Here is a 144,179-nt window from a genome sequence, read left to right as displayed (position 1 = left end):
TAGAGGAAAAGAACTACTTTTCACCACATCAGAGTGGATTTCGTAGGAACAGAAGTACCACAGACAATTTAGTAAACCTTGAAACATCTATACGCGAAGCGTTTATTAGACGACAGCACTTAGTGTCTGTGTTTTTCGATATAGAGAAGGCCTACGATCGCTGTTGGCGATACGGGATACTCCGTGATCTGCACAAATTCGGATTGCGGGGTAATTTGCCAATTTTTATAAAAAACTTCCTACAGAATCGAAGATTCCAAGTCAGGATGGGCAACACTTTGTCTAGGCCTTTCACACAAGAAGAGGGTGTCCCTCAAGGTTCTATTTTGAGTGTAACTCTGTTCCTAATAAAAATTAACAGTATAACTAACTGTCTTCCTCCCAGTGTGAAACACTCTCTGTATGTGGATGACTTTCAGATTTCCTGTCAGTCTAGTAACATGGGTTTTATTGAGAGACAACTGCAAACCTCCTTAAATCGAATAGACAATTGGTCCAAGACCAATGGTTTCAGTTTTAACGTAGAGAAGACCTCGTGCATCCACTTTTGCCGAAGGCGTGGTTTGCACCTGGACCCTGAAATTCACCTAAATGGGGTTAAAATCCCAATGGTCAACGAAGCAAAATTTTTGGGTGTCGTGTTTGACCATAAATTGACGTTCTTACCACACTTGCGCAATTTGAAGAGTAGATGTTTAAAAGCTTTAAACCTGTTAAAGGTATTGTGCTGCTCATCCTGGGGAGCAGACAAATGTTCTATGCTCAGGATTTATAGGGCCCTTGTTCGCTCTAAGCTGGACTATGGATGCGTTGTGTATGGCTCTACACGTGAATCTACTCTTCGGATGCTGGATCCAATCCACCATCAAGCATTGCGTTTGTGCACTGGTGCATTTCGAACTTCTCCTGTACAAAGTTTGTATGTGGATGCTCATGAGCCTCCACTATCTCTTAGGAGAGAACAGTTGTCTCTTTTTTATTACATTAAACAGAGATCTCAAAATAAACTTTTAGCTGATTGTTCAGATAGTCAGCTGAGGAGATTATTTGCAGCTCGCCCAAGTAGTGTCCCTACATTTGACATAAGAATGGAGAATGTAAGCAGCACGATTGACCTGGACACAAGCAACATTTCGCAGGTCGAGGTCGATAATATATCACCTTGGTCAATTCCTGTGATAAACGTTGATTTAAGCTTAAAGCAGTTTCTAAAAGAAACCACCCCAGACTACGTTTATAGACAGCACTTCGCAGAAATTCAACATCGTGACAGGAATTTAATTCCTATATACACCGATGGATCTAAATCGGATGACTATGTTGGCTTAGCCTTTGTTTGCCAGGATGAAATCGTGGCAGAACAAATAGCACCGAATTCTTCCATTTTTACTGCGGAGTTGCAGGCTATTTATTTAGCCCTAAAGTATATAAATAGGAAAGGTCATCGTTGCTGCGTGATTTACACTGACTCAGTTAGTGCACTTCAGGCTTTGATCTCGTATGAACCTAGTTTTCACTCCATAGTGATTAAAATTCGTAAGCTGATTTGCCATCTTTTTGCGAGGAATTTCTCTATAAAATTTTGTTGGGTCCCAGGCCATGTAGGTATAAGAGGGAATGAAGAAGCTGACGCAGCTGCAAAGTCAGCAAGTCCTTCTCAGCATACAATGCATATTGAAGGAGGTGACTTGAAGCTAGTTGTTAAAAAACGACTAGAGGAGAGATGGCAAAATGTGTGGAACGCACAAGTCCACAATAAACTACACGAGATCAAACCTGTGATAGAAAATTGGACACAGAAGAAACCTTATGACAGGAGATCTGAGGTCATTCTTACTCGTTTGAGAATTGGACATACTCGACTGACTCATCAATACCTTTTGAAGGGTGATGACCAGCCTGTATGTCAGTATTGCAACTGTAATGTAAGTGTTAAGCACATACTGAGCAATTGCATCGCCTCTGAACGGATTCGTAGGCAGCATTTTGGAAATGCAAGTTTTAAAGAGATTTTGGGCCAGAGGCCAAATGTTGATAAATTATTGAACTTTCTAAAAGTTACAAATATTTATAAAGAAATTTAATTATTTATTTATTTATATCCATATACATGTTGTTGTTATACACAGTTTAACTGTTGTATATTTTTGTTATTGGTTTTTTGTTTTTTGTTTTGTTCATTTTTATTGTTATTTATGTACATATATATACCGTATGTTGTGGCGCAGCTTGGCCTATGTGGCCCTTGTGCCAATAAACTTTAACCAACCAACCAACCAGCAGTAGCATTGTCAGTCAAAAGTTACTTTTCAATCAATTTCTTACTTTTTGCTTGATTTGACAACATAGCATCGTCGACTACGATTACTATTTGTTGATATTATAGTTCTGCCATTTTTCGGACGTTCAAACATCGATTTATTGTTGTTTCATTTTTAACGTCTTTTACTACAATGGATGGATAGAGTAGATATGTACTGTACATGCAGGTATTTGAAAATATAGCATCTTTTCAGTTTCTGAAGCCCAGGCGAGGTGGAAACTGTTAAGAGAATGGTTCGGGAAAGTAGACCGTCAATATACTCCTTCTGGGAGCGGAAAAACATCGCAGTTTGTATGGCCTTTATATCAATCTATGATGTTTTTAAAAAATATTTTAAAACATCGCAAGTAAGTATGCTGTAGTTAACTATATTTTGAAGCATTTATTACAGTGTTTCTCAACCTTTAGATGTTTCAAAAAGTTTTATAGGCCTCAATTTTTTAAACCTGTGTAGGTATTACCAACATGTGCGACATACTGTTTCATTTATAACATAATAAATCTAAAATTATGTTTTAAATACTCATGAAAACAATTAATTAAATTAGAAGTTAACTATTGATATTAAAAGTGAATTATCATTTAACAGAGTTTTAATCTTTTATTACATTGTCTGCCTGCAGACCACTTGTTCCATCATTGCAGACTAGATGTGATCCACAGACCACAGATTGAGAAACACTGCTTTTTGTGATATTGTACAGTATTCTCAGAGTTTTATTTGCTTTCAAGATTCGATGTAATTATGTACCGCCAATCGATCTTGATGCACTCTACGAGAGTACAAGAGTACTCCATGTGGATGCAGACACATCCCCATAGAATACTCGTGATACATTAACTAGAGATGCATCGGAGAATGAACAGGACAACGTTTGTGATGATGATATGATTGTTGTGATAGTCCATCAACTTCCATAGGTGACAATAGATCAATTCACCTGACAAATACCAACAGAAAAAAAAGAACAAACTGTTAAAGCCTTTAGTATGCTTGTCTCTAGTTCATTATCAACTGTGCAATTCTTTCTGACAAACATTCAGAATTGCACCAGTGACAACATTTTTGTAGAATCAGTTTCTGCAAATATGACAGAATTAATGAAAAAAATGAATCCAAACGAAAAAAAAAATGTTAAAATATCAATTTTGGTATTTTTAGCCAAATATGAATAAATTTGAAACTCAATGAAAAACTCAAAGAACTGTTGTTTTGTTTGATTTGGTAAACCATATTCGTGAATATACAGACAGTATTTGAATATAAGTATATACATCATTAGTACCTGTATTCAAATATATATTTTTACAGATTCCTCTATGTATAATAAAACTATCTTTTTATACATACAGGAAAAGGATACAAAACAGTAAAATTTCTTTAAGACATAACAAGAAAACTAGATTATTGTAAAAAAATCTTTAATTAATATACAAAACGCATATTTTTTATAATTGTATCAATTTCAATCAAAATAAATATTACAATAATAACCATCTAAATATTCTAAAAATTTAACATGTTCATTAATTTGGTAGGGTTCCTCGATTAATAATCCCTAACTGTCAAGGTACACATCCCTCATTCGTGAAAAACTCTTTTAGATTATTCCAATTTCTGTACGCTCTGTGTGCAGAATTCCGTGATCCACATTGGAGTGGCTCCCAATTAGGAGATGGCTCATCCCGGAACTCACCTGGAATGAAATTACCAGAGATATTTTGCTGGTCTACAAAAATTGGGAGACAGTATTCTGGCACTGAATTGTTTTTCACTATAAAGTTATGCAGGGTAACTGTGCATAACACCATTTTTGTTACAACATCAGGAGATACTGTAATTGACTGATGGAAAATGCACCATCGCGATGCCAAAATTCTAAATGTGCTCTCTATAACTCTTCTTGCCTGGGAGAGACTGTAGTTGAAGATTGATTTACCCCCTGGCAAATTCATCCCACGATAACGGCGTATAAGCTTTAATTTTAGTGGAAATGCAGAATCTGAAACAAATATAAATGGTAGGGTTGTGTTTATACCAGGTAGTTTACGCTCGTTTGGCAACTTTAACTTTTCAATGTTATTAGACAGGAGACTGCTTCCAAATGTTGACAATGACAAGATAGTTACAGAGTCACTCCCATAAGCTCTTACATCTACCAATGTAAATTTGTAGTCTGCATCGCATGCAGCCATCAGAATGATGCTAAAGAATTTTTTAATTTAAAAAAATTTTGATCCAGACATTGGTGATGCCTTGACCCTAATGTTTTCCATCTATAGCCCCTAGGCAGAGAGGAAACTGCCATTTCTCCCTGTTTTCTATCTGCGACCATTCTGGATATGACAATGATGCCATATATGTTGGCTGCAGTTCCTCCCATATTGCTGTACAGTCCTGAAAATACACAAAACATTCCAGAAATGGAAAAGAACATGTACCATACACACTAAGCTTCTTATTTAAATTTCATAAATTACTCAATTTTATATTTATATAATTAGATTAAAACTTAAATTCCTAAATTTCTCTATCATTATTATATTGCTTACACTCATAAATTTCATTTTAAAAATGACAATTATTTACTTAATATTACACAAATTTTAACATAGACAGTTTTTTTTCAATATTAAAAAAAGAAAAATTGAACTGAGATGAAAATACTGAGCTCAAGTATGGTTATTCTAGCTGTACACATTCCTATATTATAATCTCGAGCCATACTCTGAATACTGCCTCCTTGGGCCAGGTATCTGTAAAAAAATATATGTAAGGTTGCCGACTTCCAGGGGAAAACAGTTAATCACGCATCAGGAAAACCTAGGGTCGAAATCGTATGTGGGTGGTGGCGGTAGGAGACAAAGATGACAAGTGTCTTACACAAATCCGTTTATTCTAACTACTAAGTTAACTTACATTTTATTGAGGTACAACACGATCTAGATCGTTAGAGTAGTGTTGGTGAGGTGACGTTGGGAACGTTCCGGGCTTCCTAGGTCGATTTCGGAGAGACAGTCTTGTGGCGCTGATGAATGATGGGATGTGGTCTCGTTGTAGATGAGGAGGAGTCTTGTCGGCTTCTGTAGACGGCAAACTTTGTTTCTCGGGATCTCCGGACTGTCTTGATCTGTGCAGACTCGACTGGAGAGGAACCGCCACACTTCTTTCAAGAATGAAAGAGGATCGAACTCTCTGACCTTGCGACTCGAGAGTTTTATAATATTTTTCCCCTTGAATCTCACCCGTTTGATTGGTTCTGTTCCTCCTCTCCCTTACCTCGATTGGTCATTTCTTTTGTTTCTATGCGAAACCGGAGACCGATCTGGGTCGGGAGAGTTCCGAGAAGTGTGGACGGAGTCTTTGAAGTTCGTGCTCGTATGTTCTGCCGTTATGGCCCTCTCTTTGACATTTTTGACTTCAAGCGGTCCGCCAGATGCTTCGGTGGCCATTTACGTTCTTTGTTTCCCGTTTCTGACACTCGTACACGAGCATTTAGACAAAGCTTTCTCTCTCTCGGTTGACATCCCCTCAGTCGTCATTATCGTGTCGCGTTTGTTTTAGGATAAGTTTTGGGAAAGTTTCCTTCGTGTCTGGTTTACATCATCAACACTTGTTCCTGACACGATTTGACTCTCGAAATTTCCTGACTTCGGAACTTTATAATTATTTACCATTTTACGCGTTTTTGCGATCCCTACATATATATTATAACCCAGATTAAAGAGGGTTGATTACACAGTTGCAGTTTTAATTATAATTTGTATTTTTGCCTCATTTTAATCTCAACGCAAGTTTAACTTTCGGATTAATTGCTCGACCATGTGGTTTGTACAGTTTTCTCCACAGGTGTCTCAACAGCTCGTGGAAGAGATGAACGTTCATTCTTGTGTACTTAAAAAAATCCTCGGGATCGACAGCCTTTATCTGACGAAATAACGAAAATTGGCAAAGTGGCCTGTTTATGTTGATAGGACGTACTTGCCATCGACGTCGTCGTCGACTTGTCCGCTTTTTATTAATGACAAAAGCGCCTATACTTATTGACAACAATGCAATCACTGCAGCACATTCATGATGAGTAGCCATGTTGTCCCTCTCAAATTTTCGTCGGTTGCTTCCGGCACGACTTCAGATTGTATATCGACTGATGGCAACTTAGCGCATGCGCAGTTGGTCAATTTTCCGTATCTCTACCGTAAAAGTTTGATCGATCCAAACTTTTTTTATGGAATACGGTACGGGACATACGGATACGATACGGAGTTTATAACCACGCTATACGGATACGCTTACAGCTACGAATACTGTAATGTAACCATATCCATACCGTATTCGTAGCTGTAAGCGTATCCGTATAGCGTGGTTATAAACTCTGTATTATATCCGTTTATAGTTTATAACTCGACCCTTCGTTCTTTTTCCAGCAATATAAAAATACTACATGATTGTCTTTGTAAGACACTACAACTTACTTCACCTCAAAATACTAGATGCTAACACATTAAAATTATTTATATATATACACATCGTATCGAATCTAACGTCTTATTAAATTAAATTAGGTTTTATCAATTGGGCCACTACAGTGCTGTTGATTATCCAGAGATAGATTTGAGAAGCAAGATGGGTCTAATTCAATTGTTTGTGAAACACAAGCCACGTGCCTTCTGAATATTCGATGCAGGCAAATTTCTTTGTTTGTCACAGGGCGAATAACGAGGTGCGTAACAACTTTGAGATCATTTCAAAATCAACGTTGGTTTTCAAAATAAGTGCTTCGAAGTTTTGAATTTGCTTTCGGCAAAAATATTTACAATAGAACGAAAAGTAATTTATTTTGTGAGATCGAATTCAATCACACACACTCACAGGAAAATATTTTATAAGTAGTTTTACTTAAAAGTATAGAGACTCTCAATGTTGTATCGTAATGTTATCATAATTTTAACTACAACCAAGACATTAAGAAAAAATTGATATTTGCTCATTAATTAATATAAAAGCATTCAGATTTTTGTTAACTGTTATGACCGAATTATTACATACATCATTTTATGTATGAAATAATTTTAAATAATATCACTATTAACATATACTGTATTGTAATGTTTACAATTGTTGCCATATATTCTGTTTCTTGTATGTCATTCAATTTATATGGGCCAGTAAGACCGAAATGGATTTTGGTTAATTCATTGTAGTCAGTCGGTGTCATGGGATGTCCGTCAGAAAATCAGTCAGTCGGCTTAACGATATTGTGTACAGACATTTTGGACCGTGTAGTGGACTCACGCAATTTGTTTTTATTCGTTGTATTTATTTTTTGCTGCTGGCTACATACAATATTTGGAGATTATCGATGTTACTACGCGACGCCAGTCTTTTTGTATTTAAAAGTAAATCATGAAATGTTTTATATAACGTAGAAATGATGTCGCTAATTTCATAAACACTGTATTAAATTAATAAACACGATTTGACGCGAAGCTTTTCGGTTTTTTAAGTAAATAAAGTGTTTTTTAATGAAAAATTTATATAATCGTGTACAAAATGGGCTTAAATATACTTGGCCGAATATTATATAATGGAAATGGGAAATACAGAGATGTTAATAAGTCAGGGAATAATGTCATAATTGGTCAGGGAATGTCAGAGATCACAGATGATATTACCTGTACGGACCCTGCTATTAGCAAAGTTTAAAAAATTGCGTTGGATTCTATCTGATTTTTTCAAATGCAACTTTCATATTATTAAATATAATAAAAAAGCAGAAGGCTTAATTTGTGTGTATAGGTTAGTTTTTCTTTTGTAAAGTAAAAATTTGTACGAGCAGAAAAATTTCATAACTTAAAAGGTTTTTCACGTGCTTTTCCTATAATATATCGTTTTTATATACCTGTTTTCAATTAACTTGTTTTGTATCATGTCTCAAATCTTACAAATGAAAAATTTAATCACCTGTAAATAAGAGAGAAAAATGAGTCTTTCAGGACGACTATGAACTTTATGAGCAGTACATCGGATTTACAATAAATTACAATAACACTGAAATATTAAAAGAAATAGCCGACATAATTGATTGCGATGCCTATCTCGTGTTTAGTAAATAAATCGTTCAACACTAGGATTTTTCTGAATGAATTCTTTTGTCTTACCAATCGATAAAAATAAATGATCCAAATTCCCTATCGTGAATTACAAACCTATTATTATTATTTTAGATTTACCGAGGATTACTAAAAAGTGTTATTCACAGTTCAGCCATTATGTTAACAAAAGTAAAATAATTAATAGAGTGAGTTTTTACAGTACCGGTAATAATATTGCAGGATTGAAACTGTCGTTTACTATAAAATGACATCTCAGAAAGGTGGGATGGATTCAACTATTGTCTCTCAACAGTAATGTCTTGTAAGTTCGAAGTAAATCGAAGATACCGAATATAATTTTTCGCTTAGATCTGTTGGTGCAATGATTTTGTCATGCAAACAGTTAAATGCATTTTCAACTTCATTACAAAGTAAAATAAAGAAAAGAAAAACAACATCGAAAGCCATTGATATGAACATGAAATTGAACAAATCCAAAAAAATATGAAACTATTCTTGAAACGTTATTTGGTGTATTCCAACGATATCTTTTATAAGTAATTCACGATATAACTCATCTTCTTCAGCGAACACGTATAGTGGAATTGTATAGATGTTAATAGCAGCAAGCAGCACCACATTAGTATTAAATTAACGACAATACTTTATCTTTTATCTGCACTGGAATACGATGTTTTAAATACTGTTTTCACCAGTAGCCAAAGTTTACTTTTGTTTATATGATAATGGTAAAGTGTTATCAACTTTATCAATTGAAAGAATATTATAATAGACTTTAGGAAAATATCAGTATATTTAAGGGTGAAATTGTTATGCAAAAATATATTGATTGCTCGAATTATAACTTACAAATTAGCAATCAGTAAAGGAATGCAGTTGGTAATTGTAAATCTTTTCTTTTCCAACTTCATTCCAAATAGGGTCATGTGCTTCAATAACAGGTTCCAATTCTTCTGGTTAATTTTTCTAACCTGTTTATTGTTATCCATAACCGAGTTTTCGATTTTATAAAATTAAGAGTGAAATTATTCCATGCAATTTTTGTCAATTATGAAACAGAACTTACATTAAAAGTAATTCCTTATTTTTAGTGCGAATTGTTTTTTTACAGTAATGAATTATGGCGATAGCAACGGTGCACGAGCGAAATATAACTGAAAGAAAATCGCTGTGTAGATAGGATTTAATTATTTCAGCTTAAGCTTGTCAATCGATGAATACATAAAAGTAGAAAATTTTCCAGGAAGATTAAAAGTACACGTCATGCGTGCATCGGACAAAAATTATTACAAAGACTCAGTGGCGTGCAATCCAAGGAAGCTGTGGAAGCGCCACTTTTCTTGTATTTTTTAAAATATAAATACATACTGTGCGATTATTTTCGTATTTTAACGTACTTTGAATTAATTAAAATTAATATTTTATTATAACCGCATTCTGTATCTTATTACAAATATTTATACTACATGTGAAAGAGAATGTTAAAATTGCTATTGAATATTCGAGTATAAATTCGTATATTCATATTTCCAAAGGACACGCTGTATTGTCGAATACTAGACAGTTTCCACGGCAAAAATATTTGAATGGTGTAAAGCAGCCACATTATACGCAATCGCGCATGCGGTTCACAGAGCACCAACCTTACGCGATTTAGCTCGTGAATCCACCAAAATATTGAATAACGCTTCGAATGATTCTCTTATTTTTAGTGCGAATTGTTCCTTACAGTAATGAGTCACTCGAGGGAGCTGTTTGAGTAAGTGGATTATTTTGTGATTTAAAAAGTAAAGAATATTTTGTTATTTTTATGTACGTTTCTTTACAAAGCTATATTTAATTATAATTTCCTTTAAAACTATATTCATACAATTAAAGAATATTTTGTACCAGGTATGTATATTTATTGCACATTTTATTTCACTAAGTAAGTTTTTATAATTTTATTTTTAATTCCAGCCCTTATATCATGGCTAGCGATTCAGAATGTTGTTGTGATATTGAAGATTGATTTTAAAAAGGTTTGGTTCAAGACCGTATAATGAAAAAAAAACAATTTTAAAAGATGCGATTAATACAGTAATACCTCGGTTTTTGTCGGCGTGTCCACGTGACCTTTTGCTATTTGTGTGAAAACATAGAGCAAGCCAGGCGTTTTCCTGCTCAGTGTGGCGTTGTTTTTCGTTGTGTGAACATTTTCCCGCGCATCTAGCCAGATAATTCTATTGCTTTATTTTATATTCAGCTTCATCATGAGAAAAAATAATGTTTTCAGAGCCAGGAGTCCTTCAAATGCTTTATTACATGCTATGTTAAATGTTCATGTAGTCTATGCATTAGTTTTTTAATATTCATTATATATTAATTGCTTATTGTTTTTAGTATTAAACACAATATTTATTCTCTATAAAGTGTTTTTTTGGTCTGTACTGTATTTTTGAGTGTCTAGAACGAATTAATCGGATTTACATTGATTCATATGAAAATAATTTTTTTCAGTTTCGTCGGTTTCGGATTTTTCTGATTTTTTTCGAACGGATTATCGAGAAAACGAAGTATGACTGTACCTAAATTAAATATAAATAATTCAACAAAAATTTTTGTTCGACATTTTCACAATAAAATTTATGAAGACATAAATTGGCTTCGTGGATGCATAAAAATGCAAACGTTGTCTTGTCCTTACCTACTACTTTTAAATGAAATTAATTTGTTGAATAAGAATGACTTTGATGATTTAAATAATTTAAATGAAGCTAGCAAAATACACGAAAAGAGTAATTGTCATAACGTTTCTTTCGTAAAATTGAAGCAATTTGGGAATCACGGCAGACAGAATTAACATTAGTACGACAAATAATCAATTAAAAATTCATTTAGAAACGTCTACATCTTTTACTGGCTGATCAAACACAATTCAAAATGATCTCTTTAAAACGCTAGGAAACGTTTTATTACAAGAAATTAAAAATGAAATTGAAAACGCAAAATTTGTTGCTATTATTGTAGACGAAAACAACCAACATCTGCTTCAGAGCTCAGATGTCGACTGTATTTCGTTACACGAAAGAAAACGGCAACATTGAAGAAACATTTGTGGGTTTTACTAATGTGAGTGAGAATAGAGACGCAAATTCGTTATTTAATCACATTAAGAGTTACTTAGACGAACTTCAATGAACTAAAAAATTAGTGGCGCAAACATATGACGGTGCTGTCGTAATGGCCGGACTATATAATGGTATCCAAGCCAAAATTAAAGGAATATCGAAACGTGCTATTTTCGTACACTGTTATACTTGCAGATTGAATCTAGTTTTCTCTTAATATGTTGGATATATAAAAGAGTGAAAAATATTTTTTTAAACTATGGCAAGTTGTTTCATATTTTCTAAACGATCTGATGACTTGGACCTGGAAATCAAAAAACGTTTTCCTTCAGTCAAACCTATCAGACGGAATTACAATAGCAGGATTGAACTGCGTTACGGAGTATGAACAAGAATAAAATCTTTTGTTCTTTGTTCTGGACTTTCAGTTATATTTAGTAATGAGATTCTGATACTACAATTGCTGCAAGTGAATTATAACGTTATTTTTATTACTAGTTTCTCATCAAATATTTGCACAGGCAGATATCCTGTTTGATATATTACAATAAAATAATTGTAACATAGCGTATTTTATTGGTAGAATAAATCAGTTTATGACGGAAAAGATATAATTTTGATTTGATTTGGGACGCTTTGGAAAAAGATAAAATTTTTTCAGAAATTCAACCAAAAAACGAATGGGATTTACTGATATTGGGTCTAAAAAGGAATTATATAAACGTCTGTTTTATGAAATAATGAGTATATTGATACAAAATTGTATTACCAGATTTTCAGACAAAATCTTTAAAACTTTTTTGTTTCTCAAACTTAAATAAGTGCTACAAATTTAACACTTGGCGTTTTTTCATCTTTATTTAGTTGATACGCGTATTGTTACTTTTCGGGCTCGTTCTACCCCTAATCAGTCAACTAAAGCAATAAAAGAAGTATACATAAAAATATAGATGTAACATCATACAAAAAGGTTTTTTTTTTGTTTTTATAAAAGAACTCATGTAAATATATATATTCTTGGGACCTACCTGTAGATGTCATACAGACTTGAAAGGCATACAGGCATACATATATATACAAGTAGCACAGTTTTTAAAAAAAATTTCTAAACAAATATTCTGAATTACAAAAAGAAGCCTTGGTGGAAGGAGATCTTCTTCTTCCATCGAGGCTTCTTTTTCCTCTTTTTTAGAATCGATTTACACTCCCCTTTTACTCCTTTCTCGCGTGCCTTTCTCTGCACCGACCACTCCGGAATCTCCGGATATCTCTGTTCCAGGTAATCGATGACAGACGAGATGCTCTCATTGGGAGAGATGACAATGACCCGTTACTTGTCGGGTTCAACAGATTTCTCCTTCGCACTCTCCACCACTTCTTTCGGACACACGCGAATCACTCGAATTGAAGAGGAAGACGATTCCGATGCCGAGGTGCTCTCCTCTGGACTGTCTCCTCCAGAGATATTCCACTTTTTCAACGCTTTGAAATTTTCCATTCTGCAAGCAAAAACCAAACAAGTGTTAAATATTGTAGAACGAGCGTTAAGACAATATTAAAAACTGAAATAAAAATTTAATAATATAAATATACGATAAGAAATGATCGTTTTAAATATAAGAAAAATTCTAATCACAAATGAATATAAAGTTGTAATGGAATAATAAACGAAAACTTTAAAATTATTCATTCAAACATTATGTATTAAATATATTATAATAATAACAGTTCTATGGTTTGTAAAAGTTATGCTATTATGTTGACTGTCATCAAAACTAATGAAAATATTCTAGAAGAAATTAAGAGAAAACAGAATGACGAATAAACTCATTTATTCTAATTCATTAAAGGTTAGATTAATTATAATAATGTCATATCGGATTTAATGTGTATGCATATGTAATACACACACACAAAATTATAACGAGAAATGACAGAATTTATTATTCGAGTTTGCTTTAACAATTCGATTCGATTGACGAAAATTAACAATGCAAAGACTGAATGCACTTCCCCAAAATAAGTCAAAGGCTCGATTTTTCACTTTGAAGATACCACACAACGATTGTTATCGAAATATTCGTTCTGGGAAAATTATCGTGGCTAATTGTGATTTAGCGCCTAACAATGTTAAAAAGTATCTAAATCTAGAAATATCAGGGACTAAACTTACCCAAAATAATTGCTTTTACTACAGCAAAACTCAGAAAACAGTCGAAACAATCGCATTCGAACAAACAGGCACACAATTGTTGCAATTTTATTGTTGCGTCGCGACTCATTTTAATGCTAAAAATTTCGATTTTTTGACAATTTCGGGGTTTTCGCGTCTGTTTTTCTATAGACACAGATCTCGACGGACCATTGTTATTTGTCTGTAGTCTTTCACTCATCACCACAGAGACTAGGTATAATCAATTTTGTTAGAGTTTGGATGTTCGAAGTCTTTCATAAGAGTAGGATTCGACTTAAATGGAGCAATGGTAGAATCTTCTGGAACTGTTATTTCTATATTGTTGTTGGGCTGCAATTTGAAAAAATTGTCGATGTATAGATGCCCACAAATGTTGTCCGCCTGTTTGACCTTTTTTAATCTAGAGAACGTAGTTAAGTAGATGAAAGTCGAGGTGGAAAGATTAGGAACAGGAGGTCCCGATTAGCTATACATGAACTTCTGATACAAGACAGAAGCCGCTTTATTTCAATTCAAATCGTCTTATCTGAAAGGAGTTAAATAAATGATATGCACGACTCTATTTCTAACAGGAAAAGTATGATGTACAGGAGCGAGATACTACGGTACTAATCTGAGGTGGAGAGCATCTATTTTAAATGAAATAAATTAAAAATATGATTAAAAATTTCCGCTCGGCATTGTGACTACGTCACCATTAATAATTGCTGGTTATTTTTTTAATTGCAACTCTAAGAATTTTCAAAACAAATTTTTTTTTTCGTTTCTGTGCTGGTGATTTGAATATTTCTTCCACAAAAGCTTGCGATATTTGTATTTCACACGAACAAAACTTGCAGATTTTTGGTCTTTTTGCTTAACATGCAAACAAGCAAACTTCAATTGAAATTACAAAACATCATCAGCATTAAAATTTAGTAAATTTGCTACATTAAAATTACCACGATTTAAAAACTTATTTGATTTGTACATGAAAAAAGATAAAGTATAAAATTAACACACTAAAAATAAAAAATTTTTAGTTAAAAAACAAGTAAAAATTATACTCTTTCCATTTCCGACTTCGAGGATTCTATGAGCCAAAACAAGACAAACAAGTGGCAAGGAACAATCATTACTTTATTAATTTATCCATATGCATTTCGCCATCTAGGCCTCCTCAGTGGATACATCAGGATGTTATTCGTTGATTACGTTTTATACCCAACAACCGTTCCCAGCATGCATCAACAACCACTCCAGCATTCAAATTAAGTAAATTTACATGTTCGGCGATACAGAAATGTTCTACAATTTTTCTTTCTAAGTTATTTTCTATTCTATACAAAATTTTAGTATTTTTTATATTTATATTACAATTAAATTTATTGCAATGTAAAAACCATGCTGATTCCGTTCTTCTCAGTCTAATGGCTGCCTCATGTTCCTTTACTCTCAACTCCAATCTTCTTCCGGTTTCTCCAATGTAATAATTTGGGCTTCCACATGTACATGACATCCTATATACGACGCCGGCGATTTTAAATTGGTCTCCGGGCGAATTTTCACTGTTCATTATACTGATAATGTTAGACATCTTATTCTTTTGGTTCGCAACTATGCATACAGAAAATCTTTTAAAAATTGGTTTATATTTTTCAAAAACTTTAGCAACATAAGGAAACTTTGTATAAGAAATATCTTCTATGTTATTTTTAACATTAAATCTACGTTTTAAATATAAATTGTACCACTTACAAAGAATATGTTTCGGGTAGTCATTTAACTGAAATTTTTTGAACAATTGTTTTACTTCGATAGAATCCTCGAAGTCGGAAATGGAAAGAGTATAATTTTTACTTGTTTTTTAACTAAAAATTTTTTATTTTTAGTGTGTTAATATTACCACCGATCCCATTGGTTTTAATAATCGAAAGTATAAAATGTTTTTACTATTCTGACAGCGAGTTCAACAGGTAGGGTAGATATTTATTGGTCAAAAATACTTGGCTATTGTAATACAATAAATATCACAATGAACATTTTTGATTGAGTGTAATACGATTGGACATAGAGACATACAGAGACTGTGTGCTATCCTGTGGCAGATTTTTCTACAGATGTTGCAAATGCCATTTGTAGGTGGCCAAAAGTGGCGTTTCCGAAATAGAAGACAAATCTGGAGACCGAAGTGTAGAAACGTGCCTGAGAAACCTTAGCTATTTGCGGCTGCGTATTATCTTGATCAAAGACAGCTGTTTTCATTCCTGCCAGGAAAGTCAACTTCAGGCGCAAAATTTCCTGAACGTAACGCTATGCCGTCAATCCTTCGCATCAATCTAGGAGTGAACAATTGTCACACGAAAGGGTTCCCTAAACCAGCAGGCCAGCAGTGGGAGCAACGTGCCGCCCAACAATGGATCTAAAAGCAAAATCGGAGCGCTTACCGCAGGCTACCATACTGTAATACGGTGATTCGTTGCCAAACAGAACCTGGACGAATCCAGGTTCTGTTTGGCAACGAAATATTATGCATTACATTTAATTCATAATATTTGAAATTTTTATCATTTTTAGATGTTAATAATTTTAAATATTATGAAAAAGAATTTTCTGAAGCTAGTTTTAATACTTCATGTGAGATTCGGCAGGGTGTTGACCGTGTTTTATAATTAAAAACCGTCCACCGCTTATTGGGCTCCGATCGCAAGTCGGCCTCTCTAAGTAGGATGGCTTCCACAAGATTATTTCATTAGATCCTCACGGATATCTAATATCAGAAGTTCGCGAAAACCCCTGAATGACGTTTTCTCCTGACACCAGTTAACCCATAAGTAAATAGCGGGTTAACGCGCTTTAAACCTCGCGGAATAACGAGTGGGAGGGTCGCGAGTAAGTTTGGAAAGTTGCTGGAAGAATTTGAGTCATTGATGAATCCATTTAAACAACAAGAAATAAGATTTAATTAGATCGAAATAATAATAAATGGAGATTACAATTAAGTTGATTACATTCGAACGAACTTAAATCTAAACTCGCGAGAGAGAGAGAGAGAGAGAAAGAGAGCTTACAAATAATTCCCGTGATTTATAGTACCTCATCTAATTAGCAGACTCGATGTCTTCTATTTAAAAGTTCATACTTCTTCTACAGGCACATATATAAATCTTTAGTCTTCAACTTTGTATAGGCAGACATCTCGAGGCCTTTAGTCAAATACATTTAGAGAATTCCAGGTTTGCTTCTACTTGTGAGAAAGTTCTGGTCGAATTCGTCGGTTACCTATTTGGAGAACCCTTCTGCTAACTCTTACGATGAAAGCTTTTGGCGTACTCCCAAACGAGCTTCATGGAGAACACCTTGTTTGTCCTTTACTGCACGAAGCCTTCTGTGAATTCCTCGATTTGGGCGCGAAGCTTGATGATGATCTTCTGTTTTACCCAATCAAATCAGTCAAATCTTACATCATGAAAGGGATAGAAAAGGGTAAAATCGCTCGATGACACAATAACAAAGTTGATGATAACGATCTATATAACGGAAGCTAACTTCCTTTTTAACTGAAGGGGGTTAAAATCCTCCCTTTACAAAATTGATGAATTTAAGATATTTCTGAGTCTTCCGAACCAAATATTGTATTAATTTAACTTAGGAACATCATCTAACAAACAGATTGTATACAAATTAGGACCTTTTATTGTTGTTGTTAACAGTTTGATGAAAAAGGGGGCAAAATGACATCATTGTGTTATCGTTTATCACATCAATTTTGTGCCAACACTTCCTTCTAGATTCTGACACGTTTTGTCAAGTAGAAAATATTCAAATAATAATCTAATGAAAAATTTAATAAAGTATAAAAATATTTACTTTAACCTTTAAGAAATTAAAAGAGAGGAGCTGGACCTCACACTTTACGTAAATTGTATGGAGAATTTTTTATTTGTGTAAATTACGTACTGAATTTCAATATTTATATTCGTGTCCAGACTGCATTGGCAAGTCACTCTTAGACAAAAAATATTATAATTAATGACGATCTGAATAAAGATGTACTAAAAGAGTTATATGATTTAATATTATTAATTTTTATTAATAATTAATATCATCTACGAGTACGTCTGTTAAGCGCAGTCTTTCAACCATGAAGCGAATTCATACATTTGCGAGCAACACTCAGTCAGAGGAAAGATTGTCGTCACTAGCGTTGCTTTCGATAGAGAAAAAGCTTTTAAATACGTTGATGGAATCGACGACAAGCGATTTTTATGATAAAGTAATAAACAACTTTGCGGAAAAAAATCGCGAAGTACAGTTAGTTTATCAAAAATATAAAAAAAAAAACAATTTTTTCTATCTTTGTTTAAATCATGTGAATTGTTATTATGTCAATGTATCTACTTTAGAATTAAAATAAATAAATTGTTTATTTTTGTCATTTCCAGTATTCGTTTATAATTTTTATTGAAAAACAGCTTCGCTTTCATCAAATGTCACCGCACGCCACTGCAAAATTCGATCTGTTGATAGCAAACAAGTAAATGATCATCATTCTAAAGCAAATATGTAACGAGGCTAATGAATATTATTGATGTTTTTAATAATACAATGTTAAAAAAATATCGATTTGTGTTGAATTAGGTCACGGAAGCTTTATTTATAGCTAAAAAAGTAAACATAGTTGGTATTGTGCAAAGACGTTGGGGTCTAAGCAGTTACTTTGATGTTGCTGTGTAAAGGTCAATTAATCTAAATGTTTAAAATGAAAAATTTCAGTGCTATTTCAACAGTTCGAGAAATTTCTCAACCGAATAAGAACATAACAAAAAAATATTTAATGAACTGGAACCGATTATTGTGGAATCTGTCTTTTCGGATTGAATATATACGAGAAAGGATTTCGGTTTCATAGCGTTGTGATGTTGATATTAATCAAAATAATGATTTTTCTGAATATTTGCACATTTCTGTTGATTGATATAAGAAAAAATAACTTTATTAATATATGTTTTGCATTATTTATTATTGCTGTAAAGATTATAATCATGACCAATTTCTATCATTTTCATTTCAGCAAACGAACACTTCTTAAGCAGCTGGATATAGTATTTCGGATATCGTCTAGCAGCGGAGATATTATAGAAAATTATTCGTAAATATCGGCTTAATTCGGCTTCATTTTCTCCTAAGAAGTATCCTTTGTATTTATTTAATTATCTTTAATAACAAGAAAATTAAAAATAAGCAAAATTTAAAACACTTCGAAGATAACAATTTTATCATTAATGTTTCAATTATTTCTGGCATTATATTTAATTTATTGTTTACCATGCCACAGAATTTACTGTTTGCACATTTCGATACGATTTGTCAAGAGTTAGAAAATGTCTTCAAGCTACTGAATGAAAATGAACTAAAAACAAATGACCAAAAAGAAAACATCTACTATGCAGTCTCAACAGCCAGCAATTTAATGCAATGTATAAATGTTATTCAAAACATTTACTCATTTCCACTATTTTTGTGGACGATTGTAATTGTAGGGTATATTGCGATACCTATTCAATGTCTGATGTATTCATATGATTCGTTAACTTGGATTCAATATTCAGAATCATTTACTATTTCTTGCTTGCCAGTTTACCTTTTCATCAAAATTTGCTGTTCAACTACTCGTGTTTCAAACGAAACGAAGAACTTTTATTCCTCATTGTTTAAAGTGTGTAATCCGCACGATGATAAAACTATGGACTATATGTTTAGAATGTACGTAAAATCTTTTCAAGAAATACCACGTTTTTCTGCTTGGGATATGTTTTATGTAAACAAAGGCCTTGTACTGACCATCCGAGTTTTCTCTTTACTTATTTTGTAATCTTGTGTCAATTTAGCAATTCTAATAGTAATTGAAGATTAATAGTTAAGGAAATGGTATCATCATTAATATATTACTTAATACTTATGCACTAATTTATATGGAAGTAGAGAATAAGAAACAGGTTTTGTTGAAATTAACCGTAAAATTATTCAGTAAAGAGAAAAGAATATGAATATATTGTAGTTAAGATAAGTCTTGTTTAAAGCTATTTTTGTATTGTTCGCTATTCTACATCAACTGTATCACTGTTTGAACTACAATTGATTGGTAGTTAGCGCTACAATTTCCCCTAATCCGGGATAATTGAGCACGTGTTGTAAAAGATCGAACACATAGAATACTAATATTAATGAGGAAACAGAATTGCACATTAATGCACTGTTAACTGCTATGAACAGTATTGAATATGCTTTACATTTACCGTCTTCTGGAAGATTGTATAATATACTGAATGTCATTCTTAGCATTTACAGTTTCGGAAATCAGGAAATATATTGAAATTGCCGCATGAAAAATAATTTTACAGACAGCATGCATAAAAGACTTGTTCCGATAAATGTTGATGGCAATACTGTATTAATTAAATTTCAGAGAAGACATAGTGACAATGTTTTAAGTATACATCTTACAGGAGAAACAGACGAAGTTGTGGAATTGATAAATGTCGATAAAGAATAAATAACAAGATAAACTGCTAGTGAGTTAGTGAAAGTTAGCCGGCTTACTCTTATAGACATTTTTAGCAATTATAATTCGGAAAATACGTGGAAGATAAGATAGATCATTGCTTTTCTGTTGCATTTTTGCGATTTAGCGAAAAGAAACATTCACCGTAACTTCGTTAAACTTTATGATTACTGAAAAAAGAAAACTGCTCAGCAACTAAAACTACTTGAGTTCTTCAGACGAAACTATATAAAGTCTTTGCCTTGTCAAGTTTAAATTTCTTTGTGAGAAGATTCTTATCCAGGAACTCTATATCTCATTTAACCTTCTGCGATTATTTGTAGGATAAAATAAAATTCGGAATAAGATTTTTATTAACCGTTTGCATGTGGTTTAAAAGCCATTTTATTGTTTTTTAAACATTATTATATAAAAAGATGTTAAAACTTATTTAATATGCGTTTAAAGTTCCTTAGTACATAGACGATTAATTTGAAATAATTTGTTTTAATTTCGTAATTAATAAATACGAATTTCTACTTATTTTTTGCAAAATATAACAGTGTTTTCCAAGGAATCAATAGAAATGAAAGCTGGGATGCTGAAATAAATAAATCACGATAAAAGAAATTAACTGAATATTTTTTGTAAAGAATATACGGTATTCTGGTTTAATATATTTTTGAATTCTAAAAATGTAATAATATCAAATTTAAATAACGAGAGTTTTGGTCTAAACCGGACGTTTGTATATAGTTAATTATTTTGTAAGCATTCCATATTTGATTTCGTCTTTCATTTGTCTAGCTCAATTCTCGAGATTAAGAAAGGATAGACGGACAACAGACAGACAGTCACCAGTGGGAATTATATGCCTGAAATTTTTAAGTTTCAACCCAATTGCAAAAATTAGTAATTAATAATTCAACAAGTTAAATGTATGGAAACAGTAAATTTCGATTTAAAGATCAAGAGTTATAGGAGATGAGTAAACTACAAAGCAATTGTTTCATTAAAATCATGTTCCTAAAAAGGTTTTTCTCTACTGATATTATCTACTATTATCTTCACAAGAGTAAATATTAAACATGACGTCATTACACTAAATTTCGTGAAATCTTGCAAACAATATCCACACACAGTCTTAATGTGAGCTAGAAAAATTATCTCTTTTTTCAAAGAATGCAGTTGCTTCAGTGTAATGACTATTAACATAAACTTTTTCTTTAAAAAACGGTCTTTGTTTTATAAAATTTTTATTCCAAAAATGTTAGGGGAAAAATAATGATAATCACTGAAATCTTTGTTGGAACAAATGTCTACTTCGTTTTTTGTGGTCGTTCCTTGTTCGAATATTCGGTATATATTAGTACATATTTTAATTATTGTGTATAAACGTAGGGGAGAGCGGGGCTAAAAGTTCCCGGGGTAAGTTGTTCCGATTGAAATAGCTCCACAAGGAAAAAAATATATATATAATTAGTAAATATGTCATGAAATCGAACGTATCTGCGCACCGATGGCAGCTATCTTAATCAGGCAAGTGACGTCCGGTACATTGGAAAGAGAGCCTGTACGTCGCTGATTCACATAAGTAAATATTTTTGTGTTTGATATTTTTGGTATATCTGGCGAATTTAAATAATTAGCGATAATTGTTAATAATTGTTTGGTATTTTCATTCAAAAATACATCGAGTATCTTGATATACTACGCTAAAAGTGTATGTCTCGTAACCTAATCTAGTAGCTGCTGTTTTGAACCCATGTGCTATCGGGGCTAGATGTTCCATTCTTTGGGGGCATGTTGTGACCTTGGAACAACTTGCCCCAGTTCATCTGTACCGGTAATGCAGTAAAAATAATGTTTTTTTTTCCTTTTGCAGTATGCGGACTTATATTCGAAAAACAACACGGGGTTCTGTATCTCAGGAGTTGATGCAAAGAGCTGCAGATGCAGTTATTAAAGATGGTTAAAAAATAAAAACTGTTGCCAGAGAATTAGATATTTGTCATATGACGTTATATAGATTTGTAAAGAAGTTGAAACCTGGAGTAGAAAACGCTGCGATTGGCTACAAAAAAGTAAAATTGGTCTTTATTGAAGAACAGGAAAACAAGTTAGCAGAGTATTTGTTAAATGTAAGCTTTACTGACGAAAGACAAATCTTGGATCAGTCAGGGTCATCGGGAGTTGTAAATTTGCCTGCAACTTCTGGTGTTATACAAGAACTTGGAAAGGATGTTCCTTTCTCTCCTTTTCTTTAAGTAAATGTTATAAATGTTGAAACGTATAAATGTTTTCTTTATAATAAATTTAAGAAAAACAACTAATTATTGATAAGATATTATTAATTAGTCTTTAAATACATACTTAGTTAAATAAATTATTGTTTTTTTACATATTACACCTTCCATAGATCTTGTAACAACTTGCCCCACCCTGTTAACAACTAGCCCCGAACCGGGGTAAGTTGTTACTTTCCGACTTTAGGTATTGTATTATTAATTATAAAAAAAACTTACAAAAAATCAGCCCCAAAAACTGATTTATAGCAAAGTTAGATATATTACTAAATTTTAATCTCAATACTTATGCTAGAATTATGTTTCCTTAACAAAATATAAGGTTGATTAAAAAACGGAACTTGTAGCTACGCTCTCCCCTACTAATTTAGCAATGTTGAGGCTATGCTCTTAGGAACTGTAGTGTGAGAGGTTGGATCATAAACATTTTCAGGCACTTTTATGCATTTTCATTTGTATTTTTTTTCTGTATATATCAATTTTTATGCTATTAACAATTTTTGTTGAAATCGTAAATGTAAAAATGCTGTATGTTTGTCTGATTACATTTTCCGAAGGAATTTATAGAATATTGGTTCAATGGTGTGATCGTAGGATCGACCCCATGTCAGGATAACACTACTATTTTGGAAACGACATAGAAATCACGTTCTCGCACGAGCGGTCACGTATAAGGGGCTGTCGGATTCAGAAGGAGGCAACAAGAGAGAGAACGCGTTGTAAGGAAGTGCACCAAACACAAATTAAACAATAACAACTATCCGTTTATTTAGCTAATTATACAAAAAAGATTGATAGGTTATAGTAAGGGTTATGTCGACAATTTTAACTAACGCGCGAATTCTACGTTGGGGAGAGAGAGTTTACATCTAGGTAAGTTATATAGATACCTTATAATGCCGCATTGCTGGAGTTTGCTGGAGTTCCCCTTTCGAAGGAGTTCAATTTTCAAGAAGTTCACATTGAAGGTGTTCACTCTAGATGGAGGAAGATCACGGGGGTATCCGAGCGAGGAGCACGACGAGGATAAACTTTTGTTGACGACGGACGCCGTCGTTATCGGTCTCGTATTTTTATCGCGTTTCCTATTGTCCTTTTTTGGAAATGTTATAAGTCGTTTCCAATAGATAAATTTCACATTCGGAAGATGTGCCACCTTCTGAAGAACGTGAATCCGGTGGAAAACACAATCATATCCTTCTATCTTTTTATTAATTGTTGGGAAAAAATTTTATATAATTTTTTTGCGTTTTATATAAATTTTAAACGTTAATTTTCTTGGATTTATATAACTGAAAAGTTTATAATCGAAAATAAAATTTGGGCTCTCACATCGGGATTCGTGAATACAACAATTGGGCGATCTTCCAAAGAAAATGCCTCTCAGGAAGGTTTTATTTTAAAAAATTGGGGACACGGTTAACTGGGCGAAAGAGACAGAGATGGTCATCTGGGCAACAAAACAGTACATCCAGTAATAGACAAAATAAAAACCTTACAGTTTTCTGTATTAAAATCGTCATTCTTTGCTGCTGATCTAGTATTTTGCAAATCAAAAAAATATATATATATATATATAATTTACTTTAAATAGAATTTTAAAAAATCAGAATAAGACTAAAGATCCCGCGTAACAATAAAACTCGTAACAATATATAAAAAGTAAAAAAAGAAATTACTATAAAACAGTAAAAGAATCTAGTGAAAAAAAATTATATAAGAAGTTTATAAAAGATTCGTTTACAATTTTCAAAAAGTAAATCTAGATTATTCAAATTTTGTAAAATACATTATAAGATGTATTTCATATTGTCATGATATTATTATTTACATGATATTGTTAAATGCAATATCATGTAAATATTCTATTATATTTCTCCTATCGAAATTTAAAAGTTTTCTGAAAATTTTTTGGTCGGCTTCATAGTACTACGGCTATGTTTGGGCTTATACTATAAACCTGCTACGGTTCGTCTGTATTCAACATTATATATCAGGGGTGGGCAAGCAAGAGTTCAGTGGGAGTCGAAATGTAGGTTTTGCAAAATGCATGGTAGCTGCAGTTCTATACTGGCGTGGCGGATAGTATGGTAAGGCGTGTGATTTTATTATATAATATAAAACAAATATTGAATTTTTTTTAATAAACATATTTTCACAAAATTACAAAAATAAAATTAAAAAAAAATAATAAAAAACAGATATTAACATTTTCAGCAAGAGCCGCAAGCGCCTCTCAGAATCGCATTTGCCCACGTCTGTTATATGTTTAAAAATTTTTGTAGTACAATTATAAAAATTCATATATAAGTTATGCAGAACTCGTGGATTATATTTATGTATATTTCACTAATGATTAGAAAAATATCTGCCAAATCGTATGCAGTACTTGCAAGGCGTCCAAAATTTTAAAACTTCTTTCTCCCAAATGACGATCGTCCCTTTGACTATCGCCAACTGTGAATTACCTATAGAACAAAAAAAAAAATAAGTTTTGTACAAAAAATTTTATTCCTGTTTATTGGTAACGCTAAGACGAATCGGCTCAAAACTTCGCATTTTTTCATTTTCTTATAGCAAGCAACATTCATATAGAAGTTTCTTAATTTTGGAGATTATTTTCTCGTTTTCGCAATAAACAGAACTAGAGAAAATACAAGCATATGTTATAATGCTTAGGTCCGAGATAAATGATAGTTATTACACACTTGTTGTTTACATTATAATAATAGTATTAATGAAATCAATTTTTTAAAATGTACCTTATGTAACTATAAAAAAATTATTACTTGAAGAGTAATAACAACAATAAATTCTTCACATGCTTTTAATTCCTTATTGATTAGGATTCTATAAAAATATCACTAAGATAAAAAGGTTTTACAGATGTTAAAAATATGGAAATAAATATACTAACTGAAGCAAAATAAATAGTAAATTCTAGAATTCGTAAAATAACTACTAGAAAGTAAATTTATTAACGAAAAGAAATGACATTGATGTAATTGAAGAATTTCTCTAAAAGATTTGCAGTTTCTGCTGAAAATTTTCAGAGGAACACATGCTGAGAAATATGCACATTTTGCTTAAAGGGTGGAAAACAAGACTATAATGATAAATTGTGCTGCAATAGTTAAAAAATTGTGTTGTATACAGTACCTTTGTAAGCAATCCGTACCCAGTTAACTATCTGTGAGCTGACTATTCGACTGTGAGTGGTTTTTTTTGTTTTTTGAAAATCGCTCCACTTTTATAAATCAGTCTAAAAGAAGACAAATGTAAAAAGTTATTGAAAATTTTTATACTAGAAATTTAATAAAGGCTAAACTTTTCACTACAAAATATTGTAAATTATGGGAATATAAACTATGGGAATGAACGTTTTATATATGATTTAATTAATAGTACGGAGTATGAGATCCACCCCTTTAATTAGAATACAACATAGAAGATCAAGAGTTATCTGATTTGGTATAAGCTGTCTGTCTGTCCCGCGTTCAAAATGTTATCGATTTCCTCTAATGTTAGATTAAAATCGAGCATTAGCTAAATATGTAGTTTCTAAGGTTTCTAATAGTTCATCCTCGATTAGAAAATCTTTTTCGCTGCTTTCAGTTTTCACTAGCAAATTGGAGTATCACCTAGCTCATCTGATACTTGTTGATCCAGTAGATCTAAGCAATCTTCGAAGAGTCGATCGGTTTCTAAGATGTCATCCTCTAAATCACAATTGAAATGGCACATATCTGGGACAGGCCAACGAGAACTTGAAGTGCCTATAAATTGATTAATTTGTTGAATATTTATAGAAGAAAAAGGATTATAAAAGATTCCGCCATATAAGTAAGATGGCTCTTGAATACCTCGTGATTGATAGGGGGAATGGCAATTTCCTTGACCATTCGGGAATGTCTCGTCCGAGATATTATGAGGATTTTCGGCCGAAAAGTGGTCATATTTATATAGTTCCCATCAAAAAGAACATTTCCACCCTTTTCTTTCCATAATTAAGTTATAAAATGTCTCCAGTCGATTCAAAAATATATCCGTTAAAAATAAACATTCGAAATTGAAAGGCATTATTACGTCACTAATTTTTTAAACGTTTTAAAAATATTAATTTATACATATATTATTTATTATTATTCAAGTTTGGTTTAAAATATATAATTTGCATTTTCCAAAAAATTATTTTGCAATAATAATACACTACCTGTACACAGCATGCAAATTATCATATTTTGTAGTGGTCTAATTAGAATCATTCGGTTTATTTCAGATTTAAATACGTAACGTACTCCTTCCACATCAATTACAATACAGTAATACCCCGAACTTACGCGATAGGTGGGATCGAGCGATAACCGAGTAAGTCGGGATAATTTCGCATATAAATACATACAAATTAGTTTTAATTGGGTCCGGAGACTACAGAAAACAATAATTTAGAAGAAAATGTTTAATAAAATCTTAGATAATACATATATATAACAAATTATATTATTAAAATCGTAAATGAAGTTATTTTGTTATAGAAGGCTTCCTAAAATCTAGCAAATTCGTCTGACGGGTCAAAGATTTTTTTCTCCCACAAAATTTCCTTGTAGCATGCTAATAATCTTTTTATTTCTCATTTTGTAGAAGAAATGCGCTCTGTGTTGGAGTATATATTTTCTAAAATTTGTGACCTCTCGATGTGGGTTTCTGTCTGTGGTGAGGGGACCTCCCACAGATGGTTTAGTAACCTTCTTTACCATCCCTGGGATCTGAATGCCCACCCATGTGTTTGCCGTGCGTGGTGACCCGTATGCCGGAAAAAGGGATCCTGGTAGTTGAGGGGAAACATAATGTCCCCAACACACTGCTTTGTCCCCTGCTTAGGATAAACAGGAGGCTCAAATCAGGCTCCATTTGAGTCAGTCGGCTGGTCGTTGAGTCATCCTTTGACTCGGCCTGGAGTCAACTGATCGATGCAGACAGGGCGGACACATCAGACAAGGTGTGCTTTTCTCGACTGCATTGTAAGGGTGTAGCTCCTGGGAAACCCTGGTGCGACGGTCTATGGGAGTCTCTCATGTGACGGCATCTCCCTGTTAGGCCCCATGGTGGGTGGGATCACTAGGAGCTGAATATAAATTCTTAAATATGGATTCCAAAAACCCAAAACAAGCGACCAAAGTAAAGACCTCCAGCCAACCTGCTTACTTAATAGTACATGCAACTGGAAAAAAACCCCTTGCTAAGTGTTCTCCTTTTTTGATTCAAAAACTATTTGAATCAACCATCGGGCATTTAAAAAAAATTCAAAAATTGAGGTCAGGGGATCTACTAGTAGAAACAGCCTCTCCTCAACAAACAACAAAGCTTTTGACAATGAAGACTCTTGGAGGCATGGGAATATCGGTCACACCACACGGAAGTTTGAACTCATCACGTGGTGTGATATCTGAGTTCGACTTGATGTGTCTGAAGATGAATCAGACATTCAGATCGGCCTCTCGGACCAAGGTGTCACTTCTGTCCGACGCATTTCGATCCATCGAGACGGCAAGTTGATACCCACAAAACATTTAATCCTCACGTTCAACAATCCAGCATTGCCATCTTTCGTACAGCAGGATATCTGCGCTGCGCAGTTCGTCCGTATATTCCAAATCCGCTGCGTTGCTTTAAATGCCAGCGATTTGGACATTCCCAGAGCTCTTGCCAAGGCAAAACCTTTCGTGCACAGTGTGGAACTGAAGGTCACGACAGAACTGAATGTAAAAGTACTCCACACTGTGTGAACTGCAAAGATGTCCATCCTTCCTACTCCCGGAAATGCCCTGCATGGAAAAAAAAAAAAAAAGAAATTCAACGGGTAAAAACTGCGAAAAACATATCATATCCAGAAGCTCGTCGCATGGTCACTCCAAGTGCACTTATTCAACAAAAGACATTTGCTGCCGTGTTGAAATCTACTAAGACGTGGGGTTCAAACAGATATTTCTGTCTCCCCAAGCGAATCGCTTATCCACCATGCAAGATGCTTATTGATCCCATCTACACAATCAGAAGAAAAGGAGAACACAAAGACTAAAACCTCTAAGTAAATCAGGGGTAACAACCAGAAATGTGGGTTCTAAAAAAGCCAGTAAGAACCCACTTAACAAACAGAAGAGTGAAAGCAGCCCTCTCTAAAGTTTCAAAAAAATCAGAAGCTCAATCTGTGAGTGAGTTTTCTGACATATCTGACGAAGAGCCTAATATGGAGGTTACAAAACCAATGTCACCTCCAAAAGAGAGACCCCCTGTTAAATTTAACCTGTAAAGTACTATTTTTTTTTTAGTATCTTAGGAAACCGACTATAATTACGGTTGGTAAAACTTCCGTTAACCTAACGGGTACTTTACGCGGATTCGAGATCAGTTTGCCAGGCCTGGGCTTTTAAGCGTGCACCGAAAGATTAGTAATAATAACGATAAATATCAAGTCAGATCAGAAGTTCAAATATATTTAATTAGCAACTAGAACGTACTACGTACAAATGTCAATAATTCCAAACAAAATTTATTAACGAAAATCAACAAGTCAACCCGACAATAAACTTAGCTACTTAGCTTAACTTAATAATAATTTCCCCTTTGAAATTCGACAATCAAATACTTAGAAACTATGAACAAAATCTCTTATTAATTAAACGTCTATCGGTCACCTCACTATACGAAGAAACTATTTCCTCAATACTTTCGATATCGTCAAATCGTCAATCGAACTCCTCTTTAACACCTTGGATCATCCAATTATTAATCTGGACTTCTATCAGAAAATACTTCGCTTTCGAATCTACCTCGCTCTCACAGTCGCCTCGATTTGGAATTCACCTCGGTTTGGAAATCACCTCTCCTGCTTCCGTTAACGTACGGGTTTTATACTGTGAGGTGACGTCACACTTGAGCTGGGTTACTCCTCTTATTTACATACTTAGTTGCTAACATTAACTTTCTGTTCTGGCAGCTTTAAGTTTCCGACAAAGCTTATAAACCGTTTACAAAATATTTATCATAATTTTCTGGGATGTTTAAGACGGTTTATTAAGTATTTCTCTACTAGTGATTGTGGGGACTCCCCCCTCCATTTTTTTTCTGTGGACTGTTACTTCCGCAGGGCAGCGCAAGTGCGCAAGATGTTTTCTATGGCGCTTATTTCTCCGTGAGTTGTTTTTTTCTTTATTTTTCATTACTAACAAGAGAGTGGTGGGGAACCTTCGTCCTAAATAAACATAAACCCCAAACAAAAAGATAATAAAACGGAAATAATAATAATAAAATAAAAATAAGGTTCGGACTCAGTTCCTTACAAATGTTTGTGAAAAGTTACTTTGCTGCTTTCATAGAGTACATGTATTTAGTATCAATTGAGTCTGCTTTGGCTGCAGATTTTGTTTTATGTATCAATGTATTCTGTAATGCATGTGTTATAATATTTGACATTTGTCTACCTCATCTCTCTGCATGGCACTCCAGCCTCTCCGATTGTTGTTTTCGTAAATTTGTTTCTAAGTTTATTCACTTTCCTTTTACGCTTGGAAAGCTTCTCTGTCCACCAGTGGGTATTTCTCGTTTTTGTCTTCTTTATACACAGGGCCTTCTCGCCTGCAGTCTTAAGGGCATAGGTTAGGAAATTAGCATAGTTATCCAAATCTTCGTGGGAGTTGATGGGGGGAAAGTTGTACATTCGCCATATCTAACTTAATTCTTTCCTAAAGATGTTCCAATTGGTTTGTTTGGTCTGGAAGGAGGGGTCACTGTTCAATTTAGTGATCTCGCTGATCTGGGTGAGAATATATCTGTGGTCGCTTGCCGACGGGCAGAGTTGCGTTTCACAGTTCTCGATGAGGTGGGACATATTCTCGGAGACCAGGCATTTTACATTTTACATTTTACTAAAGAGTTAAGAGAGCTGTCTGTTTTTGCTTCAGACTTATGCCCTGTAGGAAATGGAAGGAAGAGATAGCATGAGGTAAGAAGTGTGAAATAAAGTATGAAAGGAAAGTTTGAAGTGAAGACATTGGACCAGAGAGCGCCTGCGTCGGTATTTATTGAAATAAACATACATACAGAAATATAAATTGAATACAAAAAATGATTACAAAGGAGAAAAAATATAAGGATTACAAAAATTGTAAAAATTATACAAATAATAATACTTATAAAAATTACAAAACCATAAAAAGTACAAAAATTATTAAAAATTACAAAATTATAATAACTACAGAAATTACAAAAATTATAAAAAATCATAAAAAACTATATACAATATATACATTGCAGACATCTGGCCGCTTTAACAAGACAGAAGATACATAAGTATGCTGCCCCTCATAAAATAAAAAAGCATAAAAGTGTTTCCTCCAAAAAATAGTGGGGCAATGAAAAAAGAAAAAAAAGGGGTTACATGGTAGTCCCTTTTCAGAAAGACTCATCTTCCGATGAACATTCTTCTGTGTTGCTTTCTTCTTCTGAGTTTTGTTCATCTTCTTTGTTATTAAAGTTCTCTTTAAGGGCGTTAGTCTTGCTAATAAAATTTTCAAAAATATTCCATAGTTCTTTATTAATAAAAATGTTACTTGGTATCGGTGGCCAGCTTGGGTTTTTTAAAAGATATTTATGCAGTAACTCTGAGCGTTCATTGTCGTACTTAGAACAAATAAAGGCGAAGTGCTTTGCATCTCCAATGTCGCTGTTATTACAGTCGCACCTGTTATCCTCCTTTATTTTAAATCTATGTAGATAGGCCGGGAAGTTCCCATGGCCTAAAATTACCTGGGTGGTTAGTTTATTTGGCCTATAATGCTTGGCTTGTTTTCTAATGGTGACGGAGGGAATAAATTGAAAGCAGTTTCTTCCTGTTTCAGCTGTCTCCCATTCCCTCTGCCAAATATTATTAATAATTCGAAGCAGGTGTTTATTGAGTGTAGCCTGAGGTATGTCAGTGAAGGAGGGCTTAATGTTAGCGTTGGTTCCTAACTTAGCCAATTTATCGGCCGTTTCATTACCAACATTTCCAGTATGGCCTCGTATATAAGCAAATGTGATTTTTCTTTTAGAGCCCAGTTCCTTAGCAGCTGCCAGAAGTTTTTTTTGATAAGGTGGTTGGACGGCACCTGTTGTTTAAACTATGAAGCGATGTTTTACTGTCGGTTAATATGCATATACTTCCTTTAAATCTGTCGATGTTATTGTTGATGTGCTGTATAGCTTTTAATATAGCAAATAACTCTGCTTGAAAGTTGTTACAGTGTGATGCTAGCCTGTAGTAGTGCTGGTAGGTTGTTCTGTTTTTTGAGTTTATTACAGTAAAACCTGCTCCAGTTCCTTGTTCGTTTTTTGATCCGTCTGTATATAACTTCCATGCTGCTTTAATTTCCATGCCATTTTTCTCTTCCCAGTGGATGTTATAGTTTAGTTCTTCTGCTGGGTGTTTGAGGTATTCGTTTTTCTTTAGTTTTCTATCAATACCGTAATTTTCTTCGTTTACATTTATTATGGTGCTATTCTTACTTATTTCCGTATAGATTTCGTCTTCTTCTGGGATGTTATGACCAATTTGATCTCCTGCTGTTGTTAGGTGCCAGCTCCACATTAAATATTTTGCTTTGAGATGAATCGGTAAAAGGTCTGCCATGATTAATAGAGCGTTGGTGGGGGCGGTGTTGTATGCTTTACATATTTTTATTGTAAACTTTCTCTGGATAGATGTTAATTTCCTTTTCATGTGCACGTTATCAAGTGCTTCCTTCCATACCTGTACTGCATAAAGCATTGCAGGTTCTACAGCTGCTTCGTAAATAAATTTAGCATTGGCATAATTAAGGCCCCAAGTCTTTGCCGTAATCCAATTGAACGCATTTGCTTTTTGTTCCATATGCCTGCATAAATTACGGATATGAGTATGCCAATTTAGTTTGTCGTCAAAAACTATACCCAAGTAATTAACATCCTGCTCCATCTTTATCTTATTTTTGTTAATAAAAATTCTCGGTGGTCGTTTTAGCCTGGTACGTTTGTTTTTTCGGGTACACACCATCCCGATTGTTTTCTCATGATTAATTGGAAGTTTATTTTCATGACTCCATTGGGAAATTTTTTCTAGTTGATTATTAGCGATTGCTTCTAATTTATCGACGTTTTGATGTGTCACCATCAACAAAAGATCGTCTGCAAAAGCTTGTGTGATAGTATCTTGGTTATTTTCCATGAAGTTTAATAGTTCGTCACATACCAGATTCCAGAGCCCAGGGCCGCTTCGCGAACCCTGGGGACAGCCCCTATTAGTGTGTCTGGTGATGGTAAAGTTGTTTGTTTTATACTTAATAAATCTGTTGTCCAGGTAGTCTCTTACCAAATGAAAAATATTTGCTGGGCAGTTGGTCTCACGTAGTCTATTTAGAATGCTCAGCCACCATATGTGGTCGAACGCTTTATGGAAATCAATTTTTACTAATAAAATATGCTTATTATCCTTCCAGCCCTTATGAATAACATTTTTTGCTCTTAATGCTGCCTCAATTGTCGATTTACCAGGTCTGAAACCGAACTGGTTGTTGTTTAATTGATTAGTATTATGGAGGTGCCAATTAATCCGATCCATCATAAGACCGTCAAGTAGTTTACCCATTGTCGGCAGTAAGCTAATAGGTCTGTAGTGTTCCGGTCTTACCGGGTTGTCAATTTTAGGTATTAATTTTATATCAGCGACTTTCCAGTCATTTGGAAAGTATCCAGTAGTCAGACATTTATTTAGGATATGAACAAAGGCAATGGGTATCTCCTTAAATGCTTCCTTGAGCATTTCTGCCGTTATCCTGTCTATCCCTGGTGTCTTCTTATTCGCCATTGATTTAATCGCTCTTTCTACTTCCCGGAAAGTGAAAATTTTGTCGTTTTTGTTATTATATGATTTTTGGAGGTTTTCCCTGATGCTCTTTTGTTTTATAGTATCAAAGTCTTGACTGTCCTCGGGAAAGAGGTATTTTAAAATTTGATTAATGCTGTTTTCGATGTCGATGTTTACTTCTGAACTCTGATCTGGGTTTGAAACGTCCGGAATGAAAGGTTTTTTCTGTTTCTTAATTACCAAGTTATAAGGTATGTCCCATGGCCCGTTCCTGTTGGAATCTGTACAGAACTTTTTCCAGGATTCCGTACGTGTCCTGTTGATGAGTTTTTTATATTGTTTTAGACTATTTTTATAGTTGGTTTTATGTATATTTTCCTCATTGGTATTTTTTGCCCTCGCGTGCTTCTTTCTTAACTTGTTCACCTCTCTTCTTTTATTGTTCAGGGAATCATCCCACCATTGAGTTTTCCTCGGTGGTACTTGTTTGTAACGAAGGGTCCTCTCTCCTGCTGTTATCAAGGCGTCTGTAAAAAACTTTGCATACTTGTCTATTTCTTCATGATTGTTTATGGGTGGAAAGTCGTATTTTTGCCAATTTTTTGCGAATTCTAGTCTGAAAAGAGTCCAGTTTGTCTGTTTAATTTGAAAAGAGCACTTCATACTATTATTTGTGGGGTTGTTGAGCTTTAGTTGAGTTAAAATATAACGATGGTCGCTTGCTGATGGTATGAGGAGGGTCTCGCAGTTGTCTATTTCGTGGGAAAATTGTCGGTAACCAGGCAGACGTCTGTCCATCCCCTTGCAAAAGGGGTGTGGAACGTCGGATGTGTCGTCATGTTGGTAGAAATTAAACTAAATTCATCCATCATGTCAGTGATCATTTTGCCTCTTTTGTCTTCTTTCTCGTGGTACCAAACTGGAGATTTCCCATTTAGATCTCCCAAAATCATTATTTTTTTATTTCTGATTTTCCTTAGTACATTGGACAGTTCTCTAACACAGTTTTCGTCGTCGTCGTCGTCCGGTGAAAAGTATGCACTAATAATTATGAGAGGTTCGGCAAGTTGGAGAATCATGGTTGTTAGCCTATCTGTGCATAATTGGGTAATTTTGGCAATGTCAAGATGGGGATTGCAGCAGATTATGCCGCTTTTGGGTCTTGAGTTGTTATTACCTGAGATCACCTTCCACCTTCCAAATCTCACGATGTTATTATTAATCTGGTAAGGTTCCTGAATAGTGATTAGGTCAATATTTTTCTCGTTGGCAGTTTGTATCAGTTGGGAGCATGCCGCATTGCTCCTCTGAGTGTTGATCTGTAGTATCTTTAAAGTATGGTTAATCATTTGAGATTGCTGTGTTGAGTTTGATGGTCGAGTATTTGTCATTGTGCTGTTACAATCCATAATCGGTTCTCTTGATTGCGGCTTTTTTTAGTTTTTTTGTGATTGGGCAATTAGGGTGTAATGCCCCATGGTTTGTTGGCTGTTTTTTACTGTTAGGAAGATCTTTGTTGTTTCTGTGACAATTAACACAGCAAGGCGGCTCATTAAGTCTGTCACAGTCTACATATTTATGGTTTTTTCCACAGTGGGAGCAGTATTGTTCTTTTTCGCAGCTTTTGGCCATATGTCCAATTCCACAACAGCGGTAACACCTTAGTATTGGAATATAGTCATCAACTTTGATTGTGGCCCAATTGATCGGGATATGTTTCTCTTTAATAAAGGTGTTACGTATGTGAGGTGACACAGATAGGACAACGTGCCTACAGTTTTCTGTATGCTTCCCCCTACTCAGAACCGTGCTGATCTTACACTCATTTTTAAATGATTCTTCCTTTAATTCTCCCCATATGTCGTTTTGTCTATAAATATATGTTGTTATATCTTCCTCTTGGATAGATTGAGGCACATTCAGCAGTATTATCCTGGGTCTTTTGCCCTCAGATCGTTTACATGTAATTTTATTTTCTAATTCTGGGAGTTCTTTAATAGCATTTTCAAGGGTTATACCCTGCTCCCTATCTCCTACTCTGATACAAATTCCATTGTTTTTCACTTCTTTAACTGTTTTGATCTTAACCCTTAGCCTATGCGGTTCAATTTTTTTCTTTAGTACTTCTGTCACCTTTACCATGTTTGTTTGCTCTTCTCCTTCACCTGGTTCCTTTGGGTATATCAACACCGCATGAAAACCCCCTGTTCCCTCCTGATTTAATTTCTGATCCAAAGATTTTTGTATGTTCTTAGTTGTTGTGCTTGGTTTAATATTTCTTTTTAAAATTTCGCTGTATGTGATCTGTCGATAGGGTTGTTCTGTTCCTTGTTGAAATCTGATATTATTTGTATTCTCCATTTGCTTCCTTGTTTCTTTTATAATGGCATACAGCTCATGGAGGTAGCCATACATTTTCGCTGCATATTCCCTGATTTTTTTCCTTTCCTTCTGTTTGACATTTGTGCTGGTGTGTTCTGGACACATTTCCATTATAGAACCCAACATGCTATTTGCCTCTGTTATTAGGGTATGTTCTCTTTCCTTTTTGTCATTACTATCGACAGTCTGATTTAAAGCTTGTCCTGTTTCCTTTGTATTATTACAGTCAATAGCTGGATTTGGAGATTGGCTTGGTTCCTCTGTCTCATCTTCTAAATGGGTCAAGTTGACCCGAGGTTCAAGACTTGTTGTGTCCATGTTTAATTAAGAAGTAAACCAGTAAACAAAATAAGTTCCCAATTTTTAAGTTGTTACTGCCTAACCCAGCCCACTGCTGAAGGGGCAGAATGAAAAGGAGAACTCGGTTCCAACAACTCTGGACAACCAAGCAAAAGCACAATCGCTCAGAGTGAAAAGATAGCTTAAAACTAATTAAATTAAACTTAAATTATTATTTAAAACTATACAAGGCACTGTAAAAAGTCCAGTAAAACGTGTTGATAATATTTAATTGCAGTAGTAGCGAATTGTCACACTTGGCGATGTCCAAAGGTGAAGATAGCTCGTCGATGTGCACGTCTAAACAGAATGTCTCCTTAAAAAACGCCGAAGAACCAAAAAAACTTGAAGTACGCCGTTCGGCTACAATCCCGCCAAAGAGCTACGCCCCGCCGATCGGCTATTCACCACGTGGCGCGGAACAGTTCTTTGTTCTATGTCCAATTTTTGATCGATCGTAACATAATAATTAATAAACGTAGCGAGATGAAATTTATTAATTTGTAGAGAGTCTATTTCGCTGACGAAAACCGTCGGAGAAATTTTCCGATGGGGCCCGCGGAGCCCGATGGAGCCCGCAGAAAAACGAAAAGTTTAAACGCTCGTAGCTAAAAAATTACTTAGCGGAAAAAAATAAGTATGACCCATACGGAATCCTCTCTTTACGCTCTATCCAACGATGTATAACTTATTACGCGGCACTCAATATTTCCGAAGTTATCGTAATCCAAAGAAGGAGCACATATTCCAGCACATATACCAAGTCGCGACCCACTTCTCCCTTTCGGAGACCAGGCAGACATCAGTCCAGCCTCTGGCATATGGAGTGAAGAAAGTGGTATGGGTTGTCATGTTGGTAGATATAAGGTTAAATTCGCCCATGGTGTTGGCGATCAACCGTCCCCTCCTGTCCTCTTTTTCATGGAACCAGATTGCTGATTTCCCATTTAAATCACCCGCGATGACTAGCCTCCTGTTTGCTATTTTTCTAATTACCTCCGTTAGTTCCATAATGCATTCGTCATCGTTGGCTTCTGGGGAAAAGTATGCACTGATAAATATAGGATTAGCTTGGTGCAGTATAGCGGTAGTAATCCTGCTCGAGCTAAGTTGAGGGATCATTGCAATGTTTAAATTTGGGTTGCAGACAACAATGCCGCTTTTCGGCTCGGTATCTTTGCTGCCCGTGAGAATGTTATAGTTTCCGAAACATACGATAGTGTTGTTAATAACGTACAGCTCTTGAATGAGAATTATATCAATCTTCTTGTCGTTCGCGGTTTTAATAAGAAGAGAGCTGGCTGCCTTGCTGTGTTGGGTATTGATCTGTAGAATGTTTAGCAGAGCCTCTGTGTGGACAGGTGTAGGATTAGTGGCTTGACTTTTGGGTGTGCTTGAGGTTAGCAAGTTGTATAGGTCAATGTCCATAATCGGTGGTGTTTATCGATTGTTCCTTTAGTTTTAGTAATGACGGACATGTGCTGCTTAATGCGTTGTGATGTATATGCCTTTTTTTATGTTCATGCTACTCGTGATTAAAGTTTTTAGTTTATGCATACAGGAGTTTTGTGTCTGAACTCAGTCTTTATAGCGATGTTGTCTAGCGCAATGACTGCATCTCTGCTCATCTGAGCAGTCACGCGCCAGGTGCCCGAAGCCAGTGCATTTAAAGCATCTGGTATCAGGTATAAAATCGATCACATATATATTATTCCATGCGATGGAGATATGTCGTATCAAGATGAGGGTGTTCTGGGTTTTTGGGGACACAGAGAGCACCACGTCTACAGTTTTCCCTGTTATTTCCTTTTTTTAATGTAGTACTAACCCTGCTGGTATTCTGGACTTCTATTTCGGCATTGTTCCATATTTTATTTCGTTCAGTCATCACACGGATGATGTCATTGTCAGATACAGCGTTAGGGACATCAAGTAAGATGACGCGGGGTCTCCTACCCTCTGACATTTTACAAATTATTTTTCACTCATTCCTGGCAGTGCCTCAATGGCCTCTTTTAATCTTTTTCCATCTGTCTTGTCTCCCACTCTGATGCAGAGCCCTCTGCTTTCACCTTCCTGACCGCTTTAACTGCTATGTGCAGTTGTTGTGGTTGGATGTTTTCACGAATTTCTTTAGTAACTTCCTCCATATTAGTTTTTTCTCCCTCCTCATTCACTTTAGGATAGAAGAGGACAGCCTGGCTGCCGCTCGTTCGTTCTCTATACAGTTTTTTGTCCAGAGTCTGGTTAATGACTCCGGTTATGTTACTGGGCCGTATGTTTATATTTTTACTTGCCACGTGGGAATAAGAGAGTGGTGCGTTACCACCATCGTCAGGTCTAGAATCCGCTTTCTGGTGCGCGCGCAATTCGCGAAGGATCCCTAATAGCTGACTCACACAGGAATGCAGCTGCAAGGTCCGTTCCCTGACTTCCTCTCTTTTTACGCTTTTGACATTAGAGCTGCAAGATTCTGGGATGAAATTCAGGATTCTATGAAGGTGTGAACCAGCTTCTTTGAATATGGATTGCTTCAGCGAATCACCGTGAACGGCCCGGTTGGAGAGTATAATTTCCTCCCCGGGGTCCGAAATGGCCGCCAAAGAGGAATTGGTAGTTTCCATTGATAAAAGCCAAATACGGTAGAGTATGGCAAAAATAACGAAACAAGCGAAGTACCACACTTTCTGGGGCGTGCGATAACTGCGCGAGTAACGAGAAAACGAGCGAGCGAAAAGAGGTCAGATAGGATGACCGTTGGACCACGTGGCAAAAACAATGACCTTTGTTCTCGGAGAAAATAAAACCGTGATATCTCGTAAAATATTCTACGGAATATAACAAAATTCAGCAGTTGAGCGTAGATCGAGATAGTTCGTAAAATACCCAAAGATTGAATCCGATGACCTAATAGTAATACCAAAAACCGGCCGAAATTTGGCCAATAACGGTGGTGGTATCAAGAAAATTAATTAATATTATAAAAGTGCTCCCCTTTTACTTCTCTCGTCGTTTGTTAGTTCAGGATCCTTTGTTCTCGTATCTTGTGGTAGCGACACAAGGGGAGGGGGGTCAGTCCGTAGAGTAGGAAAATATTCACCTCACCGATAGAAAGGTTCTTTGTAGAGAGATAAGTGCGATCCTAATTCGTAGCTTTCCCTCTGCTTCTCATAATCACCAAAGACGACAATATCCTCCAACGTCTGCACTCCGTAGCACCTTTCTCGCGCCTCTTCTTACCCACTTCCACGTGCTTCCTTCTTTGCCGTCGTGACTCAGAATGACGAAAGTTGACCCCTTCACCTGGGTAGGTAACCCCATACTCGCCCAAAACACGCCATCAAGTCAGTGTTTTTCGGTTGAAAGAATTAGACATTTAGGGTTAGTAGACTTAACATTAATTCTAAAATTATGACAATAATAAAAATAATAATAATGATGATGATAAAAATATACATAATTACATGGGGGGGCTTCACCCACCACAGGGGTGCGTTCTTTCCGTTTGTAAGACGCATTCGGCAACCATTTTGAGCGCCGTCTGTCGGATTTGGCGCTTGCCAATAGAGGTGTTAATGGGATGAACCGAAAATACAAATAAGGCTGACGTCGGAGTAAAAAATTTACGTATTGTCATTACAAACACAGGAGCTTTTATTTCCTGGAAATATTTTAAACTTTATGTGGTTTTGCTTATTTTATTTAATATATATTTATCCATACGGAAATTTTAATTTCGAAATTCTTTTGTGAATCCAGATAAATGATCCGAAATTTATTAAAATAATTGAGGTGTTAGAACATATAACATACAAAATAATTCAAGAAAAAATAGGAATAATTTTAATATTCTTCATATTATCTTTACGATTGATTCTTATAATTATTATTACAATTACAGTAGAAATTATTTCGTGCCGCGTGTTTTAAGCAGAGACTGAAGCTTGATTCGGGTACAGTTTTTTCTTTCCAATAATAAATCTCGTTACTGGGAATGAAAACAAACTCGCTTTAGTTTATTATTTATAATATAAAACATATCCCGTTTTGCTTTTAGTACGATGAATACAGTTGTAAAGACTGGAATGCGTCGGCCTTTAGCCTAATCCTAAAATAGGAAGCAGCTCTGCCACATTTCTTGAAATGTTATTAATATTTTAAATAAGGAGTGTTTTAATAATACTAATAGTAATATAACAATGAAGAAAGAAAAAAAATTACTGGAAATTTACCCCTGTCGCGTGTTTAAAAGAACGATTTCCGCTGTTTGCTTCGACAATTATTTTATCGATTACGATTAGTTAATAATTACAGATGGTTTAAACCCAGGATACCCAGAATAATTACAGATGGTTTAAAATGGTGTTAATGTTTAACTCGTTTTCTAGATGTTCTTTCGGTTTATATTGAAAATCGTAGTCCAAATGAATATCGTATTTTGGATTTTCAGTAGAATGGATTTCGACTGTGGTTATAGTTTTGGTAGAATATTTAGTGCTTAGATTTTGAAATAGATGGCAAATTTTTAAGGTAAATTACCTATCAACCTTTTTTTCATAATTTATTGATATATCGGATGATAATATTTTCCTGTTTTTAAGTGTTTTACCCGAAATTTGATACAGTCGAGAGTCGTTAATCGGAACTTCGGTAATCCGAATCGCCGGTTATCCAAAAGATTTTCAGTCGGACTGTGTCGTGCTGAATCGAACGTTTTTGATACTAAATTTACTTCTAAAGTATAATTTTCATGTTTTTATATTCTTCAATATATTTATTTTTGTACAAAATGAAGAAATAATTTTTAACGATACGATAGCCTCGATTATTATTATAAAAATTTTCGTTAGGCTTAAAATCGACGAAAATTCAACACGAAGCGACACGCAACGGAAAAAAATTTGAACATCGGACAGGTTAATATATTTATTCGTGCATAATGGGTAATCGGAACAACCCCAGTCTTCAATTGATTCCGATTTTCGACTCTCTACTGTAGTTAAAAAATAGAAGCTTCACGTTAAGTTTTGTAGTCAATTCCCATATTGATTGATTATTAAATGTAATATTTTCTTTTTTATGAAACATACCTGTTAAGAAAATAAAAATTATATAATAATATTAAATAAAGATAATATGCTTGAATTCTCTATTGAATAATGAGTATGGTTAACTTTAGACAGTGTTTCCAATGTCGCGATACTTAGGAAAATTGCATTATTTGTATTCAGATTCATGAATTGGTCGTTGTTTTATAGTATACCAAAGTGTTCAAGTACCTCTACAGGTAAAAATCAAGGTTAAGGTTCTTGATTTTTACCTGTGGAGGTACAGTACTTGAACACTTTGGTATATTAGAAAAAGATCCAAAACATGGACAATTTTTAGTTTTTTACGTAATCTTATGCTGGTGAAAAACCTGTTTCTAGATCGCACCAGCATGAGAATATGCCGGCGTTTTTAATTTCATTTTTCCTGAGAACTATACATTTTAGACATAAGCAGAAAACGCCATCGTTTTCTTCTGTTTTTAATCTACATTGTAGTATATTTTTCGGATTTTATTTTTAAATAAATTCGTCATTTTCGATTTTTTTAAGTAAACATTCTGCTTTGTTCATGTCAAGGTCACGTTAGTGTACAGGTAAATGTCCCTTTTTCTGTCTATTTCTTTAATTTTTTCGTTAATTTTTGTGATATTACAAATTTATTTAGTTCATTACATATTTTCATTATACTTTTCATGATTTCTGATGATAATTTATTTTTTTTTAAACGTAAATGCAATGTGTTGTAAGGCCGCCGACTTCCAGCGGAAAACAGTTAATCACGCGTCAGGAAAACCTAGGGTCAAAATCGTATGTGGGTGGTGGCGGTAGGAGACAAAAATGACAAGTGTCTTACACAAAACCGTTTATTCTAACTACTAAGTTAACTTACATATAATTGCAGTACAATACGATCTAGATTGTTAGCGTTGTTGTTGTGACGTTGGGAACGTTCCGGGGCTTTCTCGGTTAATTCTGGAGAGACAGTCTCTGGGCGCTGACGGACGATGAGGTATGGTCCTGTTGCTGATGAGAGGGAATCTTGTCTCTTTTCCCGTGAACTCCGGATTGTCTTGGCCTGGGTGGACTCGACTGGAGATGAACTCGTCCGCAGGAGAACTGTCGCACGTCTTGTTCGAAGGACCGCAGGAGAATCAACCTTTTCTGTCTGGAGGGCAGCCCCTGTCTTCGCGACGGGAGTTTTTATAAGATTTTCCCTCTTGAATCTCACCCTTTTGATTGGTTCTATTTCTCCTCTCCCTTACCTCGATTGGTCATTTGTTTTGTTTCTATGCGAAATCGGAGACCAATCTGGGTCAGGAGAGTTCCGAGAGGTGTTGACGGAGTCTTTGAAGTTCGTGCTCGTATATTCCGCCGTTATGGCCCTCTCTTTGACGTTTTTGACCTCACGCGGTCCGCCAGATGCTTTGGTGGCCATTTACCTCCCTCTGTTTCTCGTTTCTGACGCTCGTACACGAGCACCTGGACAAAGCTCCCTCTCTCTCGGTTGACATCCCCTTGGTCGTTCATTATCGTGTCGCGTTTGTTTTAGGATAAGTTTTGAGAGAGTTTCTTTCGTGTGTGGTTTACATCACCGACACATGTTCCTGACACGATTCGACTCTCGAAACTTTCCGACTTCAGAACTTTATAATTATTCACCATTTTTACGCGTTTTTACGATCCCTACACGGCTTCCCGCCATTTAAAACTGTCGCTCCGAGGTTAGCGACATTTTACCTGGCGACTCGGGTTGCCAGTCCGATCTCTGCGCTTGCAAAATCGGCCATCTCGTTTTCTGTCTCCCCGGCTGAACCGCGCTGGGTTTCTGCTTTGGTTCGCGACTGATCGGCTATTGCATTGACTGTCAAACAAACTAATTAATATAAAAAGTTTATTATGGATTATACATAAGAAAAATTCATATTACTACATTTACTACATTTGGTTAATATTGATAATTATAATGCGAAAGGAGTAAAACAAGTATTATAAAGATACAAAGCCTTGAACAGGGTGCGTCTGTCATTGCGATGGGGTTTTCGTATTTTTCCTCTACCCTTTGTTCCCTTTTACGATTTATTTTTGTTTTTATCGTTGGGGACGCCAACTTCTGGCTCTCCCCGCCGCCAGGAACATTTCTTCTTCTTCTCGTAAGGCCTGTCTTTCCCGATCTTGCCGCTGGATGATTTTTCTCATTTGCTCCAAGATCACTTGGCTTCTTCCCATCCCCTGTCGGGGCCGAGGGGGAAGGTGTCGTGGATTCTCGTCTGTGGCAATCGGGCTCCTTTTGCCTGCGGGGATTCGTGTCTCTTTGGGATTCAATTTGCCTTGCTTATGGCAGCAGACACCGCCTTTTCGACTTTTCTCTGTAGGTCGGGATCTATCTCGGCCCGTTGCGGCAAGAGAATGATTTCGGGATTTCCCGGTCGAGGGTTTTGAGTCGCCTGCCGAAGGGCGCCTCTTACGGTGTCGGGGTTCAGTATAAATTCGTCCTCTGGCCATACCGAGTGGCCTGTTGCTCCCTCGGCACTGCCTTCGTCCGTATTTCAGGCTGTATTCGTCATGATTGTCTTTTCTGTTAAATATAAAAGGAAAAAAATGGTTAAATGATGAAAGCGTGCTTAGCTTTAATATGCCGGCTGGTCCCCTTTTTTTCCACGGAAGAGCGGTTTTCGTACGCGATCTCTCCCGAATATGTATGCATATATGTATCGTTATGAGCCGAGGTGGGGGAACCTCATCTGACGCCGAACAGGGGCCCTTTCAGTCCTCGCTATCCGGTTCAGGTTTCTCGACAGTCCCTCGATTTCTTACGGGGAAGATAGTCACCAGCACATTTAGGACGTGACTCTCGAGCATCCGCTCTAACATTTTTATGCTTAAGGTCATGCAATCTCTCATTTGTATGATGAACTTTAAGTCTTCGGTCACGCTCCTGGGAATAGATTCCCATTGCAATGTCTTGCCTCTTCCACGAACTTTAATTCTTACTCGGAAGCGCCCCGATTCTTTGCGGCTTCCTACATTTTGATCTATGGTATAAAGGGGGAGATCTCGTCGATTGTTTCTGTCTTAATGATTTGGATAATGAAATCCTTTTGGTGACAATGGAGACAGGATATCCACGTGAGTGGTATGGATGCATCTAATCCTACAATGGACATCCGTACTGAGTTATGGTTTAGATGATGTATGTAAGAGTGGTGCTCGGTTAGGTGCGGTATTACTTGTTGATATATTCCTTCCCAGGTTCAAGCATCATCCAAGGAGGGGCAAGAACACGTCAGGAAGGGGCAGTATTGTTCATGAACTCTTCTGTCCTTGAGAGGTCTTCTCTCCGGACATCCATTGTCTTTATAGGCACACGGCAGAGCTACGATTTTGCCCAGCTTTTCTAGGGTCAGATTTCTAATATTTCTCAATTATCCGTGGCAGACAGGGGCATTGTCGGACTTGTGTTTTGCATCGGGCACAGACTGTATTGCCCGACAGACATTGGAAGGTAGGGAGTGCCATGTGTTCATAGCAGACCGGACACTCGAACAAGGCCACCTGGGCAAAAACCAGAAGGGAGTCTCCAGGTGATGCCTGTTCCGGGATAGCCACTGCTAGGTCTTTCTCCATTTTTCTCGTTTCTATACAAAAGGAAAAGAAAAATTGGCTGAGTCTTGGTTTTTTAACTAACGGATTAATATAAAATTCTACTGCGACACGAGGTAAAAAATTTTTTTTTATATAACCGTCTCATCTGTGTCAGAATCGTTTCAAAGCCGACAGGAAGTGTTATGGCTTCTTTCTGTTTCGGTTCGGTTAATTTCTCTCGCTCGTCCTCTCTTTCCTCAGGAATGTTGGGAAGTGGCTTCGCTTTCGTGGTCTTCGGTAACTGTTCTGTCATCTCTGATGTGATGGGTTCTATTCGTTCTTCCCTTTGGAAAAATGGATAAGGACTCGTTGATTTTTGTCTTCCCAAGCAGTGTGGTCGCTTGTGGCATTTTCAAACCATCAGAACGATCGATATAATAACAGCAGGGACCACAAGACTTAGATTCCACATTGAGAATGGTTGTTCTGACACACCTGGTGTCGACGAAGGGATATCTGTCTTTACTGATTTGATCTCTTGATCTATTTTTTATAGTCTTCGTTTTGATAATTCCAGGGACCACTCCTGACCTCGGGGTTGGAGCACACCCGGGGTGATGTTTGCTTGGATGTATCCCTGCAAAATTCTTATCTCAGTATGATTTAGAACATCCGATATTGCGGGTATCACGTATTGATTTCGAAGCACAATTCTAAAAGAGGTTCTCGATTGGAAGTGTGCCGTGAGTTGCACGCTGGGCATATGGCCGGTGCAAGTCATCGGCAGTCTAAATATTCCTGTGTTGTTCAGTTTAATCATCTTGACTGGTGAGCGTTGCTGATCTCTCCAAACTGCACTCAATAACCAAATTTAGAGGTGATGGGGTAGAGTATATCCAAGTCCCTTCTTCGTCGATACGACGGAACATTGGTTTCGAATATACAGATACTCGTCTTTTACAGAGTTTCTTTACTACTGGTTCATCTGCCATGAATAACGCATATTCGCACGACTGATATGGAAGTCTCCACACGGCGACTTTTGGCGCACAAATTGTGTTCAATCCAGACCTACATGTGAGGTTGCGAATTCGTGATTTCCAAATGTCAGGACTTATCGTATGTGGGGTGAAGGAAAGTGAGGCAGATAGCTGCAGTGAGAAACAAACCCGTTTATTTACACTATATCTTACAGTCTAGTGTGTCTTGTTCCGATGGCACTGCTGGACGGTGAAGCATTGGCCCCGGGGCAGTCGGTTGGAATTTTTAGGATGGTCAGAAGTCCCTGGACGAAAAACGAAAGTAGCCCGATGTTCGGAACAGGTTGGTAAACGTAGGGGAGAGTCCAGATATTAATCTTCGGTTCGAGGCTGGAAGAAGTCAAGAAGTCTGGGAGAAGTCTTCACAAGGGGAGGCAGAGACAAGTTTGCTTTGCCCTTGAGATCCAGGTTTTTATAAGATCTTTCTCCCTTGGATCTCCAGCTCCTGATTGGTCGGTTTCCTGTCTCTAGGCAGACGACCGACCGTTTTGAGCTATTAAAGGTTTAAATTCGACACTGTGTTTTATTCTGATCAAGGGAATTTTATCAGAACTCGAAACCCCTGCTTGTATTCAATTCTCTCGAATTCTTATAAATCTGATACATAATATCAGCGCTACATCGCGAGAGAAAAAAGACATTTTTCTCTCGATTAATAATTTTTAATATTTCCCGATTTAACGTTTTCTTCCAATTTCTACTAGCGTCAGAATCAAAGCTTGATCCCTTGATTTGACATTCTTATGATATATTTTTAACACATGAGCTCGAGCATTGCTCGGGCTTCACAGGGCTTTGGCGTTTTTGAAAATGTTGCTACAAAATGGAATGCAACATTTTTCCATAGGTACGACCGCGCAGAAAAACATTTTTCTTTAAATCAATTATTACACACCTTGCGATACGCAACAAGGAGACGAAGTTTACTTTGCGCGCCCGTGAGATTGGTTTCGCGTTACAATCATGAATATCAGGTGTTTCCGGTCGCACCCAGAATAACGTTCTTCAGTGCTTGGGATCCACATAAAGTTTATGATATTTAATAGTTTTTCAAAGTATAATGACACGGATAACAAAAACGGGGTAGGTACAATAATTAATATGACAGAGTAACGTCGTATTTATGTCTTAACAATCGCGTTTATCGAAATAAAATGTCAACAACATAAATTCTGTTTTTGACAAATGATTTTTCTAAAATAGGTGACAAAATAGCATCTTACTGTATTTGGCTTTATTAAATTTTTCAATAGTAATAATAATGATATCTTAGGAATATATTTTTTTAAAACAAAGCATATATTGTATATACATATACGTAGTATATATTTATTTATTGGATTATCTTAAATGTTTTTTTTTCTATAGTAACAGTGTATACAATAGGAGGGTTTTTTTCCCCTATTTTTTTTCTTTTGTTTTTCTTTTCTTTCTACTGGGAGTCTAAGATCGGTTGTCCATGCCCTCTTCCTCTTCCTCCAATGTTAGTGGTATTTAAAGCGGAAGCTCTTCGTCCTCTTCCTCTTCCTCTAAAGGAAGAGGAAAGGTGACGTTGTGGATTGGTGATGTTGGAATTACATCGCTCTAGTGTTTTTCCTCTTCCTTTTACATCAGTAGATCCTATCGCACTCGCTCGCTCCAGGCAAGCCAGGTAAAATGCCACTCTCTGACCTTGACCTTGGGATTCGGATAATGGAGATTTCTGTGTAATTTCTTCAGTTAGATCCGTCGAAGTGTTTCTTTCTTTTATGCTCTTTTTTTTGTATCGTAGCGCCCCTCTCGTCCGCTTTAACCTGGACGAGTGAGTTTACCATATCCAATTCCCTTTGAAGTTCCTCAGTTAACACGACTCCCTCTGGTAGGACGAGAATTTCAGCTCTCAGAGTTCAATTTTTTGCGGGTTCTTTCGATCGCATATCGGACCGTTTCTGTATCTACTTCTCTTTTCACCGATTCATGGGATGACGAAGTAGGAACAAACGGCTCCCACTCATAATCCCAATTATCGGGGCCGTCTCCTTCTCCGATTGAACTGTGGATCTGGATTGGTCCCGTCACCATTCGGTCTGGGTAAAATACAGAAAGAGACAGTCAAAATAACCTTGAGGGAATCATGATTACCGATATATACCTATACATTTCAAGGACTATGACCATAATCATTTTCTCATAGGAAACCTTTTTCCTCCCTTTTGTTTTTGTTTTATAGTGGACCGATCTGTATCATTAAATATCTTCTTCCTCCTGATTCACAGTCAAACTGTTTCTTTCCGTCTGTGTTGGGCATATAAATACTGCCATTGACAAGATGCGATTCACTAAAAGCTGTTTAACTGTGGGTGCGCGGATAGTCATACAATCCCTGTTTTTTGTGATTTGGTCAATGTCTCCTGCGACTCCTCTGAGAATAGACTTTCAAATCGATGTCTTTCCCCTTCCATTCACCTCTATTAGTCCCTTGAAATGAGTTGCTTCATCCCGATGTCCTACCAATCGGACAAGGAGATGAAGTAGGTAAAAATCATCTTCTGTTTCGGTTTTGATGATTTGGATGATAAAATGATGTCGGTAGCAGGTCATTCTGGTAGTCCAAGCCAAACGTTGAGGCAAGTCCAGACCGAGTAATGCCATGTAAACGGTATGATTGTTCAAATGGATCACTCTGGGGTGCTTTTCTACTACGTGAGGGATAACCTGGTGATGGGTTCCCTCCCAATGGCAGCCTGAGCTAAGCGACGGACAGGCGCAAGTTCGAAAAGCGCACCGTCTCTCATGTTTTCGTCTATCCCTGAGAGCCAAAATCTCTTGACAACCATTGTCTCTAAATTTACAAGGGAGCGTCAGCATCTCTCCGCCACCTGATCCAGTAGGAAATTCCTGTTGTCCCTCATCCATCCCCTGCAGGTGGGACAACTTTGAACCTGTGTCCTGCATTCTGCACATACAACGTGTCCCGTGGAGCATTGATAGACTGGAGGTCTAATGTATTCATAACAAACCGGGCATTGAAAGAGGGTCATCAACGCAGGATCTGTTGACAAAGATGGAGGAATAGCCTGAGTGACCCCAGACACTTCCCGACATTCGGTTGATTCCTGTCCCTCCATTCTTTTATTTATTTATTTTTCTAAAAAAAAAACAGAAAAGAAAGGGAATAAGTTATTAATATAATATTCTGGATAGTGTAAAGTTTGAGGAGATTAAGTCCCTTATTTTGCTGGGAGACACAGATATCTCTCAGCTCCTTAATTATAATCGTTTCGTTTGTATCGGCAAAGTTTTTATTCCGGGGAGGGGTATCATATTTCCCTCTTGTACGGCCGGAACGAAGGTCTTTTCCACTGATGTGTTGTTTACCTGTAATTGATCGGTTCTGCTCGGAATCAAAGTCAATTATACCAACTCAGTTGGCGTTGCTTCTTGACGTTCTCTCTGTCTGAAAAAAGAGGTCGCTTTTCTCTCTTTCCGTCTCTTTATTCGGCGTATGCGATTTCGACAACGCCAAATGGTCACGAGACCTATAATAACTGCTATTATAGTAACGATAACGACTATATTCCAATTTAATAACGGATGATTGTAAGCCTCCAACGAATTTTGAAAGACATCGGTTTTCACTGTCACGATATCCCTAGAAATATCGCGTAATGCACGTCCAGCTATCTCTAAAGACCAGTCATCCTTTTGTTCTCGGAGAAAACTCGGGAACGAGTTTCCGTGGATGTACTCTTGGAGAATTTTGGTTTCCGTAGTATTAAGTATATCGGATATTGCTGGTATGACGTAATGACTGCGAGCTGCGAGTTTAAAGGTTGCTCTCGATTGAAAGTGTGATGTCAGACGAATTCCCGGCACATGTCCAGTACTGTACATGTCATTGGTAATTTAAAAATGCCGGTATTATTTAATTTTATCATTTTAATTTCGGGTTTTGGTAAGTTGCTTAACTGACGACATTCGACCACCAAATTCAGTGGGGAAGGAGTGGAATAGATCCAAGTTTCCTCCTCATCTATTCGGCGGAACATCGGTTTTGGATAACTTGTAACCCTCCGTTTGCACATTCTATTAACCGATGGTTCGTCGGCCATAAATAATGCATATTCACACGAATGATAAGGTAATTTCCATACTGCTACTTCCGGTGCGCATACGGTTACTACACTCGCTCTGCACTTCTGAAGGTCGTGGGCCTCCAATAACATATACAACTGCCGATCTCGCGACCGAGCAATGTATGGATATTCAACTTGATAAAAAGCGAATACTTTCGTGTGCGAAAAATAAGCGGGAAATTTTATTATTTCAAAGAGGTCGAAATACCCTTCTGGAGTGATTAACGGAAACTTAGCGAAAATCCGAAGTATACCAGGAAGCGCAACTGCCGTCGTCATGATCCATTGGTAGTACTTAAATACGTTATCTTCTGATACTGGTTCTATTAAGGACACTCCACTAGGTAAGTATCCGTTTATTTCTGCTAGCACCTTCAATAACTGGTATTTTGATAAGAAATAAGAGCTAAGTCGGTTGCACTCCAACATTTCAATTGCTTGTCGTAGGTCAGTGATACTTGATCGGAATTCGGCGATAGCGCTCTCGGCGTATCGTAAGACAGTACTTATGAAAAATGTGTAGGTTGCTCTCGATTGAAAGTGTGATGTCAGACGAACTCCCGGCACATGTCCAGTACATATCATTGGTAATTTAAAAATGCCGTGTGTAGGACTTTATCCAAATATTCTTGTCTACGTAATAACATGTCGATGTACTTCCGGTTGTCCTTGACGGCTCGAAGTGTTTGGTTTAATACCGTCGTTTGGATTGAGGCCAGAAGAACATGCTGAGGAGTAGAATGAGAGTCGCCGCTAACCGTTGCCAAGAATTCAGTAGGCAGGTACCGATGTTCTTTTAAAATACACAGAAATAAGGTGGAAAAAGGCACTGTAGGTGTCTTTATATTTAAGAAGACTGTCCAGATGTTGAGGGGGCCAGTTGTCGTTGTGGGTCTCGATGGTCGTCTTGAGGTGGAGTCGTTCCAACTCCAGAAGCGGGCACTGCAGGGTGTAGTGGGTGCTGCCATCAGAGGTTCCACAGATGGTGCAAGAAGGGTTAGTTGTTCCTTTAAACCTAGCCAGGTAGGTAAAGAACCTACCATGGTTGGTCAGAAACTGAGAAAGATAGTGGTTGGGAGTGTACCACTTAAGAGTCAGGAATTCCTTTATATTTGGAATAAAGTTAAAGGTGATGGAGTCGTTATGATTCCATTCGTCCTGCCAGGAGGCAAGGAGATCCTGCCAAAGGATGCCCTTGATGGCCCTGATGTTAATTTTATTGTAAGAGAAGGGCAGGGAGTGGTCAGTGGAAGCTTGTTTAGCAATGGCATCCGCCCTCTCATTACCGTGGGTGCCCTGGTGAGCTCTGGTCCAGCTGATGTGAAAATGGTTGGGAGAGTGGATAACAGTTTCGTGAATGCCAGTGGCAATGGGATGATAAGTCTTGGCCTGAAGGAGTGCCACTGCAGAAGCGCTGTCTGTAATAATAGTGATTTCCTTAGTAGTGTAGTTATCATTTGACCAGTCGATGGCTTTTCTAATGGCAAGAAGCTCTGCCTGGAAGACGGAACAGTGCTCCCCAAGCTTGAAATGGCCCGTAGCAATTTCTTCGTCATTATTGAAAACAGCAAAGCCACAGCCCACGTTCGAGCCGGTTTTAGATCCGTCGGTGAAAATATGGAGGTCAGTCTGGTCAGAGGTGTCGAAACGGATATTGCAAGGAGTGGCTGGGTGCCTCGAATTGGCAAAGCTCACATTGGTCTCCAAGTCTTCATGTTTAATACAGTGATTATCAGTATAGATATCTCGACCCCATTTTATGTGCCACAGTTTAGAGTTGAGGGCTATCACTTTATTGATGGGTGCCTTTTTTGCCAAAACTTGTAAAGAAGCGCTGGGGGTGGTGCAATACGCCTTGGTAATTTGAAGAAGAGCTCTACGTTGGGCAGTGATAAATTTCCTTTTTATATGGGATTTGGTGATGTCATGCCCCCAGCTTCCACATGCATATGTAGTGATCGGCAGGAAAATCTGATTATATATTGCGTCAAGGGCTTCGGCTGCCAGGCCCCAACGCTTCCTTGCCATGCCTGCCAGAGCATTGAAGATCTTCCCGGTGCGATCTGTAATATACTGGGTATGGGTATTCCATAATAAGCGAAAGTCCAAGACAACTCCCAAGTACTTAATAGTTTTCTTTATGCGAACAGAATGATCGCCCATCTTGACAGTTGGCACTCTTCGGTACAGATTGGGCTGCCTTGGTTTATTAAATACGATGCCACAGGTCTTGGCAGCATTAAATGTTAGTTTATTCTTAGTTCCCCAATCGAGGACTTGTTCCAATATGTGGTTTCCATTGCGCTCTAGTTCTGCCCGAGAACGTCCACCCAGCAGCACCAGGACATCATCCGCGTAGGCCACCATGTCATGTTGCCCAAAATTTTGGTTGAGGAAATCATCAAATACAACGTTCCATAGCAAAGGGCCACACACAGAGCCCTGCGGGCAGCCACGGACCACGCTCCGGCATACGTTATGTCCTCCATAGTTAAGAATGGCGGAGCGGTTAGTGAGGTAGTCAGTAATAATTCGGTAAAGATTAGCAGGGCAATCCTTGGCTCTAAGGCGGTAAAGAATAGAGGGCCACCAGGCACTGTCGAAAGCCTTTGCAATGTCCAGGCTGATGGCCATCACATACTTGTAGCTACTTAGGAGGTTGTTAATGCTGCTGATGACGCCTTCAATAGCATCTGCGGTCGAGCGCTGTGGCCTAAAACCAAACTGGTTACTGTGCAGAAAGTTGTTCTTCTCCAGGTGCCATTGGAGTCTATTAGTGATCAACCTCTCCAGCACCTTGCCAAGAACTGGCAGGAGGGAGATGGGACGGCTCTCCTCAGGGTTTCCAGGTTTAGGAATCGGTACAATTCTGGCACATTTCCAGTTACTGGGAAAGATTCCATGAGAGAGGCTGGTGTTATAAATATGCATCAGGTGCTCGGGGATTATATTCCAGAGCTTCTTTGCCAACTCAGGCGTGATGTCGTCGCAGCCAGGAGCCTTCCTGCTATTAAGATTGGCGAAGGCGTACTTGATCTCGTGCGGCTGGAAGCTTGGAGTATCGAGGGTACTAATTGCATTAGATACCAGAGTTCGAATCCTATGATGATATTCAGTCTCCTGATCTAAGTTATCCTCCAGGCAGAATTGATCCATCCTCCGGTTGGCTGCCTGGAAAAAGTCCTCGCCAGGAGTGGAGGAATGTAAGACGGACCTGCTTTTGAACTTATTGGTGGCATAGCGAGTGATAAAACCCCAGGGGTTTTTAGCCGCCGATTGGCAGAAATGAGTCCAAGAAGTTTGCTTGGCCTTTTTAATCTCGGTTTTATAATTCCGAAGATGCTGAAGGTAGTGCAATTTGTGGTTGGTCCGATCAGGCTCAGTGTGACTCGTCTGGTATTTCTTCCGCAGCCTGATGTTCTTTAGGCGAAGGATTGTCAGGTTTTCCGTCCACCAAGGCACGGGCTTATGAGTGTTCATGTATTTCGGAATAAAGATGCTGCAGGCCTTCTCAATAGTATTAATATTACCCTCTATGCGCTCACGAGTAATCTGAGGGTCAGGATGGACACAGTCAATCAAGTTATTATGGAGGTAGGTCCTGAGATTGTCCCAATCCGCATGCCTAAGATTGTATTTAAGGCGTGGGTGCCTTATGTTGTCATTGGTGGTGGTGTTAATATTGAAGGTAATAACAGCATGATCATCTATGGAGTCGTTGAGAACCTTCCAGTCAGAAATAGTGGAATAACAGCCCAGGGAACATGCCGTAACATCTATCCAGCTATGTCCCTGGCTGGAGACGAAGGTGGGAGGGGAGTTTGGATTGTTAACAACAAGAAGCCCATTGCGGGCAAAGAAGTCTTCCCATCTTCGGCCACGATGGTCTAGGTTGTCGCCTCCCCAGGTGGGGGAGTGAGCGTTAGTGTCTCCTGCAAGAATGTAGAAGGCATTGTTGAAGGTGTCCATGCAGTTTTGTAGTGAAGACAGATAATTGTCGATGTCATTATTCATCGGACAGTAAAAGTTGATTAGGATGAGCCTGTTGTCGTTGACAATGATCTCAGAGCAGCAGATGCACTGAGAGCTAATGTTGCTGTGGTGCAGAAGGGACAAGTTGTCATTGGGGGCGATAGAGGCCGCCCAGGGATACTCTGAGGTACCACTAAGGATGGTGCAAGTGGTTGGAAGACAAGCCGGGCGGTTACGCACACAGTAGGGCTCCTGGCAGAAGATGAAGTCGCAGTCATTGATCTTGGAGCTTAAGATTGAGGTGGCAGCAATACTTCTTCCGGTGTTGTATTGCAGAAGACGAATACTTTTATTACTGCGTTGGTCCATATTCAGTACTATTAATTACGTTGTTTTTGATACGAGTATAAACCTGACATGTGCTGTCACGTGCGTTGTGTTCAGAGTTAGCTGCTTTCTCATGGGTGCAATTACAGCATTTAGCTGGCTTGTCCTTATGTTTGCAGTCTTTGTAGGAGTGTTCGCCAGAGCAGTGACTACATGTTGGCACTGTCTGGCTACAGGACTTAGTCGAATGGCCAAATCTACAGCACCTGTAGCACTGCAGGACCGGACAGAAGTCCGAGACCCTGCATTTGGACCATTCCACAGAGATCTTCCCCAGAATCAGAAGCCTTTTCCGCAGGTTGGGCGAGACCTGCACAGCCCAGTTGGTAAAGTCTTTCCCCTTCTTGCCCATAGTAAATTTGACTCTGAAGGCCTCGTTGAACTCGTCTTCAGAATATGTTTCGCTCAGGAACTCGTTCTGCCGATAGACAAGTAAAGGTAGCTCCTCCCAGGTCACTTGAACAGGAACTGAATAAAAAGCCACGTAAGGCAAACGCTTCTTTGGCCTTTTAATAGTTATTTGTGGAATTTCCTTGGAGATATGTTTCACAAGTCGGTCGGCATCGCTAGTGTTTCTTATCTCGATTGCAATTCCCCCACCTCCGATGTTGCGGACTCTGTCAACTCCAATCCGGAGCCTAGATGGTTTGATCTTCTCAAAAAGGAGTCTCCTGAGCTTATTACAGCTCGCTTCCTCTCCTTTGTTGTACAGAAGAAGGACCTCCGTACCGGTTTTTGGTCTTTTAGTGTTACCAGAGGATTCAACTATTTTTCCTGATTTAAGCGCTGTGCTGTAGGATCTGTCGACGCTGTTCACACAGGGGCCTTGTGTCCAGATCTCTTCAATTTTAGCCTTCGTGCTAAGTTGATTTTCCAGTATTTCTTGAATGGGGCCTTCTTCCAGGAGCTTCCCCAATTTACCGGAGAGGCCCTCCATCTGAGATAATGGTGCCTCAAGATCCATTCGATCAACAAGATAGTCTATGTTGTCACCTATTTTTTTATTGGTCACTGTGATCCTGTCCAATTTATTGTTGATTTCGTTGAGTTGGATGTTTAGATGTTTGACGTCGCTGGCACTTTGCTGTTTGTCATCATTGGTGGTAGAAGACCGTGGGCTATGGCTAGAAGCACTGTCCTTCACTTTTCCCATGATAGCAGGGAGGTCTTCGTAGAGAAGTTTATTAAGTTTGCCGGTAAAACCCTCAATCTCTGTTTTAGTTATGAAACAAGTGGTGGGAGGGTGCAAGATGGGCATCGGAGTAGTGGCTTCAGCATTCAGAATTTTATTGTTTTTCTTGACTGGTGTCCCTCTCCCCAATGAGGGGTCAGGGGTCCCAGACAGAACAAGCTGTTGGTTTTTCCCAGAGCAAACAGGGTTTGCATTGGGTTTACAGCAATCCCCTATGGTGCCGGCTGCGAGGTCTATTAACTTCTGGATCTGATCATTTATAAAGTTTTTATTCTGAGTGGAGCACGATCTTTTCCCCTTCTTCTCAGCGCAAAAGCCCTTAACTTCATTGGCGATGCGATATGCCTTTTCCAAAAATTCAGATAGAGCCTTGTTCTCCATGGAGAACAAAAGAGATAACAGAATATGTGGAAAGTGTTATCAACCAACCATGAGAGGGTAGTGTACAGCGTATTGTGTGAGAAAAGATGCCTGGTGGCCAAAAGACTCTGTCCGAGATGGAGTAATCCAGCCAAGACAGAGGGGAAAGCAAAGTTGGTTGGTTGCCAAAATAACAGGAATAGGTAATAAGAAATACCCTTTATCCTCCAAAATACTATTCCAATAATAATTAAATAACGAAAGTTTAAATTCGTGATGTAATTTTGACCGAAATACTAATTTAATAATAATTAAATAAACAGATGTTTAAATTCATGATGTAATTTGACCTTTCGCCTATCGCGCCGTCACCAACTGTCATCCTGCCTCACAACTCCCCTTTGCTCGACACTCTCCCTCGAACACCTCCTCTCCCCCGCGACCCCTCGTAATTTATTATCCTAACAGTCTTGGAATGTAACACGTGTAGACCCCACCTAAATGTGTTGGAGTAAAATAATTATACACAAATAATATTTAAAACTAACCATTATAATATTCTATAACATAATAACCTGACTTAAACACAATAGAATAAAGTTATAACCGTTCTAAAGTTAAAATGTACCAATTAATCTCTATTGCAAAAACCCAAACCCTTATAATACGATTAATATTAAACGAATTGCTACCCTCCTTAGGACCTAATTGACTAAGCTAACCTCTAACAAACCCCTTTGTGCCGCCTCAGAGATTAAGTCTCCCCCCGCTAAACCCAGTAAAAACCCGTTTTTAGTTAAAACGCGTTTTATCTAGTTGAAACTAGTTTTTACTGCATGTCATTGTTATAATTAGAATTTACTGCTAGTCGAAAATGAATTTGAGTTAAAACTACTTTTAACTAGACAAAACGGGTTTTTAACAAAATGGCTTACTTGTTAGTAAAAACTGTTTCGACCAAGGTCATTCAGCTAACACGTTCCTATAGTGCACTGGTTCTCAAACTTATTTCGACCACCGCTCACTTTGAGATTAAAAAAATTCCTAGTGCCTCCATATTTTTAACTTGCCTTTTTACATTACCATCTGTTGCGTATTTTAAAAACATTTGCAAATATAATGTTTAAACATGCATTATTATATGGATGGGATAGATAGGGTGTGATCTATAGCCTATTTCTGAGATCAAAGAATGTTTCAATGAGAGGAAATAAAACTCATACTTAATCATATTTAGAAGTATTTTTATTAACATTAAAAGAAGGCTTTGAATTTAAAACTTATCTAATGTGAAGGATAAATCTGTTGTATTTCGACCAGTTTGTTAATATCAGGGTCGAATTCACTTAAAATCAGCCGTAAGTCGCCGCGTTCAGTAACTTGCAGCCGATTTCTGTTTTTAGTAAGCAACGTTGCTACAGTACTAAATCCACGTTCACACAAATACGACGATGGGAATGCTATCAGAAATCGTTGAACAACTGACCATAACTCAGGGTACAGTTGAGAGATTTGCTTCTGCAGCCAAAATTCTTGGTAGCCATTTTTGAACATTCATTTTTAGCATATTTATGCAATAATGTTACTATAATAAGTTCATTCATGCTATAATATGTCAACGTGTTAGAAATATTCAGGTTGTGATCTTCAATAAAAATTAAAAAATATATAGATTGTCAGCATAAATATATATATTATAGTCAGATTTTTATAGATAGAATTTGTCTGCCATCGCCCCTCTAGATTTCCTTAATGCCCCCTAATTTCCTTTGAGCCTTCTACTGCCTCCCTGAAAGCCTCCAGTACCCACAAGGGGTCGTTATCGCCCACTTTGAGAAACGCTGCAGTGTATGATGAATTTCGTATCGCTTTAACCCTTTTCCCCGACATCTTGTTTACGTTTATTTTGCGATCCCTCCTAAGGCAATATAGGTCAGTCAGGCGATATTATTTTAAAACTTCACCAAAAATCAAATTATCGTTATATCTATATGAAAAAAATCACTTACATTTATTAATATCTTTAGTTTTAAATACGATATTTTTCAATACATTTTATTAGAAAAATTTATATGGAAAAAATTAATATATATCAGAACTGACACACAAACTTGATAATTTGTAACATTTTGTGAAAATTAACATTGTCTAGTCACACAGTTGTTTGCTGGCACTGAGCCAGAAAGACTTAGGGTGCGTCCTACGTGGCAGCGTCCAGCGACCACGGGCGGAAAGAATCTTTGTACGCGCGTCCAACTCGCGAGCGACTTCTGTCCAGAGTGGATACGTGTTGTTTATAAAATGGCGGCGAGACGACTTCGTCGAATGCGTGCTACAGAAAGTATGGCGAGCATTAAAACGGTAAATTTGATAGGTAATTGTTATCACTAACTAGATACACAACAAATATTATTCTGTGAGGATTCTTCATAAGTTAAAAAAAAGTTTTATTTTTAAAACGTTACATTTACAAAATCAGAAATTATTAAATTACGTAAAAGATTATTAATTAAAGTACATACAACATATATACACAATTTGTCATTCTGTTTTCATTCATCTACAAAATCAGCCATTTTCTTCTTTGGAAGCGCGAGCAGTGGAAGCGGCGATCAAACTTGCTTGGTAGCTGCTTCCTGGAAGCGCATGTAGAAGCGTTATCTGGTAGTCGCTACACGCTAAACGCGGCTACTCCGGACGCGCACATTTGCTTGAACTGGTTTGTCCGCTCCGCTTGGAAGCGCGTTTACGCCCGTGGTCGCTGGACGCTGCCACGTAGGACGTACCCTTAGAGTACGTCCTACGTGGCAGCGTCCAGCGACCGCAGGCGGAAAAAATCTTTGTACGCGCTTCCAACCGGCGAGCGACCTCTGTCCAGCGTAGGCGCGTTGTTTACAATATGGCGGTGAGACGATTTTGTCGAACGATTGCCATGGAAAACAGTTTTCTACGATACTCTTCTACACTTTCTTATTGTGTTTACCTAAAGGTCTTGTAGGCAAAAGACACATAATATTTATAAGAAACGTCGCGAGTTCGGTTAATTTCATCGTTTGTATCGTGAAATGAAAGACGATCCGGCGAAGTTTTTTGAATTTTGCAGAATGCTACCTGCAACTTTCGATTATATCCTACAAAGTATTCGTCCCTACATTGTGAAGACAACTACGAATTTCCAGAAACCTATATCACTTGAAGAGAGGCTTGTTGTTACGCTAAGGTAAAGTACTGACTTTCTCTTAATTTAATTAAAAAGTTATCAAATTGAAGGTACTGTAATGTGACACAAGAATTGCTCATTTTCCTTCGATTGACAGTTTCACGATCATTTTTCTAGAACAGTTTTTAAAAAAATGTTATAAAAAGACTGTTATTGAAAATATAGTGTTGCAATTGTTTCATTTGAAAAGTAATGATATCACTAACTAGATACACATTGAATAAAAAGAATCTTTATAGAATAAGTTTAAAAAATTTTTAAAATATATTAAATTGAATACAAATAAATAAAGCAAGATAAATTTTATACAATATATATATACAAGTTAAATAATAATTTTATCAACGTTTTTTAATTCGACGAGTACAAAATTTTGAATTTGTGATCTGACAGTTAATTTTTTGATTGGTGGTAATAGCTTCATATAAGGTATTAAAGATTTAAAAAAGTTCAAATCATCATCATCTTCCTTGTCTGCTTTTCTCAACCATTCAATTTTCTGTTTTTCTATTTCCAGCATTTCTTTCTGTAAATCTAAGTTATCTGTTTTCCTTTTTCGTTTTTTGTTTGTTGTAGATGAGCACTTGTTGTCATTTATATCTGTAATAGATCTGTCCGTCTCATCATTTTCTGTGTGCCAAATTGTAGGTTCTACAATATAATTTGTAATTTCATTATCAACAACAAGTGATCCAGAAACAGTAGTTTCTGGATCACTTGTTGAGGGAGCCAGATCAACTTGCAGATTACTGCTAGTAGATCTGGGTTCTATGACGTCTCTCAAAAATTCAAGCGAACTAAAATACATTCATTTTGTTCGTTTTGCTGGAGCTGCATTTTCTGATCTTGTGTTTTGGATTTTTCTTAACTCCTTTCGGAAATTGTCATGAAGGCTTTTCCACTTTGATTTTGCCAGCTTCTCTGAAATTGGAAGGGAACATAAAGTTATTATTAAATTATAAGAACCTTACTATAGTAATAATTACCTCACTTCAAACAGTAAAATGCATGTATTTAGAAAACATATTACATTAACTGCACAGGAAAATAGTAGAATTGATGGTTAAAAGCTGATTGATGTGATTACATGTGTAGCGTAAGACTTATTGTTAAACTTTGTTTACTTACTGAATATTTATATCTCTTTGTATATGTGTAGGCTATGTAAATAAATCAAAGAATACTAAATAAAAATACAAATATACTAAACTCAACTCAAGAACACTATTTTACATAATTACTCTTCTTTCTTTTTCCAGATATCTTTCAACGGGAATTTCTTTTAGACAGCTGGCATTTTCCATGAGAATTGGTAAATCAAGTATTGCAAGTATTGTGAAGGAAGTGTGTGAAGCCCTTTGGTCAAGTCTTCAATCAAAGCACATGCCTATACCGACAAAGGAACATATGACAGAGAAGGCTGAACAATTTTATAAAAAATGGAACTTTCCTAACTGTGTGGGTTCCATAGATGGAAAGCACATAAGGATTAAGTGTCCACCAAATTCTGGAAGTCAATATTAAAATTACAAACAATTTTTTTCTATAGTACTTCAGGCTGTGGTTGATGCTGATTTGAAATTTTTAACAATTGATGTAGGAGCATATGGAAGGCAGTGTGATGGTGGAGTATTTAAGTATTCTGTACTCTATCAAAATCTAGAATCAAATAAATTGGAACCCATCAGATACAACATTGCCCCATTCTAACACAAAAGCCCTATATGTTTTAATTGGTGATGAGGCTCTTACTCCATACTTATTAAAGCCCTACAGTAGAGGATCCCTGGATAAAAGTAAAACAATATTTAATTACAGACTATCAAGAGCAAGAAGAGTAGTTGAATGTGCTTTTGGCATCTGTGCTGGAAAATGGAGAATTTTAAATAAATCTATTGAAACTAGCGTAGAAAATGCTATAAATATTGTAAAGGCTGTAACTCTGCTGCACAATGTGATAATAGATATTGAAGGTTGCAGGGAATCTCATGCCATAGAGACAAATTTAAGCAAAAGTAAATACAAAAATTTCACAAAAGTAAATAATGCAGCATCATTTTCAGCAAAGGTTATAAGAGATAAGTTTTGCCAATATTTTAACAGCAATATAAAATAAAATAATCAACCATTCCAACTTCAGCAAAAATTCTTTAATCCTAAAACAGCCCAACATATTTTAACAGCCCAAATAGTTCTGTTCCATGGCAAGAGCAAGCTGTTAACAGGATGTAATGTAATTTAAACAGTTCTTTGAATTTTGGATGTGCCACTGATATTACCATATATTACTAAAATATACAATATATATATTATATAGTGTAATTACATATTTATACAGAATAAATTGCATTTTTAGTTTGTGTATGATACTGGCTACATGTTCTCTTTCTATGTAATTATGATCTAGTATCACAAATTATTTTATTGTAACAGTCTATGTATAATGAAATTTCTATCTTTTAAATATAATTTTTCAGTATTTTATATATATGTTACCGTTGAAGTATTTAATGCAGTTATTTCATAGAATACCTAGTTATTCCATGGAATAACTGATCGTGTCCGTTAAAGTGTGTAATATGTTATTAATTTGAGACTTTAACTAGTTATTCTATGAAATAACTAGGTATTCTATAAATTAACTAATGAGAGACAGTTAAAATGTAAAATAAACAATTTATCTAAAATGAAATTAAACTAATGATAGACAATTAAAATGAAAAAGAAGCAATTTATCTAATTTATGCAGCGTATAAATGGTATTTATGGAAACGTATCATAAAATCACTTGTTACAACAAGGATTACTAAAATGACACTTGGAATTACAAAGAACATTATTTTTAAAACAAAAACATTTTTTGTTGACACACTGGGTTTTACACGAACATTTTTTAAATCCATGACCAGTACCTAAACTTTAAGCTGTAGCAACCGACCAGAGCGATATTTCTACATCCGGTACTTCTTCAATTTTAATTAATTTTTGTTCTACTTTCACTCAGACTCTATTAAACTGTAATACAAACAACACCTTAATGCTGAGAACCTTTAAATTTAATGATAAACAAACGTTTTCAGCTCATTCCATGAGCCATCTTCAGGTTACAACATTCGAATGCTATGTCGAATAAGCAGTTCAAATTGAAATAAATAGAACTCACCCGCGTTGCTAAACTACGCAAAACAAAAAATAATATAAATAACATAAAATAACATATGGATTTTTTACAATGTATACATGTACCATGGGCATAACTCTCTAGGCAATCATTTTTTGCGTAGTTAATGCCTTCCTGTGACTTTTCTAATGAGAAACTTCCATGCTGACGGTAAAATCGTCGCATCCTTGTAATTTAAGCATTTTTCGGTTAAGCTGGACCTATAAATTTCACATTTTTCGGTTGCAGCCGCCAGTGTCGGTGAATGTATCGGTGTTATAAACCTGGCCTCATCCCATTTAACCACGGATCCTTCAGCCTGCGCCATTTTTGCCAACGTTGTTGTGCATTTACCCTTTGCCACATCATATCTGTGTTCCTTAATCCTTTTACTTAGGCTTCTCGTCGTGACCCCGATGTATTCTTTATCAATCCTTAATTGGTCGTTGCTGTACGGAATTGAGTACACTGTTGGTTGCTCATTCGGTTTAATTCTATCTTTGTCGTTCCTTAATAATTTATAAATCGAGGGAGCTTTTTTGTACACAATAGTGCTGTTCCTGTGGCCCGCTATACTCTCCATAACCGAGGATAGACGTTTATTATACGTGAATTTCGTGATACCGTTTGTTCGATCTCGTTTTTTCTTGCTTTCTTTAGGATTCTTGTAAGCAGCAATCAAACGCTCAACCGTTCCTGGACCAAATCCCAACATCCTAGCCACTTGCCTAATTCTATCCAGCTCCTGCATCGTATCCATTATGTTAGAGCAATACTGATACGTTCTTCTAATTAAAGCTCTAAACGCTGATACCTTATAAATAATAGGATCATTCGATGTTGACGGTATATATAGAGGGTCGTGTATAGGTTTGATATAAACTTTCGTGTCTATTGATCTGTTCTTAAATGCAATACCAATGTCCAAAAAATGCAATTCGTCGCTACTGACTTGATCCAAGTTTAGCTTCAGGCCATGATCGTTGGAATTCATGGCACTTAAGAATTGTTTTATTCTTGTGTGGTTCCTCCATATAACAAGCACATCGTCAACATACCTTTTGTACATGATTACGTCCTCCTTGAAGTTGATAAGAGTGATGCGCTCCATTTTTCTTACCACCAACTCGCACAGCAAACCAGACATTGGGCTGCCCATCGGGACACCCTTTAACTGTTTATAGACTTTACCCTCGAAAACAAAAAACGACTCAACGCATAACAGACTTGCCATCATCTCTAGGTCTTTACGGTATTCTGCCGCCGTTGGATGTAAGCCATATAACACTTCCATTAGTGCATCAAAACATGAAGATGGTTTGATTGACGGATACATGCTCTCGAAGTCCATTAACGCCAATTCCTGCAGATCCTTTACAACATTCATCGGGTTCTTTGTAACAAAATGGTGATCCCCAATCAACTCCGACAAATATGAATGCATGCGCTTTTCCAGTTTATACGTGGGGCCTTTACACCTATCTACCACAGGCCTAATTTCCTTGTCGGCTTTGTGTCTTCGCGAAACCAAACAACCTGGGTACACCCGGGTTCATGACGTGTGCTCCTTTCAGGAAAGGGAAGATCGATGCCAAGGGAGATTTCTCCAACCTTTTTACCTTTCCGTCTTTTTATAACGTGACGCGCTCAGAATACTCCAAGACCGTTGTACGAGATAGTTTAGAATAAATTTAATTAATACTAGAAACTGTGTTGGTATGTTTTTATTTTGTATGGTTGAGAATGTTTAAAAATTCAATTTCTATTCAAAAATATTTTAGCACTATAGGCGCCTCGACATAGTATTCGAATGTTGTAACCTGAAGATGGCTCATGGAATGAGCTGAAAACGTTTGTTTATCATTAAATTTAAAGGTTCTCAGCATTAAGGTGTTGTTTGTATTACAATTAATTTTTGTTTACAGACACTGAACTGGGATCGGGAATATAATTGTTTTATGTGGCCGTTTCTTGTGCCCAATTGGAAAAATCCTTCTTCGGTTATTTTTTGATGATAGCTAAAATAGATTTGGCATCACCTTTTCCTCTGTCAACTTCAGGCACTGGGATACGGACGGTAAACCCCACAGAGGCTTCAGAATGAGATTTATCCGACATTAATTTCATCTTTTTTGCTTGAATTTCTAAACATTTTTTAGACTTTTCTCTTTTTCTTTGAACATTAAGTTCATTAAAACACAATTTGCAGATTTTCTGCTCAACTTCATCTTCTGAAACATAATCTTCCGAACATGATATATGGACAGGCTCCATACATTTGAAGCAAACTATATCTTCACTGCATTCTTTTAAACAGACAACACATACTTTCGTAATGGGATTATTTAATACTGTTTGTTCAACTACTTTTTCATTATCAGGTTGAGAAGAAACATTCATTGCAGTCAAAGTATTTTGTAATTGATCTTCGTCGACCAACGAATTAAGTGATTCCTTTGGAATGACAGTTGTTGACAGTCCAACTCTAGCTGCGCAACCAAACATAGCTTTGTAGGGGGACCTTTTAATGCCAGAATGGAACGCTCTGTTCTTTATAAACTGGATAAATTTTAACCCGTTACTCCACGAAGTTGACTGGTTGTCTTGCATCCAAGTCGTCAACATATTTTCTATGTCCTGATTGGCTCTCTCAACACTGCCTTGGATTTGGCTATGTCTTCGTTTGCTATGCACGATCTTAAGCTCTGGCCAAGTTACTTTTAAGTCATCAATAAGTTTGTTACAAAATTCTCTTCCATTGTCCGGCTGCAATATACATGGGGCTCCAAACAACAAAAATATATCAAGCAACTGTCCTGCAACTTCTGCTCTTTTTGTTTGAAGAGGTCTTAAAACCACGAACTTTGTAAGGTGATCTTGATAAACTAAAATAAATTTATAGTTTCCATCAGGTTGTGATTGAAAATCTATGAGGTCAACCTGACATCTTGAATTCATATGTGAAAAAATCATGGGCTTAACAACAACACCTTTTCTGCCCGCTTTGCGTTTTTGTTGACAAGATTCACAAAAATTCAGGAAAATCTTAATATCATTTTGCGTAATATTTTTGTAACGACGATTAAGTTCTTTTATCATTCGGTCTCTACCACTGTGCCCAATAGATAAATGAGTTTCGTACAAAATGTCAAACAAAGAATCACTTGAGCAATAAAACATTACATCTGGTGTTGCATTTGTTACTGGGGTTATTAATTTTTCTACTCCTTGAACTTCAAGGACATCGTAATGAAGTAACCAATAATTACGTGGCACTTTGATAGCTGATGTAAAGAAATCTAAAACATCAGATAAGAAACTTAATAATTTTTCACGGGTGAGCAAAGCACTGTTCTCTTTCACATCACGCTTATTTAGTAAAGATTCAAACTTTTCTTTCATTGCAGCTTTTTTTACGTTATCACTTAAAGAATTCATTGTTCAAGGCAATTTAAGGTCTTAAAAATAATTGCACTTTAACGTAAGTAACAAATGACTAAATTATAAAACTTAAAAAAATAAATGTATCTCAATACCTGACACGTGGAAACAGTATTTGACGAACAGCAGCCGGCACTGTACGTGCAAGCAATCAATTAACTGGAATGAACTGGCGCCAACACGCTAAACAAGTTCTCTTCCTATGGCCTGGAATAGTTCATAAATGCAGTAGGGGTGGAAGGTAAATGTATTTGTCGTGCGAGATATATGATATAGATTATTTTACACTTTAATGGGCTGCAGATCGTTATTCTATGAAATAACTAGTTAAACCATGAAATACAAGAGAGTTTTACATTTTAACGGACACGATCAGTTATTCCATGGAATAACTAGGTATTCTATGAAATAACGGATTTCATACTTTAACGGTAACATATATAATGTTCTATATCTCAACCCCATTAAATCTGACCACGTGGTTTGTACAGTACATGATTCGTATAATAATAAAAAAAAAAAAAAAATTACTTACTGCCTATATTAAGTCTTGTGGCAACATTATCCCACTCCTTATCAACGAGGTTTCTATTATGGTACTCTTTAAGTTTTGAATTCCATAAAATTAGTCTTTGGAATATCTCCGATATCAACGAGTGAACAAAGTCGGCCATTTTCTTGTTTGGAAGCGCGAGCAATGGAAGCAACAATCAAACTTGCTTGGTAGCTGCTTCCTGGACGCGCGTGTAGAAGCGTCATCTCGTGGTCGCTACACGCTAAACGCGGCTACTCCGGACGCGCAGATTTGCTTGAACCGGTTTGTCCACTCCGCTTGGAAGCGCGTTTACGTCCGCGGTCGCTGGACGCTGCCACGTAGGACGCACCCTTATATCGAATTGTACAAAACAATATTCTAACACTTATGCACGTATGTTTATTCGTTGTGAAATTATCGCATATTATATCAAACATTTGTTTGAAATCAAAATTTTATACCGCTATCAACTAATATAATGAATTATTATACTTTATTCACTTCGTATCGAACGAGATTATATCCGTTGTTAATAAATTTTACAAAAATCGATATTTACCAAAGTAACGATGAATCGGTACCCTCGAAGTTTTGCTTAAAAAGCCAGGGTACCGATCGATCGGTGCCTTCGGGGACAAAGGGTTAATTAATGTTAATAACACAGATGTGTGACCAATATTTTCAACAAATATCATATTAAATAATACAAATGTTTCAATCCCAATCATCACTTTATTTATTTCCTCCAACCATATTTATGTAGCTAAAATTAGTTTTAACTAATGTTAAAAGTTAAAACTAGTTTTATCTAAAATCAAAACATGTACAGCAGTAAATTCCAGTTTTAACTACACAAAACGGGTTTTAACAATGACATCCAGTATAAACTAGTTTCAACCAGTTAAAACGCGTTTTAACTAGTAAAAACGGGTTTTTACTGTAACATATATATTAAAAGAATAAATGATTATTGTTATTGATCAAAATAATATTATATGAAGTTATTAGAATAAAAACTACAGAAAATATATTCTAATTATTTTTTGTAATATATTAATAAGTTAATTTTTTTAATAAAATATAAAATATATTATTTGAGTATGGAAAAGATAGTTTCTGTTCTGATCTCCAGATGGCAATAATGTAAATGTACTGCCGTTTTTAATTTTTTTATAATTAAAAAATTCAAGCAATTTAACTTAATTGAAAATTTTGTGAAACAATTCTAAATGTTAATATTTTTATGAACAGCTTTAGAAGTAACCTTTTTTCTATTTTTTTTATAAATTGCGTATTTTTTGTTTAATGTATAATAATACATATAAACATTTAAGATTTTTAATGCAATAACATAACATTTACACTAAAATGTATTAACAGGTATATAAATAATTTGGAAAGGTCTTTAGTTTAAAATTTCGTTACAAGATGGCATACATGTAGCCTGTCATATATGTCATGTTATTTTTATCTATACTAGACAAAGTTCCAGCAATTTTCATACACATACAAAAAATTTACGTATATACGTTACTTTCGTTTTTTTAACTTAGTCAACTTTCGCTAGCACAAAAAATTTCTCCCAAAAAAATTTGTTAAAAATGACAGTTTGAATATTATTTATAATTTACACTATTCGATCACAGATAAAATTTTTCGATTATATAGTTAATTTATGAATATGGAAAACGAAATTCATTTTACAGTAGACATACAGTATTTTCCTTAGAGGTATAAAATAATGTACAGTACATGATACAATTAATCGACTGTTGTCATCGTTTCAAAAGATTGTTTCTTGTTTTATTAATTGGTCAAGAAACATATATTGGCCATAATTATTAACAGTTGTTTCTAAAGTAGGAAGACTTCTTTGTTTGGTAGACTTATCAACTGGTTACTTCTATTGCTGAAACATTAACCTATAAAATAAATACATAGGTACATAAATACATATTTTAATTTTTTATAACGTGACGCGTTCAGAATTCTCCAAGACCGTTGTACGAGATAGTTTAGAATAAATTTAATTAATACTAGATGAAACTGTGTTGGTATGTTTTTATTTTGTATGGTTGAGAATGTTTAAGAATTCAATTTCTATTCAGAAATATTTTAGCACTATAGGCGCCTCGATCGAGTTTCGCCGTTCTTCACTAGTTGTATACTTGAATGTTTGAATTTGTTCGAATATTGAAATTAATTTTATTTTCTTAAATAAAAAGCTATTAAAATTATGTTGAAGCATCCTAAACAGAGTATTGCAAATCATGGAAAATAAATATTACGCTATAATTGTAATACATCGTATCTATGAAAAGTTAATACAAACAAATTACAAATTACATTATTTTTTATCATTTACAGAAAACTGCTTTTTACAGTATAATTTTTGAGTTTTAATTCTAAATAGTATTATATTAAAATAGAAACTATAGCATGAAATAACAGATATTTATACATATTAATAGTTACAGTATTGGATTCTTCGGAAAGGAATTTCGTTTTTTCCATATAAAAATAAACGCAATATTCTTATAATAAATAAATATTTCATTGATTAAGATTAATTAATTAAGGATTAAAAAAAGACAGACAAATGGATGACAGTGGGAATTTATAGGTTACAATTTTTTTTCAAATGCACCCCAATAACATTCAAATACATTAAATAACAGTGTAAGAAGATACTCAGCAAACTAATACAGATATTTTTATATAGTTTTTTGAATTAAATGAATTTCTTCAGCAACAAAAAAGGTGTTGCTGGTATGTGTTTACATTAAATAAGTAAATGTGAGGTATAGATGTGATTAAAAATGAAGAAAGAAGAAAAAACAATAAAAAAGAAAATGAAAAATGTAAATATAATAATGGAATGTTCTCATGCATTTTTATTATTATTTTTTTATTTTTATTTTTAATCACAAATGCATTTACTTATTTTATGTATTCAAATGTTATTTCATTTAATTTTCGAAGGCACCTTGATGAATGTATTTTTGAGGTCTTCTCTCTTTTGGAGTGATGACATCATAAATCTACTCCTGCTACTTGATAGAACAACAAGCCAAATTCACCATTACCTCAAATATAAACAAAATATGAAAATGATGAGAACAGACTTTTGATGACGTTTTTAGATAGATATATAACTTCTTTATTTTTATAAATCACCTGTTTTATGCGGCTTTTCATAAAGTGTGAAATTTATATTTATTAAAATTTTTCATGGCAGAAGAAAAAACCTTTAGTATTTAAAATACTTTTACAATAGAGATGTTTATTTAATCACAAATAAGTTTTGTAGGTTTCAGGAAGTTTTGTATTATAGTTTCACTATATTTATGAAAATTAATTTTTTTTAATAAGTAGTATTTATTTATTACAGTAGACTATAAATGCATAAGAAAAAAGTTTTTAATGTAATGTTTCTTCAAGTATAAATTTTTAATGAATTTTTATAAAATTATTGTTTTCAGATTCCAAAGTACTTATAGTGCAAGAGCTCAAACAGCTCTTCCTTAGGCAATGAATGGAGATTTTTCTCGTGTTTTAGCAACTCAGATGGTAAGTTTGTTTAAACATTTTAAATTTCACTTTTTTAGAAGAATTTTATGTGAATTGAAAACTTTCTCAGTTCACTTAGAATTTTGTTCTACTTTAATATAACTCAATTCTTAATTTAGCATATATTTTATGAAAAATAACTTTTCATTTTTCATAAAGTGTTAAAAGAATGAAAGTTTCTGTAGAGAAATGTTCATTCTTTTGGCGTTACAATTTTAAAAACTAAAAACTAAAATAAAAAATAACTGTATACAGATTTTATATAATCTTTATTGTATTATGTAAGTCAGTGATCATCAATCTTTTGAAGTTACTAGCTTGATGATGCTGTTATAAATATAAACAAAAAGTGAAATTGAAAATCTGCATTTTTAATATAAATGCATATCTTCAATTTCACTTTTATATATATGTAATATATAATTATATATATTAATTATATACAGTATATAAATATGTACTGTACTGCACGCAAACAAATAATTATTTTTGAAATTTTGTGGCATATTGTTTGAGAACCATTGATCTAAGATTGGCATTCTGCTAGAATTATAGACTAACTGGTTTACAACTCCAGACTAGATGGTCTATATTGATAATTCTAGCAGAGAGCTAATAAAAGCAAGGAATCAAAATGATATTTAATATATAATTTTAAACAAACATTTGTTGAATATGGTAAAACAAATAAACCATTTGTTGAATCTTATCTGCAAATTAACGTGTAATGCTTGCCAGTCATTTGACAGAGTTAGTTTCCTTGTGTATATTCTTTTTATGTATTGATTTAATGCACTTATTAAAATTAAACGAGTTTGTGTGTGTGTGTGTGTGTGTGTGTGGAAGACTAAGTAAATTGGATATTATATTTCCGAAGATTTATCTGAAAATTATCAAATGTCTCTATGTGTTTCTATATTTTGCGTAATTGTAGTAATTAAATCTCTTTCACTTCAAAAACATTTAATTTGATGTCATCGCGAAAAGCAAATAAGACATAATCTCTTAAAAATACTAAAAATAAAAAATTTATCCTTAGTTTTAAAACAAGTAAAAAGTACTTTCTTATTCCGACTTCGAGGAACGGTTTTAATTATTGAATTTATATAATCTCTTTTATTTGTTTGCGATGTTTGACAATACAAGATTATACTATTTATTTGATACATCCCTTAATTTTTCGATGTCTTCGAGTTAATCTTCGAAGAATAAAAGTGCTGTTAAAAATAAGGAATCGCAAATAAATAGTTTAACTAAAATTTTACATTGTTAAATTGTCTAGAGCAGTGGTTCCCAAAGTGCGTGCTACCTCTTCCTGTATGCGGTGAGTAAATCTGGGGGAGCGAAGTGGGCGGTAGTGGGAGCTAGAAACGGTACTAAACAGTTATCATAAGCGAAAATTGGAGTGACTAACTTCCTTTCCTCTGTTAAAACGAGTAGGAAGAAACATTGCGTTCAATGATTATCAGATGTTGAGAACAATGTACGGTAAGGACACAAAGTGTAAAGATCATTAAAAAAAAATTTTCCTAAGAATATTTCTAAGCCTTTCTCACACAAGGGAAAATTGGTTATGCGGCGTTGGGTGTAACAGCGGAAACATGGATGGCTCGAATAAGTTTGGGAACCACTGGTATAGAATCAAACATCATTTCTTATTCCACGGTAAAAAGTATAAATATTTTGAATACTGAACGTGGGAAGTCGCAATCGAGAACTTATCAGTTGAAGAATAATTGCGGTATCTCTTGTAAGGCTGCAATTTTAAAGTTGCAGACTTCTATATTTCCACACTCGTCTGTCCTTTGTTAATCTGGAGAACGAAGTTACATGATTAAAATCTTGACCATATGTTATTTAAATTAAAATGTGATAAAAAAAAAAAAAACTCGCTGCCCGACGTAGTGATGATGTTACAATAAGTAATTCTATTTTTCAAACTCAGCCTCTTAGTTGAAAGGTGATTTTGAAGCAGAAGTTGGTAGTCGACGGTCGACCATTAATCGTATTGGAAGACGGTGTATCGTGTAAAGCATGAAAACAGTAATTATTTCAAATGTAATTGCACTCCATAATTACATTCAATAAACGGATTTGATTCTTTCCGAAAATGTGAGAATAATTAAGATCATTCTCTCAATTTGTACAATGAGGAGAAGTATATATCGAAGCAGGTAGTAAGTTGACACTTTCAGTGGACATTTTCTAAAAAATGTGTCTCTCTAGTGGCACTATTTTAAAAAAAGGAATACAGGAAAAAGGCTTTATTTTGAAAATTAAAGAGGAAAAAAAAAACGGTTGGAATATTGAACAATTGCGTGAGAGTATTAAAAAATGTTTGTGCCTTGTTTAACTTCTATGAAAAAACCCACTGAGTGAGAATATATTGTAATATAATATCTTCTTACTCAGTGGGTTTTTTTCAGAAAAGATAAACAAGGCACAAACACTTTTCCGAAATGCACCTGGGTAAAATAAAGTTGTTAATTGGCTAATATTTTCGAACTCTGAGGATGTGACTAATATTTTCGAACTCTGAGGATGTGATAATTCCTAGGAAATAATAATGTTTGAACTGGATACATATTGAAAATTTAAATAAAGGAATAGAAGCAGAATCATAAAATAATGTTTATAACAAACGGATGAAGAAAAATATTATAATAATTCACATCGTCGTAAAATATACTATCATTTTTACTGTGGACCCTTACCCTCTCAATAGATAAGCACTTCCTTTTACTATATTCTGCGCAAGATAAAGTACATGTAAACTAACGTAGTAGTTTACCTTAAAAAAATTGAATGTCTAAGCACAAAAATAGCAAATATCTTGTAAATTATTATGTTTTTTATACATATTTCGAAGTGTATTGGGAATTTACTACCAATTGGCATAATAATGTTACATCCTGCTTGTGTTAATTTCCTTAAGAATAATTATTAAACCACGTTGAACGGTTCAGTCACTGTCGATAAAATTTGATATTAAACTCTTTTCATTTTCTACTTCAATTTCGGATTGATTAAAGGTTACGTTAGATTAAAGTTGAAAGGCGAAATAACTACACGGTATCTAAACAGCAAATATGATAAGGATAGACCTGAACAAACTGGCGCTCCGAAAAACTAGTGTTATATTACAATGTTTTGTGCAGTATTATCAAATAAAACATTTATTATTTTTAGTCCTTATAAAACAGTTAAATGGCAAGATTTTTATTAGTGTTAAAATACGAATAGATATTGATGTTTGCCATAAAATTTCATCACATTAATAAAAAATATAAAAGTAATTTATTTATTAATCTATGTATAGATAACAGTTTAATATCACGGTTTAAAAATAAGATAAATAAAGGAAAGATTATGAAAAGAAAACTAATAAACTCATAAATAGTGAATGTTGTATCAATATTAGATTCGGTCTTAGTGCATCATGAGCAATATTTTGCGCTTAAGTTCATTTCTCTGCTTCATTTACATAATTGTAATTTCAAATGGAATCGAAATTAACGAAACTCAAAATAGTCCACAAAATGCATGGGGTAAGAAATATATTCATTACATAAAATAAATTATAATAATAAATTAGGAATAAAGTAATGGTAAAAAAAACATGCTCGAAGTAACTAATCATTTAAATATTAAATTTTTATTATCCAATTTATAATTGAATTTATTTTCAATTTTTTATAATTTATATGTATTTTATATATATATAAAATAAGTTGTTAGTAAATGTGTTTTAAGAAAACTATTGTATAAAACTAGATCGACAAATTTATTATTTAATATTAATTAACACGCCTCATTTTAAAGTACAAAACAAAAAAAAACTATTGTTCGATAATACTGTAAATAACATTTTTATCTATTTTTAAACGTTACTTAGCCTTGTCCGTAACATACATTACAAAATGTAAAATTTTGGGTTAAATATTATAATATTATAGATAATGTCGAAAAAAGTTTTTTAAATAACAATTTAATTACAATTGTGATTTGCTTTGTTTTATATGTAGATTTTAATGAAAAGATTTAAAGTTATTTTGTATAAGTCGATATTTCTAGATAATATTCATCGCTTTATAAGAAAAATTAATTTTGTTATTAATTTTCATGTATTAAAAATTTTATCGTATTGTCTACTTGCTTACGACATAACTTACGCAACATTTCGTCAATATAGAAACAACGCGATCATGTTATCGTATATCGCGCCTAATTCCACATTATTACACAAAAACAATTAATATTGGATCTTAGAGTACTTGTGAGATTCTAATTTCTTTGGTTATGCACACGATCTGTCAGGTGTGGTTTAAAATACAATACTTTCCTAATGAGAAAGTGTCTTTGTGCAATTAACAACCACACATTTATTTCCCCCCCAATATTTTTTTATTTTTTTATTAAGGCCTAATTTATTCAGTCGAAATAATTAATTTTCAACGAATTTTAAAGTCGTCTATTATGGAGGGCTTTTAAAAACAGAAATCGTAAATAAAAATGTTTTGTAATATTACAATATTTTTAATTGCAAGTCATTTTTATACTGTGAAGATATCTTTAGAATTATTTTTACGCATTTATGATAATAAAAATCAATTTAGTTATATATTTATTTCATTTTTTACCTTCTTTTTAATCACCGTTATCTTTCTAACAACACACATACACATTTACTAATAACTGTATTATTTATAATATATATATAAGTATTTGGATAAAACAAATTTTTTCTCTCCTCTTCAGTCAGTGTCGAAATCAGAGCCGTAACTAGGATTTTGGACGCCCGTGGCCAAGAATAAAAATGGCGCCTTTTTAAATTTTTGTTATTAATAGAAAATGCTATTCTAAAAAAATTATCTAATGACATTCAATATATTTTTCAACTATATTTTAAATTATTTACCGTATATATATCTTTAGAAATAACCTTTTTTTTGACTATCATCGATTTCACTTTGTTACACAGGCAAATGACTCCAACATATATACTGCTGCTTATCAACATTGTTATGAAGTTAATAATATCACTTTTAAATGTCAAAATTAAATAAATAGTTCACCCTATATTGGTATGTTACTGGTAACAAAACAAAAATAATAATTACTTAGTAATAAACATAAAAAAATGAAAAGTTTATAATTAACATATCAGATTGATGAACGTTGGCAATATTAACTAATATCTTTTGAATAACAATCACAAAATAAACTTAAACAAGATGAACTTTCCTCGCCTTCAGATTTGCAAATTCATCTATAACGTCCTGAAAATCATTTCTTTAAAAATATATTATAGAAACACGATACAAAAATTTTGAAAAATGCTAAAAACTGAGTTGGACTTCAAATGTACATACTGAAGTGTTTAAAAAAAAACTAAAATATTCACAATAGGCAAGTAATTTCTTGTGTTCGTGCATTAAGTAAATATAGGTTTAAATAAACACTTTTTGCATTTACTGAACACATAAAATGTTTCAACGCTACTCCTGCAAAATATGTTGTTGTTATATTTTCTAATAAACATTTATTCATTAAAAATGTAAATTTTTTACTGAAAGGCGAAATTAATGTAGGCAGTAGCCTACAAAGGAAGGTCGTCTCCGAAATCTGTGTGAATTATTCAAGCACTGCTGATGGTGCCAACGGTGAAAAAAAGAACAATATGCAAAGTTTTTTCTTTGTAAAAGTCGTATTTATATTTTTATTAAATGTAAATTGCGCCGGCCACGTACCTATATTGGATTTTTACTTAAATAGAAACTTGTTAATTTTCACGTGAAACGTTTTCACCTTCAATGTGTGTCGTTATCATTGCATTCAGACAATTACTATAAGTCTTAAATAAACAAAATGAATTATATGAAACAAACAATGCTCATCGCATGTACAATTTTATAATTTAACAACAAATAAAAAGTATTTAAAAATAATAAAATTATCTTAAGATGTTTGAAAAGATTATTAAAAAACACACAAGTATTCATCATGATTTTAAAATTAAATGACAATGAGAATGATACAGTAAAATCTGCCAACTTATACACATGACAACAGGGCATTTAGAAATGCACACATCTGGATGGAATTATACGTTTGATTATATTTATCTGGATTTCTTATGGATAGAATGATAGGTTGAGCCACAACTGTAAGACATCATTAGTTATCGTTTTTAAATATTGTTCAATTACAAATAGTCTAATCTTATACCCTAATTAAAAATTACTTAAATTTGAGTTGCTAGATTTTAATTCATGCAATCAAAATTATACTAATTAAGGTATTTAGAAACGACGTCTACGGTGAAGTCAGTCCGAAAGATATGAATTATAATTTATTCTCTTACATTAGTTTTGTTCAAACGTTGACAGTGCGACTATTTTGAAACTTTTGATATTCGCTACGTTTCTATTTCAAAAAAGGTAGAGATAATGTGCTTCTATTGATAATTGGATTTTTTTTTTTTTTTGATAGATTACTATTAAATTGATTTGCGTACGCAGGTTTGATAAGAGTTAAGAATATTTTGTTAAGTGTTATATATGAACTAATAAAACAAATGAAGATAACAAGCGAAACCGATAAATGTCAGAATTTTGCGAAATTATATGATGATCGTTCATTTAACAAACTGTAACGTTAAGTCAGTTCTAATTACCCTATCTTAAGTAGTTACTTTAGAGATTTTTTGCAAGTATTTATAGTTTGTAAGTGTTTCGTGATTTCAGTTGTTAGTGTATATCAGCTTTAAAGAGAAACTTGTTAATTTCCACATGAAACGTTTTCACCTTCAATATATATCGCTTGTACAAGTTTATTATTGAACGACAAATAAAAAAAAATATTAAAAAATAATAAAATTATTTCAAGATGCTTGAAAAGATTATTAAAAAACACACAAGTATTCATCATGTTTTTAAATTAAAGGTGGAAAATGATAGAGTGAAATCTGTCAACTTATACACGTGACTACAGTGCATTTAGAAACGCACACATCATGATGAAATTTTACGTTTGATTATATTTATCGGAATTTGTAATGAGTAGAATGGTAGGTTGGAGTCACAACCAGAAAACATCATTAGTTATCGTTTTTGCGATAGTACAAGGCTTTGTAAAGGGTTCAAATTCGAGGCTATCTATATTCCTTTTGATCGTAATATCTTAATAATTTTTATTATTATGTATACTGTCTTCTTCTTCGACATTGAACTTCGACATTGTTTTGTATATTAATTATGAGCACATTTATCTTATCTATTGTAATAATTGAGGTATCGTATATGATTATTATGTCATCTACATAACGTTTATAAAAGCTTATTCCACGTAGTTCATTTATCTTCTCGTCGATGTCTATCATTACTATTTCTGCGAGTTTTGGACCAATAACTGATTCAACAATAACCCATACTTATGCTTTCTTCTTGTGTGTAATATGTTCCTTCATATTCAAAATAGTTGCTTTTGTGGGCGAATTCTATTAAGTTTATTATTTCCGGTTCTACGTTGAGTTTTGTTAGTTTTGGTTCTATTATAACCCATGAAATGGACGGATACATATCGGTAATACCTAGGCTAGCAATCTTCAAATATTTTCGTATTTTGAGTTTTTTAATGTCACGAAGAAGTTTATCGGTATTCATTAAGGTAAATGCAGAATTTTGAATAGATTTCAGTTGTTGTTTTAGGAATTTTTCAAAGTTATACAAGGTTGAATTCTTGAAATCTATTATTGGCCATTTTTTATCATCTGGTTTGTGGGTTTTTAGATGTATATTTATTTTCGGTGTACGGTCATTGTTGTCATTTAAAATAAAATTTTTTTCTTGTTTGGTTACTTCTTTAAATTTTTGCAATCTGGTGATTCTACTTTTTAGTTCCTTTTGTATAACTTCTTTTGGATCAATTGGGAATAATCTAAAGTTTTTACTTTTCACTACATCATATTTTTTCTTTTTTATCTAGTCTGAATGTACTATACTAAGTTGTTTCGACTTATCTGCTTTAATTATAACTAATTTATTGTCTAGCAAAAACTTTTCTATCTGACTAATTTTATTATTATAGGTATAATAGTATTTGTCTTTTATCACTTTCCGTCCTTTTTCTGTCGTTATATATTTCTTTATTTTGTTACTAACATTCATCTACATAAAATGAGACTCTGTGTTCTGGAGGATGTTGCATATTTTATCTAAGTTTGGTATAAATGTCAAAACTTCCCGCTTGTTTGGCCGCTATAGTCTTATCCGTTCTGTAAAACTTCAAAGATTTTTTCGGGTTATTTTTAAGATATGCAAAATATCTTGAAATCAAATGATATAATTATTTTGCATTTTTTTAAAGTAATTTAATACGTTCCGCAACCTCAAAAGTCATATTAATAAAGCCGTGTAAGATATAATATATTAAAAATTACCATTGAATTACGTAGAAATTTTCATAAAAAAAAAAAAATTTACTAAAGTTTGCTGGAAACTGCATACAACAACAACAACAAAATGCTTTAAATTCAGTATAAAATTTAAAAAAAAATGAACTTAGATCAAAATTTCAAGTTAAAAGATAATCTTCGTTTTTTGAGTAAAACATAATACACAATATTATTGTAAATTTTTATAATAAAATTTTAAAATGTAAAAAGGGTGAATACTCCAATCACCCGATCTGGTTCTTATTTAACTAATGGAAAGTCCCGCTAACGAGAAAGCACTTTCCGATTCAATTCATGTTGATGGAATCATCTTTAATGCATTAAAGAGAAGACAGATGTTATGTATTTTTTCACCTGTAGGCTGGAAGATTTCTAGTTCGTTTTTGAGATTGTAGTACTTCATTTGCTTTCTAGTATTTCTGATTTGTCTACGTTGGCTGCTTTAATAGCAGTATTAAGCTTATAGCCCGATAATTCGACAGTTCGTTTGTCTTTAATAATCAGGTTTATGAAGAAAAACTTCATACTTGCAGACTTCGTACTCGTTTGTATCCTTGCCCAATTCGCACAACTTGGCGTTAAGCAGTTTTTGAAGCTACTGGGCATAGTTAAAAACTAAGACAACATAAGCACAATTATTCCAGATATTACAGGTTCACCCAAGTAAAGAATTTTTAGAGTCCTGCCACAAATAAGCTACGTATTGATTATTGACCATTTGTGACATGCCCTAACGAACAAAAATTTTTAAAAAACTAATAAGAAAGTTTAAAACTAATAAATACAGTTGTATTCTGACAGTTTATGAGTTAATTATACTTTTTATTTGCAACATTTCCTCAACCTCAACACAAAATAAGAAAAAAGTGAATTTTAAGAAATTTGCGGAATTTCCCGGGTTAAAAAACTACCGGGTTCTCGGGATCCCGTTTGAGAAACCGTATTATCAACTATGTTACTCCTTTCTCCTAAAAATTAATTTCTGTATGGAGTATTTAAATAAATAAAACATTTTAATGTAATATTGATATTATATTGTTTTTATAAGTTCACTCATGATCGTTGTACGAAGAACTCAATAAAACCTCTGTGTGTTATAAGGTGGCTTTTCTCGCTGCGCTTCGATATCAGTATAGAAAGTAATATGTCAGAAAGTCATATCGTTTTGTTATACTTAAATATGAGTTAAAGTATGGACAAAAAACTCATTCTGTAGATGCATAAATCTTTTGAATTATATAAGTGCAGAGCACCTTAAAATAGAAAAGGCTTTCTGGTTTAAAAAGATAAATACATTTATGAAATTCGTTCGAAAATTATATAATAAATTGTAAACTGTACACTTTGTATTGTGTTCGGTTATTTTTTCTGTTCGTTGCTTTCTGTAATTTTGTATTACATTTTGGTTTGTTTTGTATTTTGGGAACAGGATAAAAAGGCTGAGAAAAGCGTCATTATTTTTTGTTCTTAATTTCAAAATATGTAAATTAAAACAATAAATAATTAAATTTCGGATGCTATTACATTTACATCATAAAAATTCAAAACGCGCGCTTCTCCAGTATGAATCGTCTTACAATAGTCAGAAATGTTTCGCTATATATATATAATTTACTGCTCTTATAAATGCTATAAAATAATTTATTTTCTAATCTCTCATATTCGGTTTTTAATTAAATATATGGCTGAAAATCTGTAATCTGTGTTGAAAGAAAAAAACGTCAAATAATTAGAAGTGTTTGTTTTTTTAATTATTGATGATTCTAATAATGTCTTATTATAAATAAAAAAATTATCAAATGACACGTTCTATATTGCACAGATTGAAACAATTGAAACAAAAAGAGTCCTACCTTTCTTTATGGTGGAACGTAGGATTAAGTTTTCGGTTGGCAACTGGCATAAAAGTTTTCTATACTTATTCTTGTTTACTAGTAGTTTTAATAAACTCTTGATAAATTCAGTTCCTTATAGCGACAGATCATTACGAACGGTATGCATTGATCGAATCCTGTTTTTAAAATTGATTTTTTCAAATGGCGCTCAGTCTAGTCTTCATATCTTGATTTCTTTAGCTTGAATGTAATTGATTTTAGATGTCAATTCAAAACTCTAATTTCTTTTATTTAAGTTTTAAAATTTTCGATGCACTGTTTTTGTTAGGGGACATTAGAACGTAGGGAAGTGCAAAAAGAAGAAGACAAAAAAAATTCTTGGTTACTTAATTGGTTTGGGAGGTAACGATTTTCTTGTTGTCTTTAAAGTTTAATAACTCCTGTGCATTCTGTCTATAAATTCTGAAATTTTGCAGGCAGTTATTTTGTATTAGGAGAAGTAATGGGATTAAATTTTGGTAGTTAAAGATCGAGGGAGTAAGAAGATAAAATGGGATCTGTGTGATATTTTTCGTACTGTCGTACTTTCATAATTTCAAGCCATCTTAATTTGTGAATAAAACAGTTACGCATTTGATTAACATTAGGAGCAATCAAAATGCGTTTGATAGGCTATATAATCTCATGCGATAGCCTAACTAATCAGGAACATGATGATGAAAAACGCTATTGGTTTATGGCAGTGTTTCTCAAACTTTTTGGACCGCGACCCTTCTTCTGCACTTAAAAATTTCAAAGGACCCCCGAAGAATAAGTATGTGTCGAAAAACATCCCGGAGGGAGGGGGTTAGGCTCGTATTTAAATATTTATATTATTTTTATTATTTATATGTGCAATTTATTTAAGTAAAAATTATTTTATATATTTTTTATTTCTATTATTTCTAAACATGAATTCATAGTAAATTTATAAAATATTTGAAAAAATTATTCTGGCATTAATTTTTCAGCGACCCCCAAATATTTTTCACGACCCCCACTTTGAGAATCACTGGTTTACGGAATTAAGTAGTAAATATGTAAATTTAAAACTTTGCTTTTACTTTTATTGCTATTACAAAAATTCGATTTTTACTTTTGGCACGTTGCTAAACTTCCAAGCAGTTTTTTATGTAGAAAATTTAAAACTGAGCGCATAATATACGATAGACTGATCCGTTTTGAAAAATTTATTATGAATTAAATATAAATATTTAGTTTTATGTTTAATTCAAGTAGTCGTTTATCATCTATATATATAAAAACGAATGTCTGTTTGTCTGTCTGTTTGTCCTTCATGCATTACTACACCATTTAACCGATTGCCATGAAACTTTGGGAAGTTGTTTAATACATTTTCGCGAAGGTTTCTGGCATATGTGAAGACCACCATTTCCCCCCTTTCAAAAATATATTTATATATGGATTAAGGCTTTTATGACCAACAGATGGCGCTAACTTCCGACGACCTAAGTTTGCTTTTCTGTGAGGCATTGTTTTTCTGTGAGAATGGACTAAAGCAGATCATTTTCTATCTATCTATATCAATAAAATATAACATTCGTTTGTTCCTACTGATTCTTTTGAAATTTTGTCACCATGTTGCATTCGAATATGCACATGTTTTTATATAATATACATGTCGAAATTCCCCCCACTGGGGGGAGAGGGACAGGATTAAGGCTTACTGTGAAGAACTCGGCTTTTATTTATACTATTTTGCATGCGGTTTTTTCATTTTCAATTGCGTTTTAATAGGTTACGTCAACAGAATATACACTAAAAAGGGATTTTTCGATATTCCCCAGCGGGGAAAGAGACAGGATTAAGGCTTACTGTGAAGAACTCGGCTTCTATTTATACTATTTTGCATGTGGTTTTGATTGCATTTTAATAAACACGTCAAGAGAATATACACTAAGAAGGGATTTTTTGGAATTCCCCCCACGAGGGAGATATTATACATTTATAATAGATACATTTTGAGCCACAACAACGCGTGGCCGGGTCAGTTAGTATTAAATAAAATTGTTTGTTGGATCATCTATTTACTTAAAATATCAAATAATTTATACTAAAATTGACTATTATAAGTTGGCAAAAAGCTTAATTTCGAAGGTATGTATGTATGAGTTCTAAAAAAATTTTAAATGCTAATATTAATTTAATTAAATAATAATTCGTAATCTTACTCGAAAATTAATTTTGTGATCAAATCTTCCTAATATTGTTAAAATAAAATTAATTTAATTCAATTTTGTAACTAGAAAATTAATTTTGTGATCAGTTTGTGTCAAACCACTACTACTGCCGTTAAACATTTAAACTAATCGTGAAAACATTGTACGAAATGCATATAAAATTATAAACACGTTTAATCTATTTCAGAAACTTGTGAAACTATCAGAGAAGACGGAAAAAGTTGGATGGAACATTGTGAGCGAATAGACGCAAACTGTAAAATTGATTATCATGGTAAGGTGATTTGCCAATGCAACGCAGGTTTAGAATACTATAATGACGCTTGCCGAGGTAAGTCGACTTTTCTGTGATATAAAAATTAGAACGTAGATTTACTATAATCATCGCAGATATTTCATTGTAATGTATGTGTCCTGTATCGACGAAATTTCCCTGATTAGGCTTTTTCGTTTAAACATTTTTCAAATGAAACCGTGAAAAAATTTTCTAAGGTCCGCACATAGTAGGCGATTTTCGGAAAATAGGTGGACGAAAATCAGAAGCGATTTTCTTCTTCAGTAAATCAGTTTATTTTCTGCGTTTTGATTATTTTGTTACGCCGAATAGTAAGTACTAAATTAATAATAATTTCGATTATTTTCAATTAAATCAGTGGTTCTCAACCTTTTCAGAATCACAGAACACTTACAATTTTACAAGATTTTTGCGGAACGCAATCGTAAAATAAAATAAAACAGTTTGTATACTTTTTATATTGCATAATATATTAAAAATCGCATACATTAAAGTTTACATATTAGTCAATAGCAAATAACGATCAGTAAATGAAATTTTTTAAAAAATTGTCACAATTTTTAATAGAATATTTAAGTCTGATGACTTTTACAAATGTTTTTAATATCTGGTGTTATGTAAGAAATAGCTATTTTCATTTCTTCTTCTATATTTGTCAGTTTTTCACGTTTCTTTGTCTTAATATTCCAGAGCTGTGGAGTCGCCTAAAAATATACCGACTCTGACTCTGACTTCGACCAGGAGCGGATTTGTTATTAAAATAGACCCGAAATTTTCGATGTCATCGCGTTACCGCAAAATAAAATATTCAATAGATTTTGAATAAAGATAGAATGTAAGAAATTTTTTATTCGAAAGCTAAAAGACTCTTATAAGTAATGACACAGTCAATATATAGGCCTAAATATGCATTCGATGATCTTTTCTTTCCCAGCTGTTACATATAAAACCGGTAAAGTGGCAATCGGTCAAAACATGATCTCTTTCAAATTTTTACATTTTTTTGGACTGAGGACACCTTGAAATTTTAAGATAATGAAGATTCGGTTTTTTCTCTGTATGTGTGGATGTTAGGCTGTGTGTGAAGGACGACTTCGTTCACCTTGTTTGAAGTTTAGTGATTTCTGTGGTTTTTAAATCGGAGTCGGATGGTTTAACACAGGAGTTATCAAACTTGAAAATGGTTGAAGTAAATCTGCCCTCATACACATTCTACCATCTTAGGCAAGAACATCTTAACGGGTTTTACTGAACTATTATAAAATGACAATAAGCTTAATTTCGAAAGTAGAGACGAGTTTTATTTTTTAAAAATTATGAACGCTAATAACGAGTAAAATATTCATTAAGTTCGACCGCACTGCAGCTACGACACTTGTTCCGGTATTAACGCAGTATAATTTCTATATACACAAACACTCCAAGCTTCTAACAATGGAATAACATTATTGTAGATTATAAAAGAGCTCACGAACTTTGCATGGACTCACATAGACGAATAGTAGGGTTTTTCAAACGGGATCCCGGTTGTTTTTTTAACCCGGGAAATTGTTCTCATACTGGAAAATCCCGCAAATTCTTTAAAAATTCACTCTTGTCTTATTTTGTGTTAAGTTTGAGGAAATTTTGCAAATATAAAGTATAATTAACCCATAAACTGTCAGAATACATGTGTATTTATTAATTTTAAACCTACTTATTAGTTTTTTTAGTTTTTGCTCATTATGGCATGTCACAAATGGTCAATGATCAAAATGTAGCTTATTTGTGGCAGGACTCTAAAAATTCTTTAATTGTCAGAATCTGTAATGTTTGAAATAATTGTGCTTATGCTGTCTTAATTTTTAACCATGTCCAGTAATTTCAATAAATGCGTAACGCCAAGTTGTTCGAATTGGGCAAGGATACAAACGTGTACAAAGTCTGCAAGAATAAAGTTTTTTTATAATCCTCATTATTAGAGACAAACGAACTGCCGAATTGTTGGGCTATAAAATTGATGTCTATTAAAGCGGACGAGGTAGACAAATCAAGAATACTAGAGAGCAAAAGTAGGACTACAATCTCGAAAACAAACTAGAAATCTTTCAGGATACAGGTGAAAAAACACATAACATTCGTCTTTTCTTAAATGCATTAAACACGATTCCAAACACACGAATTGAATCAGAAAGCGCATTCTTGGCAGCAGGACTTTTCATTAGTTAAATAAGAACCAGATCGAGTGATTGGAGTATTGACCATCTTTACTTTTTAAATCTTATTACATTGTAAATGTTTATATTAGGTTTTATTTAAAAAGTGAAAATTACCTTTTAAGTTAGAAGATTGATCTAAGATTTTTTTAAAGTTTTCAACTCAATTTAAAGAATTTTGTTGTTGTTGTTGTTGTTGTATGCAGTTTCCAGCAAACTTAGAAAAAATTTATTAATTTGTGAAAATGTCTACGTAATTCAGAGGTGATTTTTAATATCTTACACAGTAATATTAATGTGATTTTGGAGGTTGCGGAACGTATTAAATTACTTTAAAAATTGAAAAATAATTGTATCATTTAATTTCAAGATATTTTTTATATCTTAAAAGTAATTAATTCTATCCCGGGAAACTGTTCATTTTTATCCAGGAATCCCGGGACAAGCAAAAGACCGGGAAAGGAGAAACCCTAACGACTAGCGCACCTCGTGGTAAAATGCCAATAACGCCATCTCACTAGAGATGTATCCGCCGCCCTCCCACAGCCAAATTATTGCCACGACAACTTGATTTCTTTTATGTCTCCACCATGTCGACCTTTATAAATGTATTTGTTGTTTTCAATATATAATTTCGTTTGGAGTCCGTTTAGAATGTCTCATCTGGCAAATAACGGTTTTTCAAGTTATGTACATTGGGTGCAGTGACGTAGCGTAGTGGTGGCGGCAGGGGCGGCCCACCGCGGGCGGCACTTATAGGGGGCGGCAAAATTTCACAATAAATAATAATATCTTGTAAAAATACCTAAATAAGGGTACGGCAAAATTTTCCTTCGCCCCGGGCGGCTGACACCCACGCTACGCCACTGATTGGGTGATTAGTTAACGAACAGTTCGATTAACGAACAAAACGGATAACAAACACATAAAGATTTTTATGTTTGGACAACGAACACCTCACAAAACCAACACAAGAAGAAGCGACGTAAACTAATGCATACCGATTAGTCTTCCCCTGTCTTCAGGCAACGATTCGAAACTTTTCGGAGCGCGGGAGACGTCAACAACGACGTTCAACCCGGTATATACTGATCGGATAATATTCCTCCGAACTTTAAAACTCTTCCTTGTAATTCCAGCCTTTTATTTTTCTGACAGAAACAATTTTTTGTAGTATTCGCAAGAAATGTCGGCGGGCATTCTTTAAGTTGTGCGTCGGTATTGCATTTCGAACGGTGAGAGTATAATAGCAAAGACGTTTGATGTTGATGGGCAGTAGTGCTTGAACAGGTCTACGGGAGGCCGCAGTTCAATCTTACCTTAGAAAAATACTGTATAATCAAGAAGACTCAAGCAGCTAAAAAAGTAACAAAAATCACATCCGAAAAATAAAGAACATTGAAGAGCTCATAATGGAACCTGAAACTTATCTGACGACAGAAGAACGCCAAGAACTCTTTAATAAAGACTACCAAGAACTCTTTAATAAAGAATACCAAGAAACTCGGCGAGATATGTTTTCTTCTGAAAACGAGGATTAATGCCGATATCTGCTATTAATGATCTTTTGAAGTGGAAGGATATCAGAACACCAATCGTAGAATGGCATCGAAACCAGGTTGAGATTAATAGGCTTGGCGACCTCTACAATTACAATGCTATTAATTACTTCTAAAAACTCCTAAAGAGAGAAAAGCAATCGACATTAGACAGTTTTTTTAACCATCACAAACGGAAAAACATGATTAATAAAAATGCAAGACTGTATTTTATTATTACATATATATAAACGTAGTAAGAAAGTATATATATTTTATTTTTTGGGGTCTTCAGAACGAATTAATCAAATTTTCATAAAAACCTATGGTAAATCGATAAGCAGTTAACGAACGATTCGGAAAGCGAAGAAAGTCTTGGAACGGATTTATGTTCGTTAACCGATCACCCACTGTATTCGACTTTCTGAAACTAAATATCAAATATCGTTTAAGGACCGAATTTATTAATAACATGGGCGATGTACTGCTTGCTTTATTTATATTATATTGTATTTTTTTTCCAAAATTCGACGAAAAATGATCAGGAAAACCAGCTTTAAAACCATTTTCTATTATTTCGTATCCATCGATATCTGCTAAGATTTCCATATTTACAATATACTAATGACACTATATTTCATTGTGAGGCGATTCAATGCTGGCTGTTTGTGTGTTTTTTACGACCCTACAGTTACGATTTACAATTTAGCTGTTTGTCATTAATTGAATTATTGAGGATGTGTTTTTCTACCATAACAGCTTTTAAAATTTGTTCTTTTTACTTATTATTCAAGAGATCGAACATAATCCAAAGCCAAACACTCCTATACAATCTTCTTCTCGCAGTAAAGCTTCGACTTCTAGTGGTAAACATCGTCGATCTCCAAGAGAACCAACATTGAAATCATCTCGATTATCTTGAATCGTAGGATATTTCTCCTCAACTATCTCAGAAGATTCTGTTTTTTTTTTTGAGGAACGTTTCGACACTATTATATCAAAACTTGAAGAATTGTCATCGAAATTTCATTGGCTGTCTAATTTACATAAGGAGTAATGAACGTCTAACCCACCTGAAAGGAGAAATTACCGAATTTCTGCCTTTTAAAACTGTATATATGGATAATTTTTCTCTTCAAAATTATTATATAGACTCTGTATACAACGATTCGAAGAACAATAACATTATTTGAGTGGAAACGACGAAGAATTAGTTAATAATGCTGATGGCTTTATTGATTTGTTTAAAAGACAGAACGGGGGAGTTTATTTTTTTTATTAACAGTTGTCGAATATCGGGAACTCAACTTGTATTGTTGGAGTTTTATGCTCAAGCTGATAAAAGACTTGTTTTTAAAAATTTAAAGAACATTTAAGAGTTACCGTTGTACTTTCGCATTAGAGTCTTTGGCATTTTGTCATATCGATCAAGACGTAGACGTAAAAACTTGTTGTCTTTGTTCGGAAGCAAAGACTTTGAAAAAATAAGCATTTCTGAGAGCCGATTTCTTGTCCATCAATGGTGACAAATTCACTTTGAATTTAGAAACGAATGAACTTCAGAAGATTGATACTTTTCTAAGACAAACCCAACCAAAAGACTTAATTAGAACAAATGCTAAAGAGAGGAATAATGTCTGTAGTGAACTTGAGGACAAGTTTAAAATATTATTTTATAACATAGGTGCTCTAAAGCATAAATCTGATAATACAGAGTTCTAGAATTTAATTAATTCGGTAGAAAATATTCTGGTTGAAACATGGTGTCACAACGACAATTTCGAAACTTTATTTGATAGAAAGTTCAAATATTAGTAATTAAAGGTTGCAAACAGTATGGTGTTAGTAGAGCGAGTGGAATCATTGTGATTGGTCTTATTAAAGATATTTGTGTACTAAAATCTATATAATATCAGTCTGTAATTATAATAATAATAATAATAAATCTAATAGACATTAAAAATATTCTTTTAGTTGTTTCTTACGTTCTTCCTGCTAGTAAGTATAATAGTTTTTTCATAGACGTACTGGATATTTTGAATGAATATATAGGCTATATATGACTACATTAATGTTGTTTTATGTACAGATTTTAATGCTAAAATGAGACAACCGGAGCATCTTTGATCTATGTGTCTGATAATTTTAATAATTATGAACCGTTTACAGGAAATTCCAAAGACAAAATTTCTAATTATCGTGGGAAATTATATAACTTTTGTATGCATAACGAATTTATCTGTTTAAATGGCACTCTCATCGGAGACAAATATGGAGAGTTTATCTTTTTACCCTCATAATGGAAATTATTTTATTGGCTTTAAGTTGGTTTCGAGTAATCTTTTTTTGGAACAAATTGCTGACTTTTTAATTTTACCTATGATAAGGTCCGATCATCTTGTTATTTTGGCATATTTGATTAGTACCAGAACAATCTTGTGAAACCACTTCATGTTCCAGCACTTGAAATTTCGTGGAGGAATCCTAACGTTGCTGACTTGTTTGCCACTTTATCAGATTCATTAATAGATCAAAATGCTATGATTAAACTGTCTTCAGATAGTTTGATGGCTATGTTAACAGAAACGGCAAAGCAGTTGAGTATAGTTATTGTAAAGAAGGGAATATCGTCTGTTGGTAAATTTTCGAAAAAATGGTTCGACAAAGAGTGTAGCTGAATGAAAAGAGAATTGACTCGTACATTCTAATATCACGTTAGCTCAAAATAAAATATCCAATGAATAGATTTCTATTAAAGATGAAACGTAGAAACCTTTTTAATTCAAAGCTAAAAGACGTCTCTGAAAAATGACAACTTCAATATATAAATAAGTATTCGATAATTTTTTATATACGAGAAAAGAGTAACAGAGATAAAGTTGCGATCAGTCAAAAAATGACCCCTTCCGAATTTTTACATTTTTGTACTTAGGACGTCTTGAAATGTCGAGATATGCAAAAGATTCGGTTTTTTCCCTGCATGTATGGATGTTAGACTGTGTGGGGAAATGATTTTGTTTATCCTGCTTGAAGCCTAATAACTTCTGTGGTTTTTAAATCGGAGTCGGATGGTTTAACACAGAAGTTATTAAATATTGCTGGGTTTACTGATGCTTATCCATCAGAAAAAGTTTTCCAAAAAGTGATTTCCTTAGTCTCTTATTGTTCCTCTGTTATCATTATAATAAGGTCCATGCATTTGATGATTTAAGCAAACACTTCATTTCTATGAATGAATACGATGTGTATTTACATCAATTTGTTGACTATACAGTAGCGTTATCCACTACGCCGATTTACTAACAAAGGAAATTAGACAGATTACTTAATTATTCTTCTACTTTTGGTTTGTGTAACAACTTTTTAAGTCGAAAATAATAAACTTTAGACAAGAAGGAAGGCTGAGAAAAGCAGATAAGTTTATCTGAAATGAAAAAACGATAAGTATTTTGATTGCAGTTACCTATTTGGGAATACAATAGCTTTGTACTGGTTCATTATTCGATTACATTTCTTACGGTAAAGGTAAAGCATACTCCAAAATAAGAACAGTAATTGATATTTAGAGCAGACTGAAAAATAGTCATACGATTCTGTGTAAGAAACTAGCAGCCTTCTTATTTACTTCGAGTTGGTCTTATGGAATGCCCTTCTGGAAGCCATTTTGTTTTGAAACGTTGTCTCGGTAAAGTTGATGTTCTTCCGTCGTCTTTGATGATTTGAAACGTCAATCCAGGCATATTAAATTAAATCTGAATTGGGTCTTGAATTTTTTTGAGAACGTTTGATTAAACTAACTCCTAACTTTTTTAATAGCATTATTTTTGATCTCTCCTCTTTGGAATGTGTAGCATATTCTACCTCTACGAAATCGATTAGATCATTAATAAACTGTTGGTATACTAAACTGAAAGGACTGTTTTATGGAATAAGTATTACACTTTTTCTAATTGACTCAATTTCGGATGTTATAAAATATTATACAAACACAACCTTATGTGAGTTTGATAATCTTTTTCTTAGAGAAGAAAGAGACAGGACACACATAGCTAAATATCACACAACGTACCAAAAAAACACTAGATAATTGTCGGTGTTTTTTTTTATTTATTATCAGCAACTGCTGTATATTGTAAAGAGAACGAATGGTCAGATCCGACTAAATAAGTTTTGTATAGTATGGAAAAATTGGTAATATAAATTTCAGTTCATCAGTCGTATGTAGTTATTGTATACAGGGAAATGCGACCCCGAATAATTATTTGTTTAATTGTAAGAAATAAGATTATTTTCGTTTATCAACTTGTATTATTAGTGTTGTTCGTAAAAAAGCAGCCGATGAAATTCATGGAATTCTAACAATAATTCAGTTGAGTCTGTTTGGTGTAAGTACAATTTATTAATTATCGTTATAAACTAGGGTTTCTCGTTTCCCGGTCATCTGCTTGTTCCGAGATTCCGGGATAAAAGTGAACTGTTTCCCGGGATAGAATTAATTATTTTTAAGATAGAAGTGTTGAACACGAGATCGTATTAGTAACAATCACATGGTTTTTTCCACCTTTATTTAGTTGATACGGTATTTTCCTTATACGTTTCGGGCCTTGTGCCCCTCAGCAGTCAACTAAAATAATAAGAAAATAGTGTATACACTATTTAAACAATATTTACAGATAAATTGTACAATATTTTAAAAACGCATGTATACAACTTACACCTACCAGTTTTCTCCAGTATGGCACTTTCACATTGTAAGTTTGTATATTACAAACCCGGGAATGAGAAGGTTATAAAGACGTAGGAAAATTTTGTACATCTGTTTAAAACAATAAAGTGATATTAAAATTACATTAACTATTGAGTATTTGCAGAATGAATTCTTACTATTGATTATCTTCTGTCCCCTATCAGAGACGATTAATGCACGTTTTACAAGTTCAATAAGCACTTCTGTTGGTACATTTATGTTGGCATGAATATTAGAATTTTTATTTTGACAAATTTCTAGACGAATCTTTCGAGTATAATCCTTAGTTTGTACTTTCTGCTATCAAATGGTGTTTTGACTGTACGTTGATTAAAATTTACATAATGACGTAGAGAAAGGTTGAAACGAATTTAAGCCCTCTGGTGGTATTTTGGATGAAAATATTTAAGAAGGTTTTAATTTATAGTATATTTAGCCAGTTTTTATTATATTTATGCTTACGTTTTTGTTTATACAGTTCTTTGAGTTTGAGTATAGCTAGGCTTTCTTTAAATTTTCTATTATATGTGTCTTTTTCTTTGTGCAGAATTTTGGTGCTATTTTTATGAATATTACAGTTATTTACTTGACAGTGATCATGTAAGACAGATTGCATTCTGTGATACTTCATATCTGCTATATGTTCTTTTATTCGTATTTCTAATTTTCGTTTTGTTTCTCCGATATAGGTGTATGGATTTTGGCAAGTACATGGTATTTCATAAACAACGTTTTTGGTTTCTTCTATATTTCTATCAGGCTGTCTTTTGTTTGTTTTGTTTGTTATTCAAGATTGTAATTTTTCGTATTTCGGTGCTAACCCTATGTTTATCTTCCTTTTTTCTCCATTAATTTCTTCGTACAATTTTTCTATATATGGAAAGCCTGCATATTTTATATCTTAGTTTTTTGTCTTCTGCATTTGTTTTTTGTAGGTTGACGTTCCTTTTATTTTTTTCCATGTATTTATCAATTGGATTGGGTATCCGTCTAGTATGAATTTTTTTTTAAAATTATTTAAATGCTTTTGTACATTTTCAGGTTTACTGGTTCTGTTTTTAATTTTTTTGTATTCCATATTGAAGAAGTTTTGTTTGATATGCAACGGTATTTGAGTATTGTAGTTGATAGTTTTTGCGATAGTACAAGGTTTTGTGAAAGGTTCAAGTTCGAGGCTATCTATATTCCTTTTGCTCGTAATAACTAAATAATTTCTATTATTATGTATACTGTCTTCTTCTTCGACATTGAACTTCGACATTGTTTTGTATATTAATTATGAGCACATTTATCTTATCTATTGTAATAATTGAGGTATCGTATATAATTATTATGTCATCTACATAACGTTTATAAAAGCTTATTCCACGTATTTCATTTATCTTTTCGTCGATGTCTATCATTACTATTTCTGCGAGTTTTGGACCAATAACTGATTTAACAATAACTCATACTTATGCCTTCTTCTTGTGTGTAATAGCTTCCTTCATATTCAAAATAGTTGCTTTTGTAGGCGAATTCTATTAAGTTTATTATTTCCGGTTCTACGTTGAGTTTTGTTAGTTTTGGTTCTATTATACCCCATGAAATGGACGGATACATATCGGTAATACCTAGGCTAGCAATCTTCAAATATTTTCGTATTTTGAGTTTTTTAATGTCACGAAGAAGTTTATCGGTATTCATTAAGGTAAATGCAGAATTTTGAATAGATTTCAGTTGTTGTTTTAGGAATTTTTCAAAGTTATACAAGGTTGAATTCTTGAAATCTATTATTGGCCATTTTTTATCATCTGGTTTGTGGGTTTTTAGATGTATATTTATTTTCGGTGTACGGTCATTGTTGTCATTTAAAATAAAATTTTTTTCTTGTTTGGTTACTTCTTTAAATTTTTGCAATCTGGTGATTCTACTTTTTAGTTCCTTTTGTATAACTTCTTTTGGATCAATTGGGAATAATCTAAAGTTTTTACTTTTCACTACATCATATTTTTTCTTTTTTATCTAGTCTGAATGTACTATACTAAGTTGTTTCGACTTATCTGCTTTAATTATAACTAATTTATTGTCTAGCAAAAACTTTTCTATCTGACTAATTTTATTATTATAGGTATAATAGTATTTGTCTTTTATCACTTTCCGTCCTTTTTCTGTCGTTATATATTTCTTTATTTTGTTACTAACATTCATCTACATAAAATGAGACTCTGTGTTCTGGAGGATGTTGCATATTTTATCTAAGTTTGGTATAAATGTCAAAACTTCCCGCTTGTTTGGGCCGCTATAGTCTTATCCGTTCTGTAAAACTTCAAAGATTTTTTCGGGTTATTTTTAAGATATGCAAAATATCTTGAAATCAAATGATATAATTATTTTGCATTTTTTTAAAGTAATTTAATACGTTCCGCAACCTCAAAAGTCATATTAATAAAGCCGTGTAAGATATAATATATTAAAAATTACCATTGAATTACGTAGAAATTTTCATAAAAAAAAAAAAATTTACTAAAGTTTGCTGGAAACTGCATACAACAACAACAACAAAATGCTTTAAATTCAGTATAAAATTTAAAAAAAAATGAACTTAGATCAAAATTTCAAGTTAAAAGATAATCTTCGTTTTTTGAGTAAAACATAATACACAATATTATTGTAAATTTTTATAATAAAATTTTAAAATGTAAAAAGGGTGAATACTCCAATCACCCGATCTGGTTCTTATTTAACTAATGGAAAGTCCCGCTAACGAGAAAGCACTTTCCGATTCAATTCATGTTGATGGAATCATCTTTAATGCATTAAAGAGAAGACAGATGTTATGTATTTTTTCACCTGTAGGCTGGAAGATTTCTAGTTCGTTTTTGAGATTGTAGTACTTCATTTGCTTTCTAGTATTTCTGATTTGTCTACGTTGGCTGCTTTAATAGCAGTATTAAGCTTATAGCCCGATAATTCGACAGTTCGTTTGTCTTTAATAATCAGGTTTATGAAGAAAAACTTCATACTTGCAGACTTCGTACTCGTTTGTATCCTTGCCCAATTCGCACAACTTGGCGTTAAGCAGTTTTTGAAGCTACTGGGCATAGTTAAAAACTAAGACAACATAAGCACAATTATTCCAGATATTACAGGTTCACCCAAGTAAAGAATTTTTAGAGTCCTGCCACAAATAAGCTACGTATTGATTATTGACCATTTGTGACATGCCCTAACGAACAAAAATTTTTAAAAAACTAATAAGAAAGTTTAAAACTAATAAATACAGTTGTATTCTGACAGTTTATGAGTTAATTATACTTTTTATTTGCAACATTTCCTCAACCTCAACACAAAATAAGAAAAAAGTGAATTTTAAGAAATTTGCGGGATTTCCCGGGTTAAAAAACTACCGGGATCTCGGGATCCCGTTTGAGAAACCGTATTATCAACTATGTTTCTCCTTTCTCCTAAAAATTAATTTCTGTATGGAGTATTTAAATAAATAAAACATTTTAATGTAATATTGATATTATATTGTTTTTATAAGTTCACTCATGATCGTTGTACGAAGAACTCAATAAAACCTCTGTGTGTTATAAGGTGGCTTTTCTCGCTGCGCTTCGATATCAGTATAGAAAGTAATATGTCAGAAAGTCATATCGTTTTGTTATACTTAAATATGAGTTAAAGTATGGACAAAAAACTCATTCTGTAGATGCATAAATCTTTTGAATTATATAAGTGCAGAGCACCTTAAAACAGAAAAGGCTTTCAGGTTTAAAAAGATAAATACATTTATGAAATTCGTTCGAAAATTATATAATAAATTGTAAACTGTACACTTTGTATTGTGTTCGGTTATTTTTTCTGTTCGTTGCTTTCTGTAATTTTGTATTACATTTTGGTTTGTTTTGTATTTTGGGAAGAGAATAAAAAGGCTGAGAAAAGCGTCATTATTTTTTGTTCTTAATTTCAAAATATGTAAATTAAAACAATAAATAATTAAATTTCGGATGCTATTACATTTACATCATAAAAATTCAAAACGCGCGCTTCTCCAGTATGAATCGTCTTACAATGGTCAGAAATGTTTCGCTATATATATATAATTTACTGTTCTTATAAATGCTATAAAATAATTTATTTTCTAATCTCTCATATTCGGTTTTTAATTAAATATATGGCTGAAAATCTGTAATCTGTGTTGAAAGAAAAAAACGTCAAATAATTAGAAGTGTTTGTTTTTTTAATTATTGATGATTCTAATAATGTCTTATTATAAATAAAAAAATTATCAAATGACACGTTCTATATTGCACAGATTGAAACAATTGAAACAAAAAGAGTCCTACCTTTCTTTATGGTGGAACGTAGGATTAAGTTTTCGGTTGGCAACTGGCATAAAAGTTTTCTATACTTATTCTTGTTTACTAGTAGTTTTAATAAACTCTTGATAAATTCAGTTCCTTATAGCGACAGATCATTACGAACGGTATGCATTGATCGAATCCTGTTTTTAAAATTGATTTTTTCAAATGGCGCTCAGTCTAGTCTTCATATCTTGATTTCTTTAGCTTGAATGTAATTGATTTTAGATGTCAATTCAAAACTCTAATTTCTTTTATTTAAGTTTTAAAATTTTCGATGCACTGTTTTTGTTAGGGGACATTAGAACGTAGGGAAGTGCAAAAAGAAGAAGACAAAAAAAATTCTTGGTTATTTAATTGGTTTGGGAGGTAACGATTTTCTTGTTGTCTTTAAAGTTTAATAACTCCTGTGCATTCTGTCTGTAAATTCTGAAATTTTGCAGGCAGTTTTTTTGTATTAGGAGAAGTAATGGGATTAAATTTTGGTAGTTAAAGATCGAGGGAGTAAGAAGATAAAATGGGATCTGTGTGATATTTTTCGTACTGTCGTACTTTCATAATTTCAAGCCATCTTAATTTGTGAATAAAACAGTTACGCATTTGATTAACATTAGGAGCAATCAAAATGCGTTTGATAGGCTATATAATCTCATGCGATAGCCTAACTAATCAGGAACATGATGATGAAAAACGCTATTGGTTTATGGCAGTGTTTCTCAAACTTTTTGGACCGCGACCCTTCTTCTGCACTTAAAAATTTCAAAGGACCCCCGAAGAATAAGTATGTGTCGAAAAACATCCCGGAGGGAGGGGGTTAGGCTCGTATTTAAATATTTATATTATTTTTATTATTTATATGTGCAATTTATTTAAGTAAAAATTATTTTATATATTTTTTATTTCTATTATTTCTAAACATGAATTCATAGTAAATTTATAAAATATTTGAAAAAATTATTCTGGCATTAATTTTTCAGCGACCCCCAAATATTTTTCACGACCCCCACTTTGAGAATCACTGGTTTACGGAATTAAGTAGTAAATATGTAAATTTAAAACTTTGCTTTTACTTTTATTGCTATTACAAAAATTCGATTTTTACTTTTGGCACGTTGCTAAACTTCCAAGCAGTTTTTTATGTAGAAAATTTAAAACTGAGCGCATAATATACGATAGACTGATCCGTTTTGAAAAATTTATTATGAATTAAATATAAATATTTAGTTTTATGTTTAATTCAAGTAGTCGTTTATCATCTATATATATAAAAACGAATGTCTGTTTGTCTGTCTGTTTGTCCTTCATGCATTACTACACCATTTAACCGATTGCCATGAAACTTTGGGAAGTTGTTTAATACATTTTCGCGAAGGTTTCTGGCATATGTGAAGACCACCATTTCCCCCCTTTCAAAAATATATTTATATATGGATTAAGGCTTTTATGACCAACAGATGGCGCTAACTTCCGACGACCTAAGTTTGCTTTTCTGTGAGGCATTGTTTTTCTGTGAGAATGGACTAAAGCAGATCATTTTCTATCTATCTATATCAATAAAATATAACATTCGTTTGTTCCTACTGATTCTTTTGAAATTTTGTCACCATGTTGCATTCGAATATGCACATGTTTTTATATAATATACATGTCAAAATTTCCCCCACTGGGGGGAGAGGGACAGGATTAAGGCTTACTGTGAAGAACTCGGCTTTTATTTATACTATTTTGCATGCGGTTTTTTCATTTTCAATTGCGTTTTAATAGGTTACGTCAACAGAATATACACTAAAAAGGGATTTTTCGATATTCCCCAGCGGGGAAAGAGACAGGATTAAGGCTTACTGTGAAGAACTCGGCTTCTATTTATACTATTTTGCATGTGGTTTTGATTGCATTTTAATAAACACGTCAAGAGAATATACACTAAGAAGGGATTTTTTGGAATTCCCCCCACGAGGGAGATATTATACATTTATAATAGATACATTTTGAGCCACAACAACGCGTGGCCGGGTCAGTTAGTATTAAATAAAATTGTTTGTTGGATCATCTATTTACTTAAAATATCAAATAATTTATACTAAAATTGACTATTATAAGTTGGCAAAAAGCTTAATTTCGAAGGTATGTATGTATGAGTTCTAAAAAAATTTTAAATGCTAATATTAATTTAATTAAATAATAATTCGTAATCTTACTCGAAAATTAATTTTGTGATCAAATCTTCCTAATATTGTTAAAATAAAATTAATTTAATTCAATTTTGTAACTAGAAAATTAATTTTGTGATCAGTTTGTGTCAAACCACTACTACTGCCGTTAAACATTTAAACTAATCGTGAAAACATTGTACGAAATGCATATAAAATTATAAACACGTTTAATCTATTTCAGAAACTTGTGAAACTATCAGAGAAGACGGAAAAAGTTGGATGGAACATTGTGAGCGAATAGACGCAAACTGTAAAATTGATTATCATGGTAAGGTGATTTGCCAATGCAACGCAGGTTTAGAATACTATAATGACGCTTGCCGAGGTAAGTCGACTTTTCTGTGATATAAAAATTAGAACGTAGATTTACTATAATCATCGCAGATATTTCATTGTAATGTATGTGTCCTGTATCGACGAAATTTCCCTGATTAGGCTTTTTCGTTTAAACATTTTTCAAATGAAACCGTGAAAAAATTTTCTAAGGTCCGCACATAGTAGGCGATTTTCGGAAAATAGGTGGACGAAAATCAGAAGCGATTTTCTTCTTCAGTAAATCAGTTTATTTTCTGCGTTTTGATTATTTTGTTACGCCGAATAGTAAGTACTAAATTAATAATAATTTCGATTATTTTCAATTAAATCAGTGGTTCTCAACCTTTTCAGAATCACAGAACACTTACAATTTTACAAGATTTTTGCGGAACGCAATCGTAAAATAAAATAAAACAGTTTGTATACTTTTTATATTGCATAATATATTAAAAATCGCATACATTAAAGTTTACATATTAGTCAATAGCAAATAACGATCAGTAAATGAAATTTTTTAAAAAATTGTCACAATTTTTAATAGAATATTTAAGTCTGATGACTTTTACAAATGTTTTTAATATCTGGTGTTATGTAAGAAATAGCTATTTTCATTTCTTCTTCTATATTTGTCAGTTTTTCACGTTTCTTTGTCTTAATATTCCAGAGCTGTGGAGTCGCCTAAAAATATACCGACTCTGACTCTGACTTCGACCAGGAGCGGATTTGTTATTAAAATAGACCCGAAATTTTCGATGTCATCGCGTTACCGCAAAATAAAATATTCAATAGATTTTGAATAAAGATAGAATGTAAGAAATTTTTTATTCGAAAGCTAAAAGACTCTTATAAGTAATGACACAGTCAATATATAGGCCTAAATATGCATTCGATGATCTTTTCTTTCCCAGCTGTTACATATAAAACCGGTAAAGTGGCAATCGGTCAAAACATGACCTCTTTCAAATTTTTACATTTTTTTGGACTGAGGACACCTTGAAATTTTAAGATAATGAAGATTCGGTTTTTTCTCTGTATGTGTGGATGTTAGGCTGTGTGTGAAGGACGACTTCGTTCACCTTGTTTGAAGTTTAGTGATTTCTGTGGTTTTTAAATCGGAGTCGGATGGTTTAACACAGGAGTTATCAAACTTGAAAATGGTTGAAGTAAATCTGCTCTCATACACATTCTACCATCTTAGGCAAGAACATCTTAACGGGTTTTACTGAACTATTATAAAATGACAATAAGCTTAATTTCGAAAGTAGAGACGAGTTTTATTTTTTAAAAATTATGAACGCTAATAACGAGTAAAATATTCATTAAGTTCGACCGCACTGCAGCTACGACACTTGTTCCGGTATTAACGCAGTATAATTTCTATATACACAAACACTCCAAGCTTCTAACAATGGAATAACATTATTGTAGATTATAAAAGAGCTCACGAACTTTGCATGGACTCACATAGACGAATAGTAGGGTTTTTCAAACGGGATCCCGGTTGTTTTTTTAACCCGGGAAATTGTTCTCATACTGGAAAATCCCGCAAATTCTTTAAAAATTCACTCTTGTCTTATTTTGTGTTAAGTTTGAGGAAATTTTGCAAATATAAAGTATAATTAACCCATAAACTGTCAGAATACATGTGTATTTATTAATTTTAAACCTACTTATTAGTTTTTTTAGTTTTTGCTCATTATGGCATGTCACAAATGGTCAATGATCAAAATGTAGCTTATTTGTGGCAGGACTCTAAAAATTCTTTAATTGTCAGAATCTGTAATGTCTGAAATAATTGTGCTTATGCTGTCTTAATTTTTAACCATGTCCAGTAATTTCAATAAATGCGTAACGCCAAGTTGTTCGAATTGGGCAAGGATACAAACGTGTACAAAGTCTGCAAGTATGAAGTTTTTTTATAATCCTCATTATTAGAGACAAACGAACTGCCGAATTGTTGGGCTATAAAATTGATGTCTATTAAAGCGGACGAGGTAGACAAATCAAGAATACTAGAGAGCAAAAGTAGGACTACAATCTCGAAAACAAACTAGAAATCTTTCAGGATACAGGTGAAAAAACACATAACATTCGTCTTTTCTTAAATGCATTAAACACGATTCCAAACACACGAATTGAATCAGAAAGCGCATTCTTGGCAGCAGGACTTTTCATTAGTTAAATAAGAACCAGATCGAGTGATTGGAGTATTGACCATCTTTACTTTTTAAATCTTATTACATTGTAAATGTTTATATTAGGTTTTATTTAAAAAGTGAAAATTACCTTTTAAGTTAGAAGATTGATCTAAGATTTTTTTAAAGTTTTCAACTCAATTTAAAGAATTTTGTTGTTGTTGTTGTTGTTGTATGCAGTTTCCAGCAAACTTAGAAAAAATTTATTAATTTGTGAAAATGTCTACGTAATTCAGAGGTGATTTTTAATATCTTACACAGTAATATTAATGTGATTTTGGAGGTTGCGGAACGTATTAAATTACTTTAAAAATTGAAAAATAATTGTATCATTTAATTTCAAGATATTTTTTATATCTTAAAAGTAATTAATTCTATCCCGGGAAACTGTTCATTTTTATCCAGGAATCCCGGGACAAGCAAAAGACCGGGAAAGGAGAAACCCTAACGACTAGCGCACCTCGTGGTAAAATGCCAATAACGCCATCTTACTAGAGATGTATCCGCCGCCCTCCCACAGCCAAATTATTGCCACGACAACTTGATTTCTTTTATGTCTCCACCATGTCGACCTTTATAAATGTATTTGTTGTTTTCAATATATAATTTCGTTTGGAGTCCGTTTAAAATGTCTCATCTGGCAAATAACGGTTTTTCAAGTTATGTACATTGGGTGCAGTGACGTAGCGTAGTGGTGGCGGCAGGGGCGGCCCACCGCGGGCGGCACTTATAGGGGGCGGCAAAATTTCACAATAAATAATAATATCTTGTAAAAATACCTAAATAAGGGTACGGCAAAATTTTCCTTCGCCCCGGGCGGCTGACACCCACGCTACGCCACTGATTGGGTGATTAGTTAACGAACAGTTCGATTAACGAACAAAACGGATAACAAACACATAAAGATTTTTATGTTTGGACAACGAACACCTCACAAAACCAACACAAGAAGAAGCGACGTAAACTAATGCATACCGATTAGTCTTCTCATGTCTTCAGGCAACGATTCGAAACTTTTCGGAGCGCGGGAGACGTCAACAACGACGTTCAACCCGGTATATACTGATCGGATAATATTCCTCCGAACTTTAAAACTCTTCCTTGTAATTCCAGCCTTTTATTTTTCTGACAGAAACAATTTTTTGTAGTATTCGCAAGAAATGTCGGCGGGCATTCTTTAAGTTGTGCGTCGGTATTGCATTTCGAACGGTGAGAGTATAATAGCAAAGACGTCTGATGTTGATGGGCAGTAGTGCTTGAACAGGTCTACGGGAGGCCGCAGTTCAATCTTACCTTAGAAAAATACTGTATAATCAAGAAGACTCAAGCAGCTAAAAAAGTAACAAAAATCACATCCGAAAAATAAAGAACATTGAAGAGCTCATAATGGAACCTGAAACTTATCTGACGACAGAAGAACGCCAAGAACTCTTTAATAAAGACTACCAAGAACTCTTTAATAAAGAATACCAAGAAACTCGGCGAGATATGTTTTCTTCTGAAAACGAGGATTAATGCCGATATCTGCTATTAATGATCTTTTGAAGTGGAAGGATGTCAGAACACCAATCGTAGAATGGCATCGAAACCAGGTTGAGATTAATAGGCTTGGCGACCTCTACAATTACAATGCTATTAATTACTTCTAAAAACTCCTAAAGAGAGAAAAGCAATCGACATTAGACAGTTTTTTTAACCATCACAAACGGAAAAACATGATTAATAAAAATGCAAGACTGTATTTTATTATTACATATATATAAACGTAGTAAGAAAGTATATATATTTTATTTTTTGGGGTCTTCAGAACGAATTAATCAAATTTTCATAAAAACTTATGGTAAATCGATAAGCAGTTAACGAACGATTCGGAAAGCGAAGAAAGTCTTGGAACGGATTTATGTTCGTTAACCGATCACCCACTGTATTCGACTTTCTGAAACTAAATATCAAATATCGTTTAAGGACCGAATTTATTAATAACATGGGCGATGTACTTGCTTTATTTATTTATATTATATTGTATTTTTTTTCCAAAATTCGACGAAAAATGATCAGGAAAATCAGCTTTAAAACCATTTTCTATTATTTCGTATCCATCGATATCTGCTAAGATTTCCATATTTACAATATATTTCATTGTGAGGCGATTTAATGCTGGCTGTTTGTGTGTTTTTTACGACCCTACAGTTACGATTTACAATTTAGCTGTTTGTCATTAATTGAATTATTGAGGATGTGTTTTTCTAGCATAACAGCTTTTAAAATTTGTTCTTTTTACTTATTATTCAAGAGATCGAACATAATCCAAAGCCAAACACTCCTACACAATCTTCTTCTCGCAGTAAAGCTTCGACTTCTAGTGGTAAACATCGTCGATCTCCAAGAGAACCAACATTGAAATCATCTCGATTATCTTGAATCGTAGGATATTTCTCCTCAACTATCTCAGAAGATTCTGTTTTTTTTTTTGAGGAACGTTTCGACACTATTATATCAAAACTTGAAGAATTGTCATCGAAATTTCATTGGCTGTCTAATTTACATAAGGAGTAATGAACGTCTAACCCACCTGAAAGGAGAAATTACTGAATTTCTGTTTTTTAAAACTGTATATATGGATAATTTTTCTCCTCAAAATTATTATATAGACTCTGTATACAACGATTCGAAGAACAATAACATTATTTGAGTGGAAACGACGAAGAATTAGTTAATAATGCTGATGGCTTTATTGATTTGTTTAAAAGACAGAACGGGGGAGTTTATTTTTTTTATTAACAGTTGTCGAATATCGGGAACTCAACTTGTATTGTTGGAGTTTTATGCTCAAGCTGATAAAAGACTTGTTTTTAAAAATTTAAAGAACATTTAAGAGTTACCGTCCTACTTTCGCATTAGAGTCTTTGGCATTTTGTCATATCGATCAAGACGTAGACGTAAAAACGTTGTCTTTGTTCGGAAGCAAAGACTTTGAGAAGAAAAGGCATTTCTGAGAGCTGATTTCTTGACGATCAATGGTGACAAATTCACTTTGAATTTAGAAACGAATGAACTACAGAAGATTGATACTTTTCTAAGACAAACCCAACCAAAAGACTTAATTAGAACAAATGCTAAAGAGAGGAATAATGTCTGTAGTGAACTTGAGGACAAGTTTAAAATATTATTTTATAACATAGCTGCTCTAAAGCATAAATCTGATAATGCAGAGTTCTAGAATTTAATTAATTCGGTAGAAAATATTCTGGTTGAAACATGGTGTGACAATGACAATTTCGAAACTTTATTTGATAGAAAGTTCAAAATATTAGTAATTAAAGGTTGCAGACAGTATGGTGTTAGTAGAGCGAGTGGAATCATTGTGATTGGTCTTATTAAAGAGATTTGTGTACATCTCTGATCTATATAATATCAGTCTGTAATAATAATAATAATAATAAATCTAATGGACATTAAAAATATTCTTTTAGTTGTTTCTTACGTTCCTTCTGATAATAAGTATAATAGTTTTTTCATAGACGTACTGGATATTTTGAATGAATATATAGGTCTATATACATATGACTACATTAATGTTGTTTTATGTACAGATTTTAATGCTAAAATGAGACAACCGGAGCATCTCTGATCTATGTGTCTTATAATTTTAATAATTATGAACCGTTTACAGGAAATTCCAAAGACAAAATTTCTAATTATCGTGGAAAATTATATAGCTTTTGTATGGATAACGAATTTATCTGTTTAAATGGCACTCTCATCGGAGACAAATAAGGAGAGTTTATCTTTTTACCCTCATAACGGAAATTATGTTATTGGCTTTAAGTTGGTTTCGAGTAATTTTTTTTTTTGGAACAAATTGCTGACTTTTTAATTTTACCTATGATAAGGTCCGATTATTTTCCTATTTTGGCATATTTGAATAGTACCAGAACAATCCTGTGAAAACACTTCATGTTCCAGCACTTGAAATTTCGTGGAGGAATCCTAATGTTGCTGACTTGTTTGCCACTTTATCAGATTCATTAATAGATCAAAATGCTATGATTGACAGTCTTCAGATAGTTTGATGGCTATGTTAACAGAAACGGCAAAGCAGTTGAGTATAGTTATTTTAAAGAAGGGAATATCGCCTGTTGGTAAATTTTCGAAAAAATGGTTCCACGAAGAATGTAGCTTAATGAAAAGAGAATTGACCCGTACATTCTAATATCACGTTAGCTGAAAATAAAATATCCAATAAATAGATTTCTACTAAAGATGGAACGTATAAACCTTTTTATTCCAAAGCTAAAAGACGTCTCTAAAAAATGACAACATCAATATATAAATAAGTATTCGATAATTTTTACTTTCCCGGCTGTTATATACGAGAAAAGAGTAACAGAGATAAAGTCACGATCAGTCAAAAAATGACCCCTTCCGAATTTTTAGATTTTTGTACTTAGGACGTCTTGAAATGTCGAGATATGCAAAAGATTCGGTTTTTTTCCTGCATGTATCGATGTTAGACTGTGTGGGGGAATGATTTTGTTTATCCTGCTTGAAGCCTAATAACTTCTGTGGTTTTTAAATCGGAGTCGGATGGTTTAACACAGGAGTTATTAAAGTTTCAAAGTGGTTGAACTAAACTGTGACTCCCATACATGTTTTAACATCTTAAACGAGAAAATTTTAACGTGTTTTACTGTACTATTATAAAACGACAAAAAGCTTAATTTTGATGGTAGAGAAAATTTTTATTTTAAAATCTGTTGTGAACGCTAATAATGAGTAAAATATTCATTAAAATCGACCGCACCGGAGAATATGTGACATAACTTCTTTTTTGTTTCCACCCTGTCGACCTGTAATTAAGAACCAAAATTTAATAGCATTAATGCCACTTTATACGCAAACTACAGTGCCAAATTTTGTTTCTTAAACTTTACTCATTCCGAGATATCGTTTAATATCTCAGAACAGAGAATAAAAAAATTAAACAAATTAGTCGCCAACACGCAATTTTTTCTGCTTTAATTGACATTTTTTCTTTAGAATGCAGAAGAAATGCGAAAGAATATTCTTAATTTTACTGGCAGTTTTTCATATTAGGGGAATTAATGCGATTATATTTTGGTAGTTAAAGGTCGAGGGAGTAAGAAGATAAAGAAGGATCGAGTGTCATATCTCCAGTACGGTCGTACTCTTATAATTTGAAACCATCTTGTTTCCTGTGAAGAAAACAATTAAACATTTAATTAACTTTAGGAGCGACCAAATTGCGTTTGCTATATAATCTCATGAGATAGAATAACTAATGAGGAACGGTTATGATGAAAACCGCTATTGGATTACGCAATTAAGTAATAAATATGTAAATTAAAAATTTTGCTTTTACTTTTATTGCAATTTCAAAAATTCGAATTCTTATTTTCGGCACGTTGCTAAATTTTCGAACAGCAATTTATGTAGAAAATTTTAAACTGAGCGCATAACATACGATAGACTGATATGTTGTGAAAAATTTATTATGAATTTAATGTATATATTTAGTTTATGTTTTATAAACATTGTACATATATCCTTATACAATTACTAAAACATTTAATCTATTGCAGAAACTTGTTATTCTACTATGAAAGGTGACATAACTTGGAAAAATCATTGTGAGAATTTAGGAGCAAAATGTACAATTAGTAATGGGAAGGCAACTTGCGAATGCAAACTAGGTTTACAATTCGCAAATGGCGTTTGCCAAGGTAAGTCGACCTTGCTGTGATATAAAAATTAGAACATAGGTTTACTATAATTATCGCATATATGTAATAGTAATGTATGTTTCATGTTTAAATTAAAATTTTTTTACGTTTATTATTAAGATTTTTCTTATTATTCTCTTAGAAATATAATCTGAAAACATTTCCTAATGCGTAGGCCAGTTCAGAATTTTCGTGGATAAAAATCAGAAATGCTTTTCTGCTTCAGTTCATCAGTTTATTAGCGAGGTTGAGGCCGAAGTTTTAAACACGAAAACGTGTACATCGGACGTTCATCGTCGCTTTTTTGTAAGCCTAGAAGTTTGACAATGGCGTTTGGAAAGTCAATGGAATCATGCTCGACATTCCAAACGCCATTGTCAAATTCTAGGCTTACAGGAAAGCGACGATGAACGTCCGACGTACACGTTTTCGCGTTTGAAACTTTGGCCTGAACCTCGCTATTTTGTGCAATTCTGATTAGTGGTTACTCAGATCAGTTAATATTACAATAACGAATTAGTTTCGAGTATTTTTAGTGAAGTATTGTCAATGAATATGACTGCACATACAATATACATAAAGAAAAGATAACATCGAGTAAAAAGTTCGCAACATTTACATAATTTAATTTACAATATTTCTACTACTAACGATGAAAATATATGTTATATAAGTTGATATAACATTATGAAACAGTCAAAAAGCAATTTAAAAGGAAATTAAGATTTAATGGTTCAATTATTATATGTACTGTACAGTACGTTGCTTATGTATTTTTAAAATATAAATATTTTTATCAAGAGTTACAGCAATTTCTTTCCTCCTAATAAAAATGCCATTCAGTCAGTAAGCAAATGTTATATCAAAACATAAAAATGCTAAAATATGCAAAATTATAACAACTTTTCTTTACGTAGAATACTCTTATAATTTACATTCATCTAAATTTATTCAAACAAAACAGTTACACATTTGATTAACTTTAGGAGCGACGAAAATGCGTTTGACAGGCTATATAATCTCATGCGATAGCCTAACTAATGAGGAACATGATGATGAAAAACGCTATTGGTTCACGGAATTAAGTAGTAAATATGTAAATTTAAAACTTTGCTTTTACTTGTATTGCAATTTCAAAAATTCGAATGCTTACGTTGTTGCTAAACTTCCAAGCAGTAATTTATGTAAAAAATTTAAAACTGAGCGCATAATATACAATACACTGATACGTTGTGAAGAAGTTATTATGAATTGAATATAAATATTTAGTTTTGTGTTTAATTTATGTAGCTGTTAGACATGTAAACTAATCGTGAAAACATTGTACGAAATGGTTATAAAATTACTAAAACTTTGAATCTATTGCAGAAACTTGTTTAACTACCAGAGAAGATAAAAAAAGTTGGGAACAACATTGTCAGGAAATAGGAACACTATGTCAAATTGATGATGGTAAGGCGATTTGCGAATGCAACGCAGGTTTAGAATACTATAATGACACTTGCCTAGGTAAGTCGACTTTTCTGTGATATAAAAATTAGAACGTAAATTTACTATAATCATCGCAGATATGTACAATAGTAATGTATGTTTCGTGTTTCAATTAAAATTTTTCTACGATCACAGTGAGCGCATAATATACGATAGACTGGTATGTTGTAAAATATGTATTATGAATTGAATATAAATATTTAGCTTTATGTTTAATTCAAATAGTCGTTAATCATATTATTAACAAATAAAATTGTTTGTTGCGTCATCTATTTACTTGATTCTAGAATAAATTATTTTATATTTTGATTATTATAAATTGGCAAAAAGCTGAATTTCGAAGGTATGTATGACTTCAAAAAGAATTTTAAATGCTAATAGCCAGTCAATTTAAAATTCGACCTCTCTCGAGATGTAACACATTACGCTTTGATCTCTTACCTCTTGATTTTTCCAAGCAAAATTTAATACCATCCATGCTTCTTACATACAAGGTACCATGCTGTACTTCGTTACTTAATCCTTATCCTGAGAGATTAAACGAAATGAACACGAATAGACATGTATTATCTCCATGTGCAAGTACTATATTTATCCACAGGTTTTTTTCCATGTCTTTTGTTTTCACTTTTTGGGGTCCAGATAGTCTCAAAACGTAAAGATTTCCGAAAAAAACTTGGCGGATCAAATTTAGCACGATCCAAATAATTTTCTTTCTTATGTATATGTTATAAAGTAAGTATTAGCCAAAATATAGGTAGCAAATGTAATTTCCCGTATATTTTATTGCTGATATTTTGAATGCAGTTGCACATGCTCTAACTAATTGAACAATTTAGCCTGATGTTATAAGTAATACGATCATAATTATTATGGTAAAAGTGAATATTTTAATTAGACTCCGTTTTAAGATATTTATTTTCTGCAAATACATATACCGGCTATTATCTTAATAAACTATTTTTTCAAATACAGTATACTTTTTGACGAATTCTTTGCTGTATCAATTTCTTAGTTCTGCTCTCTGTATTAACATTCTTCATTTAGTTATAAAAATTATTGCAAATTTTAATAATAAAATAATTACGGAAGTATATAAAATTTAATGTTATTAGGTAATATTTACAGAAACTTGCGAAGTGATCAGAGATGACGGAATATCTTGGTGGAATTATTGTGCAAGTCTTAATGGAAGTTGCGTAATAGAAGATGAAGTTGCCACTTGTGTATGCCCGTATGGATTTACATTCGTAAATGGTTCTTGTATATATGAAAAAAGTGAGTTTAAGTTGGATAACAAATAATGTAAAATATACGTTTATTATAAATTTACAAAACGAAGAGCACCTACACATATATATTGAGTACATATGTGTAGCTGCTCTTCGTTTTGTATATACTGAATATACATATGTACACATACACACAAACACACATATATATAAGAATATACTGTACATGTACACAGGGTTTCGTTGAATATGAAAGAATGAAATAGGTAAATTCAGATATTAAAGAATATATATGTTCGTTAGAATTAATATTTTATTCTTTTATATATTTATTGCGAAATGCATTTAAATAATAATATTTTGGGAGAAATTATTTATATTCTCAAGAAAAAACGGATTTATAAATATGTAAATTCTTGGTGAAGAACGTAATTTTTTAAAAACTTCATATATGAAAATTAAATCTTATTCTAAAATTCAATAGAAAGATTTTAGTTTTGTAAATATATTGAAGAACTTTAATCATTGCATTGGTAAAATTCAATTGGAATTGCTGAGAATCAAACGTACTGTTTTCAATTTGAACAATTTTTGAACGTTTACAAACATTCTATAATCGAACCAACATGCAATGACAAATTCCAATTTGAAACGATTCGCAACATTTGGTTAAAAAATCGAAATATATAAAAATATTTATAACAATGTCTGAAATGTCATCAATTTAATACACCTAAGTACTCAGTGAAGACTAAACGCAGTTAAAAACAAAAATTCGCATCTAAAATAGAGCAGTAGCAGCAGTTCTTCAAATTAAGTGTTAATCCTTTCCCTCCTCTCCACGCGGGGGGGAGGTTTCGAAAAATTCCTTCTTAGCGTGCGTTTTTATGACGTACCCTAACTGTGTACCAAATTTCATTTATAGGTTCATCGGTTTGTCCTGGGCGATGATAAATCAGTCAGTCAGTCAGGTCAAGTAATTTTATATATTTAGATTGACATTTATTCCTTAAAAATTTGAATTTTTCACCGGTAGGCGAAATTAATGGTATATATAATATTATAATATTTCTTACTTACAAAGTTTGTTTACTGTCACATGTTTACATAGATTTCTTTAAATATTACATAACAATGTACAGTACATTACGTACTAGATCGAAAAGCTTACACGATTACAAACTGTGGTTGTTTAGTGAAAATGGAAATTGAATGTTAGACACAAAATGTGACATAGGCTACATTAACAATTAAAAACTGTGAAACTGTGACACGTAACTAAATTATATAATTTTAATTAACCAACTGTAAAGCGATATTGACTCCCCAATCGTTTACTGCAGCTATTTTATTTCGACATATCAATTAGTCGCAAAATGTAAATTGCCACCTTGCCTTTTGTAAAATTTAAATAATTTCGTATGTTTTTTTTCTAACAAACAATAACAATCGATGTTAAGTCAAATTAAATAACAAAAAGTTATTATTTAAATATAATATTTATATTATTTCTTATTAGTACATAATTGGTGTTCGGTATTATGTTTAACATGTTAAATACAACAACAATTTTACGATGGAAAAATATAGGCCTACATAGAATATGAAATTTAAATTTTAATGAAACATACAAAAACCCTGCTTACATATCTATTAAATCGTTATCAGGTTCTCATTATCATAAATATTTTAACAATTATTATTTTAGAGTTAAGTAAACAGAATTTCTATATGTTCCATCATTTTGTCTTTTCTTACAGATTGTAGTTAATTCCTCACCTAGACTTTTATTTACATTGATCTGAAATAACTATACTACATAACATAAGACATGAATCTCTTAAGCCATTTGTCATATTTGAATTAAACATTATTAAAATATTTTAGAATTTATCATCTGAAACTATACTTTTTTAAGAAAATACTATGGTTTCTTTTAGATAATAAATATAATAAATAAATGATTAAATCCTATTCCTTTCTTGAAAATAAGGTATATATCTTTTAACGAACGTGTTTTAGATATACGTGGGATCGGCAAGCCAGAAACAACAAACGAATTTAACTAAAATATATAAGTATTATTAGTTACTTTTCAGAATTTTCTGGGAAAATGAACAATGGCAATTCATTGCTTTCACAAATTACACATTTAACTCTATTTCTGATTTTAAAATTAAACAAGAAATCATAGATTTAGAAACAAACGAAATCTAACATAACAGTAAACTGAAATCGAAAGTGACAACGGCGCAAGAAATGCTAATTGCATAGCCATTTTAGTACAATCGTTCAGCTGCTGGAGTGCTGCATATCTTTAGTCATGTGATTTTCTAGAATTTTACTATTTCCACAATGACTACAGCTCGGTTTTCTAACAAAAATTAGTTCAAATATGTAAGTCAAACAATTAGAATTGGTTTAACACACGTTTGTTTGACGTTGTGAAGACATTTTACACATGTATTACATATGGCTTTTGTATGAATGTGAATAATTTGTACAGTATTTAAATTTTTATAAATATAAATTGGTCACTCGAAACAATTAATAATTTAATGAGTTTAGTGTGTTTTGTTTCCACAATTTTAAACAAATAATTGTGAAAATTTATTATTTTACTGCTTACGTTTAATGCATAATTGTGCAGATAATTTCAATAACAATGGCAATTGAAAGTAATATTCGTAATTAAATCCAATTGTGCATTCTGATTACAGAAGGTTGTGATATAATCAGATATGACGGCAAACCTTGGTCAGAATTTTGTGAAAGTATTGGAGCAGACTGTACAGAAGATTACAATGTCACTTGCAAATGTTACAATGGATCGAAATTTGAGGATAATTATTGTAAAGGTGAGTCAACGTTTTAATGAGAATAAATAAATAAATATATATATTTAATACAATATAATAGATTACAATAGAATATAATATTAATACAAAACAATATAATATAATTTATTACATACGTATTTAGCTTCATAAATCGAAAATTTTATTATTAATTTTTACGATTTTAATTTTACAAAAGATGCCATTGACGATTAGTACCAATGTAGAGGGAGTGTTAGAATAGTATTAAAATTTTTATGAGGTCATTTGTCTAAGAATGTTCGTCGATTTATAGCGGTGGTTCCGAAAGTGAGCACTACCGCGTTTCTGTGGATGGTGATAAAATCTAGGAGCGAAAAGAAGCAAGTGAGCAGCAAGAGATACTAGAAACGGTACTCACCGAACGGTGGCCATAGGTGAGATTTGGGCTCACAAAAAACCTTTCTTTTATTAAAACGGGTAAGAAGAACATGAGGTTAATGGTTTCCAGATGTGCAAACGACGTACCGTAAGGTCATGATTAGGGATTGCAATCTAGCAGTGTTTTCAATCCAGCTGGATTTTTGCCGGATCAAAATAATTCCAGCTGGATTCAGTGCGGATGTATTTTTGGTGCAATAAAGTGTTATCTATCCAGCAATTTATAGTTTTTTTTAAATACTTAAGAAGCTTTTATTATTTAGACTGGCCACTATAAATCAGTAAAACTTCTTACACATTAAGGTAGTAAACTTAACTTTGGTTCGGTTTAATACTTGAGATAGAGATAATTAACATTAAATGTTTAGTTAGATTATAATTATAATGTAATCTTTAAGTTAAATAATAGCAAAGGTAATTCTACTAGTTAATTTATATTAATATATTATTTTATAATAATGTAAGGACGGATAATCAGTGTCTAAGTGACTATCAGTTTTTCCAGTTTTCTTATATAGGCTCTATATATTAGTCTGTAGTTATTTATAAGTATATAAAAACTATGCACTGGAAGTGAAATAAGTTAATTAAATAAACTACATCTTTATTAATCCAGCAAAATTTAATAAAATAATAACGTTTTCAATCGTTTTAAACAATCTTCCTCAGTTACAAAAAAGTAGTACATTAAATATAGAACATAAAATGTGTTCGGAATAAATATAAAAATTAACAGAAAATGCCCAAACGGACAAAATACAGATAAATAAACAAAATAAATAGCGAAAAAGAAAAAAAAAATATAAGATATGTCAACGAAACCGGCATTGTCCGTTAATAACATTAATTAATGTAAAAGGATCTCTACGCGGTAGACAATGAGTCTGCATCTCTATGGTTTATATTAGTGTTTCTCAAACTTTTTGGACCGCGATCCCCCTTCTGCACTTAAAAATTTCAAAGGACCCCCGAAGAATAAGTATGTGTCAAAAAACATCCCGGAGGGAGGGGGTTAGGCTCGTATTTAAATATTTATATGATTTTTATTATTTATATGTGCAATTTATTTAAGTAAAAACTATTTTATATATTTTTTTTTCTATTATTTCTAAACATGAATCCATAGTAAATTTATAAAATATTTGAAAAAATTGATCTGGCATCAATTTTTCAGCGACCCCCCAAATATTTTTCACGACCCTCACTTTGAGAATCACTGGTTTATACAACCAGTTGCCATGTGTGCCTTGCAGATTTCACATCTCTCAAGATGCTTGACCGTTTGCCTATTCGTCGTCGTTTTTATAATTGCCGCTTGATTCCGTTGGACGTTAACGTCCTTCTGTCTTGCGTATGATGCCAGCGGAGTGTTGTCAAGGTTCTTACTGATTGTGTATATGTGCTCCTTGAGCCTTTGTTTTAAACTGCGCATCGTTGTACCCACATAAACAAGCTTGGAATTGAAACGTTGTTTGTGTAAAGGCACCGAATATATATCCGTTGTTGAATTCCGATTCTTTTTCTTTTTATCGTTTCTTAAAAGTTTGAAAACAGTGGTATTACGTCGGTATACAATGCGAAAATTATTAGACCTGGCAGTACATCTATGTATCTTGTTTCAAAACGGGATGTAATTAAGCATTATTCTTTTTATATTTATTCCGAACATATTTTATGTACTATAGTTAATGTATTTTTTTGTAGCTGACGAAGATCGTTAACAGCGATTGAATACGTTATTATTTTATTAAATTTTGCTGGATTGATAAAGGTATAGTTTATTTATAAGTAATTTAATTATTAGAGTTAGTAAAGTAGTGAGTAAGTAATTAGTAGCAGTGTAGTAATTAGCAAAGCGGCAACATCGACAACGTAGACTTTTGCGCTATTATTTAAAAAGTTAATTGAGTATTTGCGGATACAGCAGGCCGAAAAATGCGCTGGATCCAGCTGGATTGCTGGATGAGGGATCCAGCAATTGCAGTCCCTAGTCATGATGTGTGATGGTGATAGAAAATTTATTTTATGAACCTCAAGATATTTCCAAGAATTTTCTCACACAATGGAAAATGGGCTAGGAGACTTTGTGGTACAGTTAGGGGTGCTGGATATAAGTTTGTGGAACCAAGTGAATAATGGTTCGAATAAGTTTGGGAATCACTGATTTACAGTGTGGAAGATGAAACGAATCTCTTGAATTATCTTTACAAAAATAGATTGGCTTCTATTACTGATTAATTTTCTAGGAGTTTCGTTCTTCAGTGTGATGTCTGTAACTACGAATTCGGGTATGCAAACAACCATGACGGTAACTGGTGACTATAACTCTAGTAATGCCATAATAATTGAGATAATCTACAGCGATGATCCGCATATTACTCGAATGTGAATGAAGGCCGGAATGCTGAGCAGTAATGGTTAGATAGGTCCTAATTGTTTTGCAAATGCTTGAAGCTGATGATTCCGAAGCGACATTGACATTCTCGAAGTGCTTGGACTTATAGTAATGTCTCATGTGTCAAGTTTTCATTTTTCAATAATATTTTCAGATGTCCTGTGAGTAGGCTTAAAATTGGGTTCTATATTATTGCTTTTCAAGATGGACGATACAGTGTACACAATATAAGATTTATATTGTGTATACTGTAGTAACGCTCCTTGTTCTGTGTAGACAGGAGTGTTTGTTTGTTTAGTTAAATTACACTTGGGCGACCTGCCTAGGGGGAATGTCTTCCGGGAGGTCTTATTTATCTGACCCCTATCCAGGCGTCACAGATCTGGAAAACACCTGGAAAATTTCACGTGGCCAGCCCGTCCTGGCTAGGCGCGAACCCACGACCGAATTCCCAGTGTTCGGGGAACGAAACCGCTTGGCCATTGATTGGCCGTAGACAGGAGGCACCCTGTATACATAGAACAGGGGGCGTTACTACTAACAGTCACAACCAAGGGAGCGGTAATCCAAATAAATTTGAGAAGCACTGTTCTAGATGGTCGATCGTCGAATCATTATGATGTGCTTGAAGAACCGCAATTTCTAGGTATTGTGATACGACGAGTTTCAAGGATGTCCAGTAGGATCGTTGCTCCATTGGAAAAATATCTCGTCAGTCATAAAAATATTAAAACAATGAGGGCGTTGTCGAGTTGTTGTTAAATTTTCGTGCCAATCCATGTTTATGATATTCTGATAACTGATATTCCGCTTACATACAATCTCACGTTTATGAGTAGTAGATATATGACAATACATTCGGAGAATAGCGGATGCCAATTGTTATCATTTTTGCGCTGCATAATTATATAATTAATTGAAAAACGATCCGTTGGCATTTACAATTTTTTTTATAAAACCTATTTTTATTCCCAAAATTAGCATTGTTGCCATTTAATAATAATTACAACTATAAACTTTTAAAAATAGAACATCATAACAGATGGCGCCACCAAATTTTTAAATGTTTCCGGGAAAGTTAAGCAACTCGTTTCTGGATTGTTTTTTTTATTTTATCTAACGTTTTCGGCTAACTTAGTAGTCATGTAATAAAATTCTTTTAACTTTTGTTTAAAATAATTCTATTAGATGAATGTTTCATCCGGAGAATGTCTAATGAGTTAGCCGAAAATGTTAGATAAATAAATAAATAAATGGATTCTTTAACACTCTAGAACTTTTTCATCTTGTCAATCTTGATTAATATTGTAAAATCATTTATTGCCAGTTTTCAAAAATTAACCATAAATTGGTTTCAGAAAAAATATTCAATTACTTAATGAGTGATGCGTTGAATATTGTTATGTAATTAGCTTGAGTGAGAAGAAAGTTTATTTTCTATTAAGATATTACTAAAATAATTTCTATTATTACATATTTACTGTTTATCCCGAAAGTAATTGGATTAAATTTATACAAACTATAATTTAAAATTTTCTTCAACCGTAAAAAATTTAAATACTTTATATCGTTTCCTTAAAATTAGTATCATTCTGCATTCACTCTGCAATGCAGCATTTCAACTTACAATAGTACTTGTATTTTATTTATAAGAAGATTTATGAGATCAATTCACGACTTTTTCAACTGTATCGATTAAACTCCAATTGTGTTCAATGCCTTTTTACTTTGATAAAAATATCGTCTTAGTCAACAATCTGAAAGGAGTTACGTTAAAGCTGTGAAAACTAATTACACATTTGCTTGAAGGTTCTTTATTATTTATATAACTCCTCTTCAATCTAATTAAAATTTTAAAATAATGAGGTTTATTAATTTTTTTTAATTTTAAAATGATTTTTTTTCCGAAAACAGTGTAGTACAATATCCTGCACGTTTATTTAACGTCTTCATTTGGTATGATCTACAGGTTATTAGAATTTTGCTAAACGTTTATCCAATTGTATTTTGTTTTCTGTAATTTTCTTTAATTAATATTCAACGTTGCTTAAGTACTCAACAATAACCAATTTCTTTTTTTAACGTAAACAGTAAACACTTAATTTATAAACAAAAATATAGTTAACAATCGTATTTATGCGATTTAATTTTAGAATTTATATTTCTGAATAATATTGTTATCCAATACATTATAAATGACAATTATGTCTGATTTATAAAATCGTTTTACGCATGAATTATTTATGAACTTTGTATAAATGTAGGCTAAATAATTTGGTACAAAGAAGTAAATGTGAGTATCGTCTATGACCAGATTTTAAATTTTATAGAGTTGCTTTCATTAGTTCACACTGCTGTAAATTTGTAGCAGTTAATACATAACACAGAAAACAGGTGCTGTACGTGTAAAATTATAGTTGGATTTGTAAAAAATTAATTTATTATTTTTCAATTTATATGTAACTATAATTTAATTAACAGCAGATTTTACTTATAAAACAAATTGCATAAGGCGTAACTAAATTAAATCTAGCTTTGCATAATAATTACAGAAACATGTGAAATGATTAGAATTGATGGCTCATCTTGGTCAGAATATTGTGAAAGTATTGGGGCAGACTGTGTAGAAGGTTACAATGCCACTTGCAAATGTCGCAATGGATCGAAATTCGAGAACGATTATTGTACAGGTGAGTCAAAGGAATTTATGTGTAAAGTTTTAATAAAATTGCCAGGAAAATAAGTATGTACTTAAAAATTCACAAGAGACTTTTTTTAAAAAAACAACATTTATAACGGTCTTACCGTGGAGTCGACCTTTATTTGCAGGCATTCAACTGTTATGTTTATGAGGTGTAAAAAGTCGACGAAATGTCTGAGCAGTTTTCAATAGTCTATTTTAAACATTTTTTGTGAATTTTTAAGTATAGGCCTATATGTTTTTCAGGATTAATATTATTTTAAAACACGAAGTAAATACCTGTAATTCAGTTTAAATGAATCAATTTATTATAAGAACAACCGTTTTCTTCTGTTTTTAGCAACAATATTTAAATATAATAGAAGTTCTTAAACATAATAAATAAAATAGAACTTATTCATACAGCATTTTTCGAATTTTCTTCTATGTTACTTTTCATAATCTAAAGATGATTATTAAAGACAAAAGAAAACGTTTGTTCTCATAATAAATTGTTTCGTTTTAACTGTATTACAGGTGTTAATGCTTTTAATGAAATCTCATCCAGTTTTGCAGTTTTTATTAAAATTATTTTTCCAATTTTTTCCAAATTTATTTCTGCAATAAAACAACAATAGTAATAACACGCGAATTCATTATGGTATAATTGTTATTGACTGTAATTGTCTGTGAGAAAATACCTTTTTATTGTTTTTTAAAAAAGTTTACTTGGCGTCTAAAACAAATGCATAATCTAAATTTACGTACTTGATGTATATTATGTATTTGAATATTTTTTCCAAAGCAATTATTTTTTGAGGTTTTTAAAATATACTTTTTTGTATAAAATTTTAATATTTGGCTGCAATTCACGTAGAAATCAAGAATCAAATCGAAACTGTCTTTAACAATTATTTGAATTTTTGTTAAGACTTCTATTGTATTTATTCCTAGTTTTATTGAAATTGCTTTTAATCTTATAGATAGCAAATAATCTCAGTGAAAGGTTTATTAAGAAATATTTGCAAATTGTAAACAATAGTCAAACATTCCAGATCTTATAAAAAAAAATATTATATAGAATTCTGATTTAGTCGTAGAAATTTCTATTATAAATAATAATAAATGAGTATGAACACATACAGAAGAAAGGTTTAAACACTGTTCTATCAACATCGTATCGTTGTCTGTGGTGGAAAAGACAAAGATTTGCTGATTTCACACAGAAAGAAAAAGAAACAGTGTAAAGGATTAATAATACAATTTAAAAATAAAATTTAGTTTATTATTTAGAGAACTGAACATAAATTTGAAGACTGTGAAAAAGTAAGTATTAGCCAAAATATAGGTAGCAAATGTAATTTCCCGTATATTTTATTGCTGATATTTAGAATGCAGTTGCACATGCTCTAACTAATTGAACAATTTTGCCTGATGTTATAAGTAATACGATCATAATTATTATGGTAAAAGTGAATATTTTAATTAGACTCCGTTTTAAGATATTTATTTTCTGCAAATACATATACCGGCTATTATCTTAATAAACTATTTTTTCAAATACAGTATACTTTTTGACGAATTCTTTGCTGTATCAATTTCTTAGTTCTGCTCTCTGTATTAACATTCTTCATTTAGTTATAAAAATTATTGCAAATTTTAATAATAAAATTTAATGTTACTGGGTAATATTTACAGAAACTTGCGAAGTGATCAGAGATGACGGAATATCTTGGTGGAATTATTGTGCAAGTCTTAATGGAAGTTGCATAATAGAAGATGAAGTTGCCACTTGTGTATGCCCGTATGGATTTACATTCGTAAATGGTTCTTGTATATATGAAAAAAGTGAGTTTAAGTTGGATAACAAATAATGTAAAATATACGTTTATTATAAATTTATAAAACGAAGAGCAGCTACACATATATATTGAGTACATATGTGTAGCTGCTCTTCGTTTTGTATATACTGAATATACATATGTACACATACACACAAACACACATATATATAAGAATATACTGTACATGTACACAGGGTTTCGTTGAATATGAAAGAATGAAATAGGTAAATTCAGATATTAAAGAATATATATGTTCGTTAGAATTAATATTTTATTCTTTTATATATTTATTGCGAAATGCATTCAAATAATAATATTTTTGGGGAAATTATTTATATTCTCAAGAAAAAACGGATTTATAAATATGTAAATTCTTGGTGAAGAACGTAATTTTTTAAAAACTTCATATATGAAAATTAAATCTTATTCTAAAATTCAATAGAAAGATTTTAGTTTTGTAAATATATTGAAGAACTTTAATCATTGCATTTGTAAAATTCAAGTGCACAAATCTCATTTACAAAATAAGTTTTTAGTTTTTAAATAATCTGATCTATTAATTGAAATTTAAACTGAAATTATCTAATTATTAAACGAAATATGTTCTATTGTGTTCTTGTGAATTTTTAACAGTTTTACAGATTTATGGCTAATTTTTAAATACATGAAATGTTTCTGCTTTGAAGTACTAAAGGAGTAATGTTCACGCTCGGGGTAGATTCGGATAAGCCCACAATGGGAAAGACTAGGTGATGATAGATGGGTCCAGAGAACAAATTTTTCATCAGTGGTTGATCTCATATTTCGAACCTGGGCTCGAACCTGAGTCCTCCGTAACTGTAATGTAAATGTGCAAGATAATAATTTCACAATCAATATTCACCATCATCTGTGATGAAACAAGAATCTTTATAAAGTGTTTTTATATTCCAGGTCGGCTATTAGTATAAAAATAGTAGACCTGGCCAAATTTGTCATCGGTATGTGTGATAAAGAAATGTATTTTAGTGCGCACAGGCCGGAAAAGTTTAAAAATGATAAAAACACCATCACATAGTCAACATTTCCAGCAAAATTCGCAATAATGCTAAGCATAAAGTTATTTTTTAATTCACGATTTATAAACAGTGTTTAGAATTGTTTAATTTTTACTTCCTTGTCAGCAAGGGAGGAAGTGCGCTGATCTTTCGTTTTTGTCACCCCCTTGTGAATTTATGATGTTATGTTTTCTAAATGGAACAATGATGTAATTTAGATGATCCTTTTTGTATGGAGCCTTTTTATGAATCCAAATAATATAAGAAATGAATTATAAAAGAATATAAAAGGTCAACCATTTTGGTGGAATGAAGGGAAAAAGTTTCATTCCCTTTCCGTTAAAGAGGAAACTGACTTCCTTTCTACATAACTCTTATCACCACTTTTATCACCAAGATTTGACGTCATCTGAAAGTTTAGCCCCTTTTTTTCACCCCTTTCAAGTCATTGACGTAAAGCAAATCCATCATTTTGATTGGACAAAGACAGAAAATATTATCGAATTTCGCGCCAAGAACGAAGAGTTCTCCATCAGCCTTCCGAGAAAAGAAATGCAATAGAAAAGGCTATTCCAGGAGTTCGCCGACAGTCTCCCACAAGAGGAAGACAAACAAAGGGTTCAGCGGAGTTCATCGTAGACCTCCATAAGAAACTGAACTCTAGAAAAAGATCTCCATCATCGTCCGCAGATATATCAGAAGGAAGACGTATCCTGTATTTGTCGCTAATCTAGAAGTATCGTAGCTTTTATATAAACTTTAATTAGAAAACGACATACAAAACTACGAGAATTCTACATATCCTCTAAGATGTTGAGGTAGTATAAACGTCGGATTTATTGTAAACTCTCTCTCCGCGAGATAGTTATAAGATAGTATAGTTGGACCCCGATATAATTAATCGCTTCCGTTCTTGTAACCGCATCTCGTGTGTATTTGTAGCATTTATTCTTTGTTCCATTAAAATTTATTTTATTATTGTTTAAATTGGATTCATCCTTGACTCATTACCTACTTTTGTCTTTCCAAACTTACTCGCGACCCTCCCACTCGAAATTCCACGATAAAATTTTACGTTTTAGTCCGCTCATTCGACTAACTTGTGTCGGGAATCCTGACGTAGGAGACGAGTGATCACGCGATCACGCCTCTCCGTACTTATTTACTTATTCTAAGCCATTCCTTTTGACAACCGAGAGCCTCCTCCAACAGGCTGCTGATTAAACGGCATATAGTCATAACTGTGTTATATACTCCTGCCGACCTCTCACACATTAATGTTACAGCAATTTTAAACTAAAAAAGCATTTCGTAAAGAAACTTAATGTGTAATATAGTCATCAATAATAAAAATAATTATAATTTAAAATCTTTTGTAAATCAATATTTTTATGTTTTTAGGTATATTTAGAGTAGACAATACTAATTGCTTCACTCAAATGAAATAAATATCATTTAAGGGAAGACAGATTTTCGTATAAAATCGTTGTATAATTTTAATTTCTTACGTAGAAATTTTCATGTTTTTCTGATTCAAATAATTTATATTTTCTTCGTATTTATTAATTCTCAATACTGTATTTCAATATACGTATTTTTAATAACAGGAAACGCCTGTTGGAAAAACTGCCTAAATGGAGGAAACTGTACCTTTAGAGGAGGCAGACAAATTTGTAAATGTCCAATTCAGTTCTGGGGTGAAAATTGCGAAAAAGTAAATTTCTGTAAAATTTATCATCAAGATGGACTTTCCGGCGAAGATTACTGCGAAAGAGGGGATGCGAGATGTTTGAATGACGAGCGTCTAAATTGCCATTGTTATAATCCTCATAGATATTTCGATTATGAAAGTGGAACGTGCATCAGTGAGCATCTAAAGTATTGTATGCAAAAATTGTGAATTAATATTACTGTTAAATTTTTTTTCCCTCTAATTAGATCCATGTACAACCTGGCCTTGCAGAAACGGCGGAACTTGCATGTTTAATGAAAACAGAAATTCGACGTGCTTGTGTACTCCTTACTTCACTGGAGACAGATGTGAGTATGTCAACTGGTGCAAAGTAAAAAGAATTTCTGGAAAATCAGCCGAAGATTATTGCCTTGCGTATGGTGCCCATTGCGAAATCACTGGAAGTGGAAGAGTAGGATGCTTCTGTAGTAATAGTTATTCTGAATTTGACTACTCATTACGTAAATGTATTGGTATGTTATATAAATTACAATTTTCTTTTCCTCTCTCAATAAAATTAAATTTAAAAATAATTAAACTTTTCATATACGTATAGATTACAAAATATATAATATTTCATATAATATGCATATTTTTAACTTTATTGAGAACAAATACATCAAACGTATTAGACTCAATATGTAAACATAGAATCTGTATATTTTCTATCCCTTTCGCACACAATATACATATTTTCGCATATATACTGTGTGCGAAAGGAATAGAAAATATACAGATCCTACGACTATAAATTGCTCTGTAAATTAGGTTTTTATCAGTTTTCATAAATAAATATGAAACCATCTATTTCTATATAAGAAAAATTTTGTAGTCTGAAATAAATTTTGCGATTAACGATAGAAATGGTATAATAAAAATAAAATTTTACATTAATGTCTACGAGTATTTCGAATTGATTTATTTTGTACAGAAATTGACGTGTGTGCCATAAATAGAAAAGGATTTCAGGTGTGTTCTCAGAAGAACGCTATTTGTAAAAACGACAGATTTTCTAAATCAGGGAACAGATATACGTGCGAATGTCCGCCGGAGACTGTACTGGAAAATGGAATTTGTAAAAGTAAGAAAAAATTTTTCGTATATTATATATAATTAATTCAATTAACTAAAATTGAAAAATAAATTAGTTATATTTCAATTTAAATTCAATTTACAATATGTAATATTAAATTTTTTATGGTAGCTGTATTATATGTTGATCTAGTAGTCTCTTTAATTCGAAAAATATATTGACGGTAGATTGTCTCACAGCTTAACAGGTTCAAACTCCTTTATTGCTTTTTTATAAATGCATTTCGAATCAGTATTATTTTTTCTGACTCCTCTTCAGTGCTATAAAACAAAATTTATATATGTAACTGTGAGACAGTCTACCGCCAATATATTTTTCGGATTAAAGAGACTATTACTAGATCAATATGTAATATCTTAAGTTATGAAATCTTTTAGCTATTTCGATTTTAATATTGCAGTAAATACTGTAAAAAACCATTCTATTATAATTGATTAATGTTTTTGACGCATTGATTGATATTACAATTCATTTCGATAAGATACATGGTGGAGCTGTGAGTAATAAACGGATTCACATCAAAATTTGTATATGGACTATGCGAAGGATGCGGTATAAGATTTTACGAAAAACAAAGCTTTTAGGGATCGCTTTATATATTCTTTGGAATATGGCTTATAAAAATGTTGCAACTTTGGCAGACTTAAAAGATCGTGTTACACTGCACACGAAAAGCATCACTGGAGAGGAGTTTCAGTCAGCTGTAAAACACACTGTTCATCGCCTTAAACTTTTGAGCATGAACAATAGGGCACAGATCGAACCAAATTTTTTACATCCGTAAAATGCCTTCGCATAACGCAATTCCCTTGAGGAATAAACACACGCATTTTTGTTGTTTTTGATTTCCGTTGTGAACCTTTTTGTTGTAAAAAACCAACAGTGACAGGATTTGATCTAATTTTTTTAAAATCATTTACCTCAATCTTTTGCATTGTCTGGAGAGAAATTTTGGCGTCCAATCCGCATATTAGTTACAGCCACAGAGTGCTCTGAATAGAAAAACGTATGGACACCTTAAATAAGGAATTAACACGTTAATCGCCATCCGACGCGCCGGCGGTCGTAGTAATTACGGCCGTACAGAGCCATCCGACCGCCCGTCGTCGCTATAACCAATGTAGTTTCACTTAAGGTCAAATTATCCTGGCTTCGTAAGACGTTGTTTCACATCCTAGTGGCGGCCTCTCGTGTACATCTATAAAGTTGGCTCGGACTTCTGGTCGTCATATGGTCTCACGGTCCGACGGCCGGTTGTCGTAGCTGTTTTTTAAATAAAAAACTGTTTTATATCTGTTTTATATTATATTAAATATTATATATATATATATATATTAATATTATACACTGAAGGGCAAAAGTTACGTTACAAGTGTTTTTTTTTATTCTTACTTTAAAATAAAATAGAAACTTTATTAAAATAACAAATTTATTCACTCAATAGGACATGTGACCACCCCTTACAGCAATACATGCTAGACACTTGCTTCTCATACTCTTTACAAGATTATTGATCAATTCATTAGGAATTAAAGTCCCTTCTCTTTCGAAAGCAGTCTTGAGCTCATCAAGGTTTCTGGGTGGGGACAGAGACTTTCCACCCATCTTCCAAGGGCATCCCAAGCATGCTCTATCAGGTTTAAATCTGGAGACTTGGATGGCCAGTCCATTCTTTGGATTCCAACGTCTTGGAGATACTGAGTCACCAAGTTCACTGTGGGGACAAGCATTGCCGTCCATTAAAACAAAATTTGTGCCTTCTGTGTGAGCCATTGGACGAATATAATGCTTGGTTGATACTTTTGACCTGTTAAGGAACCTCCTTCAAAGACATGGAGTTCGGTTCACCCAGTGAGAGAGATGCCTGCCCAGACCATCACACCACCTCCTCTGAAGTTGTCTTTTTCTCTTATGTTTGATGGCATATATCGTGTTCCAGCCTCTCTCCAGATAAAGACGTAGTCGCTTCCAAAAAATTCGCTTTTTGTGACTTGTAATTCTTTGGTAGATCACCATTTATTTCCTTAAAATGTTCCATTAAAGTAAAAACTTCAGGACGACCCGACCTTTCTTTGTAGGCTTCACAGCCGCCCAGGAAACAATTCTTTAAAACAGGAAAAAATCCAATTAAATTTTTAAAAATCGGAACTGGTAATCTTACGACGTCTTAAGTTTGCATCCATGACTTCCATTCGGGAGCTTCAGACTTTTTATCCACTTGAAAATTGCGCTGTAAAATGTAGATTATGTCTTGTCTTCCCTCTGGCGGCGAGTTATCAATAAATGTTTCAATTTTAAAATTTCGCTGGATGAAAATTATTCTGTAAGAAATAAAAGGATTTTTCACAGAATAATTTTAATCCAGCAAAATTTTAAAATTGAAAAAAAATAAATAAAAATAAAAACTTTATTTATAAATAACTAGCTTGCTACTCCCTCTTTGCTCAGGTTTATAAAGCACTCGTAGCGGTAATTGTTACACTCGTAGATATTAATCATAAATTTCAATAAGTATGTGATAAAATCGATTTTAAGAACATTATCAGAATGCCTTTAACTACATGGGAAGTTTTTCTCAAAAATAGCGAGTTTATAAAAACATTATTAGAATTAACTTGGTTTAGGCTATACAACACGTGGACGATCTGCTGAGGGAATGCCTCCCGTGAGGAGTTTTATGGAAAACCGGCCCCTATTTAGGTGTTACAAACTTGAATAAAATCCGGAAACCTCCACGAGGCCAGCTTGTTGGCGATGCGTGAACCCACGACCAACTATCAATAATTACCAGTGTATTATGCAGCATAGTTCTATGTGCTACTCATCAAAGTAATAATATGGCAAGTCTATTTCGCATTAGATCATTGTCGCAATAATTAAGTAAATATAATATTTCGTTTGTTTTATTTTAAATTATAACTTTATTTTGTACGAATAATATTAAGTTATTTTTATAATTAACTTGCCAATAGATGGTGCTACACATAAACCCAGCATACCCTATGTAGAAAAAAAATAATTAATATATAGAAATCCAATAAATATTTTGGGGTGTTATTACGACGCTATCTAAGTAGATTATTAACGGACCTATCGAGTTTCGTAACAATTAGTCGAACGACGTAGGAGTGTATAGCAAACAAACAAACATTCTCATTTATAGATACAGAGTACTATTATCAATGGGCCAACCTAATTGATTAAACAGACTTTAAACTACATAATTTAAATTACATTCTAATTATTTTTTCTCGCTTATATTATATAATAATCATTATACATAACATAAATAAGAAAAGAATTACAGCGTTTTATCGACATAACACATTATTAGAGTAACTTCGAACAATAACTAAAATAATTCGTGATGAAAATAAATACTTTAACTAAAATGGTTTTAATTAACTACATGTAAGTTATGTAGAAAAACAAGTAATATATAAAAAAAAAAATTTTAAAGTCAATTCCTACTTAGGTCAACAAAGAAAAATTTTATTTTAGTTACTTTTTATTAAATAATTACAATTAATATAAATATGTATATACATATGACAGAATCACAATATTAAGTGGCAAAATAGAAAGAGAAATCGGAATTGAACCCAAAGCATAAAATTTCTTCAATTTTATTTTTTGAGAAAAATCCTTCATTCTAACCACTAAGCCACAACTGCTAACTCACTCTCTCATTTGGATAAAACGTCTAAAGCAAAAATTTTCAAAAATTTATCGCTTTTCGCAAGAATTGAAATCGCATTCTTCACCTTCGCGTGAAAAATACTGAAATCCTTGCATTTTACCGATTGAGCTACTGCCTGTTCGTTTCAATTTTCATTACAAACTGCTAAAACTCTATTTAAAGTATTAATAATTAGGTTAATGTTACCCGTGGTATCGAAGATGGCGACGGGTAAATTTTTTTCCCTAGATACTAGACGACGACGGGGAAATTTATTAATTTGCATAATGCGACAAATAGTACGGGTAAGCCCCGTAACGTTTAGATCACTCGGTATTCTACTTCGAGGTTGTCCATTGTTAATCTGCTACCTGATTATCACTCGAGAATCTGATACGAGATTACCGGAAACGCGGCCATCTCGAACGTAGGGGAAAAAAATTTCCCGTCGCGCTCTAATATCTAGGGAAAATACAACACCACAAGTAATATTAACCAATAATTACATTTAATTAATGAATTAATATTCGAAAAAACTGTATTAACATCAAGTGTCATCCACTACAAGTTTTAAAAAATGTACTTGAACTTGAGTGGATGAATAAAAAGTATTTTATTAACGATTGAAAATTTGAACAAGATGTATATATATAGGGAGAGTGTGAACTAATAGTAGGAATTTAATAAAAATATTCTAGAAAATTTTCTATTATCAATGTCTAGAAAGAAACGTATGTGAGAAAGGAGAAAAAGGACATGAGATATGCAACCTCTTAAATGCCGAATGCAAACCGAATAGTTCTATATCAAGTGGGTTCGAATGCAAATGTTCACCCGAATATGCTCCAAATAATCACGGAAGATGTATAGGTAAGTCAATTATAAAAATCCTATTTTCACTCAGGAACAGTTTAAGATTAAGATTTTAACACAGATACCAAAGTATGCTACGAAGGACACGAAGGCTTTAGTGATTGCAACAGGAGAGATGCAGTGTGTTTACGTAATTTTGATAATGAGATTGGTTATCAATGTGAATGTAGACCAGGATATAAGAAGTCCAAAATAGGAAGATGTAATGGTATGTGCTTTGTATGTGTAGATTTTATGTACACTTATTTTGTATTTGTCTTGGTTCTATCGGTTTTACAGCCGATGGGCAAGGCGATTAAATATCTTTACAAATTATGACTTTTAAGAGATTCTGTTATTTATCAGAAATTACTGAATGTGACGAAGGGGAAGTCGGTTTCTTAGAATGTAATATAAAAAATGCAGTTTGCGTGCGGGATGTCAGCAGGTATAAGAGATACTTTTGTGTCTGTCCGGAGAATTACGTTACGGATCGAAGTGGTCGATGTCTGAAGAACTATCATGGTAAACTTATTGTTAGCATACAAATATCAATTTTACAAATTTATGTAAATTAGGAATTTCAATAATGTTCTAGGTGATATGAAGAGTAACAAAAATAACATAATTATCGTTGATGGTATGTACTAAACTCTATTAACACAATATTGTTTCATTATATATATATATATAAATAGATAGATAGAGAGATTTTGTATATATGAAAAATAATATTATTTATATATTAAGATCCATGTCAGAAAGAAAACGTAGGATACAAAAAATGCTTAAAGGAAAATGCAATTTGTATTGTTTCAACGGAAAATAATTCGTTTTCGTGTCATTGTCGCCCGAAACAAAGAAAAACTTCGAATGAAACTTGCATAGGTAAATTAACTTTAAAAGAAGAATGTTTCTATAACTGAATAAATGCATTCTACATTACAGATTTGAATGTTTGCGAGCACGGAGAACTCGGTTATAAGGAATGTACACTGCTATCCGCTAAATGCGTAAAAGTTGCAAATTTGCAAAAAGGTTATGAATGTAAATGTACAGAAGGAGAAACAGATGGTCTCTCTGGAAGATGTATCAAGTTGTAGATAACCAGTAACTGAAGAAAATAAATTGTATTAATATGCTGGCATTTATGAATTTTATTTTATATTTTAGTTTAAATTTAAAATAAATTATTCTAAGACAGCAATGGACACGAAAAACTTTTCTAGCGTTAAGATTAATTCTTCGTATGTTGTCACTATGTTGTCCAGATTCTATTAAATCATATTCTATAATTAAACATTTTAGATAGAAATTATATGTTAATTCGTCACTCAATATGAATATTTATGCAAAAAGTAACAATTATCCAACCTAAGTGTTAGTTGGCCTCATAATTGTTGGCACAAAATAAGCAATGTACAAAATAAAATTGACAGAAATGTTTCCTTTTTAAATTATTGAAACAATGTGGATAGTTTCAGCATTATATACCATTTTCCCGATTATATTTAATTTCAATTGTTGTATTGTGTCACAAAAAAAGTGATAAGTTCGTATTGATGGTAATAATAGATATTTATTTTTTCAAATTCTAATTAAATATTTATGATGAATACTTATTTATCAATTATATCTTGTTATAAACATTTGTCAATAAAAATTGAATAAAAACTGATTTCGCATAAATCTAAAATTGTCGTTTCTAAGTAAAAATATATGAAAATATTTATAGTAATAATCTGCAATTATTTATTTCAACATTGTCATAATGCCGTGCTGCAATTTTTAATCATAATTTTAAATTATTTAATTTAAAATCTATTCCTTTACCTCAAATTACTGTAGTAATAATTTGTCCCTGTGCATCGTACTTTTCCTTTAACGATAGAGTCGTGCTGGTCATCTATCTAACTTCTTTCAGGAGAAAATATTTGAATTCAAATAATATGACTTTCAGTTTGCATCGGAACTTCTTATATAGTTAATCGAGCTCCTACTCCTATTGTTTCCATATTTGTTTTCGTTGTTCATTTATCTAACTCTGTTCTTGAGATTACGGTAAGATGGAAATTTATAAATCTACAATTGTTTCAAATTGCAGCACAATTATATAGAATGTACTGAACACAAAAAACTGATTTAAGACGGCTTGACACAATTTCAAATTTAAAATATTGAATACTTTAAAAAAAATTGTAAAAGAATTTTCAGTAATTTATATTGTGCGAAATATCTTACTAAGTAATAAATAAAATAAGTAGTATATAAAACAATCCACATGAAAGTTCAAATCGCATTAGTTTAAAATCGCACTTGTTGATAGTTGGAGTTTTATCTTACAAATGTTAAAATTATTTAAAAGATATTTAAGAAAAGCAATTCAGGTGTAAGCAAAGGTAAGTACCATAATGAAGGCTAAGAAAAAATGCAAAAATTGAATGCCTTAAGAAGTTTTTTTTCTTTGTTCACTTTAATCATAATAATGTGCATGAGAAAACATGAATATAACTTATTTCAATTGAAACACATTGGTGTTTATTTGTTAGCATACGTTAAAATGCAAATGGCACCCAAACCCTTCAAATACATTATATAACGATATCACTCAAGAAAATTTTGACAAGTTTAATTTTTACGTTAGATAAATCTTCGAATATCTTTATGAGAAAATAAGACATTTTCTGTTCCTTAGCAGAAAATGAAAAGTTATTGTAAGTGAGATAAATAAACGTAAATAACGTCTTACATTGCAATGTTAAAGAAAAAACGTAAACATTTAGAAACACGTGATTACCATTATTTTGCAGTTACAAGTCAATACGTCGCAGTCTCAGTTTATGTTGTGTCGTTCTGTAACAGAGAAGTAATAATCACGAATTTGTTGTTTTCATTTTTTACATAGTAGTAATTGGTGAATGTTTAGCATTGAAAATTGTATGCAAATAAGAAAATTAATTCGTTGATGAATTCGTGAAATCTTCCAATTACGTTAAAGCTTTGTATTCGTAGGCTACATCAATGAAATTCTTATTTTATCTTAGACTATACTATATTAAGGAAACGGCTACAATGATTACTTAAGAACTGGAAGTTACAGTTACCTTTTCTGTCTTTTCTCTCCAGAAGTGGCACCTCCCAGAATTCTGGTTTTTTCCAAAATGTGTATAAAAACAAACAATTTTTAACGAATGCAAAGGTTCAAGCAGTGTATAAAAATGGATGAAAGGCACACCAAAAACATGTTCTCGATCGGATACATAGTTTAATTGAATGTTATATCATATACAGGCCCACTTTATTTGTGATTCATGAACTATAAACTCGAAATAAAAAGTACTTGAGTTCTAATTTCAAACATTTTAATTAAAGTTTTGAACGACAAACAAATAAGTAGTGTGAAAAATCATACTGTGAAAAAATTAATTATAAATACTCCTGCAAAAATACAGTCAAACTTCGAGTTTCGAACTTAATTTGTTCCTAAAAGTTCTTTTGAAACCAAAACATATTTTCTTATAAGAAACAATGTATAATGGATTAACCTATTACCGTCCCTTAAAACTGTGATTCTCAAAGTGGGGGTCGTAAAAATATTTGGGGGGTCGCTGAAAAATTGATGCCAGATCAATTTTTTTCAAATATTTTATAAATTTACTACAGATTTATATTTAGAAATAATAGAAATAAAAAATATATAAAATAACGTTTACTTAAATAAATTGCACATATAAATAATGAAAACAATATAAATAATTAAATACGAGCCTAAAAAATTAAATAAATTAATAAATTGGGGCGCTATTGGGAAATCCCGCGAGTTCCACTCTCTGCCTAAACTATAATTGAACAGCGATGTCATTTGGAACGGTGTTCGCTAGCAGCGTTGCGTCTGTAGGCAAGTCGCGTTAGAAATACAGTAGAGCATCTTTTATCCGAAAACCGATCAACCGAAATCGTTTCAGTTGACAAATTCGAATTTCCGCTAGTGCTATGGCGCTGCAATATTTGGCTATGTCTTGGAATACTCCGATATTATTTTACTTGATATGCATTTTTAGCTGACAGCACTGGCGCGACCATGAGAGGTTACTTAAGGACGCGCCAGTATTTGAACGAGACATTTTTCCCATCGTGAGTGGTAAGTTTTGCTTGTTTTTCTGAGGACTGTGTTGTGCTGAATCGGAACGTTTTGAGACTAGATTAACTTCCGAAATATAATGTTTTTTTGTTTTTATATTTTTCAATATATTTATTTTGTTTGTGAAAAAAGAAACAATTTTTTAAAAAATTTCGTTAGTTTTAACATTGACAAAAATTCAACGCAAAGCGACACGCAACGGAAAGAAATTTCAACATGGAATAGATTAATTAAACTTGATAATTTGTAACTTTCTGCCAAAATTAACGTTGTCTAGTTACTTAGTTTTTTGCTGACACTGAGCCAGGAAGACGTAGAATATTGTTTTGTAAAATTCGATATAACACATTGACGTATTATAGCTGAATAAACTTATTATATCACGAATGAACTTATTATTGTAATATTATTGCATGAATATGCAAAAAATAAAATTAAAAAATTATCAGAAAATGAAAAATTAAGAAAAAAAGCGTTAATTAAAATGCTTTAAGTCAACAAACACCACCTGGACAAAAATTTGTAAAACAGACAATAAGCAAGACATCGCCGTCAAGTGCTGACATCTGTTGTTGATAAATTTTATAAAAATCGATTTTTAACAGGGTAACGATTAATCGGTACCCTGGACTATCTGCTTGACAATTAGGGGTACTACAGATCGGTACCCCGGTCAAAAAGAGGGGTTAAGGCCAAACGAACTACCGAATCATCGGGCTACAAGATTGATGCCGCTATTAAAGCAGTCGTGTTTGATACACTACACCACCTTTGCTTTTTAAAATTTTGCAAAATATTATTGTAAATTTTTATATTATGTTTTATTTCAAACAAACATTAGTTTTCAAGTTAGAAGTTTGATCGAAGTTCATGTTTTCTAAAATTTTCAACTTAATTCAAATGCATTTTTTTTTCTTCGGATTTCGAGAAAAGATTCACTTTTTCTCCGGAAATTCTGGAACTAGCGAAGTACTGGGAAATGAGAAACCGTAATGGCAATGACCTAATTTATTTCTTTTGCAAAGTGTTAAATCCTGATTTCAAAACACGCATCTTTTATAAAATAATATTGTGGTTAACATTTCACATCAATATATTTATTTAATAATGATGCATGAAGGAAAGAAAATTTGATATTCTATAAACGTAAATATTTTCACAATGTTTCAATTTATATTTCGTTCATATTATTATTTTTTCATTTATATAATTGCAGTTGAAATAGAGAATAACGTGTTTAGGGATTGCAATCCAGCAGTGTTTTGAATCCAGCTGGATTTTTGCTGGATTGAAATCATTCCAGCTGGATCCAGCGCGGATCCAGCATGGATGTATTTTTGGTGCAATAAAGTGTTATCTGATCTATCTATCTATCCTGCAATTTATGTTTTTTTTAATGAAATAAAACATTTTTTAAAAATACTTTAAAAGCTTTTTTTATTTGGACTGGTCACTATAAATCAGTAAAACTTCTTACACATTTAGGTAGTAAACTTAACTTTGGTTCGGTTTAACACTTTGAAATAGAGATAATTAACTTAAAATGTTTAGTTAGATTATAATTATAATGTAATCTTTAAGTTAAATAATAGCAAAGGTAATTCTACTGATTAATTTATATTAATATTATAATAATGTAAGGACGGATAATCAGTGGCTAAGTGGCTATCAGTCTTACCAGTTTTCTTATATAGGCTCTACATATCAGTCTGTAGTTATTTATAAGTATATAAAACTATGTACTGAAGGAGAATAAGTTAAATAAACTACACCTTTATCAATCCAGCAAAATTTAATAAAATAATAACGTTTTCAATCGTTTTTAACGATCTTCCTCGGTTACAAAAAAATAGAACATTAAATATAGAACATAAAATGTGTTCGGAATAAATATGAAAATTAACGGAAAACGGACAAAATCTAGATAAATAAACAAAATAAATAGCGGAAAAATATATACAGGGTTTTTTTTTTTAAACTGATGATACTCAGAAACATCTGTAGAGCAATCTAGCAGCCGGACTGTCGCCAAATTTGGGAGAGTGACTAAGGATGACATGGAAAAGAGATTCCGCGAAGAAAAAAGTAGTACCTAAATTCGCCGGTAGAGGAGGATTTGGCACTGTTGTAGCGAAAAAGCTACCAGCACTTCACTGAAGAAAGGGTCATCAGTCGCTTTTTACCACTTGCATGGCCGCCTCGCTCCCCGGATCTAACCCAATGTTACTTTTTCCTGTGGGGTTACTTAAAGTCCAAGGTCTATCTTGGTAGTGTCCCAAACTTGATGACTTTGAAGGACAACATTTCTCGAACTGTGATGAACATTCTGCGGACATGTTACGTTCGGCCATAGAGAACACGGTGTTCAGCATGCAATGAGTTGTCCAGCAGGACGGTGATCACATTGAAGAAGGGAGAAGGTTATTTGGCGATTAATTAAACTTTCGTTATTACACTTAAACCTCTGTCTGATTATTCATTCGTGTGTTTGTTAATTGCAGCTGTATTTTATGCAGATTCTTAGCTGTTTTGCTACAACAGCGCCAAATCCTCCCCTACCGGAAAATATGGGTACTACTTTTTTTTTCGCGGAATCTCTTTCCCATGTCATCCTTAGTCATTCTCCCAAATTTGGCGACAGTCCGGCTGCTAGATTGCTCTACAGATGTTTCTGAGTACCGTCAGTTTAAAAAAAAAACCGTGTATATAAGATCCAATGAAACCAGCGTTGTCCGTTAATAACATTAATTAATGTAAAAGGATCTCCACATGGTAGACAATGAGTTCGCATCTCTATGGTTTATACAACCAGTTGTCATGTGCGCCTTGCAGATTTCCAATCTCTCAAAATGTTTGACCGTTTGCCTATTCGTCGTCGTTTTTATAATTGCCGCTTGATCCCATTGGACGTTAACATCCTTCTGTCTTGCGTATGATGCCAGCGCAGTGTTGTCAAGGTTCTTACTAATTGTATATTTGTGCTCTTGAGCCTTTGTTTTAAACTGCGCATCGTTGCACCCACATAGACAAGCTTGGAATTGAAACGTTGGTTGTGTAAAGGCACCGAATATATACCCGTTGTTGAATTCCGATCCTCTTTCTTTTTATCGTTTCTTAAAAGTTTGAAAACAGTGGGATTACGTCGGTATACAATACGAAAATTATTAGACCTGGCAGTACATCTATGTATCTTGTTTAAAAATGGAATGTAATTAAGCACTATTCTTTTCACATTTATTCCAAACACATTTTATGTTCTCTAGTTAATGTTGTATTTTTTTTTTTTTTTTTTTTTTGTAACTGAGGAAGATCGTTAAAAGCGATTAAATATATTATTATTTTATTAAATTTTGTTGGATTGATTAAGGTATAGTTTATTTATAAGTAATTTAATTATTAGTGTTAGTAAAGTAGAGAGTAAGTAATTAGTAGCAGTCTAGTAGTTAGCAAAGCGGCAACGCGACGACGTAGACTTATGCGCAATTATTTAGAAAGTCAATTGAGTATTTGCGGATCCAGCAGGCCGAATAATGCGCTGGATCCAGCTGGATTGCTGGATGAGGGATCCAGCAATTGCAGTCCCTAAACGTGTTAGACAGAAACTAGGTATGTTTTACTTTTTTTCACCTGAACTGTAGATAAGAGTTTATGAGATATTAGCTAATAACTATGTTTCTCAGTTTTTCTTTTATTTAGGATTATGTCGATGGACAGATTTTGAGTCATTCCTAATAAAACAACGGTACGATAGAAGAAAGCGAAACTTAAATTATCGCTGCACAAATCGCTTTGGCTATCGTTTACATGCATTACAAAGATACTATTTATAAATATATTTATTTATTACTTTAGTATTGAAAATTTTATCTGACTGCGATAGGAATTATTCGCAGAGATAATAGCTCCAACACCATCATTGTAGATAACAGCAAAGGAGCATGGTAGATCGATTTTGGTCAATGAAATTATCACTGTAAGTTATGTTTGTATTCTAGTGTCTTTTTTACTGTATATATTGCGCGCCCTTGCATTCATTACGTTTGTCATCTGTGGAACTTTGTTGTATCTTTGCAACGAAATATTTTTAAATAACCGAAGAGAAAGAAATTCTATTGAAATTTAATCTGGTTATGCGCAATAAAATTGTATGAACAATAATTTCCGTTCTGTTTTCTGGAGTTCTAAATATTATGTTTCGATATTCCTATATACTAAGTACATTATGCAATCCAATGTTTTAATTGTCTATCGTAATTATTGTAAAAATAATTGTTTTCCAAAATCTTTACGTTCTCAACTAATTATGACAGTCGGGTACGTTTAAGAGTGCACATCCCAAATGTTCTTCGTCTGCACTTCTCTCTTCTTCAAATGTCGACATTATCCAAACAAGTTCTTAATGTCATTCAATTCTCTCCCGTATATCATGTGTTAGCTCTACGTAACTTATACTAGAAAACAATAAAATTTATTATGACAAGTTTTTAAAAATCATTGTTCTGCAATTCCACACCTTTAGATTTGAAATGTTTGACACCGTTTCAGACAATTTACTTACTTATTTTCACTTAAATTATTTCGAAAAATATTTGACGTAATTTCATCATTGAAAAGAAATAAATTGTTAAGATTATTGTATTGTTAGCATAATAATGGAATTGCAACATTTAAAAATTTTATCGCTTTTTATTGCTACAAATATTTGTAGTCTTAATATCATTCAAAACATTATAGATAGTATTAAGTGTTAATCAAAGAAAAAAATTAGAACAAGCAAGAAATATAGGTTCAACTTTAGTTTAATCACCAGTTATATATGAGGTCATATACAAACACGCTTTTAATTCACTCTATTTAATAAAGTTTGTTTATTTTTTTAACACAATGCATATAATTATTCCATTAATAATTAATTTCATAAATTTTATTTTTAAAAATCCTATTTATCTTCTTATAAATGTTTTCTAATAAAGTAATAACCAGCTTAAATAATAAATTCATTCATGCAAGGAAATTTCAATTCTCTTGTTAACTAGATATCGAATTTTTAAAGGAAATCTCAGACACAAAGCCATTCACTTCGGTATTTAAACCTTTCGAATGTGACACCGCAGTGAAATATCGACATTCACTGCAGAAGAAATGTGACATTATTTATTAATGTGAATTTATAAATTTATAAGAAAGTATACAGGAAGGTAAGAATTTATTTTCTTGAAGGAATGTTTTTCCTTTACTTCTCATTAAACTTACACAATAACCACAGACCTTCTGAAAAGAATTTATATTTAAATTTTTGTCAAAAAAATTTAAATTTAAATTTAAAAGACATAAATAATGACATGCGCGCATTTAGCGGATATTTCGCGAGACGTAAGTTTTTGGCTGAATGAAAAAAGAATTTTTAAAATATAAGAAAAATAGCGATAAAACTCGATATAGCAGAAACGACAAGGTTAAACTTGAAGAATTATGTTACGTAGGTCGAAAATGACCTTATAGTTAGGTTGATGAAACGGCCAAGCGATCAAATTGTCAACCTACCGCTGTGGGAAACTCGAATAGAATCCGGATGGGTCGACAAACTCCAGAAATTATTCAGGTAATGTTCCGTTGAGGTATATCGGGCTCTATATTTCATCACCTGTAGTCTGATTGTAGTTCTGGCTGAATTTATAATGGGCTTGCTAATATAAGCCCTATTAATGTCCACAGGGGAAAAAGAGTTTTAAAAAATGTATAGTAAGATTCGCATTGAAATCCGTTTGTCGTAGCGGTTACGTAACCAAATTAACCGAACTAATTTTAACGAGAGATTATTTATTGTGACATCGTCGAAATGCCGGGCTGCAACTTTTCGTCACGATGTTCTCAATTCTTTTAGTGGTGTCTTGCCTTTGCACATCATACTTTTCTGTGAGCAATAGTCGTGTCAATTATCTATCTAACTGTTCAAGGAAAACTGACACGACTATTGGAAACCGAAATATCTTGTCTCCACTTTTATCTATCTAATTCCGTTCTCCAGATTAAAGGATAGAGATGGACAGACTCCAGTTGAAATTTACAGGACTATATATATATATATTTAAATCTAATAGGAAAATTACATAATGCGAGGTTACTGGTGAGCAATTTAAACAATTTTTAAAATGTTAGATTAAAAATGGGTTAGATTAAGTACTCGGTGCGATGAACCCGTACCTAAGATAATCTTTATAGCCGGGATGACCAACACGTAGACCGCGGTCGACCGGTCGACGGCAAAGGTTTTGAAAGTAGCCCGCGAAGCTAAAGTTGAACAATTTGCTTTCACTTAATGTTTAAAAATCTTAATTCAATAATTTATTTTTACAATAATGGACTGTCTGTGCAACGTACCCATACTGTGTGTATTTATCCCGATGAACAATGCAAATGAATGTTAACTTTTAAATTAATTGTAGTCGCAACGCATGCGCATATAAATGGCAATCGCATAAAATGGCGCAAAATCATTTGTCAGACAGTAACGTGACAGCCCCTGGCTTTAATCCACTTGTTACTCCTTGTTTGTGCACTTCAATTTATCTTCAATTTTATTATTATTTTTTTAATTCATACAGCGAACAGAAGCAGGTATGTTAGTTTAGTAATTATTGTTTTAAATGTTATTCATATTTAACACTATTATTTTAGAATAAATAAACCAACTACAGGCCGGAAAAAATAAAAACTTATCATTATTTATTTATCATTATTAATTATTTATTAAAATATTTATGAAAAATCTTAAAATTGTTTGCCCATATTCATAGTAGCCCGCAGACTATATTTTACCGAAAAAGTAGCCCCTAAGAGATAAAAGTTTGGCCACACCTGCTTTATAGTTATATAAATCAAATACTACGATATGATATAATAGAAAAGTTAGAAGTATGGAATAATCTAATAATCTTAACGTTTGTGCTTATTAGTTTGCACCGCAACGCCGGGCTTAATTCCCAGTTAATCATATAATTTATTAAGGAAATTAACCTGCATAATAAATGAATACGTTTTATCCAATTTTTATATAAGAATTTAAAAAAAGCTTCAAAATCGCATGCAAATATTTATTCAACATCTCAATCCGATTTCAATTTTGTCTTACACAGAATAGCAGAAAGTTAAATAATAGGGCCTATATAAAGTTGCTGGCTAAGAATCTTCTGAAAACTGCATATTTTTACGGTAATTGTAGATATTTTTTACATTTGTAATAAAACTTTTTATTAGCAACCGTTTACACCAAAAATCCGTTTCTTGAATACAGATTTTCTTCCATTTATACTCCTCACGGAGAAACGGAGCAGAGGTTTCCAGTTAGGTGGGGGAGTTGACACAGCTGTCAAGAATTCGCAAGTCATTGTTAATAACCGATTGTTTCCCACACTAACACTATAAAAGCTCGCGCCACCAGAAACTTAGCGCGCTCGCATAGGAAGTTATTATTGTACTTGTGTCCGTCTCCATGCTCAGGAACGAAGTCCCGTCGGAGAAGACCTACAGTAACTCTTCCAAATCATCGGCGACCGCCATACATCGAATTATATCGTCCAATCTCACACCAAGAGGTATTTTGTTAGGACCTTTGTAAACTCTCTTTCCCGCAACGGCAATAGGCTTAGCTCAGAGACACCTGTTCGTTTAGAACTTGAAGAGCTTTATACCTACTTGCATATAACCGCATAGTATCGTAGAATCGTTTGTAATCGCCTTGTATGTTATTCTAGTTATTCAATAAATGTTTTATTTGTTAACCTGTCTCCTGTCAATCCAAGACGCCTGTCGACTTACCGACGACCTCCCCAGTCACTTTTTGCCCTCCTAGCCATCCAAAACGACAAAGAGATCGGGTTTTGCCAACCCGTGCAGTGTAAGTGGTTAGAGAGGATAAACCCCTGACCCTCTGCTTATCTCACAGTATTCATTCGAACAAGAGCAGCATTGTACAAGATAAAACATTAGTTACAACACTGTTGAAATTAGACAGACAAAAGCTCTAGTCATTTGCTTTATTTTTTTACTTTTCTGACTTTGTTATATGTTATATAACAGAGGGAAGATGTTTTGATAGGTCAAAAAGTTACCCCTCCTAAAGATTTTTACATTATTGGACTCAGGAACGTTGAATCATCGAGAAATTTAGAAAATCGAAAGTTTTTTTTATATTTTATGTATGGTCGGTCACCATATTTTCTTTCTGTTATATATAACAGCCAGAAAAGTGAAAATGGCTCTGCAGTAAATATTACTTAAATTCTTCATACGAACCAATAGTAGCTTTGTCGATTCTTAACTTCTTTTTCAGAAGATTCATAGACAGAAAGTCAACATTATTCAATTTTCTACAATAATTTGAAGGATAAAATCGAACTTGAGTTCAGATGTTGATTAATCATTCGCATGTGATATTTCGCGTTTTTAGCATTATTTTATATAATTATGTTAAAACTTGTCTATTCGGTGTCTATGCTATTTAAGTATTAAAAGGAAAAAGTTTTAATAATAAAACTTCTACCTTTTAATACTAACATAATAAGTAAGTAGCAATAAAACGGTGTTGTAATTTTAAATAATTGAGAATTTTTAAGCAAAAATGCAATCTTTTAAGGAAGAGAAAACGAATATATATATATATATGTATAATTCATACAGAAAAACCTAAATAAAAAATTTAAATTAACTCCAGAACACAAAGAACATCGCTTATCTATACTAATATATAAAGAGGTAACTAAGTTTCGTTGTAACAGGTAATCTCCGAATCTACTCATCCGATTTCAAAAATTCTTTCACCAATATTTAGAATGGACCTTCAGGGTGGACATAGGCTATATATTATTCGGTTAAACATTCATATAAATTAAAAGATATCATCTAGGATTAAGGCTTTTATGTCCAACAGATGGCGCTAACTCCGACGACCTAAGTTTGCTTTTCTGCGAGGCATTATGCCTTTCTGTGAGAATGGACAAAAGCAGATCATTTTCTATCTATCTACATAAATAAAATATAACGTTCGTTTGTTCCTACCAATGCCTTTGAAATTTTGACGCAACATTGCATTCAAATACGCACGTGTTTTTATATAATATACGTGTCGAAATTCCCCAATCCCACCGGGGGAGATGGACGGGATTAAGGCTTACCGTAAAGAACTCTGCTTCTATTATACTATTTTAGATGCGGTTTTTTTTTGCGTTTTAAATAGGATACGTCAACAGAATATACACTAAAAAGACACTAGGCACGGGCCTTACAGATACACGAAATTTACATACAATAAGTATCTGGGAGGGATTATGAAAGAAAGAGCAAACACTAAGGATACAAGGGTGATCTTGAAAAGAGCTCCGAATTTGTATAAAATACTTAGAAACGATAAAGGGTTAGTTAAAAAAGAAGATAAGGCGGGTGTGTATAAGATTCCCTACGAGAACCAGCTATTAGGTATTAATAAAGATTATGTAGGGGTTACTACTAGAAACCTAGGAATAAGGATCAAGGAACATAAATATGATATTAGAAAAGGTTCCAACACAACAGTACTAGCCCAGATGGGGCAGGCGGAGGGATCCTTGGTACATTGGAATGAGGCGAAAATCATAAAGCAGGTACACTCCCCAACTTTGGCAAGAACGGCTGAAAAGATAGAAATTTACAGAAGCAAGATAAAAGATAAATGTATTAACGCAAGGGACGCAGAAGGTCTTCCTTCGGCTTGGAAATATGCCGTTAAGAATTTATAAGAGGCACGTGAGCTCTAGTATATTTTAATGGTGAAGTATTTCTGGTTAGGATAGATAGTATTATATATGGGCACGGGTAAAACGTTTTTTTTATCTTACATTTGTTGTATCTTTTACGATTTTATTGTATATTTATTTATATTACTATGTTCTTCTTTTTTTGTTTTTATTTATTTTTGTATATTTATTTATTTATATTACCATGTTCTTCTTTTTGTTTTTATATTTGTATTTATTATTTATTACCATGTTCTCCTTGTTTTTATTTTTTGTCCGTTACTAATGATTTGAATTTTTTCAAACAATTGTATTCTATTAATGGAACGATATTGTTTCTTTTTCGAAAGTTAAAACCTGAAGATGGCTTATTGAGTAAGCCGAAAACGTTAGTTAAATTAATAAATCTCTCAGCGAACATTAAGGTGTTGGTTTAAGTTTTTTGTATATTGAATTCTGCTGGGTACGAGTGTGGTTTATTAGTTATAAGCTTAAAAAACTTATTCTCTCATTCCTGGATGTTAAACATTTAGGCCATCCTGACTTCCTTTTTTTTGCCCATAATTTTTATCTTGTTGGAAAACATTTTGAATAGCATTATTAAAAATATTTATATAACATCAAAAGCCACCATGACAGTTAAAAATGATGATATCTCACCCTAGTCATGATAATTTTAATTATTATTATGATAAATTAAATTTTTAAGAGACTTTTAAGTGGTGTTCCTATTCTTTTGTAACAGACTGTAATAATAGGAATTGTTGTCTACATTAAGAAGTTAAAAACTATATATATAATTAAGATAACATTCACAAGTATCTTGGATTTGTTAGTTTTATTTTTTCACAAAATAACAGATTTAAAACATTACAGCTACAGGATATTTACTCAATAAAAATATATTGTATTAGCTCAGAGGAGTAATATTTACTCTGAGCTAATACAACCTATATAAAGTATACTATACTTTAGGTTGAGATTGAATTAATTTTTCTTGCCAAGGTACAGCTCCCTCATTACATAAATAATCTTTATAAACATTCCTGAGACTTTTTGCCTCTTTATTGTACATATTGCTGCTCACTTTTAAGATTTTCGAGAGTTATATTTTCGGATCTCCATATACCTTCGTTCTGATTATGATCAGAATCTTCATAATCAGCATATCCATTTGGGCAATATGCTGCAGATTTCTGAATAAGTATATTTTGGAGAACGCAACTAGCAAGCACCATGCTTTTGACTGATTCGTCGTCATAATTTAACGGTCTCCTTAAGATACGAAATCGTGCTGCTAGTATACCAAAAGCATTCTCCACAACACGCCGGCCTCTGCTTAATCTATAATTGAATATTTTTCCGAGCGACTAAACTCAGAATGTCTGGGATAGGGACGCAACAAATTATGCCTTAAAGGAAAGGCTTCATCCCCAATTATAAAATAAGGGAATAGTGTATTTGAATTTGGCAAAGCATCTTCTTTTGGAAAGGTTAACTTTCCATTGATCAGATGCTGACCAAATACACTTTTTCTTAGTATTCCACCATCTGATTCACTACCATAATGCCCATAATCAATCATCAGAAAGCGATAATGTGCATCAGATATGGCTAGTAACACCGTACTAAAAGTTCCCTTATAGTTATAATTCAGACTACCAGTATTCTTTGGACACTCTCTAACAACATGCTTTCCATCAATACTACCACAGCAGTGAGGTAGTTGCCATCTTCTTTCAAAACCATCAGAAATTTTTTTCCAATCTGCTGGAGTTGATGGAAATGCCATATATTCTTTCTGGAAACATTTCCAAATGGCTTTACATGTTTCCGGTATAATTTTCCGTACAGTCTGCCTTCCAATTCGAAATGAAAAGCTCAGACTTCGGTAGGTCTCTCCAGTTGCTAGAAACCTGTAAAATAGTTTTTTGTCAGAATATACACAGAAAAAATTAAGGTAGTAGTAATTTTAGTAAGCTACTGCAATAGGTTAAAATAAATATTTTAAAAAATTAACTATATCTCCTAAATGAAAAATATAAAAGCAGTGTTTGTGCTAGAAATCATCAATAACAGAACAATTATTAAATTTAAAGCAATTACAAGGGTATGTCACACGGAAACTTTTGTGACTTTATTCTAAATGTTGGCAAATATCAGATTAAATAATAACAACGTATAGGCTATTTACCTTAAAGTTAAAGCCAATCTTTCATTTGATGATATGCTTTTTCGCCAAAACGTGTCTCTCTTCTCTATCAAGGGAGAAACCTTCTCCAATATATTATCGAACACATCCGGAGTCATCCGCATAAAACTGAACGGAATATTATTTTAATATTAATATATGTACACATACTATTCAACACATGATAAATATAATAGTTAAATTGCATATTTACTCGAAGTAAAATTCTTGATCCCGAAACCTCAACTCTCTAACGAGGGAAGAATTCAATCCATATTTCTCTCTGTCGCGGAATATTTTCCTCATCCAGAAACGATGATTTCGGCGAGGTTTCGAATGCATCAACAATTGCAATGTTAACAAATGAAGAGAAAGCATGGCAAAATCCATAGCGTCGTCCATGTTTGTAACTTTACGACAATTACCGAACTAATCAACAGATGGCGCATTTCCACGTAAAGTTCATTTCGGTGCTAGTGGAGTCAAGTTAAAACGAAAACATAACTGAAACGAAAACTCTGTATGTTTCAGTTCTGTTTCTGAGTTTCTGTTTTCAGGTAATGTGGAGTCCAGGCTTAAGTCAGCCGGGACCACAGAAAACTGATTACTTAACCGATGGTGTCGAGTTATCCGGGTGACGACTTATGCGGACTCGACTGTATTTATAAATAGTGTCTTTGTAATGCGTGTAAACAATAGCCGAAGCAATTTGTGCAGCGATAATTTGAGCTTCGGTTTCTGCTATCGTATCATTGTTTCATTAGAAATTACTTAAAGTCGGTCCATCGACATAATCCTAGATGAAAAAAAAACTGAAAAAAATAATTATTAGGTTACATCTCATAAAATCTTATCTACAGTTCATATGT

General features: G+C 33.2%; 5 protein-coding genes, 1 long non-coding RNA gene and 1 pseudogene across 6 annotated transcripts; 3 read left to right on the top strand and 4 right to left on the bottom strand.

The window, feature by feature from the left end:
* Positions 1-48,261: 48,261 nt before the first annotated feature.
* Positions 48,262-48,741, bottom strand: LOC136972586 (E3 ubiquitin-protein ligase Siah1-like). The gene has a single exon (XM_067267159.1). It carries the CDS (start codon positions 48,739-48,741, stop codon positions 48,262-48,264), a length of 480 nt encoding a protein of 159 aa, XP_067123260.1.
* A 10,235-nt stretch (positions 48,742-58,976) lies between these two features.
* On the top strand, positions 58,977-62,225 carry LOC136972585 (uncharacterized; annotated as a pseudogene).
* A 151-nt stretch (positions 62,226-62,376) lies between these two features.
* LOC136972584 (uncharacterized) lies at positions 62,377-63,639 on the bottom strand. The gene has a single exon (XM_067267158.1). The coding sequence runs from the start codon at positions 63,637-63,639 to the stop codon at positions 62,377-62,379; it is 1,263 nt and encodes a 420-aa protein (XP_067123259.1).
* A 614-nt stretch (positions 63,640-64,253) lies between these two features.
* Positions 64,254-65,690, bottom strand: LOC136972583 (KRAB-A domain-containing protein 2-like). Its single transcript, XM_067267157.1, has one exon. It carries the CDS (start codon positions 65,688-65,690, stop codon positions 64,254-64,256), a length of 1,437 nt encoding a protein of 478 aa, XP_067123258.1.
* Positions 65,691-69,759: 4,069 nt separating this feature from the next.
* On the top strand, positions 69,760-127,796 carry LOC136972582 (neurogenic locus notch homolog protein 1-like). The gene is made up of 15 exons (XM_067267156.1): positions 69,760-69,798; positions 88,780-88,993; positions 97,844-97,987; positions 105,776-105,916; positions 107,285-107,425; positions 108,536-108,685; positions 111,360-111,497; positions 116,844-116,981; positions 118,670-118,819; positions 121,460-121,717; positions 121,791-122,057; positions 122,516-122,665; positions 127,080-127,226; positions 127,291-127,437; positions 127,575-127,796. The coding sequence occupies exons 1-15, from the start codon at positions 69,760-69,762 to the stop codon at positions 127,784-127,786; spliced, it is 2,436 nt and encodes an 811-aa protein (XP_067123257.1). The 3' UTR covers positions 127,787-127,796.
* A 144-nt stretch (positions 127,797-127,940) lies between these two features.
* LOC136972605 (uncharacterized) lies at positions 127,941-128,355 on the top strand. The gene is made up of 2 exons (XR_010880366.1): positions 127,941-128,096; positions 128,157-128,355. It is a non-coding gene; the product is annotated as an uncharacterized lncRNA (long non-coding RNA).
* Positions 128,356-142,458: 14,103 nt separating this feature from the next.
* LOC136972581 (uncharacterized) lies at positions 142,459-143,886 on the bottom strand. Its single transcript, XM_067267154.1, has 3 exons — positions 143,525-143,886; positions 143,314-143,439; positions 142,459-143,035 (listed from the first exon to the last, which is right to left on the bottom strand). Exons 1-3 carry the CDS (start codon positions 143,710-143,712, stop codon positions 142,459-142,461), a joined length of 891 nt encoding a protein of 296 aa, XP_067123255.1. The 5' UTR covers positions 143,713-143,886.
* Positions 143,887-144,179: the final 293 nt, after the last annotated feature.

The sequence above is a fragment of the Centruroides vittatus genome, unplaced genomic scaffold (assembly GCF_030686945.1).
Source record: "Centruroides vittatus isolate TY-2023 unplaced genomic scaffold, ASM3068694v2 contig_298, whole genome shotgun sequence".
Taxonomy (NCBI): Eukaryota; Metazoa; Arthropoda; class Arachnida; order Scorpiones; family Buthidae; genus Centruroides; species Centruroides vittatus.
Note: the sequence above shows the minus strand (reverse complement) of the source record. Positions and strands in the feature narration are given on the sequence as shown.

Coding starts and splice junctions, on each gene's coding strand:
- LOC136972586 (XM_067267159.1), bottom strand. CDS start 48,741: ATGGATGAGGGACAACAGGAATTTCCTACTGGATCAGGTGGCGGAGAG.
- LOC136972584 (XM_067267158.1), bottom strand. CDS start 63,639: ATGAATGTTGTAAAGGATCTGCAGGAATTGGCGTTAATGGACTTCGAG.
- LOC136972583 (XM_067267157.1), bottom strand. CDS start 65,690: ATGAATTCTTTAAGTGATAACGTAAAAAAAGCTGCAATGAAAGAAAAG.
- LOC136972582 (XM_067267156.1), top strand. CDS start 69,760: ATGAATGGAGATTTTTCTCGTGTTTTAGCAACTCAGATG. Junction 116,982..118,669: donor CGAGAACGATTATTGTACAG/GTGAGTCAAAGG, acceptor TAATATTTACAG/AAACTTGCGAAGTGATCAGA. Junction 127,227..127,290: donor TAATCACGGAAGATGTATAG/GTAAGTCAATTA, acceptor ATTTTAACACAG/ATACCAAAGTATGCTACGAA.
- LOC136972581 (XM_067267154.1), bottom strand. CDS start 143,712: ATGGACGACGCTATGGATTTTGCCATGCTTTCTCTTCATTTGTTAACA. Junction 143,440..143,524: donor GATCAAGAATTTTACTTCGA/GTAAATATGCAA, acceptor TATTCCGTTCAG/TTTTATGCGGATGACTCCGG. Junction 143,036..143,313: donor AGATTGGCTTTAACTTTAAG/GTAAATAGCCTA, acceptor ACTATTTTACAG/GTTTCTAGCAACTGGAGAGA.